The sequence below is a fragment of the Petromyzon marinus genome, chromosome 17 (assembly GCF_048934315.1).
Source record: "Petromyzon marinus isolate PM22_M1 ecotype Great Lakes invasive population chromosome 17, UKy_Petmar_22M1.pri1.0, whole genome shotgun sequence".
In the NCBI taxonomy this organism is placed as follows: Eukaryota; Metazoa; Chordata; class Hyperoartia; order Petromyzontiformes; family Petromyzontidae; genus Petromyzon; species Petromyzon marinus.
Genome location: NC_133683.1, coordinates 17947273 through 18050639, shown reverse-complemented (window position 1 = coordinate 18050639; position 103367 = coordinate 17947273). Strand labels below are relative to the sequence as shown.

At 47.1% G+C, this 103367-nt stretch overlaps 4 protein-coding genes across 11 annotated transcripts; 2 read left to right on the top strand and 2 right to left on the bottom strand.

Moving 5' to 3' along the window:
• Positions 1 to 15296: 15296 nt before the first annotated feature.
• INTS7 (integrator complex subunit 7) lies at positions 15297 to 45805 on the bottom strand. 3 transcript variants are annotated; one of them, XM_032955912.2, is made up of 22 exons: positions 45718 to 45805; positions 45024 to 45229; positions 43581 to 43710; positions 42371 to 42517; positions 41705 to 41842; positions 40707 to 40753; positions 39697 to 39896; positions 38380 to 38502; positions 38170 to 38284; positions 36826 to 36963; positions 35670 to 35767; positions 34112 to 34351; positions 33553 to 33690; positions 30636 to 30842; positions 28927 to 29121; positions 28288 to 28391; positions 27403 to 27471; positions 26631 to 26763; positions 25081 to 25179; positions 24057 to 24242; positions 22067 to 22409; positions 15297 to 19027 (listed from the first exon to the last, which is right to left on the bottom strand). In XM_032955912.2, the coding sequence occupies exons 2-21, from the start codon at positions 45115 to 45117 to the stop codon at positions 22071 to 22073; spliced, it is 2940 nt and encodes a 979-aa protein (XP_032811803.1). In that variant the 5' UTR covers positions 45118 to 45229; positions 45718 to 45805; the 3' UTR covers positions 15297 to 19027; positions 22067 to 22070. The 3 variants fall into 3 exon arrangements, with proteins under 3 accessions (XP_032811803.1, XP_032811804.1, XP_075923809.1); XM_032955913.2 differs by having other exon boundaries at positions 15297 to 18825; XM_076067694.1 differs by having other exon boundaries at positions 15297 to 22409.
• LOC116943230 (transmembrane protein 121-like) lies at positions 17788 to 18999 on the top strand. Its single transcript, XM_076067751.1, has one exon. The coding sequence runs from the start codon at positions 17788 to 17790 to the stop codon at positions 18997 to 18999; it is 1212 nt and encodes a 403-aa protein (XP_075923866.1).
• A 58-nt stretch (positions 45806 to 45863) lies between the features above and the next one.
• Positions 45864 to 61953, top strand: DTL (denticleless E3 ubiquitin protein ligase adapter). Its single transcript, XM_032955914.2, has 15 exons — positions 45864 to 46182; positions 47518 to 47646; positions 49067 to 49165; positions 49300 to 49361; positions 49829 to 49949; positions 51447 to 51512; positions 52164 to 52273; positions 52693 to 52766; positions 53834 to 53937; positions 54932 to 55036; positions 55430 to 55542; positions 56284 to 56373; positions 57306 to 57426; positions 58627 to 59639; positions 60819 to 61953. The coding sequence occupies exons 1-15, from the start codon at positions 46122 to 46124 to the stop codon at positions 60888 to 60890; spliced, it is 2340 nt and encodes a 779-aa protein (XP_032811805.2). The 5' UTR covers positions 45864 to 46121; the 3' UTR covers positions 60891 to 61953.
• A 4741-nt stretch (positions 61954 to 66694) lies between these two features.
• On the bottom strand, positions 66695 to 93954 carry LOC103091845 (glycoprotein hormone alpha-2). Of its 6 annotated transcripts, XM_076067692.1 has the most exons (5): positions 93670 to 93954; positions 93135 to 93224; positions 70023 to 70119; positions 68530 to 68705; positions 66695 to 67786 (listed from the first exon to the last, which is right to left on the bottom strand). In XM_076067692.1, the coding sequence occupies exons 3-5, from the start codon at positions 70111 to 70113 to the stop codon at positions 67688 to 67690; spliced, it is 366 nt and encodes a 121-aa protein (XP_075923807.1). In that variant the 5' UTR covers positions 70114 to 70119; positions 93135 to 93224; positions 93670 to 93954; the 3' UTR covers positions 66695 to 67687. The 6 variants fall into 6 exon arrangements, with proteins under 6 accessions (XP_075923807.1, XP_032811811.1, XP_032811812.1 ...); XM_032955920.2 differs by lacking the exon at positions 93135 to 93224; XM_032955921.2 differs by lacking the exons at positions 93135 to 93224; positions 93670 to 93954 and adding an exon at positions 70890 to 71109.
• Positions 93955 to 103367: the final 9413 nt, after the last annotated feature.

The following is a 103367-nucleotide window of genomic DNA, read 5'->3' as shown; positions in this document are numbered from 1 at the left end:
ATCCAATGTAACAGTGATCATAGGGACTGTGACCGAATTTTTAACAATAAACTACATAAATAAATTATAACACCAAAATCTAGAGCTATATCTTAGGCCACTGAATCGCAGTGGCAGCTAGGGGTGTACAACTCCTCTAGAGCAGTTTTGAGAGAAGATCTCATAGGTAGTGATTCAAGTTGCAGTTTATTGGCAATAGCATTCCAGACCCTGGGGGCATCAATAGCAAAGGTCCTTCATCCAGTTTTTGTACGGCAATAGGGAATGTGAAGCTGGTAAATGAGCGAAGACCTGAGGTCAAATTTGTTCTTTGAAACAGAGAGGAGATCCAGTAGGTAGTCTGGGGATTTTTTTGTAAGTACATCGTGAATAAATAAGATCTGGTGCACAAGCCGTCGAACATTAAGAGATGTTAAGTTTGACCCAATGTAGAGATCACAGTGGTGAGTCCTATATGGGCAGTTCAATGCAAATCTTAAGGCCGAGTGATAGATGGAATCAAGCTTCTTCAGTACAGTACTTGGGGCTGATTTATACACGATGTCACAGTAGTCAAGTAGAGGCAGTATGGTAAATAATTTATTGCGCAAAGTCGCTTCAAATATGACGCTTCTTTACAGAAAGTGACGGTAAAAAATACATCTACGCAGCACAGTGCTACATCTGTGCGTCACGTCACTTGCAAAAGAGCCCCCCCCCCTTCATTAATATTCATGCCCACGTGGACATTTACACTGACGCACAAGAAGGTCGCACACTCCACATGCCGCACCCCTCCACAATAACCATGAGGGGGTGACGTCACTCCACATGGGGCACCCCCCCCCCCTCTCTCATTAATAATCATGAGCTGAATTTTGATTTAAAGCTTTCGTGACTGCAGGGATTCATATTCTTGGTCCTTTCGGTAAAGTCACGTAGAAGGGAAACAATAAAATAATAAAAAAATGTTATATTTTTATTATTTTAATAAAATATTATACGGGTGTATATTGCAGTCAATCTGGAAAACATGCAATAGAAAAATTGTTCAGCTCATGATTATTCTTGGTTCTTTCGGTAAAGCAAAATAATAAAAATAATAAAAATATATAATATTTTTATTATTTTACTTTACCGAAAGAACCAATTTTTCTATTGCATGTTTTTCAGATTGACTGCAATATACACCCGTCATTGAACAGGCAAACTAGCTAGTTAAAAAATAAACACATAAATATTAAAACACACACATTTTTCACTTGCAATAGTAAAGTAATTGTATTTTTTTTCATTTGCTATACAGCCAGATAAAGCGACAAATCGCTAACCTTAAACACCCAGTCGTTCATAAAAGTTGAAGGCGGTATAGTACTGTAGTAATAGAGCAAGTGCAGAATCACTGAACCGGAATTGATAGCTTGAAAGTGCGGGGCCCGTAGCTACAGTGAGGGACAAAAGTATTTAATCCCCTGCTGATTTTGTACGTTTGCCCACTGACAAAGAAATGGTCAGTCTATAATTTTAATGGTAGGTTTGTTTGAACAGTGAGAGACAGAATAACAACAACAAAATCCAGAAAAACGCATGTCAAAAATGTTATAAATTGATTTGCATTTTAGTGAGGGAAATAAGTATTTGACCCCCTCTCAATCAGAAAGATTTCTGGCTCCCAGGTGTCTTTTATACAGGTAACAAGCTGAGATTAGGAGCACTCCCTTTAAGAGTGTGCTCCTAATCTCAGCTCGTTACCTGTATAAAAGACACCTGTCCACAGAAGCAATCAATCAATCAGATTCCAAACTCTCCACCATGGCCAAGACCAAAGAGCTCTCCAAGGATGTCAGGGACAAGATTGTAGACCTACACAACGCTGGAATGGGCTACAAGACAAGCAGCTTGGTGAGAAGGTGACAACAGTTGGTGCGATTATTCGCAAATGGAAGAAACACAAAAGAACTGTCAATCTCCCTCGGCCTGGGGCTCCATGCAAGATCCCACCTCGTGGAGTTGCAATGATAATGAGAACGGTGAGGAATCAGGCCAGAACTACACGGGAGGATCTTGTCAATGATCTCAAGGCAGCTGGGACCATAGTCACCAAGAAAACAATTGGTAACACACTACGCCGTGAAGGACTGAAATCCTGCAGCGCCCACAAGGTCCCCCTGCTCAAGAAAGCACATATACATGCACTCTGAAGTTTGCCAATGAACATCTGAATGATTCAGAGGACAACTGGGTGAAAGTGTTGTGGTCAAATGAGACCAAAATGGAGCTCTTTGGCATCAACTCAACTCGCCGTGTTTGGAGGAGGAGGAATGCTGCCTATGACCCCAAGAACACCATCCCCACTGTCAAACATGGAGGTGGAAACATTATGCTTTGGGGGTGTTTTTTTGCTAAAGGGACAGGACAACTTCACCGCATCAAAGGGACGATGGACGGGGCCATGTACCGTCGAATCTTTGGTGAGAACCTCCTTCCCTCAGCCAGGGCATTGAAAATGGTTCGTGGATGGGTATTCCAGTACCCAAAACACACGGCCAAGGCAACAAAGGAGTGGCTCAAGAAGAAGCACATTAAGGTCCTGGAGTGGCCTAGCCAGTCTCCAGACCTTAATCCCGTAGAAAATCTGTGGAGGGAGCTGAAGATTCGAGTTGCCAAACGTCAGCCTCGAAACCTTAATGACTTGGAAAAGATCTGCAAAGAGGAGTGGGACAAAATCCCTCCTGAGATGTGTGCAAACCTGGAGGCCAACTACAAGAAACGTCTGACCTCTGTGATTGCCAACAAGGGTTTTGCCACCAAGAACTAAGTCATGTTTTGCAGAGGGGTCAAATACTTATTTCCCTCATTAAAATGCAAATCAATTTATAACATTTTTGACATGCGTTTTTCTGGATTTTGTTGTTGTTATTCTGTCTCTCACTGTTCAAATAAACCTACCGTTCAAATAAACCTACCATTAAAATTATAGACTGATCATTTCTTTGTCAGTGGGCAAACGTACAAAATCAGCAGGGGATCAAATACTTTTTTCCCTCACTGTACATATGTAGCTACTTTTGCTACTAGGATAATCCGGCACTGTGGTCGAGCCTGCGTCGTGTTTTGGGGTGGGACGGGTGACCAATGCGCTGACTGGTATCGTAGGCTAACGTGGTGGGTAGGCAGCAGAGAGGAAAAGCAAAACATGTATTGTAAATGTTGTGGATTTTCTCTATCAACACACCGGCTGTACCAGTGACGAATTGGCACGTTCTGTTTACGTGACAACCCTTACTAATTGGCTGCGCCGGGTGCTGGCGGGATTAACGACACATTTATATTTACGCAATCTAACCCCAAAAAAACGATTCTGGACAAATAATGGACACAAATCTATTGTTCTGTACTTCTATGCTCCCATACAAACATCTATTGTTCTGTACTTCTATGCTCCCATACAAAAATCTATTGTTCTGTACTTCTATGCTCCCATACAAAAATCTATTGTTCTGTACTTCTATGCTCCCATACAAAAATCTATTGTTCTGTACTTCTATGCTCCCATACCCCCCCCCCCCGCCACCAGGCATTGCATAGTGAAGTATGTTCAAATAACCCCCATGACCCGCACGGTGTGGGGAGGCCCTCATCCAGCAGTGTATCGATAACGCTGTATCGTATAAATTTAGTATTCAATTAATAAACACCGTGGTGATCGATAAGAATTACCTTTTAAAAATGTTTCGTGATGAAGTTTATTTTTTTATTTTTAAATAGCATAGGAATAGTTACCTATCACTCGCAAGTGAATAACAGACAGACCCTTCAATAACCAAAAAGCATTACGGTACTAAAATAAACGCATTTTTGTTAAATATAAAATGCTGATGGAAGAAAAATTGCATAATGGGAGTACCTGTTGTGGTGAGGGCAATATAACTGTATTTGCCTTATCTATTAGCGACGAGATAGGGGCTATTTGTGTTTTTTTTTGCATTTTAATATCAGGGTTAACAAACCCGTCTGCGAAAATGGCAGCCTGAAATATTAATTAAACATGATGACAGACAGGCAACTTGACGGAGTATTCCCTTGGGGTGGCAAGGTCTGGCTGGGACATGAGAGGGGAGAATGCGTGTTTGGAGTGGACATTCCGATGGGTTGTACGTACTGTGTGCGTGTTGAACTTCTTTCGCACCGTACACAGCCAACCGTGCCAATTGTAGGTGCGGGGGAAAAGGACAACAAACTAAACACAAAAAAAGCAGTTCTAAAGAAATGAGTTGTCAATATCGACTTAAAAGTTAATAGCTTGCTTCCTCAGAATCAGAATTTAGATTTTTAGTGGAGGAATCCGATGAGCTATGAAGCTATTTTCACAGACGTCCAGTAGTGTCACAGATATCGGAAGGAAGAGCGCTGCAGACGGCGCGCGATGCGGTGACCGTCTTCGTTCGATGGCTTGCCAAAAGCCGCTGCTGGGAAGAAATTAATGGAGTTCGCGTGATGGCTTATGCTTCTACAACAAGCTAAACCCATGGCGTGCTTTGATGGGGGGGGGGGGTTGTGATGGACTAACGGGAGGCTGCAAAGAGCATCCCGTGGTAGCATCGGAGACGCCCGTTGATTAAAGCGAACCGAGCACACACCCCTCCGCTCTGCTGCCCCCTAACAGTGATTGATGAATGATTGATGAATGACGACGACGCGGATGACAGGCTAACACCCGGTCGCGTCGAGCACGACGTAAAAAAAAAAACCCAACCACCGCCGTTCCTTTTTGCTCGTAAACCACGGCATGAATCTTGTTTTATTTCCCGCATCCTTAATTAAACGGCCGTTCCACTAAATTTTGTTTTTACAATTTTTGTCCTTTTTTTTTGTTGTTACGCAAACGGGCTTGAAAGCCAGGGATTGATTTCGGATTGTGAAAATGAGCTGCTCATGCAGGCTATTTCCACAAACGAGCTGTATAGAGTACTGTACCGTAATGTTTTATGATCCTGACAGTGGATTATTGTGCATTCACCAGAACTTATTTCATGTGATGGGAATATGTCTCGTCCTTGCCTGCTCCTGATCTGTCTGAATTATGCCCAAACCCAGTGAGAAGAGGTGAATAAAATGCTATATTTTAATGAACAACAACCGTTCTTCCATCGATGCCAGGCACTGGGAATTGTCTCCGAGGATGCCAATCGAGGTGGAGGGAGTTGGTTACGCAGTGGTGAGCTCACTGCGCTATGAACTCGGTGGGCTGAGTTTGATTCCTGGCCACGGCTAACATCTGAACCAGTCCCGGTCCCCACATACTTCATAGTCTATCCGCTGTGGGTTGACCTGTGATGTTGCAGTCCAGTGGTTGCCAAGTGAGAGTTTTGTTTTGAATATTGGCACTACGTGCAACGTTTTAGGGTGAACTTTCGCCAAGTGGAATGAGACATCTTGAATGCCATATCGCTACTAGCGACGGTAACGGATACACGTTATGCAATAGCGAGTCAGGGATTGGACCCTTTCATCAATCATTCTTCAATAATTCAATAGCTGTGGCGATTTGAGAATAAAACACATTACTGTACTCGATTCCATCTGCAGGGGGGACTGAGCAATGTGGTGTTTATGTGCGTGTGGGCTGATGCGGTGTCCTCTGGTTATTCTTTCAGGTACATGTTTATTTTAGAGTTTGTTATTGTGTCATTTGCAGTTTCTGGCGCGTCTATTCTTACGTATGGCAACAGGGGGAGAACATACAAAAGCAGCCGATTCGGGAATCAAACCCAGCTGCTTTTTGCTGTCAGGCACGTGGATTACCACAGTGCTGCAGCCACCCATGTTAAAAACACCGCACCCCTGTAATCCATCAAACCAAGCTCATGCCTTCACCCTTGACTTAATATGGGACCAAATCCAACATTTCCACCTTACCAAAATGTATTTGTATTTCAAATTACGTTTTGGTTAATGCTATAAACAGTACTTTATTTTTTGAAATTGTGTTTTTATAGCTGACATGGGATTAATTTCCGTCGTTAATACTTTGAATCTTTGACACCGTTTATTCTAACATGTAATGTATCGTGATTTTATTTAATGCTGGGGTTTGTGTTGTCGTCACGCCTTAAAATCAGTTTGCTGTTATAAGATTTGCCGTTGTTATATTTGTGCATGTCAATTAGCTGCACTGGAACGTATTTTGCTGTCACGACGTTGCTCAACTGTGTGTTCGTTCACTGTGCTGCACACAGAAGATGATTGCCCCGAGGATTTGTTTATAGTTTTCCCAGGTTTCCTTTGAAAAAGATTTCTGGTCTCAACGGGCACTTACCTTGTCTTAAATAACATGAATTGTGTTGCACAGTATTGTCTAAAGCCGGCCTATCCGATTACTTAAGTAATAGATTACTTTTCCGATTATCGGTTAGGGAGGAGAGAGTCTCACCTCTGTGTTAATGCTTGCCGCTGTACCGAAGGTGATGGGTGACATCAGCAATCGTCAGCTTTCGCACCGGGCATGGCTTTTAAGGGGGTTTTCTGCCTATGGTAGACAGAATGTCAGGGTGGCCGCCAATTTTTTAAGAAATCCGAATTGTCGACCACAAAATATGACGAGTTGATGATGATGATATTTGGTCAACGTATAGACTAATCGTCCTAGTTCTAGGCTTGCCCATTATTTGGCCTGGGGGTGATGCATGAGCGCACACATAGTCAGGGGGCACAGCCCAATAAGAGTGGCAACAGCGGCACCTGTCAATCACCATCCAGAGGTCCTGAAAGGTTTGGGGAGCCATCGCCTCCTGAAAACAAACCCGCCGCACATGAAAGTGCGACATTTAGGCCGCGCGGCTCTGCCGCAGTGTTTGACTTCCCCCGTCCCACGAGGACACTGCCGGAGCTTTCTCGGCCTGGAGAGCGCCGAGGGAGCGCCGAAGGGCGCGCGTGTGCACAATGCGGAGAGGGGTTCACTCAGCCCTCCCTTTGCTTGAGTGAAGATGGCTCTTTCGTGGTGGCGCTACTGCTCGCTGTTTTAATTTGAACCACTGATTGGTCTCATGCTAATCGGGCCCTTGGTGTCGAGTGGGGGAGGGGGGTAGAAGTGTTTAAGTCTTGTTTAGGGCTCCTTTAGGCTTTAGTGCAAACACTGGAAGATCTTGATTGGCCGAGTAGTGCGTGCCTGAAAACATGAATCGCAGGTCCCCTGTTGCAGGGCGAGTTGTATAACCTCTAACCAAGTCGGAAAGGAGAAAAAAAACACAATTCAGAAAAATGCATTCATGCGCATCCTCAAACGTTGCTTTTTAAGAGTTTGTAGAGTTATTTGAAAGAAAAAAAAACCGTGGAGCTTGCAGAACATTACAGTTCGGCGTAAGATATAATGGTAAAGCGACGAATGAACGAACTCCATTCATATTTTCTGAAATTCTCTATTGGTGCTCAGAAATGTTTGCCCATTCATTCATAAAAGTTCTGCCCCATTTGGATGCAAGCCGGCGCACGTCCTGCTGCGTTAGCTCGTCCGTGGCGTGTGAACGTTAATTGCCATTGTCCTGGCCAGCGATGTTCGTGGGAAATTATTGAGAAAAGCTTCCCCGTGGCGGGAACTCAAAATATTTTAAAAACCTCGTCAAAAAACTTTAAATGTACATACCGCAGCGGACACCTTAACAAGCGTGGCCATTATGCTCAGCGGTGCTTGATGGGGAGGATATATATACACGTGTCGCTCACAAAATGCGAGCTCCGTATGTGCCGCGTGCGTCCGTGCATGCATGCGGGTTTGTGTGTGCGCGCGTGTGTATTCGCTGTGCTCTCTATTGATTTTGGTCTCGAATGAAGGAAGAATGGCTGTAGCTAGATTTTAACCCATTCGTCCTGCATTTCACGACAATACAAGGAAGAGTTAATAATAATTAATGGATGCGTATGCACGTGTGGGTTTTTAATCCATCCAGCCCCATGTTCTGTTGTTGTCCACTTCACGTTGTTTCCGTTGTAGTTGTAATTTGTAATAAAAAAAACAATTCCTTGATGGATAGTTTTTCATACAGTGGTCATTAACTCTATTGACTGCACCTCAAAGAGCCACCGTGGAATACCGCAGGTTTGATTTTCGCTTCGCTTGCCACCTAAGAATGTAACCATTGGGGCGGGGGGATCAACTAAAATTATTAAAAGGCTGAGCTCAGGACATCTCCTGGCTCACGAAAACCTCACGACAGACATCCCTGGGGTGTGACGATCTGTGCATGTCTGGGATCATTTCACCGCACGGCACACACAGCACTGCGTTTATTGTGCACACGGTCTGCGATGCCACTGCGACACTCCCCCATTCACCCCAAAGCTCAGCGCTGATATTTAATGTTGCGTTACCCACTGATTCTTAAGTGCCTTCACACAGAAGGAGAGAAAAAAAATACAGCCAGCTCGCGGACCATTAAACCTAACTGGTCGGCCGAGCGCACATTGCGTTTGAGCTATGTTTGCGAGCGTCACCGAGACTCGCTCACATTATTTTGTGCAACAGTGCAAAGCTGCGGGAAAAGTGATAATCGTGATAACGTTAACAGCCTCCTCTCCTGCCCCTCTCCATACCAAGTGCCACCCCGTCCCACCCCCACCACACCAACCACCGCCTCATTTACCATTCTGCAACCACATGTCCATCGCACCTGAAACTCATTTTTCTGCTGGAGAGATACGCGCGCGTGTGTGTGGAGGTGAACAGAGCGGACCCGGAGCGAAAGCGATCAGTTCTTCGTCAACGTGGTCCGATGTTTGCGTGAAACGTCTTCTCAAATGTGTTTTTTTTTAATCACAAAACACACTGCTGGTGTTGTTATGATTTTTTTGGCATGAATACATCTAAAATGAAGACTAAACCAAATAAAAATTACGAACAATCCCTTTTATACGACGCACACACACAAAAACCCAATTCCATTTAATAATACAGTCTTGCCGAGTATATCCGTGTTGCTTTTTTTTTGCCAGCAAAACATTTTGACTTCATCTCACCTGAACTCTGCAGACAGAACCCCGAATAAACGGAATATTTTTCTTCGCTACCATGTGGTTACAAGGGGGGGGGGTATTATTTCTTCTATATATAAAAAAAAATGGGCAGCAATTTTTTGGCATTTGTCGTCACCGAAGCGGTTAAAAGGGATCTGCAGCAACAAATCACTCTGCGGTCTCAATTCAACTCCTTCAGACGCCCTGCTATCGACCGCTCCGAACAGGCATCCCAATTTAACTCTTTGTCTAGTTGTTGGTCTCCCGGTGTCCGTATCGGCAGCGCCGTCGCCGCACGCCTGATTGAATGCGCGCCGGCGTTGAAATAAAATCCGCTTCTCGCACCGCCAACTTTGGCGGTCTTCGCGGTCGGTTTTCGTTCACCAAACTCTTTCCCTCCGCTCACGACCAACCGTATCCCTTTTGTAAATAGCGGCAGATTCCACTGGCAGTCAAACAAAGGTGCGCAGAGTTCGTGAGACATCTCGATTCTCACCGGGGGTGGGTGGGTGGGGGGATTGGAACATTTTTCAGACCTAAGGATGCGGCGCATCTGTGCCAAGAGGAAGTCAACGTGTCTTAACGTCGTGAGTAAGCGCGGTAGGTCCTCGCTAAAAGCGCGTTCACACCATAACGAACACGTTTTTGTTACAATGCGGTTCTTCCACTAGGGAACACTTTCTCGCACAACGTGGAACGCATCCAACCCCTACCCCCCCTGTTATCACGCGGAACACGCACCCCGTTATAACGCGGAACGCGCACCCCACGCTGTTTCTGAGCGGTCGACAACGAAATATTTTATTGAACTGGGCGCCCTAGCGGAATGATATTCTAGGCGGAATGATACAGTAACGCGGGCAGGCGTACCCTCAGTGATTTGTCCCGCCATCTCACTGCGTGTGCGTAGTAGTACATCGTATCTTGCCAAACTTTCATCGTTGCATTCGTTATGGGGGAAATTGCTTTCGCTTAACGCGTGTCTCGCTTAACGCGGCACTTTTCAGGAATGCATCTACCGCGTTGAACGAGGACTTGCTGCACGCGTTTGAATGCGTAACTCCCTTCTAGCCTCGGTTATCGCGAGTACACATGAGCTATCCACTGTTGGATGTAGGCTTGGACAAATCAATCTTTCATGTTCTCGCGATGCAACGATCAATATGCTTCCCGCACGCGAGACGATTTCACTCCTCCGTGCAGTAAATATGTTGAACTTCTTTCGCACCCTACGGAGCCAACCGTGCTAATCGGAGGTGCGGAGGGAGGAAAAACGAACTAAACGCAAGAGGCAGTTCTAAAGAAGTGAGTTTTCAATGTAAAATTATGTTTACACACCGCACCAGCTACTCATTTGAGGCCGAGTCGACCTGTGGGAGGGCCGGCACACAGAGACGAGCATCTTCTCTCCGTTGGCTGCCATTCCATTGCCATCATTTACCATCGGTCACGATCGCTTCCAATGAAGCCCAATTACTTTACTTAACGGTCAATACCAGAGCTCTGTTTGGCATTTGTCTGCTAATTCACGTGGACCTCTGTCTCTTGGTGTAATTCCAAATATGCACTTCTCTCCACGATTCTTTATGGACTTCTCAGCTTTAGATCAAAATTTCTTTGTAAGTGATCCATGTCACGGTATTATGCACCCATTGAAAAACATCTTCTTTGGGACGCATTCACTTTTCATATTTAAAGCTCAGTTTTACAAGAGCACTCCAACCCTGTTGTCGTCCGTTTTGTTTTGTATTAACTCGGGCAATTATTGAAGGAGTAAATGTATATCTGAACATAAATTGTTGCCGACACCAACAAAACCATTCTGGTTGTCGACTTTTGTCATTTTAGTAGTAATGTGCTGTTTCTAGTTGTGCATTACAGCGACAGCATAATGCGTCAGTATGATGGCCATCCATCCAGCTGACTTCTGCCTATGTGCACGTCCTTTCTCAACACTAATCCCCCCCTCTATATGTGTCCATGTATATAGTCTGTGTTCAGTGGCTCGCAGCGATCTGCATGCCCCACTTAACGTACGGCGTCTCAAGATGCACCTGCATATTGATGCTCTATAAATCACGGCCGTATTGTGTAATGAAGCGGCGATTCGCACCTCCTGACCGTTAAGGCTTCGGGCAGAGTGGCTTGAGGCGTGATCCGGAAAAGTAGCGGAGATGTGGTCGTCGTTGCATTTTTTGAGTGCCCTTCACGGATTGGGCTCAAAGCGTTTGGCACGCGAACAGACGATGACATTCGTCGTCCTACCACGATCTATTCACCGCTGGATGAATGCCGATGGAGACAGCATGTTTTTCTTCCCGTCATTGAGGGCCTTCTGCTGTTACTGCTTCATTGAACTTAGACAACGATAACGAAATTAATGGAAGATAATAATTGAAAGTCATTCCTTAAATATGTGTGGTTTGTGGTCTTGATGTCAGTTCAGGAGTGGATTCTTGAATCCATCTGTGTGAAGCTTTTGAGCGTTCGCCCATTCATATGCCGGATACATTTTCTCTTGGTTCTCTGGTTACCTTCTCACAGGACAAATACTCACGAATTAAATTGACCAACCAACCCCATGCAGCAGCAGCAGCACCCCCCTGAAAGAAATGCTTGAGACTCAATGAGGCTTTCCTGAAGAAGGCAGCCAGCCAAAACCTCGGTATCTTGCTTTCCTGTCAGTGAGAGAAAAAAATCCCTCGTTATTAATTTGTATCAATCAATTATTCCTCGTATACATTGTTTCTGCAGCGTCGATATTTTGTCTTGCAGCTTATGAATGCATGTATGTTTAACTTCTTTCGCGCTGCACCTAGCCAACCATTGACCCAGCCACTCCTCAAAAGTGCCTCTAGTACTGCAGCAGAGCCAATTTTCATAATTTATAACGGGAGAGACATCCAAAGTTTAAGTGCCACCCCAGACAAACTCCTCTGAGCTACGACTCGACTATTTACGTGCCCACCGTTAATACGTATTTGATACGACCTGAAATACCGTGACTTTGCCTCCCCTGGCCGACGGCAGAGTTGCGTAAGACTCAGCCACGGCACTGTGCGATAGAAAAACGCGGAACACGCGAACGTCGCCGTCAGCTACAACCGCAGAAATTGTGCGCCAACACGTCGTGCTCAAGGCGGGTCATCAGAAAAGTCCTTGGCTCGACACTCTTAACCTCGGCTCCCAATTTTTAACTTAAACCCTTAAAGCTATTCATGGCGCTGCTTGATAAAAAAAATGCGAACATCCTAATCATAGTCAAGGACGGTACAGAAGTGAAAGGAACCAGAAGGCGCATCACCATCGGTACGGCTGACGCACACAACCATTGTGTCACACAGATGTGATCCAAGGAACAGGAAACAAGTGGAAAGGGGGCAAGAGAAAGGGGGAGAATAATCGGAGGTGATAGAGAGAGAGGGGAGAAAGGCAGGGGACTCGAAGAATGATGAGATGAGATGGCATGTTGGAAAAATCAGACCAGGAATTAGTCGACGAAAGGAGACCAAATCGTCCGGTATTCGTATTTTTAAAAATATATATCGTAACATCTAAATAGCGTATGATATTGACAGTGCGTGTGGATTGTTTTATTTGGATTTTGTCACTCCTGCGAGCACATTTGCCTCTTGTGGAGGAATGAAGATTGATGGCGCCGTGGCCATTCCCGAGCTATGAGCCCGAGACCGCGAGGCAATGGCATCTCAAGAGTTATGGTGAAGGATGGTGATGGAAATTGACAGTGCCCCCTAAACTTACCCCCTTGTCACGCCAAATGCCTCTCCTCCCCTACCACCCCATCCTCCGTTCCCTTTACAGGTCAAAAGTTGTCCTCTGCAACGGTGTGTTTCCCTAATCTGATTAAACAGGACGGTAGCAAATCCAGATAAGCTCCATTACTTCACGGCTTAGGAGGAATTACCATTTCTTTCTCACTCATTACATTTGTGCACAATATTGTCTTTTACTTTCACAGACTTTGACGGATTGAAATTACATTCCGTGTTCAGGGTTTTTCGCAAGACAAATAACTAAGCCGCACAGTTATTATAATTATCGTTATTTAAATTCTCAACTTAATGACTGCTGGATTTGTGTGGGTGTGTGTGCTTATATAGAAGCCAACATTGCAAGCGCTACAAAAGCACAAACACAAAGAAGACCATTCACAGGCTGGCGTTCCACACGACAAAATAAAGTGTGGCTCCAAAGCACAATTACACTCGAGACCAGAGTCTATATTTACATAAAAGACAACCGCCTATAGACCAACAAATATAAATATCCTCAATTTTGATTTAAAACTTTCGTGACTGCAGGAATTCATATTGTTGGTTCTTTCGGTAAAGTCACGTAAATATATATTTTAAATAATAAAAGCAAAAAACACACGACGGTTCGATCGCAATACAAGCTGTCTTCATCAGGCGGAGAGAAAGCTGCTGCCAAGAAAGGCTGCCCCGCTCGCGAGTCGTTGCAAATGTGGCAGTGAAATGCATTATCCCGTGGGAAGTGGTGGCCACAGAGCTGGGAGGCGCCGATCGTACGGGGAGGAGTTAGTAGCGGAGATTCGTGGACGGGAGGTGGGGAGGGAGAGGTGGGGGGGGGCAGGGTTGCAGCAGGCGGTTCTGCACTCTGCTTTAAGTGGAACAAATGCAGACACCGCGGAGCAAGGCGGAGTGGCTCGGGAGACGGACGGCCAGTTAGCGGCGCGCCTCGAGGTGCCGTTCCACGCTGGGCGGTTGGATCGCCAAGAGGGAGGCTCTGGACAGCTTCTGCAGCTGCTGCTGCAAGCTCTGCTCGCAGGTGAGCTCGCACACCCGACATCAATTTTGCTCGCTCGGTCCAGATCATTAAACCGCCGGCGACGCTTTAATCGGAACCGGCGGTGTAAAAGAAGCCAAGAACACGCGGATTCGCTTTAAATTCGGAGCCGTCACCGATTGATGACTTAACGCGATGAGAAATGAGGGCCTCCGTACAATGCCATTCGGCTCTGCGCTCGCCCGGGGCGACCTGGTGTACGCAGTGGATGCGTATTTACATTGCATCTACCACTGGCGGTGGCCGAGCGAACGCGCAAACAAATTACATCCAGAGGTATTCAATTTTCCCCGGTTCAACAGATGTGCCGTGCATTATGCATGCGCCGTAGATCCATCCAGGAAATAAAACAAAAAAACCCCACAAATTGGACACACCGAAGACAAAAGTTTGAGAGAGGCTAGCAAAAGATTTCAGCACCGCGTGTCCCATCTGTCAACGGTGGACCCAAAAGCCACGACGCCAGGGCTCTCAAGCTGCCCGGCAGCCCACGTAAAACGAACTGCCACACACCACACAACGGGGGCCCCCATGAATCCCGATGCAGATTCCCATTCAAAAGCACCTCGGCCCTTTTCCGCTGCATCCGAATGGAGCGCAGTCGCATGCGGTTATGCATTCCCCACGCAAACGGCTCTTGAGAAGTCATCCTCTCAATTCTCTCTGTTGGCCAATACACTTAGGAGCACCTGGTGCCCTCGCGTTTGAAACAAAGGGAATTTTAAGGCAGAATTACCAATGTGCTGAATTTTAATACTTCTCCGAATGAATGTTCCTAATTCTGCTGAAAGAAATACAAAAGTGCATGATAGAAAACAGACTATCACCATATTTCCCCCCCCCCATTGGATGTTAATTTACGATGAAGACTGCAAATTGAACCTCATGAATAATAATCCAATACTAGCTTGCAGTACAAAACATGTTTCACTCCTAAATATATTAAAAAACACAGGAAATGAGAATCTTCATACATATTGGCAGTTGTCACATTTAAAAGGAGCGATCACATTTTGAAATTCAGTTTCCGACATGGCCTTTCACTGCACATAAAAGCACGCGGCTTTAAGAGTGGGAACTGTCCAAAGTTATTTTTGAACATTCCACAAGCCTCTGTTTGACTGCAGTGTGACGAGTGTCTGTGTGCATTAGAGTCTCATAGCAGCGCATCGCTCTTTCGGTTCAGCTGACCAGGACATGTGGTTTAAATTAAAGCACTCCACTCTTTTCTTGTTCTATTATTTCCTGCATGGCAACAGCAGCCGAACCATCGTGGTCATTTGTATCCCGAGCAAGGAAGGGATTTGCGCTTTAATTAAAAAAAATGTTCCGAGGGTGAGGCAGCTTTATTTATTTATTTTACATTTGCGAGCGGGCTGGGAAGGAGAGTGGGAGATGATTGGTGGCTGCGACACAACCGGCTGCAACGTTTCCGACCCGACTGAACCAAACCCCACTAAAAACACGGCAAACATATCGGGTGTTTAAAATTACAAATTTTTATTTCCATACATCGATTAAGGGGCGAAGAAAGCATATATCCCCAAGTATATAACTAAAATATGGCATTTAATCTTTCACGGGTTTCATTCATTTGGACGCGGGGTACGCTATGCGCGTGACCCGCTTGTGCTCCCGCTGAGTCCGTCCCCGGCTGCACCTTCCACACCGTGGCTCACACAACGGCATTGCAGGCGGGACGCCGCGAAACAAACTCCAAACTCGGCAGCCGTAACGATCCTTCAAAAACACAAAATGCGGACCGTGTGACATCAAACGGCCATGCAAGCCGTGCGCTTGTGTGGATGTGCATGTACGTATAACTTCTTTTGCACCGTACGTAGCCAACCGTGCTAATCGGATGAGCGAATACAGGACCGACGAAGGGTCGGGGAAGCAACGAGGTTCGCTATCACTATCTGGTCAGTGGCAACCATGAGAGATTATAGGAGGTACGCAGACTAAGAGCGGTGTTCATTTATTTGCATGCACGTATGTACAACGGCGCCGGAGAATATTTAGCGGCAGGGGTAAACAGCAATAAATCTATCGCGGGAGCCCTGAATCAGCAGCGGTGATGTGGGCGGTGGGTCAAGGCTGGGGTTGGACAATGGTACCCGTGACCGCGTGATCTGTTTCCGCACGGTGTGCTATCTAACCCTCTTTGTGAACATTGCTATGTATCGTGAGCAATGTTACGGACAGTACCTTAGATAAAAAAAAACACAACCCTCCAGAGTTAATTTATTTTTAAAAAGATACTTAAAAGCTATTTCAAAAAGGTTAATTATCGCAGACCTTGTTTGTACGTAGAAATAAACCTAAATAATAAACCTAAATATTCTTCGACATTGGCCAGTTTATTTTTGTTGTTGTAAAAGAATGATTTCTCTCCAAAACTCACATTTCAGGGGCCCATTATCTGACTACTGTCTGGACTTTCTCATTGGCGATGCACAAAAACCTGATATCTACGGACTAAAACGACGTGCCAATACCGCCCTGGCCACACTACGATAGCTACGTCGCGCGCCAACTCCACACCTCCGACCACTTCGTTGCGTCGATGGTAAAGGCCGATGTTCGATTAGCAAATGCACCAGGTTCGGCTGCCTCCCGAGTGTGCACACCCACGCGAGCCAAGGCACGGAGTGTGAATTGCACGCGTAAATCCACGCTCGCTTAAACAACTGCTTTTGGCCACTTGGTGACGCGACTCCTCCTGGGACTCTTCAATATCCGGTGGCGTTCAATACACGGGGCCAACGGTCGTCCTGCTGCTCTCAAATTGGATATGAAAAACCTATCGTGGAACGCTTTTAACGAAAGCACTGGGCATGTGGCAGGGGGAATCGATTCGTCGATTTAAATCGATGCCAACGCGAACACAAATCGTCAAGACAGCGCTGTGCGAAAGTCGATTAATTACCGTTACATGCAAGTGATGTGCAAACGTCACTTTCAGGCTAACTTAGTGCCGCAGAATTGAGAAACGGCATAAATGATACGGTGAAGCTGAAATCAAAGAGTTCCGTTGAAAAGAATCGTGACTTCCCCCACCCCTGATCGTGACAACTCATTAGTCGCACACAAACGACGTTCCAAACACCGTCGTCACCTCTGTTCGGCAAATATTTTATTAATCTTATTACTCAAACTGGCTTTTAAAGTCAATTTAAGCGATCGTATAATCCACCCTGCAAATATAAACAATTGGCCATGAAAACAATAAAAATGTGAAATTCATCACCAAAACGAACACAAGGGGAGAACGCTCAAACTCTTTGTCACGTAGATCAGCCTACTTGCTGTACAGACGTGGATAACCCATTGACGTATCAATCTCTCAGAACAAGTCACCGCGTGCCTGCCCCTTACGATACTCCGTCCTGTACACATCACGATTTGTAAAATCCAGGCGAAAAATAAACATTTGGCATGTGATGATTTGCTCCCAGACCAATTTGATGAATTGTCATTATTCGGCAGTGTGACGTTTCGATTTTAGAATAAACATTTTTTGTCATTGTGGTGCATGTGTAATGTCTAGTGGCTGAGGATTTCACTTGAACTAATTACATACAACAAATATGAATTGGAAATGATCGATTCTTCCAGGCATGATTCGATTTATACGATAGCCAGGACCGATTTTGATCGGTTACGTGCATACAGACACCCTTACAGGTGGGCAGCATGAGACCAAAAGACAAAGCCAGTACACAGTCGCCGGTGACTGGGCCGGCACCACATCGGCTCGCTGCACGAGAGCCCGATTTAATCAGCGGCGGCCGCCTCCATTCGAACTCACAATCTCAGCCGGTGCCAGCTCTGCCCTCCGCGAGCCACTCGGCCACAAACTTGCCACCCTCTAAGGCCCTTCTCCTCACTCGTCGTCCGCTTTCCGCTCTTGGCTTTTACAGCGTGGGCCCCACCCCCGCCGCCGTGCCCCCTCCCCTTCCCGTCCCCGCCATGGTGCTGCCGTCGCCGGACCGCGGCCACGTGTGCGTCTTCACGGCGCTGGTGGTGGGCAGCATGGTGCTGGTGGACGCCTACCTGGTGCAGCAGAACACTGGCCCCCGCCGCGTCGGCGTGTGCATCATGCTGCTGGTGGGCGACGTGTGCGTGCTCGTGCTGCTGCGTTACCTCGCCGTGTGGGTGGGCGCCGAGGTGCGCACCGCCAAGCGCGCCTACGCCATGGCGCTCTGGTTCCTCTACGTGTTCGTGCTCGAGATCAAGCTCTACTTCGTGTTCCAGAACTACCGCTCGGAGCGCACCGTCTCCTCGTCGCCGGCCACCGACGGTACGGCGCGCAAGCTGCTCACGCTGCTGCTGTCCGTGTGCGTCCCCGCGCTGTACGTCGCGCTGGTCGCCGTCGACCACATGGGGTACGTGCGGGCGTTCTGGAAGAAGGAGGACCTCCGCAGCCGCATCTTCTGGGTCGTGGTGGACTTGCTGGATGTGCTGGATGTGCAGGCAAGCCTGTGGGAGCCGGCGGCCGCCCTGCAGATACAACTGCAGCAGCAGCAACAGCAGAGGACGACTCCTCCTCCACCCTGGGTGGAGGGACTCACCTTCTTCTACTGCTACACGGTGATGCTCGTGCTGCCGTGCGTCTCGCTAAGCGAGATCAGCGTGCAGGGCGAGAGCCTGGTGCCCCACCGCCTGCTGCTCTACCCCGTGTTCAGCCTCGTGGCCGTGAATGGCGCCACGGTGCTCGTGCGCCTGCTGCAGGTGCTGCTGTACCGCGACCCACGCGTCTCCGCCGTCTTCCTCGGCAAGAACGTCGTCGCGGTCGGGATGAAGGTCGCCACCTATGCGAGCCACTGGCGGCGGGGGCGGCGGCGGGGGCAGCAGGGGTGCGGAAGGTCCCGGCGAGAGGCCGGGCCCGCGGACGGGGACGCGGGACCCCGCGGGACGGCGGCCTCGCGAGCTTCGTCCTCCACCGTGGACGCCCCCTCCGGCTCCGGGCCCATCCGCCCGTGCCCTCAATCGCCGCTGCCATCCACCCTGGGGATGGAGATGGGCCTGGAGTTTCAGACGGACTCGGTGCCGCGTTCGTTTCAGTGCCACCAGAAGCAGCAGCAGCAGCGGCGGCGCTCGCGCCACGCGGACGCGTTCGTGTCGCTGCAGAGCCTCCCCGGAGACCGGAGCGTCTCGCCAATCGAAAGCGACGTCAGGTGATATTTTACCGCCCGGATTCAGAGGGATGCTGCACGCATCACGACGACGACGACGATCAACACACCGGATTCATTTGCGGAAAAAAACATTTGTTCGCGGAATTTAGCGCAGCATTTGCACGTACATTTGGTAATAATACGGGGAAATTAGTGAAAACTGCCAGGCAGCCTGAAGAACAGATTTGCACGCGGCGTCAAGAGTGATTATAATTGCTTTTAAATATTTTAAATATAGCAATGCAGAAACACATTAAGGGATTTTCCAGTGCAGAAGTTAGTTGAAGATAGTGACATGTTTCTTTTATGTTTTATAAATTTCGCTTAGTGCTTGCTCTATTGCGATAGCAGACTGTGTGTGCGTGGCACTAGGCACCGCTGAAACAAAGATTGCGTCCACAGGATGGTAAAACGGAACCCTGCGGAACACCATCTGTGCAGCGGTGTTGAAGAATCTACACTAGTCCGAGTCCCGCTCACGGCCAACATCAGTGACAATTACCTGAAACGGTCCTGGGCCTTCCCTAGGTCGACTCAGCCTCAAACGAGTACCTGATGCGGTGTGTAGTAAACATCGCCACGAGATAAAGTTGGTCGGGCGTGGCGATGGCCACCCACTCCCTCATGTACCGTGCCGGCCTTCATAGGTCCTTGCTAACAGCACTTATCCTGGTCGTCTGTTAAAGCTAAATGCGGGATGTGTATTTGTTCTGGAAAAGGGCAAGTCACTTACATTAGCTTTTTTGGAGAGGGGGGGGGGTGACTGTGTGCATTGGAGACACAATTCCAGCCACAAACGTTCAAATACACGTTACCAGCCTTGAGCAAGACAAACCTAAGCGTTTAAGTGCTGTTACGGTTGAATGAGCTGCAGCCCTGAGCCTTACCTCAATTTGGAAAAAATGGGGTTGAGTGCCATGATAATTGCACCCGCGACGCAATGTCCGGTGTCATCCAATGCATTCATCACCCTCACTGAATTTCGCTGGAACCCTATCTGCTCAGAATCAGTTTTTAGACATGCACTCCTTGAGCTTTAAGGGTGTTTGCGTTTAAGTATCTATGGGTTTTCAGGAATAGTGAAGTCCCGACTTGAAGAGATTGGAGGTAAAACTACGTCCAAATAAATGTTTTAATGCTCAAACTATGAACTCAAGAGTGTTGCAACCACCCTCGTTATTGCTTTAAATTACTTATCTAGTGACAAATACATATTCATGTATCGACTTGAAACTGTACATGATTTATGTACCAATTCATGTATTGCTCTACAAAATAATTTATGAATGTTAAAAACGTTACCATGTAAATAGATAATAAGCTTGTTTTTTTACTAATTAACCGAACTAGGAATCAGTAATGCTGGTGGCTTCCCTGCACAAACACTAAAAATCTGTTGCCAAAAAAACCGACACATCCAGCAACTCAAAAACATCGCCAATTTATCGATGTACGAGAGCTTAGTTGACGTTGCAAACAATGTATAAAAAACACAAAGTTTCAGTTTTAAGTTTCTTGGCTCTAATTATGAGTGAATTGTTGTGCCACTGAAGGCACATTCACATTAATTATACAAAAATGCCCTGCATAGCCTTAACAGATTGTTGGGGCAAGTGCTGTTCGCGAGCACCTATGAAGGCCGGCAAGGTACACGAGGTGGTGAGGTGGTCAGCACCACACCAGGCCGCCTTTGTCTCCCTAGTGGCGATGTTCACACATCATACCAGGTACTCATTTGAGGCTGAGTCAACCTAAGGGAGGCCCTGGACCGGTTTAAATAATCGTCACTGGTGTTGGTGGCCATGAGCGGGAATCAAACTCGGGTCGCCGGGATCATTGTGCAGCCCACTTAACTGCTACACTACTCCTCCCGACAAACACACACACATGAAAGCAATCACTATCTCAAATGTTGAATGAAATGCACAATAACTAGAGGAAAACACGAGACCGTTGTATTTTGAAATGCACGGGAGGCTCTTTGTAAATAAGAGGCGCGTAACAATTCACTCCCTTCCCCCTGCCTTTCACGAGCCTCAATTATTACGAATCAAGGGCCATGATTCGATTAAAGAATCGATTCTTCTTTTTCAGCAATGTGGTGCAAGGATATCTATTTTCTGCAGGGTTTGTGGTCAACCAATACTATACATTTCTCATTACAATTATTTCCACGCAAAAATGTATCCATCTACGTCAGAAGAATAAATTGCATTGATTGAATGGTTAATTGTTACATGCATACTAAATACTTTGGGTTATATTTTCTTGCCTGGGGACACACTGCCTCTAACCTAACACTGTTCAGTTTTATGCTTAAATCTCAACACAATGCAAATGAATTTTGATTTAAAGCTTTCGTGGCTGCAGTAATTCATATATTTTATTATTTTGTTGTTTCCCTTCAACGTGACTTTACCGAAAAAACTAAGAATACAATGCAAATGGTCTGTGATCACACCGACGATGGACAAAGGTATTTCAATACTTCGTGTGTGGTTTAAATGCCACTCAAAATACCAATTTTTACACACCTATCCACAGCGTCTCCTGTCACATTTAATTTGGTGGTGCTTGTCAAGCGAGGAAGAGTCCTTTTTTTTCCAAAATAATCCACGAGTAATTTTTAGCAGGTACGGATCATAGAATACAACTCGGCACAGAGCACTTACCGCAGTTGTAACATTGCAACCTTGACAAGAGTTTAACCCATTCCCAGTCTCTCCCGTCGCACCACCTGGCGGTGTCGCAGCCAAATGTGCCGCCACGAATTCAACAATGTCCTTATCTACTCGCTGAGAGAGCACCTGTCACAGATACATCCACAGCAGAATGTCTACTTGGACAAACAAACTTTCCTCACTTTACGGGATCTTCTCCACTCCACTTAGCCCTTTCCATGGTGACGATGCACGGTTAGGTATTTACAGGTATCCTCCAATATACTGTTTACGGAGTCGAATTTTCACCGGACGAGACATGCAATTAACGACGATCATCAGCGCGTCTGCGCACGCCGAACAGAGTTTATAAACAGGCCCACGTGGCCATTTGTCGTAAGCAGTCTATACCTCCTCAGAACCTGCCGTAGGCTGCCCGCTGCGACTGCGCCAATTGCTGCTGCTGCTGCTGTTGCTGCTGCTGCTGATGGTGCTGCTGCTGCTGTTGCTGCTGTTGCTGCTGCTGCTGCTGCATGCGGAGCTGCTGCGTGAGGGGGTCCTCCATGGAGCGCACGGAGATGGTGGCACGGGGGCCCGTTCGCCACGCTACGCCCCGCTCGTCCAGCGCGCTCGCCTCCACGCTCACAGAGCTCACGCCGGGTGTGCCCAACGCCAGCAGAAACTGCGTGCTGAAGTAGTCGTTGTGCGGCTCCACGCGCTGCTCCATCTCCGCGCAGTCTGACTCCAGGATGGGCTTCTCAGCCGACGCGGCGGTGGAGTCAAGAGGGTGGGGGGGGGGGGAGGCGGTCGAACGTCGAGGGAGCACAGAGGTGGCAGGAAAGTATTAGGATGGGGAATATTTTTTTTTTTTAACAAGGAAGGAAAATAGTTCACATGCCTGGATTCTTTAACGCATTCAATGTGCATTTGTCCTCGGAAAGTAATTCATTTTGATAGCCCTGTCTCTGGGGGTCATCCTACTGGGCGTGATCCCTCCTTCAGCTGCCACTTCTTCGTCAGTTTTGACCATCGGTCATCCTCCCTTCTCAAGACGTATCCCGCCCAAGTCCACTTTACTTCACAGTAAATATTCTGTCTCCAATATGCATTTTTTCTCCGATCTATATGTTCCTCTTTCTTGTACCAGTACAATTCTAAGCAAAAACCTCTCACTGTTTCTCTGTGCGCTTTTCAACTGTTGTTCCACTTGGTCATTGTGTTTATGTTTCTCATCCATACGTGAAAGCAGGTGATAACGCAACCGATTAAAAACTCTCTTCTTTACGCACACTGGTACACTATCATCATTATCAAGTACACTGCTCCAAAAGCACTCCAGCTTGCTCTCGCTCACCTCTTTATGTAATAATTTTGATCCTGGTTCCAGCTGTTGCTTTAACAACTATCTTCATACGTGTGGTGAACTCGTTGCTACGTGACTTTTTGTTCCGTCATATTTAGTCACCAGCAAATCTTAAGACTGATCGTATTTTCGACATCTCTGTTTATGCCTTTTATTTCTCAAATATGATTCTGGACACCTTCTAAAGGCGCTGTGAATAACTTTAGCGAAAGTGTCTCTCCTTGCCTGGCTCTCTTTCTGATATGCTTCTTATTTTCTTCACGCAAATCTCAGTGTAGCCCATCTCAACCCTTGTAAACGTTTCACAAAGGCTATTTTGTTAAAATTTATTTTACTTGGGATGAAACTGGGTGGATGGAGGCAACAGTTGTTTGCTCGCTGCACCATGAACCTGGCGACTGGAGTTTGATTCCCGGCCAATGGTTAACAAGAGTGGCACGTTAAATCTGAACACCCCCCCGCCCCCCGCCATCCAACCTGCACCGATCACCGTCGTGAAGTATGATCAAACCCCCATAGCCGGCAGTGGATTGATAAAGGGCTTAAATTATTATACATTTAAATTAGACGAGCTAAATCACTGCTGGACACTAACATTTCATGCATAGGGCTCTGGGCCTTCCCAGATGTATGTACGTATGTTGAATTTCTTTCACACCGTACGTAGCCAACCGTGCTAGTCGGATATGCTTGGGTAAGACAACAAACTAAACACAAAAAGCAGTTTTCAAGAAATTGGTTTTCAATCTAGATTTAAAAGTGCATAGCTCCAGTGGCTTCCTAATATCAGAAGGAAGAGCGTTCCAGACGGCCACAGAAGCGCATCTGAAAGCGCGCGATGTGGTGACCATCTTTGGTCGATGGCTAGCCAAAAGCCGCTGCTGCTGACGCGAGGATAACCGGAGTTCGCGTGGTGACGGGCTTATACTCCTTGACGAGATTGGCAAAGTATTGCGGTTCTCATTTGTGGCAAGCGCTTTGTGTGTGTAATGAATGTTTCCCAGCAGCGTTTTCACTGAAGCGTGAGCATGCCCTTGCCTTCACGTCGTGCTGCGGGCGGCCCTGCGGGGTGCACGTGACGGACAGGCGCACGGCGTGCACGTGCCGGAAAAGGCCGGGCCGGCTGCCGTGCTGAATAACACCCTCCACCTTGAGTGCCAGCTGCTGCGTGTTGTGCAGTGCGAGGGGCTCGCTGGCCGTGCGTGGCGTCGGCGAAAGATTTAGCTGGAAAGGAGTCAACAGATGGGAGGGAGGGGGGGGGGGGGGCGGAAAAGGAGCGGCGTTTGTGAATTCACGCTTCGGACCTTGCAGAAACCTCGTTGCGCGTGTTTTTTTTGTGGTTACCAAGAGGGCATTAATAATTGCAGTTTTATTTTGCTAAACTACATTTTTATACCAGTTATAGCCCACTGAGCTATATAGCTCTTTTTTAGAAACGACCTGGCCACAAATGAAGGCGTAACAAAGTGGAATATCACGTGTAAATTTTATCACAGCCAAATACTCTTAAAAGCATGTTTCCAAATGAGGAAGGGAAAACCCGGACCCAGAGAAAAATTCACGTGACCACGGGGGGAACATGCAAACTCCAAATTATACAGGCGTCAGGGTCAGGATTGAACCCATTACCACCTGTATACCAGGCGAGGGAGATAACATCTCGACACTGAGCATGCAGACAGCACTGCCTTGATCCCCCCCTATTGCCTGACCTTTCCTTTCCCTTCTATTGCACAGCATGCAGCAGTAAATAGTAAGTTAACAATTAAACATGATTTTCATATCGTACTGCACAAATTAACTACGGCCTCCACCACCACCCTCACAATCCTTGTACGGATTCAGAATTATAGTCATGTAATTATAAACAGCTTGCACGAATAATTAGGTAATTAATTTAGCAGAATATATGCTGGGTAGTCAATAAGCCTTGAAACGCCTCATTGTGTTATAATTTACCAACTGTGAACTGAGTCACCTAAGTCACTAATTGCCAATTATTAATTTCAACACGAATGTCAGTGGGTGGTAATGGATGTGTCCATATGGCTATTTGCTGTACCTTAATGCTGGTGGATTGCAACCTCTGGAAGAAAAGCCGAGGGAAGGACAGGGGCACCTTCAGGATGGAGGTGGCTGCACGTGACAGACACGCGGTGTGCTGCGAAAAACACAAAGCAACAATCACACAGACCCTGAGTGGCATAACACACCCTGGCATTCATAGCTGCAGCCTGTATAGACACATAATGGCGGGTTCAGGATAATGAATATCACACAAAACTACGGATTTTCTCCCCCTCGCTTTTGGGTGTGCACATTGTTTGGTTATGTATAGAGACATAGAATGAACCCGGCAGAGCTGGTTTCAATACCCGTGGATCCTATGACTGTGGGACACTGCTCTGAGAAAACTTGCATTTGTGCAGTTGTACGACAATCACTGCCAGCGGTTGTCACTGGCGACGGAAGCCACGCTTTTCTTCTGCCGAAAAATATAATTTGGCCAATTGGGACAAAATTATTACTGTTTGGCCTCGTGGGTAACCGGTATAGACTCGGCAAGTTCTATAACTGACAAAGAAGAGCTCAAATGGCTACCAATGGTTGTATGCTTTCCGAGACGCAATATCTACAAACTGTGTTTTTAATCAGAATCATACAATGTATTTATCTCGGTGGAATCCGATGAGCTACAAAGCTGTTTTTCACAGCAGTCCAGTAGGGGCAGGGAAGAACGTTACAACAATACAAAAACACGACACGAGTTCAAGTACAAGAAAGGTAAACAAGTCACCCAAACACATACAAATAAAACGAAACCATCCCCATCCGAGCAGGCAAAGCCCACTCGCCAGGGAGGTCTGTCACGCCATACCATTGCCATACTTGGTCACAGTTAAATGCATCGCCAGTGACGATTGTAGGCAACAACTGCTCTTAAATTATCCCGAGTGTGTCATAGCTGAAAAGCTGCATTTCTCAACTCCAGTCCTCATGGCCTCCACCGTGGTCCACCTTGTGATTTCCCATCTTTATTTTTTGCGTACAGTATGCAAATGAGGCCACTGCACATTGCATATACCTGATGGTTGGTAAGTACGGAAAGCTGCAACAGGGGGAATCTCCAGGTCTGGAGTTTAGAAACACTGGTCTGAAGCCAAGTCAAGCCAATTATTATTTTCGCTCTTTCTGGCACGAATCTGCCACTATATGCGCCATCATCAAATTAACACACAAACATTAAGATATAACATTCTACACAGTGAGATTAAAAAATATAAATACTATCTATATACTACCTCTGATTAGCACGGTTAGCTACGTACGGTGTAAAAGAAGTTCAACATACATATACATACAAGTCATGAGGGTTGTTTGGCCAAACTTCATCACGCTAGTCAGTGAGATTTGGCGAAACTGTGGAGGGGCGGGGGGATGGGTGGCGGGTCGGGATTCGGCAAGGATGTCGCTCACCACTGATGTTAGTTGCGATCGGGAATTAAACCGAGGTCGATGTGTCTGCAGCCCAGCGTGCTAACCACTGGCGCCACCACTCCACCCATTACAATGGGCAGTGCATGTTGTCACGGTTGGTGTGATGGTGCACACCTGGTAGGAGACCGGCGGATGCTTCCTGTGCAGGCTTTCCACATCCTGTAGGACCTGATCGAAGGCCGCGTGTAGTGCCCGTTCGCTTTCGTTCTCCGCCTTGTGCATCCCGCTCTGCCCGTAGCCACCGAAGCTGTGGGTCCACGTGTCCCAAACGGCAAGGGGGGGGGGGGGGGGGGAACTCTGAACTCGCCCGCCATACAAAACCCCGCGATAACTTTTTGAATCGGCCCACTCTGTTGGCCAGAATTTAAGCCTCAATGCGGTAAAGGTGTTCATATTCTTTGGTTCTTTCGGTAAAGTCACGTAGATAGAAAAATAAAACATAAAGTGAATAAAAATAACAGAAATGTAATGAAAAACTAAAAAAACACTAATGTAGACTGTAGCCTGGTTCTTAATCGAAGTGAGTGTACTGGCAGTCTATAATGTAGACTGTAGCCTGGTTATTAAGCTGGTGAGCGTATTGGCAGCCTATGATATAGACTGTAGCAATGGATATTAAAGTGAGTGAGCGTATTGGCAGCCTATGATGTAGACTGTAGCAAAGGTTATTAACCTGAGTGAGCATACTGGCAGTCTAGAATGTAGACTGTAGCCTGGTTATTAACCCGAGTGAGCGTACTGGCAGTCTATGATGTAGACTGTAGCAAAGGTTATTAACCCGAGTGAGCGTACTGGCAGTCTATAATGTAGACTTATTCTTGTCACTGGTGTCCCTTTGTACACATTAACTGACAATTCAGGTATATTATTGTGAAGAAAAGCTCACCTTCCCAGCTCCTGATTTATAATCAATGCATCGATCACGTAAGCAATTAGAAGACAGCTCTGCTGATGTCTGAATGAATCGTCAAGGACAACAGCGGACTTCATAAACTGATAAGAGATTACATTTTGCATCAATTATCATTTGACACTGCGGAGAACACAAATCTTAGGGCACGGTAATTCATGTGCAAAGAATTTCAAGAGCATGACAGTAATTAATTAACCTCACCAGAAGAAATTAAGTGAAACATAAATCAATTTACGTAGTAAAATACTTAAATGTCTGACAGTAGTGTAATATTGAGCACACTCAACTCGCAATCCAGGTCGCCAGTTCGATCTCCTAGCGCGGCAGTTGAAACAATGGTGCACATTTTTTAAGTCTCCTCCACCTCTCTCCACTCAGCAGTGCAAGTGGGTGCAGCAGATAGTCGATCAGTAGTTGGCAGGCAACATATGGTGGGGTAGAGTGCGAGTACTCCTACCTCTTCCAAGAAGTTTTTGGTCAGCATGCAGTAAGCCACATCATACAGGCACCACGGTGGCGAGATGTTAACTACCTCGCCCAGTATACAGGAGGCCGTCGGTTGGAACCCGACCCTGACACCTGTATATGTGGAGTTTGCATGTTCTCCCCGTGGTCTTCTGGTTTTCCCCTCTACATTTAAAAACATGCATTTAGATGTTTGGCTGGTATAAATTTACAAATAGGATACTTCGCTGATCTATCATTTGTGGCCAGGTCGCTTCTGAAAAAGAGCTATAAAGCTTAGTGGGCAATAACTGGTCAAATAAATAAATAAAAAAACCTCTGGAGGGGCTCTCCGGCAGTTCAACGTATGGTGCCGCGCACAGCCGGGCATCGTGCAGGGCTGGAGGAGGATACAGCTCGATGTTGCGCAGCGTTACGGGGTCGGCGTCGAACGATGACTGGTAGAGATCGCTGTAGCGCGTTGCCAGGCCCCGGAACTCCTCCATGCACTGCTTCATCTACTCATTGTGAAGAAACAATGTGCTGCATGTGACAAGTCAAATGCCAAAAGGGCAATGAATGGACTTTCCAAAGCGTAAACACACTTTGATTTATAATTTGCTCTTATTTATTTGAGGGCTATCATGATGATAACGTCTTTTGTTCAGACTTGCCTAAAGCAAGTCTTAACACCTATTTTTTTTAAGAGGGTCATGCAATGAAATTATTAGCCAATTATGTTGAAGAGTGTTTGGCAAACATGTGGAGTACTCGCACACGCATACTGAGTGTATGGCACACCGGGAAAAGCGATGGATAAGAGGGTAAAACGACTCCAGGCTCCGCACAAGAGATTCAATCCACTGCTGTACTGCCATCTCCTGGCTACTTCATATATATGCAACAGGACACGTAACGACAGTCGGAAAACACGACCAAAACAACTTTCATTGAGGAAAGAACAAAGTAAGAAGAAGACTTTGCTCTGTAGACGGAGCCACTGCAGGGCCAGGCAGCAGCACTTTTGTCTGTGCATACGGAGCGTGGACCCACCTGGCCCGAGATGCGGCCACAGGAGGCGAGGTCACGCCCGGCGCTGAGGGCCAGTGCGGTGGCGATGGCGGGCGGGGGGTTCGTCTTTAGGCTGTTGCACGTGCAAAAGAGCTGCGAGAAGGCCTGCATGCTGCTCGCGCGCAGCTTGGCGTACTCGCACTGGAACACCAGCGGGTTCTGCGGCGTGCTCGCCGCCTGGCGGGTTGGGAGCGCGAGGGGTTAATTCAGGACGTGACCTCGACTGACCCCAAAAAGGAGTTGCATTTAAAAAATCTTTAACTCATTCCCATTCCGAGACATCGACAAGTTGCAGGTTGATTGTCCCGTTCACCGCTGAATCTCGGAACGTGCAAGCGGTTAGCGTTAAGTTTATTTAGAGAGGCATCGCGCCGTTCTCTTTAAAGATGTTGCACTCACCGCGGGGAACCGCAGCGACACGACCGCATTATGAGCGCTGGCGCCAAACTGTGCCACACACTCTCCCGCACGGCCTTGTAGAAGCCTCGGTACCGATAGTCATTTCATTCCAGTTTTTATACCAGTTCCAGTACACGTACACCGTTGGTAATGGGAAAGGGTTAACGGTCACCATGAGCGAGAGCTGGCACCTTGGCTCGTCACGGTCACAAGCGGGAAGCGTCGTGTGTTTTTCACGACGTGTCTGTCGGTGACGCGCGGCGCACAAATTACAAGTGATTGCAAGAGTGCAGAGGTGCAGTGGCAAGAGTCAATTGATGCATGAATCGCAATTATGAATCAGCTTAAAAGGCTGGGGTTGATTATGGCAAGTCGCGGCTCATTTGAAAACTTTGCAACGTAATTGGAAACACACACACGCGCATCTGTCCTCATTCATTTGATGAGTAATTCCTTTTTACAATGCCAATACCCTACAAATAAGTCACACACCGAAAAAGACGCATTATGGAATTATTACATTGGCCAGCAGATGGAGTAACATCACCCAGCCTAAAAACTGGTCCAGCAGTATCACCCATTGATGATTATACCTTTTGTGTCTTGAATAATTGTAAAGCCTTTTTAAAAGCAGTACCAGATGAAGGCCTCCATATGCCACATGGTTCATGGAAGTTGTTTGATCACACTGGTCAGTTTGGGTTGGTGAATTTTACTCATCATATTATTTAAAATTCTATGCAATGTTGTCATTGACCATTTATCACGGTTACTGTATTGCAATCGGCAGGTCTCTCTTAAAAATTAGGTTAATCACAATGGGCTCTCAACCCGGTTACAAATTAAGCGCAATAATTAATAAATAAAATTGTAACTATTTGGAAACATGAAAAGTGATCACGAAAAAACACACTTGATAAATTGAAGAAACGTGTACACATACAGGCCTTTTTGTCAAACAACTGCAAGACGAGGTCCTCCCCATGGCCCTGAAACTACTTCACAATGCCGATCAGTGTGTGTTTGTGAAGGAGGAGTGCATAACTGTAAAAGCATGTAAGTAATGCATTTTGCTAAACTGCCAGCTACTGCTGACCACATCGCCCCCACAGCCCTCTGCGAACCGTACAGGAAAGGTGGTCGCCTGTCCAAGCACTATCCAAGGTTCAACCCTCCTTAGCTGCCGACATCTGAAGAGATTGGGTGCATTCCAGGTAATGTGGTCAGAAGCTTCAGAAGCATGTGACATTTTAAACATCTCAAAAAACCAACGGGCATGAGGTGGCACGCACGGTGAGCGACGCCAGTCCGCGCTGGTAGCTGACGAGCGCCCGCGATAGGCAGCCCAGTGCCGTCCCTGGGTCATCGTCCCGCACGGCGGCCAGGCACTGCTCGCCACGCGACAGCTGCTCCAGGCCACCCAGCCAGAAGTAAAAGTGCTCCGAGGCCACCTCCGCCAGCAGGCCGTGGTACAGCTCTGCTGCCACATCGTGGTTGCCCTGCGGGTCCGCAAATGTCACTCGGTCAAAGGGCTCCACCGCAGAGCAGAGTGTAACTTTCTGACTCACCCCTGCTGGACATCTATGAAAGGGAGCTTGATAGCTCATCGGATTCCTCCAGTACAAATATTCAGATTCTGAGAATATTTGTCGTAGCAGATGTGGTTGTCGCAACATCATTTTTTTTGCACCTCTGATTAGTGTATTGGCTAAGTATGGTGCGAAAATAGTTCAACATACAGTGAGGGAAAAAAGTATTTGATCCCCTGCTGATTTTGTACGTTTGCCCACTGACAAATAAATGATAAGTTTATAATTTTAATGGTAGGTTTATTGGAACAGTGAGAGACAGAATAACAACAAAAAAATCAAGTAAAACGCATGTCAAAAATTTTATAATTTGATTTGCATTTTAATGAAGGAAATACGTATTTGACCCCCTCTCAATCAGAAAGATTTCTGGCTCCCAGGTGTCTTTTATACAGGTAACGAGCTGAGATTAGGAACACACTCTTAAAGGGAGTGCTCCTAATCTCAGCTTGTTACCTATATAAAAGACACCAGTCCACAGAGGCAATCAATCAGATTCCAAACTCTCCACCATGGCAAAGACCAAAGAGCTCTCCAAGGATGTCAGGGACAAGATTGTAAACCTACACAAAGCTGGAATGGGCTACAAGACCATTGCCAAGCAGCTTGGTGAGAAGGTGACAACAGTTGGTGCGATTATTCACAAATGGAAAAAAACACAAAAGAACTGTCAATCTCCCTCGGCCTGGGGCTCCATGCAAGATCTCACCTCGTGGAGTTGCAATGATCATGAGAACGGTGAGGAATCAGCCCAGAACTACACGGGAGGATCTTGTCAATGATCTCAAGGCAGCTGGGACCATAGTCACCAAGAAAACAATTGGTAACACACTACGCCGTGAAGGACTGAAATCCTGCAGCGCCCGCAAGGTCCCCCTGCTCAAGAAAGCACATAGACATGCCCGTCTGAAGTTTGCCAATGAACATCTGAATGATTCAGAGGACAACTGGGTGAAAGTGTTGTGGTCAGATGAGACCAAAATGGAGCTTTTTGGCATCAACTCAACTCGCCGTGTTTGGAGGAGGAATGCTGCCTATGACCCCAAGAACACCATCCCCACCGTCAAACATGGAGGTGGAAACATTATGCTTTGGGGGTGTTTTTCTGCTAAGGGGACAGGACAACTTCACCGCATCAAAGGGACGATGGACGGGGCCATGTACCGTCAAATCTTTGGTGAAAACCTCCTTCCCTCAGCTAGGCCATTGAAAATGGGTCGTGGATGGGTATTCCAGCATGACAATGACCCAAAACACACGGCCAAGGCAACAAAGAAGTGGCTCAAGAAGAAGCACATTAAGGTCCTGGAGTGGCCTAGCCAGTCTCCAGACCTTAATCCCGTAGAAAATCTGTGGAGGGAGCTGAAGGTTCGAGTTGCCAAACGTCAGCCTCGAAACCTTAATGACATAGAGAAGATCTGCAAAGAGGAGCGGGACAAAATCCCTCCTGAGATGTGTGCAAACCTGGCGGTCAACTACAAGAAACGTCTGACCTCTGTGATTGCCAACAAGGGTTTTGCCACCAAGTACTAAGTCATGTTTTGCAGAGGGGTCAAATACTTATTTCCCTCATTAAAATGCAAATAAATTTCTAACATTTTTGACATGCGTTTTTCTGGATTTTTTTGTTGTTATTCTCTCACTGTTCAAATAAACCTACCATTAAAATTATAGACTGATCATTTCTTTGTCAGTGGGCAAATGTACACAATCAGCAGGGGATCAAATACTTTTTTCCCTCATTGTACATACTTACATTTTCAATGATATGTTATCCCCCGTCCAGCCACTTTACAGAGGCCACTGTGACCACAAACTTCCGGCAGCAGGCACCCACCGCTGCCGGAATATGACATATGTAGTTTCCCAAAATGATGATTTTTGTGATATGTTTCCCACAGTTTTACAATTGTGTTTTGCACTTAAACTGCATTGTTCTTCTATTTTACTGTACTTTAAATACGAATTAAGATTTACTGAAACGTAATTAAACCGGAGGTCAAGCCAATATAACTGTTATAATTATTTAGATCACTGCAACTTAAAAATATATAAGGCTGAAATGCACATTCTGCCAGTTACACATAGTTAGTAAATTAATTAATTACTTATGTCCTATATCTGCCACGTATTTTTTCAAATCACAAATTTTAATATTTCTTTGATGCTTGTCTGAGTTATTTCATGCATATTTTGTCAGAAAATCTATCTTCATAACACTACTTAGCTCAACATATGATACAATTATCGTGGACATTGTATCACACGCTGAACCGTAGTATCGGCAAACCACAGCAACCTGAGCAGTGGGATCGTGTCCTTTTATCGCAAGCCTGGCACAAGGTGAGATGGTGGCAAGATGTTAGCTACCTCGCCTGGTATGTAGAAGGTCGTGGGTTCGATCCTGACCCTCATGCCTGTGTATATCTTGAGTCTGCATGTTCTCCCCGTGGTCGCATGGATTTTTCTCCGGGTCCCCCAGGATTTCCTCCACGTTTAGAATCAACATACGTTCAGAGTATTTGGCTACTTTAAATTTCCACATGAGCTACTTCGCTGAGCTATAATTTTCGTTTTAATATTTAAGTAGTTGGGGGGGGGTTGACTGCAGGACACGCACCATGCGGGAGGCTTGCCGGGCGATGCGGTACACTGTCCAGCCACTCGCGCCCGCCCCCAGCTGTTCTCGGATAGCCGCTTTCACCTCGCTCGATGAAACCTTCTGATTGGCAACAAATATGACCGTGGCCACGGAAACCTGGGGGAAAAAAAAAGACGTGGACACAATGACGTGGTTATGAAAAGCACCACGGGCCCACTGTGGTCACTACCACCACGTGGCTCTCACGCTATCAGTACTTAGTCAATCCACTGCTGGATGAAGGCCGTGTCAGTCATGGGGGTTGCTTGACCAAACATCATCACAGCTGTCAGTGCGGTTTGGTGAAGTGGGGGTGTTGGAGGATGACCACAGTTCGTGTGACGGTTTATGCTCCTTGACGAGATCAACAAGGCATTGCGGTTCTCATTTGTTGCAAGCACTTTGTGTGTGTGTAATGAACGTATCCCAGCAGCGTTTCGCTGAGGCGCGAGCACGCGCTCGCCTTGACGGCGTGCTGCGGGCGGGCCTGCGGGGGAGCCAAAAGCTACCGCAGCGAGGATGAGGTCACACCACGTACCAGAAGCTGCTGCTGAGCGGGGCTGGGCGTGCGGCCCACGGCTTCGAGCAGCTCCACGAGGTCACCCAGCATCGCTTGCCCCAGCACGGGGCTCTGCATGGCGGCCGCCGCCAGGCCCTGGCAGATGAGGGCGCGCGCCGCATCCTGCGCCGGCTGCAGCTGCCACAGAAGCGCCTGCACGAGCGTGGAGCTCAGCCGCGGCACCGCTCCGCACACGCGCACCACGCACTTGAGCACCGACTACGAAAGAGGTGGGCGGGGGGGGTTGGGGTGGGGTAGGGGGACAAAGGTAGCAGTGAGCGAGGCACATGCATATCAATATGGATGCTTTCATCACAACCAACATGGGTTTGCTGGATCAAGGTGCAGCCCTGCGATTACTTCCCGCACCTCCGATTAGCACGGTTGGCTGTGCACAGTGCGAAAGAAGTTCCAACAAACAAATAAATGTGCTCACGTCCGCTGCTGCTGGAAGTGTCTGCACTCTTGGGGAGTTATAGAGAACCCCCTCTCAGCCTATTCTTTTGCGCTGGAGAAATGTCTTTACCTCACCACACGTGGGTGATGATGGATCAGTAGATTTATAAGCCTGCTATGTATTTTAAATCCCTTGGTCTACGCGACTGTTTCAATAAATCTGTCCACGTTTGTGCTGCCTTAATGCTCCGCTGCTGCCAAGTTGTTGTATTCTGCGCTTCTTCCCCTGATCTCTCTCTCTGTTCCCACTCCTCCTTGAGCCATTCGTTGATGCTGCCTGCCCAGCCGATGCCCGATTCTGCTGCGTCCTCCTGAGCTGGCTTATAATCCCTCCAGCACTCTCTGTGGCTGCCTATCACCACTCATCCTTTTCTTCACGTCAACCCGCTAAGTTCAAATCCCAGTCGGGATTTGACTTGGTCTATAACAATCCTTCCAGGGTTGGTACAATGAATATCACTTTGTGGGAAGCCGACATTGATTGTACCATGGAGAGCCTGGATTCCACAACCGGAATGTGAAATTTCCACAACTGGCCTCAGGGCTGACAGAAAATGACATTAGTTGCACATATGAGAATGCACACAATATTAGATAACTGTGAAGCTCTATTTCCCTACAGTGTGGAGTGGTGGTATTATATGCATGAAGTCTATGAATACAGATGGTGCTACAATGTGGATAAGTAAAGAGTTTACTGTAAAAATGAGCATATTAAACACAATATCGGAGTATTTTTTAAGTCCTTTTGAAATGCTTTCAACTTAATGAATTGCACAAACGGTTACATGAAAAGCACATGCTGGGGCACGGCAGAGATGGATTTAGAAACTTCCCAAAGCAGGGAGCATGGTCCCGAAATTTCAGTATATTTTTTATTGGGCCCTGTATTTTATAACAAGAAAGCTTTAAATGATGTTTCTCTGTTAAATATCAATAACATACGAAAATTCGGGGTCTCTGGAAAGAGGGGGGTAGGGAGGGGCGGTGACCATGGATCCGCAACTCGAGAGTGGTGTAGCGAGCATTGGAAAGAAGTAAAGGGTCAAGTAGAGCATCAGGTACAGGGTGAAAGAGGAACCTTTAGTGCAGCCTGGCAGTCAGGGCTCTCCTCCGCACTGGCCGACACAAGAAGAGACTCCAGCGCGGACGATACTTCCAGCTGCAGAGAATCCCCATCTGGCAACAAATGCAACGTGCACCTCAGATTAGCACGGTTGGCTATGCACGATGCGAAAGAAGTTAAACGCACATACATGCATCGCTGCATGGGCAGAAGAGTGAGTAAAACTACTATAAGACAACTGGTATTGTAAAATCATGTTACTGGACCATTAATGATATATAAGGACTTCAAACAGATTAATTATTAACCATCACTATCTTTATAGCATGTCACGTAGGGATGTAATGATTCAATCTCCTCCAATATTTACTGAACTATCACGATATAGGGTGATGATTTTGTTAATGAACCAATATATTTTATTTTGTGGAGACTTTAATATTTACATGTGATGGTAGTGAGAAAGGATTGAGACTTTGACCGATCAATCCAGAAATCATCTCATCGGATCTCAGAAACTGAGCCAGGGTTGAGCCTGCATAGTACTTGGATGGGCAACCACCATGCATAAAGCAGGTGTTGTAGGCTGTTGTGGGGAGGGAGGTATATTTTCTAAATCAATTGTTGTACTCTACTATGCTCCACCATAAATGATATCCGCCTTCACCAACCCAACAATGACCAGCATGGTGAAATACGTTCCAATAACCCCCAACACACCCCCGTAGCCTGCAGAGTGGAGGCCATCATCTGGCAGTGCAATTAAGATAGGGATTATACATGTATATGAGCCTACATAATCTATTGTGTTATAAGCACAGAAATGTATATTCTCCGACGGACAATATTTATTTCTTTAAAACTGCTTTTTGTGTTTCGTTTGTTGTTTTTCCCCCACACCTCCGATTAGCAGTTGGCTACGTACGGTGGTAAAAAAGTTCAACAAACGTAAAGTAAACAATTCACACAATTCACGCATTGCCAACGTACGGATAATTTTCACCAACGCGTCATTGCACACCTCGCATCAAGCAATGCCTTATTGACTGTGTTTTGTCGTGCATAAGGATGCTATGCACTTACACATTTATGCTGAACTTCATTCGCACCGCACTTAGCCAACCGTGCTGAAGCGGAGGTGCTCACCTTAAAGTACATTTCGTCTCCGTACCTGGGGAGTCTTGTGCGGCGACAAGCAAGCTGGTGAGCGTGGTGGCCGCCAGGGCTGCCATGGCGAGGCTGTCGTGGAAGCAGCATTCCTGGCACAGCCGAAGGAGGGTGCTAAGGGGGCCGGACGCCAACAGAACCGCTGCTCTCGTGTCAGATCGAGTGGCACGAAGAGCAGAGTGCGCAGGAGGGAAAAGGAGAGAAGAAAAAAAAGCAAAGCAAAACGTACAACTCTTCAACAACCAGGGCACACACACTCAAACGCGCGCGGACATGACTCTCGTTGAGATTCTGAAAGTTGAAACCGGTTCATGGTGTGTGCTTGTCGTGTGTTCGTCTGTTTAAACGAATGTTGAAAGAAAACATTGGCCAATTGCCTTGAAACACAATGTTCTTCTTTGCTCTGACCTCCTGCCTAATTTCTATCAAAGACAGTCTCTGACTGTCATCTCCTTTTGGAGCCACAGTTTCTTCAACCGACAGGCTCCGTGTAGACTTTCTTCATATTCGCCACTTTCAAATTATGTAATGTGCTTTTCAATTTCGCAGCATCTTCAATCAAGAAAAAAAACTGACTGAAATAATACGTTTTACTCATTTCTACAAGGCTATACTATTTTTGGGGTAAATCTTTTTTTTTCTTTATAAGCACTACTATTTTTGTAGTTACTATAATCCCTTATAAAGCTGCATAGCATGATTGAACTAAAGCCTCATTAGGTTTTGCTCCCTACCACTCAAGTCACTTTGACCTTGTATTTTTTTTTCAAGTGACTCATAGGGATACGTTATATTCTCAACTCTCAATTTAAAAAAATCACAGGAACCAAAATTTGAGATTTCTAAAACCCAATAAGATTCGCATTGTGAATAAATTTCGTGATATTTTTTTACTAAGGTCAAAGGTCGTATACAGCTTATTGTTTATACGAGGGGTCGGCAACCCCTGGTGTAGAGCTATATATATTTTTTTATTCGGTAAAAAACTCTATATTTTAAGAGCCGCAATGCATGTCAATATGAGATGGTTGTGAAAAAAAATGTCACGAAGCAGTCCTTAAAGAGCTGCATGCAGCTCTGGACCCACAGGTTGCTGACCCTTGCTCTAAACTATAAATTCATGGTACTTTCTGCTCAGAATGAGCAATTGCTCAACTCTGCGTGCTCACAATTATTCAAGTACATGCAGTGACTTAACGACCAATTATTGTAATTTTTTCACATATAAATTTTCTTGGCATTGAAACAGACCCTCATCTGTTTATGGTTTTCCCAAGACGTGACCGTGGTAAATATGGAAAGGGTGTTCGTCGGCTTGCAATGTTTAGCGATGAAAACTCAAGCGCACCTTTTGAAGTGAACCAGTTTGTAACGGCAATGGAATCGGCGAGTGTGGACAGCACCGAAAGCATGCCGATCTTCAGGCTGTCGTACGGAGTTTGCAGGGCGCACTCGCATATGACCTGGGCAGCAGACAGCGCAGGCTCGTGTGAGTTCGCAGCGCAGATCCAAACACATTCCTGCTGCGTTCTCACACAAAGCAGTAATGTCACGTTACCTGGATCTCCTGCATGCTCCACATGTGAGGCACCTTCTTTGCCAAAAGCTTGAGATCCTTAATGGCGAGTCTCTTGATCACTTTCCGTGGATCTTGCTGAAGATACTGCAGCAATAACTCTATCTACACGCACAGGGGAAATTTTTTTATTTTTAAATGTTTTTCTCGTTTCACTAATTATATTCCTATTGTGCTAAAATAATTCTGCCATCAAATGGAACTCTCGCAACCAGTTCACCCCTCTGTGGCAGACGACCCCAAAGGATAACTTCACAGAACTACGTCAGAAGTCATGTTAATAGGCCTCTTATCCACTGAGTAGTATACAATCCCACAAAATCTGCATAGAGGTTACTTTGCAAGGCAATCAAAACGTATCAATTCTCACAGATGTAATATGCCAAATTAAGGTAAACAATATTTTAATGTTGTTTGTGTAATTATTTATTGGTGACTAACACCATCAGACTCATTACACATTAATTAATGCTGGCCCAAACTCTGATGCCGCCGGCTCAGTTTGCTTTGACAAGGCATTAGTCCCCTGAGCCGTCTGGCATCCTTTTAAGTGCCTGAAACATGCAGATGCAAGCACTTAGTGCATTAAGAGGTTGTTTTATGTGCTGTGCCTATGCAAGCATATGTCATGAAGTGCCTTACAGTAGATTTCTACTTAAAGCACTCTACAAATATTCTGTGGGTTACTGATCACTAGACAGAACAAGTGGTGGGAGCAGTGGTGCAGTGATAGGTAAACTTTGCAGAGTTTGGTTCCCAGCCATGGCTAACTTAATTCAGGGGAGTGAAATCAAACCTGGGTCCTCATTTTACTGGACATCTGTGGAAAAAGAGCTTCAGAACTTATCGGATTCCTCCAGTATAAATACATATTCTGATTGTGATTCACAAAGCTGCAGTGATCAGTGTGGTGAAGTGTGGTAAAATAAACCGACGTGACCGACGCGGTATGGCCAGGCCTTTTTCCAGCAGTGGATTAATAATTGTCACCGATGTTGGTCGTGAGTGGAAATCGAACTCGGGTCGCCGGGTTCAAAGCGCAGCGCGCTAACCGCTGTACTACCGCTCATGTGGTTGATGATGCGCGCACAACAACAAAACCCGCCATTCGCCACTAAGTGGTGGTGACGTCACTACAGCGCCTGTGCCAGACTGGGTGCACTTTGAGGCCAAGTGAAGTGTTGAAGGCTCGCTGACAGGTCATGGGGACAGACCCAGGTGCCATGGGTTGACTGAGATAACTGGTAGATGCAGCAGCTGTGCCCCTTGTGGTGCCAGCGTAGGCGCAAACACACACACCTGTTTGGGGATGTCGATGAGGGCGGAGGAGGAGAGGCGTGTGGAGGTGTGCAGCGTTACGGCGAGCACCGCCGTGGCCGGGTAAGCAGCTGCCAGGTGTTGGAGCAGCTGCCTCGCTCCGCTCGCCATTCCCGCGTCGTGGTGCATGTGCTCAAACACGGGGATCAGTTTCATCTTCAGCTCCATGGGCGTCGCCAGTCCTGTGCATAGCAGGCTCAGTTCTGTTTTTGGTATCATTACTTTTTTTCTCCAAGTGTCATCGTTACAATTGCAGCTATGGGCGTCGTGACACGAGATGAAGTATCTATTCCGAATGCTTGCCAAGCAGTGCGGCACACGGTTTCATGAATCAGTTAATCAAAGTGTATAATAGGATGGCTCGCAAAAGCTAATTTTACAGAACTTCTTTTGAGATCTGTTTGAGTAACTTTCTTTTTATCCACCCACTAGCGATGCACTTTCCACATGCCCTGCTGCAGAGAAATATTTGCCACGTGACACTTCAAACAATGTTTTTAGCTATCAGAGCTCATATTTTACCAAATGAAGTGTATTATTGTATTTAATGTCATTTTTTTACGTGGAGTCACTGGCAAATGGGCTGAGACCATCAACTCACTATGCTTGAGATCGCAGTCTAATAATGGGTGGCTCTAACCCAGGACCTTAGTGCCAACTCAGTGCTCTGATGTCTGAGCCACCCTTCCACGTCTCATCAACGACGAACAGCACAGCACGATTAAGTGTAAATGCAAACCCACTTAAAGTCCATGAACACACGTTTTGATATTCTAATGTTAATGATTAAACATTTTACTCACGTCATTCTAATAAATAACATTAGTGAATTATAGCACTCTCTATGAAATGTCATGATTACGTTCACGCATTGATTACTTTTTGGTCCTTCTGGCATATGATGCACCTATAGTGGTATACCCATATTAAAAACAATAAATCATTACATCCCTTTAATTTTTTTCCAATTTAGTGCAATGTACCACACTTACCTTGAATCATTTCACCAATTTTGTTGCAAATCCCTGCAGCAAAGTCTCTAAAATAAGAAATCATTAAATTATAAAATTGAAGATATTACATATAATGAACCAAGACAAGATAACATGGCAGGTGTCGGGTGTTTTATTGTATTCATTATGACCCAGTCTCTTTTACAAAATGTATTTCTGGCCTCAATGGGCTCTTTCCTGGAAAAAAGGTTATATTATTGCAATCTCACACATTGTAAAGTGCACGTTTAAGTGCTCTTAAAAATGTCAGTCCTTTGTCAAATCACTGCTGGATGAAGGTCCCCCCCGCCCCACCAATGCCATTTCAGTTACTGGGGTTGCTTGGTCAGTGCCGGATGGAGAAACAGGGGCACAAGACTGGTTCAAATATCACCTACCACTGACATCACCGAATGTTAAGCGGTCTTATCTGCTTATAATTAATTGATTACATTACCTGGTCATGATAGTTTTAGATGTTTACACAGGAAAGCTTGAAGGACAAATTTCAGGAGGGTCCCTTCATTGGAATATTTGACCAATTCCTTTCCAAGGAGTGCTGTGCAGTAGGAATCCGGACTACTCAGAGAAAACCCATGTGTGCAAAGGGATAACATTTATACGTCTGCATTATGGATTGACTGACTAGTTTTCTGTACTACAATCTGCTAGTGATAAAGTTGTATCTTAATTTTTGAATGACAGTTGCTGAGCACAAGCCCAAATGGACAAAACGCCAAGTAGACATCAACAAACAGCAGAAATCAAGGTGTAAGAGATTACTTTATATTTATTTTTACTGAGCAAGTTAGTAAGAAAGTTGGAAAGAGACAATGACAGGAAATTCCAAAGTTGAGCAGTGCGAGAAAAAGAAGCAGAAAAAGATGTCTGGTAGTTTGAAAATCGCCTTGGTCCAGCAAACCTTGGCCGCCAAACATACTGAATGGCGACTGGCGCGCGTCACAGCGTCAGGTTCGGTTGGTTGACAATGCGCGTACCGGGACTGTGCCGAGAAGTGAGTGGCGGCAAACACGGCGGACTCCACCTCCACGTTGTCATTGGAATCCAGGCTCTCGCGGATGCTGTGGTGTGCGTTCTTGCGTTCAGGGATTATGCACGCAATGCTGCCCAGCATCCTACGCTCGGCACACACACGGTCAACCAGTCACAGTAAGGCATGAAAATGAATAGAAAAAAATATTTCACAATCATCATCATTGTGATCAGCCTTGACTTATTCACTATTAGATGAAAGCCTTCCTAAGTCATTGCAAGCTCAGAGTTCTGCAATGCAAATGTCCATTTAGTTTCTGCAAACAAGTGATCTCATCATTCCATCTTTCTTGTTAGTCTCAACCCATGGTCATGAAACCTTTTAGCGACGGGTCCTGCCTAAGCGCTCTTATTTTTCTGAACAATCAATGTCTACATAACTTGCATTTGTTCTCTGATCCACAAATGTTCCTGTTTCCATACTAAATACAGCAAATGTGTAAAAAAATAAGACAAGAATGACTGATCTCTATTTGTTATAAACAGTATTCCTCTTTCTCACTGCTCTCTCTGATATGAGCTCTATTTTTTCGACTTATAATCATATTGAGGTTTTCATGTCAGGAGAAGGAATGGAGCAAGGGTGACAGCAGCTCATAGCATTCGCTCACCGAAGAGTGATGGCACGGGCCACGGGGTCGTTGCTATGAATGACGGAGAAAATCCGTTTGACAAACTCGTCCACGTTGAGAATTTTATCGAGGTGCTTCTCGCTCTGTTGTGTCACCTTCAGCACACATAGCCGCAGGAAGTTGTTTCTGGGAAAGAGACGCCCCTTGTTAGTGTGTGCGTCACACCACATAAGAGCCTTTTCTCATCAAGGAGAATAAACCATCACGCAAACTTCGGTCAACCTCGCAGCGGCTTTTGGCGAACCATCGAATAAAGACGGTCACCACATCGTGTGCTTTCAGATGCGCTTCTGCAGCCATTTGGAACGCCCTTACCACCGATATTAGGAAGCCACTGGAATGTCTTAACAAATCCTGTTTTTCTTTAGTTTGTAAACCTTCCCCCACGCCTCAAATTATCAAGGTTGGCTACGTACATACATAAAAAATGTTTAATCATAGAAAATTATCTTCCCTCACCAAATACTCATTGCCGGTGATACTTGACAATTAAATGATTGACCTCAATAAAATGCAATTAATTATCGCGATTCAGGTTTACAATTCCATTTAACAATCGATTATTTTTCTTACACTACTGCGAATGGTAGCCCTTTCAGTGGGCGCAGAGGTGGTGAGGGCTGCTGGTGGAGGGGGGATGTGAGGACGAGTCACCCCAGCTCCGGGTGAAGTGCGTGATGGGCCAGGGTGAGGGGTATAGGGAACAGGTGACCGAGGGGACACGGGCAGTGTAGCCAAGAAGCTTCTGGAGCGTTCGAGAAGGGGGGCGCGGCCGAGGGTGGAGCCAGGTCGCGCCGAGAGGGATAAAAGGGGAGCCCCGATCGCATATCGGGGCTGTCCGTGGGTGAAGTGGAACCGAGGTGCTACGTCTACGTCTTCGTCTCCATCTTCGACATCATGGGTCAGATAGCACGTGGCCGCTCTGACCCGATTGTAGTTATCCCGTATAAGAAAGAGATAGGTGTATTATAGTCCCATGAGTAACAAGAGTGAAAGACAGGCGTATTAGTCCGTGTGTAACGGTGTTGTGTAAAGTGTAGAATAAACGTTGTTGCCTCCTAACAGTGTCTTTGAAATGATTCACTACACATGTATTGGGAGCATAAGAAAAAAATATTAATCAATAAATCGATACATCATTCCACCCCTACTCGGCAGCGAGAGTGATGCTTGACTTGCGTGGGCTCACCCCACTCTGAAGACATCAGCAAGCTTGAGGAAGGCCGAGTTGATGAGTATCGGGAAGGGATATTTTTCAAACAGGCCCGGGAAACGGACGACCGCCTCGCACTGCTCCCCAATTTTCCCGGAGCGCAGTCCTGTGATTACAGATCATCATCCACATGAGCACATTAAATCTGGGATATGCATGCAAGATCACGTTTCTATAACACACTGTTGTACTGCTGCCATCCTCGACTCATTGGGGTTGTGGCACATGCCTGTGATCCAGTGCTTTAGAGGCAAGGATTGACGTGTCATGAAATCCCCACTATGCCTACTCAGTGGTCTCGTTTCTTCCCACATGTAAAACAGTCACTAAAAACGAAAATGCCAAATATCCCAAAGCAGAAACCTCCCGAAAGCTTTAATGAAGCTATTCTGGATTTGGTTTAATATTCGTATGTAAAAGAGTCACTAAAAACGAAAATGCCAAATATCCCAAAGCAGAAACCTCCCGAAAGCTTTAATGAAGCTATTCTGGATTTGGTTTAATATTCGTATGTAAAAGAGTCACTAAAAACGAAAATGCCAAATATCCCAAAGCAGAAACCTCCCGAAAGCTTTAATGAAGCTATTCTGGATTTGGTTTAATATTCGTATGTAAAAGAGTCACTAAAAACGAAAATGCCAAATATCCCAAAGCAGAAACCTCCCGAAAGCTTTAATGAAGCTATTCTGGATTTGGTTTAATATTCGTATGTAAAAGAGTCACTAAAAACGAAAATGCCAAATATCCCAAAGCAGAAACCTCCCGAAAGCTTTAATGAAGCTATTCTGGATTTGGTTTAATATTCGTATGTAAAAGAGTCACTAAAAACGAAAATGCCAAATATCCCAAAGCAGAAACCTCCCGAAAGCTTTAATGAAGCTATTCTGGATTTGGTTTAATATTCGTATGTAAAAGAGTCACTAAAACGAAAATGCCAAATATCCCAAAGCAGAAACCTCCCGAAAGCTTTAATGAAGCTATTCTGGATTTGGTTTTATATTCGTATTATTACTTATGGTAAAAATAAAATGAAAGGATTTGATTATATTTGATTAATTCCAGATCGATAAATGTAAAACATGCGTGTTTAATTGGAAACTGACAAACCCTGCGCAGTACGTTAAAAGCTGTGGCCCCGAAAGTGGCCAACGAGGTGTACTGAAGTGACTTCAGATGCAGCGATGTGACTGTCATCTTACGAGGCCATTCACCGACACAGGTTGATGACCTGCTATGTAAGAGAGTTCTGAACAAGATTGTGCTCGCCTCATGCCGTGATGTGGGTTTAGTTTGTTGTCCCCCTCCCGCACCTCAAGATTAGCACGGTTGGCTACGTAAGGTGCGAAAGCAGTCCAGCATACGTACACGCCTATAGCGTGACCGCAATACAATTTCGAAAAGGGAGAAGAGGGAGTTGACCTTTGTCGAGCTCCATGAGGGCAGAGTTAGCGTCCATCTCCTGCTCGCCCAGCACGGTGTCTCCGGCCAAGGCCCTGTTCGCTGCCAGCGCCATCGCCCGTGATGATGTGTCGCGGCGTGGAGACGCAGTAGGCACGCAAGCCGTGAGATCGGCACGCCCTGCGCTGGGGAAAGCCTGTAGAGTTTGTGCGCGTCGTCGAGTCACACTGAAACGAGAGCATGCCCTCCAGCATTAGAGCACGTAGACGAAATGTGAGGAAACATTTCCCGGTGCAATCAACTGCCATCACAACATATGTGAAGGCCTGGCAAGTGATGGGCTCCCTTGAGTGTGTTCTCTTGCAGACGGGGAAGGGGTGAGGCTGACATGGGGAAGAAATGTTTTGGTGGTGGAGAAGCGATTTCTAGGCTTCGCCATCCGCAATGTAACATGGTATTCGCAGTACTGTGTGCTTCAGGTTATTCTCCATCATTGCGTTAGGTGACAACTGCTTTCATCAATAATTACTTATGTGAACGCAAATGCGAGATGGTGTTAAATACCAATTTTTTCAAACGCAACGTGCAATAATGTACCAAGTGAAATTCTTCACTTAGGGAATACACATTAAAATACAAACAACGACTACGATGATGCTTAAGTAAAAAAAAATATTCAAACTTCAAATGACAAGATTTGTTGCGGCCTACTCACCGCAGGCGTGATAAACTCGGTCGACCTCTGCACCCGGATGCACTTTCTCCGCGTGACTGAGAACGCCGTCTGATTGGTCGAGAGAGACCCCCCCCCCCCCTCTCCGGGCGCAATGCGGGGTGGCCAATCCAGTGAGCCGTGGCGTCATCTCCCGCCAAATCGCTTCGGCCAATCGGCGAGCGCCTATCGAACTTCGCGGGAACTTTGGTGGCGGGAAAGTGGATTTTTTTGTGTGCGTGTTCATCGCCGGAGGCGTTGCTGGAGGAGGCGGGAGAAGCTTTTGCGCGCAATTGCCCAGTACAGTTTTGGTTGTTGAGGCCGCGGGAATTGTCTGATTCTCCGTCTCCGCCGATCAGTGTTTTGTGCTGTTCCTCTTGCGTGGCTGCTGGACCCCGCTGTTGCAAATGGCTCGTAGGTCGCTGTTTGAGAGCGTTTACAACCGACACATCCTGAAGCGGAACAAAGGTGAGTTACTGTGCTACGCGCCATTACTTTAGACGAACCCCCCCGTGCTATCGGTGCAGTGCATATAACAAACGTACCCTCGAAGAACGGACAGCGTCCACGAAGGATGATCACGACCGCCACTGCTGGATGGTGATTCCATCCAGCAGCGGATTGACCGTGGCCGATGATGCTCTATGTATTGTAGTACAGTGTGTGCCGTGCGAACAACTGCGATCTGCGCATACGTAGTATTATAATTGCGTAAGTATTTTTTTTGTCATATAGTTCTGTACTCTTATTATTTAAATAGGTGAAATAACAGCCTTTTGTAGCGCGCACCACTGCTGCTGAATGGAGGAGGGGTTCTCTAGGCCGAGTCGGTTCGTGGTGGGTTGTTTGACTCTGTTTCATCAGACTGGTCGGTGCGGATTGACGGTAAGGGGGGCCAGGACAGGTTAAGATAAAATTCGCCAACACTATTACCGTTGATGTTAGCCCGTGGCAGGCAAATCGGGCATAGAGCGTGGGTTAACTGTGTTGTTGTGGATAGTTGATTACACACATTTATACGTACGTGATCTAACCCATAAAAAAACCCCTTTAATTATGGTTGATAATGGTCGCGAAAGCCTACGTGTTAAACATCATCGGCAACCGAACTATACACTGCTGCTCAGACTCATCGCTTGGCTTGTCGCCAGCTCATGGTGTTGCACGAAGCACCCCTTTTACCCAGTTATAATCGGTGCGTATATAGCTCGCGCGCATTCATTTACGCGCGGTCGCATTCCCACCAAAATGCTCCCCCCCCCAATTCCCATCTCGGAAGCCAATGAGACGCGCGCACGACCGTGTAATGTGGATGGGAGCCCGTCTGAAAAATACGCATTGTAGGTTTTGGGCCACGTCCGAAAGAGATGACAGTGCGGCTATGGATTCTTGTATCCATCTGTGCGCAGCTTTGAGCGTACGCACCGGTGTTGTTTTGCACGCCGGTTTCCTCCCGCACGCCAAACACTCATTCGCGTACTCGGCTAAACATCCCGACGCACGAACTCGTGCAATAATCACAAAAGTGTTTTATTTTCTTCTTCCGGATAAATAACGAGCCTCGTTAATTGTAAGCCTTCAGATCTTAGCAGTGTGCATTGTGAGCAACACGGCAGCATGTTTTTCATGCGCTCGTAATGGCTTTAAAGCCTTGTTAACCCGTGCATTCCGCCAAGCGTGCGCGCGCACTCTTGCACTTAAGCGGCGGGTTCGCTTTCCAAACCCATGGCACAGCTGCTCGAGTGACGTTCGCTGATGTGACGCCCCCAACCCAACCCTCTACCCCCGTGATTGTCACTCCAGTCGGGCCCTCCTCGCGCTGTCCCCTCGACTCCCTGCTGCTGGGATTCGAGTGCCGCGCACCGGACGAGCACAAGGTGTTCGGCACGGCGGGCGACCCGGTGCCTGCCTTCGCATGCCCCTTCTCGCGAGGTATCGAGAGATTTCCTCCTTGCTCAACGTCGCATCATCACCTGCCTGCTACCCCGCCACGGTCGCGCTCATTATACACAAAGTGCTTGCCACAAACGTACGGCAATATCGTCAAGCGAAATCTGCTAAAAGCCGCAGCAGCGGCTTTTAGCCGGTAGTGGAGCAAAGACGCTGACTGCATCGCGCGCTTTCAGAGGCGCTTCTGCGGCCGTCTGGAACGCTCTTCCTTCCGATATTAGGAAGCCACTGGAGCTTTGCGCTTTTAAATTATCTATATTGAAAAGTTATTTCTTTAGAACTGCTTTTGGTGTTTAGTTTGTTGTCCCACACCTCCGATTAGCGCGGTTGGCCACGATCACCCGAGGCCAACTCACTGGTAAACTACGACTCGGTGACATTTCAATGGCTAAAACTAAATAATTTTTCATGATGAACTCCGTTTGTGCCTCCCGCAGAAGCGCGTTATTAGCCACTGGTCATTGATGCGAGTGATGGATTGCACTTCACTTAAGTCACATTCAGGCAGCTCCCGTAATGCCCCTTTTTTTGAGGAGGTAGCCTCACTTATGTAGGGGGCAAGACGAAGGTGATATTTTCTCGGCCTCCTTGTTACGTGCGAAAATACGACAAATGTCATAGCAACCGAACGTTCTCAACCTTATAAGAATTGGTTTTTACCCTTTATGGCAATAAAACAGGTGTTAAAATGTTAAAACACCAAACAGAAATGTTTTGCAAGGAGTGTATGCTTCAATCGACCTGCCGGTCAGAGAAGCAACGGAGACTAATAACTCGATTTAACACGTAGTAGTAGGCTTTCGCGACCAATATCATCATCCATAGAGGTTTTTTTGGGGTTAGATCGCGTAAATATATAAATGTGTCGTTAAACCCGCCACCACCCGACACAGCCAACTAGTAAGGGTTGTCACGTAAACAGAACGTGCCAATTCGTCACTAGTACAGCACACCGGTGTGTTGAGTGGACTAATAACTCGTGCAGACAAAATAAACAATTATAACTGCTTTCACAAATATGAATTTCGGGCAAATAAAAGGACAGTTTAGACACTTAAAGACGTTAAACTGCATTCGGTTAAAGCACACAAAAACAGCACGTAAGTTGACACTTCTAATTTAATTACTAATTATCGCGCTTAACTCGCAGCGGTGTAACGATGACATTCGCAGCATCTCCTTTATTCTTCGTGTGTGTTTAGTTTGTTATCCTTCCACCTCCAATTAGCACGACCGGCTATTTACGGTGCGGAAGAAGTTCTACATACATTGAAAAAGGGGAGTTGGTTTCAGTAGCCCACGCATGTCGCTGTGTTACCACTGGGGAGTGCTGCAGCCCCAGCTGCTGCCCTCCCTGCAATCCCACCTGTGCAATGACGTTTCACTCGCCCCGTTTGCACAGAGGCCGGTAGCCATCACCTGCTGGCCGTGCCCAGCGAGGACGGCGTGGTGCAGATCTACGACACGGAGAAACCCCACAAGGGCAGCAGAGTGCTCAAAGGTACTCGCCGCACTACTCTTCTTCATCTTGGCAATCCTGCCCTGGAGGGGGTGGGGGGGGGTAAAGGTCGAGAATTTATGTGGTGTGTGTATGTCACTGTAACTGACATGCCGTTTGTTACGCCCGTATTTCAGCTTGGCTGGCTCATTCAAATGCCGTCTTCGATTGCGCCTGGATGCCCGGAGAATCTAAGCTCGTAAGTAATTCATAGATGTGCAACGCGGGTGCCCTATTGCAATATTCAGAGGTCGAAATAAACAACAGACCCACATGTAAACCAGTGCAAAGCACTGAGAGTATTTCCACTTAAATTTGGCAAAACTGCTCAAGGCTTGGGGAGGCCTTCATCCAGCATTGGATGAATAATGTCTGCTTATGATACTGACAATGATGTTGAAAGTTAAATCGTAAGGAAACGTCTCAGAAGCAGCCTTGCATAACACCCACATATCATGAGTCTGGCATGAAGGTGTGTGTGTGTTTATTGTATTGAGATGTCAAAGCACGAAAATAATTACTCATGATGAGAATATATATCTTAAAAGTATAATGCCCCCATGCGTAGAAATGTACATCCGGGATCGTGGCACGGCCCTTCTAGCGTCAGAACGGACCGTTGGTTGCAGTGAAGGCAACACTTGTTAATCGGCCAATCCACGGCAGGTGACGGCCTCGGGGGACCAGATGGCCAAGCTTTGGGACGTGTGCGCCGGGGAGGCCCTGGGTTCCTTCAAAGGTCACCAGTGCAGCCTCAAGTCGGTGGCGTTCAGCCAGAGCGAGAAAGGTATGCGCCACACGGCCAACACTGCCTCTTTCCGCAACGCAGTCCTGCGTGCGCACATAATGTGTCCCCCGATTAATTTATAATTGTTGTTGTCACACTACTGCTAATTGAAGGCTTTCACCCCACACTGTGTGAACATTCGTGTGGGGGGGGGGGGTGTTGGTATATGTGACCACACTTGACCCCGCTGGTCAGCGCGGGTTGGTGAAGGTGGGGGCCCAGGAGTAATTCGGACGTCGCACGCCACTGATGTTAGCCGTGGATCAGAAGTGAACTCTGATTTCAGGGTTCATAGCTCAGCGTGCTAACAACTGCACAGACGCTGGCCTCACCGACTGATTAATTGTGATTAACGATGCAAGGAAACCATTAGAGACGGTGACTGATAACGTACAAAAACAAAGAGCGATTTGCGCTCCTTATGAAGTATTTTCGAAAGCTTGATCACGGTTAGCCTCAATTCCCCAGCCACCTGGAACGTGCGCTGATACCCACACCCCAATCCCTCCCCCCCTATCTGTGTCCAACCGGCGGTCATCTGTAAATACAAACCGTACATGTGCGGCGCTCGATTTATGGCGGTCGGTGCGTTTGAACGTTCTTTACTCTTGAACAAATGATTAATCAATAAATGTGCCGCTTGGATCGGTAAGCAGAAAAGACTTGCACTTGGTATGCAAGGCACCCAGCACACTCTCTTCCCTGATGGATATTGAACCCAAGATCCAGAGCGCAGGTGCAAATCTAACAGCACGGATGCTGTGGCAGGCCATTTCCTATAGACATCTACGCGGCACGCATTCACATTGCGTAGACCACATGGGGAGGGAGCGGTGGGGCAGTGGTTAGTGCATTGAGCTATTATCAACCTAGCGAACTGAGATTCAGACTCATATTTTATTGCAGCTGGTAAGACCCATTGAGCTAAGCAGCTCTTTCACAAAAAAGAACGACCACGGCCCAAGACCATAGGCAGTGGCAGCAGATACAGGACATCGCAGGGTGGGAGTGTGAAAATGTATTCCAAGGCACGGCTAACATCAGTGGCGAGTAATATCTGAAACGGTCCTGGGCTCCACTCCCAACTTCACTAACCCGCACTGAGCAGCGTGATGAAGTACGGACGAACAAATCTGCATAACCGACACGGTGCGCAGAGACCTTCATCCAGCAGTGCATTGACCAGAGGCTGTAAAGAATTATTATTATTACTCTCGAGCATATAAGCAGCTTTGCAAAGATGTCTAGAGACTCTGGGATCACTGAGATCCACACTTGAAAAGATTAACTTCTGGAGTTCCCCCGAATAGTCGTGTGGTATCGACGGTTTTTGTGGAGGAATGGCATTAAAAAAGCAATAACAAATCCAGCAAAAAGCATAATTAAGTGGAAACTAAGCTCAGCACTTGCGTACCAGCACTGCCATTGTTCGCACCCGCGCACAGCTTCACGAGAATTGATGCTTATTTAACCCTTTCCTGTTCTCTGTGATGTTAGCGGTCTTTTGCACGGGAGGAAGAGATGGAAACATCATGGTCTGGGACATCAGATGCAGCAAAAGGGGTAAGAATGCAAAATAAGGGACAACGTTGGCGGGCACACATCAAGAATCTCGCCATCTTTCTCATTACAATGCAAATTGTTTACTCATTTACCCAAGGTAAGGCTCATTGAGTCCGAACATTATTTTTCAGAAGAGTCCTCCATTGGGATCTTTGGCCATTTACATTAATGGATGTTCAGCTTGTAGGAAGAAACTGGAGTGCCTGGAGAAAACTTTTTATACACCAGGGAGTGTCACTCAAAGCTTACGAACTTGGCTTCATCCATGTAAACAGTCTGACTCGTTTTGAGGATGGCCCTGTAATGGGATGTTTGCCCAATTCCATTAATGAATGTTAATGATGGGAAAACGGAGCACCCAGAGAGAACCCGCTCGCATAAGGGAGGGACAATCGTGACTCGCATCGGTTCAAGAATCCATCCTGCGAGATCTGGAATTCCCAGGCAGTCTCCCAAAGTTCTAACCGGTACGAAGCCAGCTTAGCTTTCCGAGATCTGACAAAATGGGGCACATTCAGGGGCGATCGATTTGTTCGTAGGCAGGAGAATAACATAGGAGAAGAGGGCACATTGGGTGGGTGAGAACGCACTGTTAAGCACGAGCGTCGTTGGGTGAAATTCGTGCGCTTGTGCTCATGTTTGCGACGACAGACGGGTTCTACAGCGCGGTGAAGAGGATCGGCAGTGCTCACAACGCGCCCGCCAAGATCAGCGTGACTCCGAAGCGCCGCAACACCCCGCGGGGCATGGCTCCCTCCGTGGTGCGTTCCCGAGACCTCGGCGCACATGGTCACGCGGCGCGCTCGATTGACCATGCCTCCAGTCAACCGCACGTGTGGGACGGTTCGCCCGCCGCGCAATTCCTTGACTTGTCCCGATATTCGCGGCTGGCGATTCGGCCGACGAATCGATCCTTTTGTCACCACGGCACGCTTTGGCGCCGCTCGTGGCGCCTATCAAAATCGGAATCTTTATACTGGAGGAATGCCATGAGCTATAAAGCTCTTTTTCGCGAAACACACGTGCAACCTTGTTTTCGACCGCCAACTCCCTTTTAAAGGAGGCAAAATAATTTTAGACGACATCGACATGACAATGAGACGCCTGTGCACCGGTTTCGTCCTCGTTAGGCCACTATTTTTTGCGCTCCCTGACTCCATCGCCGCTCCCCCCTTCCCAGGACTCCCAGCAGAGCGTCACGGCCGTGATTTTCCAGGACGAAAAAACTCTCGTCTCCTCTGGGGCCGTAGACGGGTAAGTGGACCCCGCCATTTCCATCGACACGAAACCAAAATAAACAAAAAAAGACTGGCGTGGAAATACCGACGCGCGTTTTTATTTTGACAACAAAGGTCATCCTCGAAAGAGAGACGTCCAGTCTCGAACGTGATCGTGTACAGCCCGTTGTCAATTCACTGCTGGATGAGCGCCTCTTAGGGCCGTGTTATTTTGACCATACCTCGCCATGCTGGTCCGTGTGGGTTGGTAAAGGTGAAATAAGAACAATAAATGGATTTTGCTACACTGCAGTAAAATATTCACATCGCCGACTACACCTGTCTTTGCTTGTGGTTGTCACTCATCCAAGCACTATTTGGTCAAAAGGCACTCGTCTAGGCAAGATGTTAACTACATTGCCTGGTATGCACGAGGTCGTGGGTTCGATCCCGACCCTGATGTCTGTATATTTGGAATTTGCTTGTTCTCCCTGTGGTCACTTGGATTTTTCTCCCGGGTCTTCTGGTTTTTCCCTCCACATTAAAAAACATAGGAGTTTTTGGCTGCCCATAAATGTCTAGATGATACGCCACTTCTTTGAGATATAATTTGTGGCCAGGTTGCTTCTGAAAAAGAGATATATAGCTCACTGGGCCTTACCTGGTAAAATAAAAATAGTTTATGGTTCAATAGTCTTTCAATTTAGTCTCAGTAGGCTTTTAAAACAACAATTTAGAAATCTTTGTCAATCCACTGCCGGGTGAAAGCCTCTCCATGCCGTGTCCAGTCATGGAGTTTGTTTGGCCAATCTTCACGTCGGTCAGGTGCAAGTTGGTTAGCACTGATTCAGATATCAATCGCCGCTGATGATAACTGGCTGGGAATGCAACTCGGGCCGCCAGGTGTGCGAACCACTTCACCACCCCTGGCAAAATGGGCTCCTACCTGGTTTATAAACAACGGTCTGTGCGTCTTTCTGGAAGACGCACAGAGAGGTCAACACCTTGCCCGCGGCGCTTACACATGCACACGGGCTCGCGCACGCTGGGAAGTGTTCCTGCATCGCCGACATCCCTCGCCCTCTTTTCCTTTCGTTCCCGTAGGGTAATAAAGGTTTGGGACATGCGCAAAAACTACACCAGCTACCGGATGGGACCCGTGCCTGCGCAGTCATTCCCCTATCCCGGCAGCAGCTCCCGGAAGAGAGGTACGTGCCTGCACTCTGGTTGGCGCTCCCTGTGCGTCCATTGTTCTGACCGCCTGTTCGTCCGTGTTGTGAAATAATGGGCAGCGGGGCAAAGTGTGAACGACTTAATAGAGATGCAAGAGTGTAGGGATGGTGCGGCTGATATCCTGGCCTTGCATCTGGGTTTCAGCCGCCCATGATTAATCCGGGTTCTCAAGTGCAATGAGTTTATGGTATCAACCCAATTGACAATGATTGTACAAAAAAATAGGATTTTCACTTCATTTTGCAGAATTTTCAACTCTTAATATTAAAGTTAAATTGATTTGATTGCTTGTATGAAGTTTGAGAAGTTAAATTTAACTGCCAGCGTGAAGTTTGAGAGACGTGGCATCAATGAACATTTTAAATATATAATTTTTAATGAAAACATGAACATGTTATGGTCATTTTAGCTAACAATGCTATTGTAATTATAATTGACTCCAGGTCTACTATGTGATGAACATTTCTCTGGCGTCGCGTGAATGAAATGGTCACTTTCAGGAATCTCAGAGGCAGTTCTGTAATATCTCCTTCTGTGGGCCGTTCTACAGCACGTTAATATTACGCTCGTTTATGCAGGCATGCCTCACTGAGGCTCACAACTCATTTACATGCGACTCCTGGAAAGTTTTTCTCGTAGTACGGTGTGCGTTAATCACTCCGTAAATTCGGATTGTGACCTGTGGGTCAAATTTCCAAACGAGGCAAATGTGGCCCATGACGCCGCCAGGAGACAAGGGGTCTGCTCCTGCAAACAGCGCCCACGTCCACTGCGAACCCCACGGCGTGTATCGTTACGATCGTCGCAAGCGCAGATTGGGGGAGATGGTGACACGGGGTGATGCTGCGCTGCGACACCGATAGTACGGTTGGATAAAACTTGATTTTTTTTTTAATTATACTAGCCGGTGCCGGCACGACAGTAACTTCTCTGCCCCCCCCCCCCGCCCCCCGGTGTTTGTACTCGCAGGGTTCTCGAGCCTCGTACTCAACGCCTCGTCCTCGCTTCTCTTCGCCAACTGCACGGACGACTCTGTGTACATGTTCGACGTGGCAGGAGCTAGGACGTCGCCGGGTAAGCAGGGGGACCTTCCACGGTCGCGCTCGCTCCAGACGGCCATGTCATCCGTCACGCCTCGCCCCAAAGTATCGTTACCGGTATCGTTTGCGTAAATCATAAATGTGTTGGCTCTTGACACGCTTGATTCGATACATCTATCGTGAGCGTAACAGTTGATATTTTATCGACGAGTAGTTACTTGATTTAAGCCCCTCCCCCCTCCCCTTGCAATTTGTTATGAATTTTTAGCGCCTTTAGTGGCTGCAAAGCTTAAGTGATCAGTAACCACAAGAGAGACCAATTCTAAATAATAATCTCTTAATCCCGTGGGCAGAAAGAGTAGGTGGTGGGGAGTTTCCATCGCACGCCCGTCGCTTACCCGTGTCGCCTCGTTTTTTCCCGGGGCAGTGGCGACGTTTCGGGGTCACCTTAACTCGTCGTTCTACGTGAAGAGCAGCCTGAGCCCCGACGGGGAGTTCCTCCTCAGTGGCTCCAGTGACGACGTTGCCTACATCTGGAAGGTGAAGGGGGGACCCTGATGCTGTCGAACACCGCCCCCACCTGCACCACTACCACCACCAACACGGCCATCTCCTGGTGGGATCTGCGCGCTCGGCACCAGGAATTGCTGTGCTGCGTCAAGAGTCGATGCTGCTGTACGCACTGGCTGTCTCCAAGCGCGCTTTCGCCATCGTTCATTCGCTTTCTTGTCACTCTTTCTAACACCGCGCACTGCATTTTTCCCATTAACTTTATGCCTCTGGGTACCATAGCCAATGTGAAGGATGCGTTTGGCAGATATCTTTCTATTTTTCATTTTACCAGGTAAGGCCCAGTGAGTGATATCGCTCTTTTTCAGAAGCCACAAATGACAGTTCATAGAAGTGGCTTATCACGTGGAATTTTATAGCAGCCAAGAACACATGTTGATTCTAAATGTGGAGGGAAAAACCGGAGCACCTGGAGAATAATCCACGGGGAGAACATGCATACTCCAAATATACAGCTGTCAGGGTTTGGATCAAAACCACAACCTCCTCTATACCAGGCGAGGTAGTTAACATCTCGCCACCGTGGCGGTAATAATACATTGATTTGTAACCTTGCTCGAGGAACGCGCTAAATGTCATCTGATAGGTAATCATTAGCGCTCTGTTGCTGGACACTTTGCATTACAGGCCTTTGGTCCCGCGATTACCAATTGAGGGGGGTTTAATTTTGTCTGCGAGGCTCAGCGTGTGGCTCCTGCCCTTCCTCCCCAGGTGGCGGATCCGCTGGCCGAGCCCGTGCTCCTGCGATGGCACTCGCAGGAGGTCACCTCCGTCGCCTGGTGCCCCACCGACTTCACCAAGGTATCCACGCCACCACCGCGCTCTCTCTCACCTCTGCTTAACAATACAGGTCATCAACCTGTAAGTAAAGTCGCGTCCCTGAAAACTGCTTGCTCGCGCTGCTGTTGCTGCTATTGCTGCTGGAGGAAGTCCTCCAATAAAGGAAGCTCTAGAGCAGGGGTGGTCAACCTGTAGCAAATCAAGAGACACAAACTACCCATGAGTTCTGCAGAGTCAAGTATATATATCATATAACTTTCATTCCTAATTTTGTACTGTCACAGTTGCAAATTCTACATTATGCCCCTCCGATCGAGCTGCATGTGGTGGATTAAAGACCTGCATGTGGCTCAGGAGACGACAGCTGGCCACCCCTGCTCTATCCAGCTCCTCCTTGGAGGGTGTTAAGACTTTCTTTTCCTCGACCGGTCGAATGTCTTGGAAGAGGTGGGAGTACCCACACTTTACCGCACCACCACACGTGACCTGTCAATCACCAAACTGTGTGGTGTACTCATACCGCTGATCGTTTGGTGACGGTGGAGGGGGGGGTGGAATTAATTAACTTTTGCTTCAACTGCCACATCGGAAAATCGAATCGAACCGGTAACTTTAACACGTAGGCTAGACCGGTAACCTATGAATTGCGAGTTTGCTAACCGTGACACCACGGCAGCATCTCCCTATCTATCTACACGTGTATAGGGCTTGCCTTCCCTGTCCAAAATCTGGGAGCGGAGGGGAACAACTGCCTGCGTGGCCACATCTGTGATGTACGTTTACACTTTATTTACGGGGACAAATAACAATGTCCTAAATGAATGCGGGTGACGTAAGGTCCTGCGCTCAGATGTTGGCTGAATTTAATAACGCCTATCTCTGCGTAAATGACGATAGACACGGCTGAAGGTCAACATGTGCCCCCCCCACCCCCCACGTGTCTCTCCGGTCAGATCGTGACTTGTTCGGACGACAACAAGCTGCTGATCTGGCGACTGAGTCGTGGGACTGACCAAGCCGAGGACTCCACAGGGAAATCGGACCTACTGGCCCGGGCGTCCAAGAGCAATGACCGTAAGAATTTGATTGACTGGCGCCCAAGCGATCGGACAACTTGTAACATCATTCTCCACTGCTCGTACTTTGTGTCATCACTGATCGTGGCCGCTCGTACAACCTGTTGGACTCACGTTGTTTGTTGTGATAAACTTTTTTTGTTGTTTGTGCATTTTGTTTTGGTGCCGTTTCTTAATTTGTTTTCATTTTAGATTTTGCTTGGTAGTAGTAGGGGTTTTTATTTTCTTGTTAGTGGCCATATATATGGGATTTGGTCCTTATATATAACGACTGTACAACATTATGGGATGCTTATTAACATGAATGAAGCGATATAATATAAAAATAAATGTATTATTATTACGATACTATATTATTGTATATTCAGCAACCGTGATAATTTCGTGACGCTAGGAATAACCGTACTTCACCTCGTGCGAGCTTTACACCTCGCCTGCGAACCTACGTTTACAAAAGTGAAATCGACATCTCCACTTAAGAAGTGTAACAACGAGCAATATCATTTAGTCAACGTCCAGTGCGGCACATGTAAAGATGCTCCGAAAGTTATTTTCATTTCAATGATGCGTCCGTGGTGAATCTTATTCACTTGGATGTTTTGCTGCTCGAAATGTGTTTTTTTTTAGATTGTTTCAAAGATGTTTTGTTGTTTTAGTGCTGCTTTGTTGAATAATTTAAATGTTCTGCTGTGTCATTAATGTACCCCTTTTCCCATGTGAATAAAAGCTTGCTAGCTCATTTGGGCCTTCCCCCGGGATGCCAAATGAAAATACAATGTACAGCCCTTTCGGCAATCCACTGCTGGATGAGGTCCTCCCCATTCCGTGTATGTCTTGGGGAGTTACTTATCCGTACTTCACAATGCGACTGAGCAAAGAAGTACGGCTAATGTTTTTGCCTTGCCCTCTACCGGCCACATGTGTGAAGCACACAGCAGCCTATAACACGTGTTGTGCCCATCCAAACACCGTCCAAGCTTAAACCCCGCTTTGATTCGGAGATACGACGAGATCGTGTGCATTCGGTGTAATTTTGGTTATCGGCTAATTGTATGTGTGCATGTTGAACTTTCTTTCGCACCGTATGTAGCCAACCCTGATAATCGGAGGTGCGGGGATAGGACAACAAATTAAACCCTAAATCCTCCCTGCGTCTTTTGTTTGTGTTGTTGTTGTCGTCGTCGTCGCGTGAAAACAGATAAACGCGGCGCGCACGGCCAGGCCATGGCCACTCCTGCAAAGCCGTCCCACGGTGGCCACGCGCCGGCGCACACGTCCCCACGCCCCGCCGCCTGCGTGCTGGGCTCCTCCGCCTCGCTGCCGTCCCCCAGCTCCTCCGAGTCGTCGCTGCAGTCGGCCGCCACTCCGAAGGACGCTCCGCTGACCCCGAGCCCGGCCGGCGCGCCCTCCAGGCTCGATTCTGCGTCTCCGCTCGGCGCCTTTTCCCCCCTTTCCTCCTCCGGCATGCCGTCCGGGCCCTCCGGACCGTCCGGGCCCTCTGGACCGTCCGGGCCGTCGGGGTCGCGCGCCGCCCTGGCCACGCCGACGTCGAGGACGCCGCTGTCCCACGTGCAGTCTTCCGCGACGCCGGGCGGTTCCGCGTTGCTCTCGCCCGGCTCTCGAACCCTCTCCATCACGCGGTGGCTGCAGGTGGCGGGCGGCGCGTCGTCGGAGAGGAAGAGGACGGGGTCGCGCCGTGACGCCGCCGCTGGACCGACCTCCGGGCGGGCCAAGCGCCGCCTGGAGACGGGCGGCGGCGGCGGCGTGGACGCAGACTCGAGCTGCTTGAGCGGCGCGAGGTGCAGCGAGCTGTGCAGCGAGCTGTGCAGCCAAGTGTGCAAGAGGTTGAGGCCCGAGCGTGACGAAGGCCCGACGGGCGGCGACGCGGATTTCGCGCGGACGGAGGACGCGGTCGTCCCGGGGGTCGAGAACTTCACGAGCAGCCCGCAGTCCGCCGGCGTGGCGGCCGTGCTGCCGCCGACCTCCGACCTCGTCACGGACGAGACGGGGAGCGGCCGCCCCTCTCCACAGGCCGACTCGTCACGCCGTCCCCCGGAGTTGGAGAGCGTGAACAAAGAGAACCAGGGCGCCGATCGGACGCCGGCTCGGGGAGCGGGGCAAGGGAAGAGCAAGGGAAGGGCGGCGGCACGCTCCGGGAGCCTCCGTGGCAAAGCCAAGGGCAGTGCTGAGATGGCGCAATCGCCAGACAAGGTGAGCTGATTTTCCAGTGTGGGATGAGGCGCGTCCTTTTTATTTGTTTTGTGCACAGGGCGACAGTGTCGTATGTTAGTGTGCCGCATTACAAACCTGGTGACCTGGATCCGATTCCCACTCTGTTTCAAATATCTCTGCTGCGTATGGGCCTCCGCTAGGTTGACTCAGCCTTCAATGAGTAACTGCTGCTGATGTGTGCAAACATCAGCACTGAGATGATAAAGGTGGCCGGGTGTGGTGCTTTTACCACGTCAACTCTTTGCTTGCCATGCCGGCTTTCATAGGCGCTACAGGCGGAACAGCATTAGCTCCAACAGTCAAGTGTTACAGGGTGACGTTATGGAAGTGAAGTGTTACCATTGAGTGTCGTGGAAATACTGTATATGATAACCCACATTCTATTTCATGATTCTATCACGGCCTCATCGACATACTTGACAATCCGCATTTTACATTAATGATTGTATTATATTTCTATTGATGGTCACTCATTGAACTTAATAATTCACGTAATCATCTTACTCTTAACAAAACCCTGATTTCTGGACAATGGAGCATATTTGTGGGTTATCGAGTTTTGTCCAGGACACCCCCTAAATCTACCCTCAATTTTACCCCCAAAGTAATCCCCCCCACTACAATTAAATGATTGTTTTTTCATGATTTGGGTTGAAGTTTTGAATCTAGTGTTTTTGTTGTTGTCTTGTTTGTACCATCTCTACTGTACATCTATATCTTGTTTACCCTTTTTTAAGTTCGTACTCTCCCATCTGTACTGGCTGTTGCATCTGTAGTGTTTGTCGTTTTGACTGCTATTCCCAAGTAAACATTTTCATAAGTTTGTACGCATCCATAATAATTCATGCTTACTGTGATATTTTTGGCTGTACCGAAAAAAATAATCTGCAGTACAAATTCATATTTGTAGCCGTGAAAGATTCAAATAAAAAATTAATGATTAATTCTTCGACATACGGATTTGAGGCACTGTTTGTGTGCACAGGAAGCCATGTTAATTGACGAATCAATGACTCCGTGTTTCCACGAGGCAACTACGTTACTCTGTGCCGTGGCGGTAAATGGACAGGTAAATTAAACTGCACCGCTGTGTATAAAACACACCGATTGGCGGTAATACGCGTTCTCACACATTATTGCTTTTTTTTTTCCTTCCAGCCTTCAAGCCCCACCATCATGATGAAGAAAATCTCCAGCTACTTCCAGAAATCACCTGGGGTCAAGCCCTGAGACGCGTCGAGAACACGCTTCGTATTAGCAAGCGCATTCCCGGAGCCCTTTTACCATTTTACACCGAACCACCACCACGCCGTGAGATTTTAAATTAAAATTAAAAAAAGCTGCTGCTGTGTCAAAGGATGGGGTGGGTGGGGGGGTTTGGAGGATGGGGAGTAGGGGTTGGGGAGAGGAAAGAGGATAGGCATTGTGCATGTATAGTATGTCTTTTATGTCATCCTGTGCACTACGGACCAGGAAATTGTTCTCTCAAAAAGCCTAGAGCCATTTCACAGACAGTCCGACGGCTTTGCAGAAGAAAAGGGCTCGGACACACACATACACACAGGCCAGTGGGTGCGGCGGATGTGGCAGTGCAGCAGCGAGGCGCCACGGTGGGCAGCTGGGCCACCCCCCCCCCCACGCTCTACATTTGACGCCAACTTAGCCCTGGCTCGGTTTCCACCGCGGACTTGGCGCGCTCGCGCTTTGGAGTGGCACCGCTAGAGAAACCTGTTAACGCTGTCCCCCGATCGAGCCTCTGTGTGCCCCGTCCGTCCGAGTGAGTGCGCGTTGGGGCGGAGAGAAGGACAGAAGGATGTGTGGGTAGTGTTTGTATTGTACACACAGAACGCTTGGAAATATATCGCGGCGAAAAAATTATTCTAGAGCTGTTTTTACTTACGTTTGTAACAAGTTAGGCAAAGTCTACTGTGCGTCGCGTGTATACATAATTCTAGGCTGACTTTGACGTGCACTGTTTATTATAGGGTTGGTGGAGTATCGTTCTGGCAGGGTTTAGACATGTGGGGACATGACCCCAGCAAAGAGCTGATGTGGAATAACCTGTCGCTTAAAAGCAGAACAATGCTCTCGTTCATTCTATTCACCATGGGAGCTGAGCTTGGCTGCTTGGCTTGCTTTGCGAGTTGCATCAAACGTTAACGTTGGTATGAACACTAAGTTGTACATGTTATAAATAAAAGCGAAATGGGCTCGTACTTATGTTTGGCGGATTTTCGTAATTGACGAGATTTAAATGATGGTTAAAAAAATAATAAACCTGCACACAATCGTTTTGGCGCCATAAGGCTTCAAGGCTGTTTGGGAATCGTTGTTTTATTATTCTGCATTTTGTTGTGTGTTTTTTTAATCTCTCTTCACATGAACGCGTAACTGTTTAGCAGTCTGGCGGTGAGTGCGCGGCTGAGAAGCGCATTAAATTCATCAGTTCGGCAGACCTGCCATCTGCACCATTTCACAGTTCAGCGGGACCGCTAAAGCCATCTGTTGACCAGACCGCCGGGCTGCGGGGGAAAGAAACACACTCATACGTGCCGCAGCAAATAAATAAGCACCCCCAAAAACATTTAATTTCTATGCGGCGCGATCGGTCTGCACACCGCCGTAATTGGCGGGGTGGGGAGGGGGGGCGGAGCTTTGTAAGTATGTTGCACGTCTTCCGAACCGTATGTAGCCAACCGCGGACGTCGGGTACGCGAGGGAATGGTGCGTTGGTACACCTTGGCGAAGATGTTTGTGTTTTGTAATCTGGTTTCTCAACTAAAGCTGTGACAGGGCCGAAGGCCAGGGTGAAATACAAATGCAGTGCCCCTTGAAAGAAATCGGTCTGGTGACAACGCCACTGTTGTTGGCTGTCATTTGTTTTCTGTGATGTGGCTTGTGGTGTTTACCCATTGCAGTCACGCGTTGATACATCCGTACAATCGGGTACAGGCTATTCATGTCGATGCCCTTTTTCGTGGCTTTGTAGCCTGGGTGGCCAACATAATTGCCCAACCCAAACTTAAGACTGGGCTATTCCGATAAGCCGTATTTTCCTAAAATGTTAGCTAATCTAAACGTGTTTTTTTTTAATGAAATAATTGCACGTTCATGAATTTCGACAGGAAACTCGGTGGCTTTTAAAAAAAAGCTTGAGAAGTGAACAGCGGATTTTGTGCACCGAGGGCGTGAATTCTTTTTTTGTCGGGGGGGTAAAAAAAAAAAGATGTGTGCGCGATTGGCGTAGAGCCCAGAGCGGGGCGGCGGCGTCTGCATCCACCGAGCCCGTGATGGACAACGGCGAATTCGCAGCGAGCGTTTTTTCTCGCTCCTTTCTTTCTGCTCAAGCCCCCCACCCGCCCGCCCCCTTTTAATGATGCGCGGCGCGAAACCCTCCAGCGATGGCAGAGAGTGACAGAGACGCAGTCGCGGCTTGCCCCGCAGGGGTTCGTCTCTCAACCCCTGCCAATGGATTGGCACCGGTGCTCAGTTTTCATATTCAATGTTGGGGGGGGGGGGGGGGTTATGAGGCGGGGGGCGACTTTCCCCTCCCCACGAGCACACGCGCTGCATACGTGCCCAGCGCACATTCTACAGCAACTGCATTCCAAACAAATGAGCTTTCCACCGATGACCCAATACTTCATCGAGACAATCCCGCCCCCCTCCCAAATAGCCGGCATAGACTGCACGGGGGGTGGGGGGGGCAAAGTGCTCACAGCGAACAAATGTTACGTGAGGTCGCCGGAAATGCGACCGTGGGAGTGGGGTGGCCGCCAAACAGCACAGCGTCTTGCATCATGTTCGACCACCTTTGTCTCCCCCCCGCCCCCCGTATTAGACGGATGTTGACGTCACTGCCAAACAGGCACCTCGGTTTAAGGCTCTGAAGTCAAGTGGTTGGTATATGGGTATAGTTGCCCCCCTGCGACAGAAAAAAAATATTTATCTATGGGACCTTTTTTCCATTAAACTAAACTTTTAAATTGTATTATACCAGGAAAAGGCCCACTGAGCTCTATAGCTCTTTTTCAGAAGCAACTTGGCCACAATTGATAACTCAACGAAGTGGCTTATGTGAAATATATAGCAGCTAAATAATTTAAACGCATGCTCTTAAATGTGGAGGGAAAAACCGGAGGACCCGGAGAAAAATCCACACGACCACGGGGAGAACATGCAAACTCCAAATAGACAGCAGGCATCAGCGTCGGGATCGAACCCATGGAATCCTTTATACCAGGTGAGAAATTTCACACCACGGCACCTCAAAATAAAAAAAAAATATGAAAAATTAAGGATAGGCTTTACCCTTTTGGCAATAAAACAGGTGTTAAGATGTCCAAACACAAAATAGATTCCTATTGCAAGGCATCAAGTCTGCATGAACCACACGCTGTACTTGTGACAAAACATGCAAATAAACATGCTCTGATAATTATATTTGTATTGTCTTTCAAACTCATTGGCCTACACTAGAAAATGGTAGAAAATTTTAGATTTTTCACCACTTGTTTAAGGCAGCAGATATGCATCTGTTCAATGTTTCAGTGCAAATTTGTTTTAAACGGAGTGAAACAAACGTACATGATTGTGTTTAATCAGCATCTTAGCTGAATTAAGGGATAACCAACGATGCCCATAAAACTCTGTTTTAAAATGTGCATGAAGAAGCGGCAGAGATGATTAAGTTCTTCTCTGAAAGGTGAACACTTTAGAAGCGGGCAAATTGGAGGAGGGAAACAGAGAGAGAGAGAGCACTGTACCTGAGAGCGGTGGGAACCCAGAATTGTTTGTCGACGTTGGCGTGCGGATTTTGAGTTGCCTGTCAAGGTTGTGTATAATGCAGGCAAGTCCCACTGACCTGACGCATACCCAAGCGACCGACGCGAGGAAGGGACCGCACGATAGTATAGATTCCAGCGCTAAAAATATACCACTGGACGAGCGTTTTGGCACCGAGCAGTAGGGGGGGGGGGGTTAAAGATTACTGTGAAAGAAAAAAAACGAAATAACAGCGGCAAAAAATATATATGAGCACTAGTCACGGCTTAAAAACACGCAAGGGATTCTGGGGCCTCTTCACAAAATATGTCAGCACGAATGAGAGGTGGCTTTTTTTTTCAAGGGAGGGGATTTTTTTATTTTATTTTGCTCACTCGCATTACCTTGGGGAGTTTTTTGGTTGTTTGTTTTGTAGGAAGGGTCCACATTTATCGCAAAAAATATATAATAATGGGTCATGCCTGACAACTTGCCTTGCACTACTTTGCCAGACTGAGGGAACGAATGGGACATGGGGGATATCCGTTTTGCCTTTTTTCACAACAATTCACAGAATGCATTTAGTTTTATAATTACGCGGTGTGTACTTGCTTTGTTATCCCATCCTTTCTTCTGCACAGAACAAAGGGCCTATTAGAGTGTCCATGCATTTTCTTATATATAGGAGATATTTTGCGATTTTGGGAAATTGTTGGAACAAAATTGGGGTCATTTATTTGGAATTTTAAACAATTATTTTAAATGGCAAATTGTTTGCAATCAAATCATATTGCTGAACCATTTTTTGTTACAAAAAAAAACACGGTGTTTTTTTACGTGCAACAAACGTATTAGCGTTACAAATTCAAGTATTGGTTGGTAAAACTAATGAAACCGGCTCAAAAGAAATATGAAAGGCATATTACGTGCCCAAAATGCCTCTCTTAAGAATGAACGCAGCTAATGAAATAGCCGGTGAATCGCACACGTAATTGTGCGCTCGGCAGCGTGTTGCAGTCCACTGGTTGCCAAGTCAGAGTTTCGTATCGAATCTTGCCACTGCGTTACAACGTGTTGGGGTTGAACTTTCAAAGTTGGGGTTGATGCATCTTGTCGACGAGGGTACACGTGATGCAATTCTGGCTCGGGGATTGGACGCTTAGGCCACGCTCAGAAATAAGTTTAGGAAAGAAATGTTCAGAACTCCAAAGCTGAATACGGATAAGTATACATGGAGCATAGCTGCATAATGTTAAGCTAATACGAATAAAGCAATGCTAATTAAAGTAATGTGCATTGACTCTTGACTTATTGGCTCACGGAAATCAATAAAATTGGTTCCATTTTGATTTAAAGCTTTCGTGACTGCATGGATTTATCTTCTTGGTTCTTTCGGTAAAGTCACGTTGAAGGGAAATAATTAAATGTAACAGTCTATTTGAATAATTGAATACGGTATCGTACATGGAGTGTAGTAAGCTGTGGCGATTTGGGCAGGAGGATTTAACAGGTAATAAAAAAGCAACAACCGTCCTTTAGGTGCCATCGTCAGTGGGTTATATATTGAGCAGCGGCAGGGTTATTTGGGTGACTGGTTATTGCCACCCCACCTCCCCCACGACTTTGGATGAGATGAAGCGTTGCCCGCCCCGGTAATCTCAACCGGGCGTGTTTGTTTGTTGTGAGCGATATGTTAAAGGGGGATGAGGACACATCGCAATTTTGAGGTAAATCTGTCCCCGAATGGTATAAATATATTGTTTTGCCTTTAAATCTGGACCTGCTGTGTCGATCACGGCGGGAGAGAGAGAGAGAGTAAAAAAAGAGAGAGAGAGAGAGCGAGAGAGTGAGCGAGAGAGAGCCAAATGGAGTAGGAAGAGAAAGGGCAGAGAGAGAGGGGGCAGAGAGGGGGGTAGAGAGAGAGGGGGGTAGAGAGAGGGGGGGCAGAGAGGGGGGTAGAGAGAGGGAAGGGGTAAGGAGAGCAGAAAAAAAAAGAATTTTTTTTGGGTCTTTCATTTAAAAGGGGGGGGGGGGGGGAGTTTACACAAAGCAAAGCATAAAAAAATGAAATGATGAACGGAGCAAAGTGCCGACTACACCGAGCATCTTCTTGTTTCCTCTGATCGTAAAAAACTAAAGAGAGAGAGAGAGACGGAGAGAGCGGACCACGTGCCGGCGACACAAACTTAAATAAAGAAATCTGTTTCTCTCCGGCTGCTGTATGCAATCATTCCGCTGCCGTTCAATAAACACTACAGTACAAAGCGGAGCAGTGGTTACAAGCCGTGTTTATTCCATTAACATCAATAGTATTCATCACTGAGGCCACACTATCATCAACGATAAGCGTTCGTAGCACATTTATTCCACTAACGTATGAACTTATACAAAAAAATATGTTCGTAGATAACGCCTTCGCATAGATCGCGTATAATGACATTCTTGCAATGACAGATTTTGAAGAATTCCATCGACTGAAATCTGCCCGAGGATGGATAAACTAAAGTATCGTAGCAGGTAATGCAGAGTGTGTATAGCGTGAGGATTCGTGTGCGAGACCGTGACCATTTAGTCTTAAGAAATATTGAGCAAATGCCCAGAGCCCTTCCTACAGAGTTTAATTAAAATCTGATACAAAAAAAAGAATTCTGACTAACTGGCCCAAATATCCAACACAGACCACTGCGTACGTCATTGCGGCTGCCCAATGTGATTTCTCAGTTGTGTACTCCCTCTTGTGTGCCACGATGTCCGACGTTTCGCTCCACGTGCTGTGAGAGCTTCAGCAACTACGCTACGTCCCGAAGAAACATCGGAGAGCTACCCCACCGCAAGACAGACGAAGCGAATGCATAGATGTTTCCACTCGCTCCGGACGAATACAAAATAAACGAATGATTAATGTGCGAGCGATTCCACGAATTGTCACGATTCCGTTCGCCGCAATTTGATACAAAAAATAAGATTCGTCGATTTTTGTTGTTGTTGTTTTAAACTCATTGCGGTAAATCCAGCGAGCGCCCTCCCTAGTGACCGGCTGAAGAGGTCGACACGGACCGATCGCAAACCGGCACGTACGATGCACTCTCTCGACGCGCGCGAGATTCACCATCGCGCGCGTCGCCGCCGGCTTCACAACTCACGTGCTTTTTTTTGTTTGGTAAGTCGGTAAATCGGCGTATCCGTGAACACGCCTCGTCCTAGTTGCTGTACTTGGCCATGCCGTCGTCCGCTCGGCGGGAGCCGGGAGCCGGGAGGAGGAGTCAGTAGCGCGCTCGCCGGCACACATCGCACTGGCACTCCTTGGCGGTGAACACCTCCATCACGTGGTTGCTCGTCCCGCACTTCACTCGCGTTCGCACCTGCGCGAGAGCGTGCCCCGGACGGTGACGCCCAGCTCGACCATTTCATAGCGAACAGCGCAGCGCAGCACCGCGCCGCGCGGTAGTCGCTCGCCCCTCCAAGGTGAGGGAGGAGGCATCGCAGACATTTGCTTTGCCGCAATCTCCTGGCTGGCCAGGGTGATGGCACATTGACAACCGCTGGAAGGTAATTTTTACGATTACCTTCCAGTGGGGGGTGGCTCAGGGCTCAGAGTGCTCGCCGACATTTCTGAGATCTCCTATGAAGAAATCCAGATTTCAACCTCATGTGATGAAACTGAGCTCTCAAGTTTAGCGAGCTGATGGTCTTGGTGATTTGCACCTACTGCAGACAGGAAAGCCCCATTACGTTAACTTTGGTTTTGCACTCAAGCTGGCCAAATGTTCACTTTAAGAATGTGAAAAATCGGTTCGTCATGCGACAATCTCATAGCGTTGCGTTTGGGAAAAGTGTGACCCCCATAACTGCGTAAAGGATACAAAAAGGCATTTGAAAAATTATTTTTCAGGAGTCCTGCAAAAAATATCGCCTGCGGCTATTCTCTGACACACGGGCGCGCAATACTCTGCGAGGTTTCCAAATGCGTTCTTTGCAAACTTGACTAAACTGCAAAAAGAAGAAGAAAAAAAATCAATAATTTCTGTACTCGAAACAGCGCACTCATTCTGACGAGCACAAATCGGCGAGAGAGAGAGAGAGTCTCCACCCATCAGCGGCTGACCTTCTCGAGCCGCCGGATGGTGCAGCACTGCGCGACCGAGGTGATGTTGTGGCGGTAGTGGCTGGCCTGCAGCACCGAGTACTTGGAGGGGAACGCGCTCGACTCGCAGAACCCCACGCAGGCGTGCACGCGCGCCAGGCACGCGCCCCGCTCGCGACGCAGCGCCAGCTCGAACGCTGGAACGGACGCACCAATGCGTTGCGGACACGCACGCACGGCAAAGACAAAGAGACCCCCTGCCCGTGTAGCCTTAGCAGACTGTTGGGTCAAGTGTTGTTAGCGAGCGTCTATGAAGGCCGGCACGGCAAACGACGGGGGTGGGTGGCCAGCACCACGTCCGGTCGCCTCTGTCCCCCAGTGGCGACGTTTACACGTCGCACCGGGTACTCATTTGAGGCTGAGGCGACCTAGGGGTGGCCCAGGACCGATTCAGACAATCATCACTGGTGGGAATCGAATTCGAGTCTCCGGGGTTGTAGAACAGCAAGCACTACCGCTCCAAACGCACGCACCCACACACGCACCCACGCACGCACCGACACACACACCCACGCACCCGCGCACGCACGCACCCACACACGCACTCACACACGCACCCACACATGCACCCACACACGCGCGCAGGTACCTTGGTTTAGGCCGAGTCAACCTAGGGAATTCCGAGGTCATGTTCAGAGACCAATTGGCAAAATGTGACGCGCGTGCCCAGCAATACAACCGCAGATTTTCAGGAGTGTCGCGCAGTGCATGGCCCACATTGCGACCACCACACGGACATTCGTAATACACCCGTCACAACACTGTGGAGAACGCATCACGAGAGCGTTCACGAATGCCACTGTCATCACTGGCATCACAAATCGTCGTCGTCGCCATCGCATCGTGTCCATTGCGAATGTCTGCAGGTGCGTAACCAACGTTATGAAAGTTTGTTTTTCAGACATCCTCACTCTAAGTTTAACACGTAGGGCTTTCGCGACCAATATTATCCATAATAGAGATTTTTTTTTGGGTTAGATCGCGTAAATATATATTCATATATTTCTAAATTTGAAGCTTTCGTGACTGCAAGGATTCATACTCTTTGTTTTTTTTCGGTAAAGTCACATGACTTTACCGAAAAAAAACAAAGAGTATATATGCATATATTTACGCGATCTAACCCCCAAAAAACCCCCTCTATTATGGATTCCCAGTCTCATCAACAAACATCATTATCGCCATCATCGCAATCGCCAAACCACGTTCATTGTACGCCTCTTTACCCGCAAACGTGTCTTCGTTGCAAGTGGTTATCGAATAGCGCGCGTCATCATCGTCGCAATCGCCGCAAGTAGTCAAGTACCCTGGACACCATCGCAATCGAGATGTCCGATCACAATTCATCATCCGGTAAAAAAAAATCAAAAATTCTTCAATTAACAAACAAAATAAAGCAATTGCCGTAGGCCCGTCTGGGCGAGTGCGTGAGCGTTCAAGGTTTTCTCGCTTACGGTAAGGGTGGCATCCGGGCTTGGAGATGGCCGGCATCGCAGCGCCCAGGAGGCACAAGAGGGAAAGCATGGGCATGGTGACGCGCTGCATCAAGGCCTGCCAGAGGGGATTCGAGTTTTAGAAAAGAGACAACGGGAGTTGCACGAAAAATAATCGCTCGACGGGCTGTTTGCGCCATCCGTTGCGTTCGACCATTACACCCCGAAATTGTTTTTTTTTTGCAACTGTGATCTTCTTGAATCGGTCTGTAGCCGTGTATTCACCAGCAGGTTTCCTTTTCAACAAAGAAAGGGTTGTTATTTACCAAATGGGGATTTTTTTTGGCATGGAAAACATTCCAACAACGATGAAACATCACGCGGCAAATAAAATCCTCAATTGCGTGCGACAAAGGCAACACCAATTCTAGAGTACTACTTTCAAAACATTGACAATACTTTAAAACCGTCACTGTTATTGTTATTACACATAATAAATAGTGAGAACAACGCGCGTCTATAACAACAACAACAACAACGACTAGATCGAGAAACTTTAAAGTCATTCAGACGCACGGCTTTTTTGACGCGGGATTCAAATGCACGCGGCGTCCCGAGCACACAAACTTGTCCGGGTACGAATTTAAAACCGCCGCTACCGCCGGCGCCGCTCGTGGGTTTATAAAGGAGAGGGAAGCGGGCGAGAGAGGATAGAGAGAGGATAGAGAGAGGATAGAGAGGTGGTTAGTGAGGGGGTGGGGGAGGCGGTGAAAGTGTCACCGGCAAACCCGTGCCTTCTGACCGCTTAAGTCCTAGCGAAGCGAGAGCGGCCCGGACGAACGAGACTCAGCTGTGCGTGGCTCGGTGAACGATCATCAAAAAACGCACGCGGGGGCTTTCCCAACCGCGGGTTACGGCTCCTCCGCTCGTCCGCACGCTCGTGAGAAGACGGGCTAGCTTGGTGGCGGGGGGTGGGGTGGGGGGGCTAGCAGTGGAGGACGGGGGGGGGAGGGTGGAAGTAGGGCGAAGGACGCTTTCTGATGGTAAGCGGACACCTCTGCACCGTTCCACATCGAGAGAGAGAAAAAAAAATCTTCGTACGGGCAACAGCGCTCGCTCGCTCGTTCGCTCGCACGTTACGCACCGCACCGCACGCACGCACACACGCGCAGACACTCACTCACTCGCGCACGCACGCATGCTCACTCACAAAGAGACAGGAGTGGAAGACAGGCAAGAAAAAAAAGCTGCTGGGCAGGGTGAAATCTAATCTCTTTCATTGAGATGCTGCAAAAACACACAGACCTTGAACCTAATGAAACTTGAAAAAAACTAAACTTCCTGCAGAGGCATATTTTAACAACTTTTCTGAATGGATGCCAGTATGAACGTGAAAGAAAGTAAATGTGTATAATTGCGTACTATAATAATGACAAACAACATACCAACATGAATGTGTGTTTAATGCTGAATACCTTTCTTAACTGAACTGGCTTTCTTATTTTCCGCCGATATGAGCTAAAATGTGTTCAAATCACCTCGAGGTGTATCCAGAATTGTTAAATGCGTTACAGCGAACGAAAACTAAAAACAAAAAGGACTTTTTAAAATCCATAATTCAGTCCAAGTGACGCCGAATAACTTTTCGCCAGCTTGAATGAAGCTTAAGCTCACGGGTGTTCTGGCTGGAACCACGCCGGGCACTTTTGCAAGCTCGGCGATGCCAATGCCAGCTGGCAACGAGCACCATCACCTGAGAGGGAGCAAGATCCACTTTGAAATGTTGGCCGCATGAGGTTCGTAATCATTGTATAGGAATGCACATTCTCACCAGGGCATTGGCACGAACTGGAATAAATCAGCTTCTATGCTTTTTTGCCGATCATCGGACACTGTGTGGAGTCACGTGCCTAACGCGGAGGCAAAAGGGGCAGGTTGCATCGCATGGCCAAAGATTTTTGTTACCTAAAGCTTTTCAAATGCTAATTCATGGGCGCATCTCCAGTTTGTTGTCTGAAAAAGACGAGACGTCCTTCGATCGTTTTGGAAATGGGAGCTCTTATAAATAACACTGTGAGATGATCGTGTCGTTATGGGTAGCACATTGAACTCGCAACCCAGAGGTAAACCGGTTCGATCTGTCGGCACGGCAGTTGAAACAACAGTGCTATAGTCTTTGGTTCTTTCGGTAAAGTCACGTAGGTATAAAATAAAATGAATTAAATCACGACGTTTCGGGCGCAACACAAGCGTCCGTCATCAGGTGGGACAACCACAGCAAGAAACTATTGCTGAAGTGGGCAAAAGGGCTGCCGTGACAAGAGGCTATATAGGTAAGGGAGGGGGGAGGAGCCAGGCAGGAGAGATTGTGGGGTAGGGAAGAGTGGAGCGCTGCTAGAGGGATTAGGAACAAGGCAAAATGCCGGGGGGGGGGGGGGGGGTGGGGAGAGTATGGATCCCTGCAGTCACGAAAACTTCAAATCTAGATACAACAGTGCTAGTTTCTTAAACACTCCAACCCACATCACACCCACCACGCCTCTATGCACCCAAGCAGTGTCGATGGGTTACACCAAGTCCATTGATCGGTAGGTCACGTGTGGTGGGGTAAAGTGTGGGTAATTCCACCTCTTCAAATACGCCTTGGACAGCTTGAAAGAGTGGGCCAGCTTAGCCTCTGCAAAGTCTCCCCCGAGTGAGGTCTCCCTTCCACCAGCAACGGCATCAGAAAAAAATGCAGGGCCGCATCTTTACTTTTCACACGACTGTCCAACACAATACTGCCCCAAGCTCCCTACCGCTTGATGGGGGTCTATGCCTAACTTCAGAATGAGAATCGTTATTTATCTTGGAGACATCCGATGGGTTATGAAGCTATCTTTCACAGATGTCCAGCCAGGGGCAGGTCACAAAGTTACAACAAACAATACAAAAACACGATAGGAGTGCAAAGCATAGGAAAGGTAAACAAATCACTGTACATTTACTAAGACTAAACTCTTTATTTGATCAGGTAAAGCCCAGAGCTATTAGTTATTTTTCAGAAGCGACCTGGCCACAAATGATTGCCCAACGGAGTGGCTTATCGAGAGAAAATGTTTTCGCGGCCAAATACTCCAAACGCACGTTTCTGTGACGATTCACTTAAGCCAATCGTGACACCGGGGAAATGTGGAAACTGACGATGACGACGACTAAGGCGATATCCTTGCCGTCATTGAAGCATCTCAAGTATATAATAAAAAGCTAGGGGGTGGGGGGGGGTTTCGGGTTCTCGAACTTATTGTCAATGAGAGCCTTGGTTTTTATGTTTGTTTTTAAATGAAATTCTTCACAACGCCAATCGCCCTCCGCGGCTACACCGCGGTCGCGCACGGCTGCTGACGAGGAGGGGGGGTGGGGTGGCTTTTATGAGAGGGCACGGGGAGCGGGGCTGGCTTCGAGCGGGTGGACGAGACTTCGAAGGAGATAACTCCCAAGGCGCTTGCGGAGCTTCAACCGCTTTAACGTTTGTCGACCCGTAGAGGGCAGACTTGTTTACGTGAAAACGGGGGGGGGGGGGGGGGGGATCAACTCCCCCCCCCCCCCACACACACAAAACGCATCAGTCTTAAAAAAGGAGTGTCGGATTTGGTTTTGTTTATTTAAAGGAGCGTTACAAACCATTCTGAAATTCCACCCTTCACAGTTCTCAAGGTTTGGGGTGGGGGGGGGTCCTCTCTCGGGGTGTTGTAAAAATTTGAGCCTAAGTGACCTTCTAGGTCGGCAGTCAACTGCCCGACAGCTGAGGGCAGCAGGAAGGGATGGCGAGAGGTGATGGCACCGTCGGCAGCGTCTACCATGACCTCTTGACCTTCGCTGGCCTGGAGTAAAAACTAATTTTTGGTAATTATGTGATTTCTCCAATTACATTTAAGAGAGATATATATACGTAATATAAAACCTTTGACCGAATCTTCTGGAATGTGCCCGATCTCGAAAGCCAAGCAGGCTTGAACATGAATGGCGCTTTGGTTGGGTGACCACCGTGCATAACAGGTGTTAGAGGCTTGGGGGTTGATGGCAGCAGAGAACGGTGCAGGGAAAAAAAATGTCATTGCGGCACTGTACTTGTGTGCTCAATCATGCTCGGAGATCTGACGAGAAGAACTTCCCTTCCCTTGACGAGATCAATGAGACTGCACAGCAACTCCCGTAAACTGTTCAAACGTAACAGTGCTTCACTTTAAATTTTGATTTAAAGCTTTCGTGACTGCAGTAATTCATATTTTATTATTTTATTGTTTCCCTTCAACGTGACTTTACCGAAAGCGCTAAGAATAGTGCTTCACTTTACTTGCCCGCATTCGAGCTCTGAATAATATAATCAAGAGCAACATCGCTTTGGCCTCCACGCAAATGGACATTTCTCCACAGCGGCGGTTCAATGCGAGTAAAAGTTGTGCCTCCCCTCCCCCACTACCCCCAAATGGTGTGTGGACAAAACGAGAGTCAATTTATGGGGGTCGCAACAAAATGTTGTTCTGTGACATCCCCTTCCACGGGCTGTTCCCCTTAGCACGGGGGTCGATGGAAGTAGCGCGCTGCTCTGCGAGATTTCCGAACGGGTTTCCTTTGGGGCTTACGACGCCTATAATCAAATTGGGGAACGTAAGACGAAAGCATTTAAACGAAAAACAAAAAAATCTACGGCTAAAGTGTTACAATGTAATTTACCACCTTTCCACAAAGATTCTCAAAGGCAACGCTGCAAATTTATTTTCTCCTTCAGGTAACATGCTCTTGTTATTGTGTTGGGGGGCGGGGGGCGGAAACCACATTCACAGCACATCCAATAAAATTTGCACTTGCTGACTCTGTTTACAATGCAGCCATTAAGTGCTGATTAGCGAGTGAGTGGCGTGATGGATGGGCTACAAGGAATGCCTCCAATGCAGCACAAACACTCTCCAAGGAGTCACGGTCGTAGTGACCTCAAGCCACCCCGGGCCCAGTTAGCCGATACCACGCCAAGCCGGTTAGAGCAGCAACCCCCGTTCGCTCGCTCGCTCGCTCGCCCACTCACTCACGAGGTTCTTTCAGCAGAGAGGGCCCAGGGTGGGCGAGCGCGGCTCATGGAGCCATCGCGCGAAGCCGGGATGGCTCGGCGGCGGCGCAACGGCGTAGCGCTGCGCTGCGCTACGCTGCGAAAGCGACCGCCCGAGTTCGATTCCCTTGCTCACGGCCGCCAACACCGGTGACGATTAAGTGAACCGGTCACTGGCCTCGCCTTGATCGACTCAAATGAACACCTTGGTGCGATGCAGGTAAACATTGTGAACATCGCCACTCGGGAGACAAAGGCCGGGTGTGGTGCTCGCCACCCACTCGCTCGTGTGCCATGCTTCATAGGTGCTTGCTAACAGCACTCGCCCCAAAGTCTGTTGTGGCTAGACCAGGGTTGGTGGTGGTGGTGGTGGGGGTAACCAAAATAACAAGAACAGCTATCTTTTTTCGGATTCGGTAAGCAAAAAAAACCCAACTCAACATTTTAAGAGCCGCATTGCGAATACGAGACGGTGGTCCTTTAACAGATCACGTCACTACTTTGGCGGTCCTTAAAGAGCCGCATGAGACTCCGGAGCCGCAAGTTGCCGACCCCCTGGCCGCTATCCGCGTGGAGGGGGTCCTTCGCCCGACGATGCTGGGGAATAGACGAGGGGGCAGAGTCACCGTGGCGAAGCCGAGCGAGCGGCGATGCGCACGAGGACAGGGCGATGTCGACGGACACGTTAAAGAAACACTTAGCTTATTGTCCCCCGAGTAAATCTCTGCGAGACGCAAAGGTGAAGGTTTCATTATTAGGATTAAAACGAACAAACGGCCGACGCAGACGCGATCTATCACGCTCGATGTGTGTGTGTGTGGGGGGGGGGTATAGTCTATCAGTGCCAGGCTCTGGGGTCCTCGTGATGCCGGCGTGGGTTGATGGGGCGATGGGAAGCGTGGGGCTCGAGAATATTTCCTGCTCCGCCCATGCTTCTTCTGCGCGGTTAAGATGCACACCGTTTGTGAAAGTGAGCGGACGTCGATGTTACGTCGCGATGTCACCTTCGCGGCGCGAGTGCGCGCCTTTTTTTTTTGGGTCGGCGTTGGATATTCAACGCAGGGGTGGGTGTCGGGACGCACTTGAAGAATACGACGGATTCACAGAAAGGGATGTCTCACGTTCGGGTAATTTTAAAAAAAAGGGCCTTATTTATACATCAGTCATACCAAAGAGCACATGTTACGTTAAATACATACGTCTATAATGCACGTTTTGAATAATTCTCTCAAATTTCATTGTCAAAGCTTTCAGCGGGTCGGAGTCCCCAGTGACTCCGTGTCCAAATGAGCATTGAGGCAGTGCTCATCCCATCCTTAGGGCTTGCGGCTAGCGGTGGAAATGGCACATTCCTATGGCGGGATCGAGTCCATCCATAGGGCAACCGGTGTCGACTTCCACACAGTGGTACTTATTTTATCGGGCCGAGTCGGCCCCCAGTCAGGGTTTGAACTCGCGACTTTCCGATTGTGAGCCGCTCGCTCTACCGCTGAGTCAGCCAATTGCTCGTAACCACGCCTGCATGTGTTAAATGGACGTACGTTTCTTAAATGTTTTAACTCTTCATTTTGTTTTTTATCAACGTGACTTTCATATCTGCACAATTCACCATTTACCGAGCATATACGCAACAAATATCGAACTCTAGCTTGTGTGCGATATTATGTATATGCACCTCCGATTAACGCGGTTGTCTATGTAAGGTGCGAAAGAATGGACAGTATTATAGATATATTTTAAACGTGATATTTCTCGTGCCCCACCGGCTGTTACAGTTCATCGGGAAAAAAATATATATTTCGGAAAGAAGCAAAATTTGACCAAAGTGAGACCAATAATGTGGTGAGTGGCGTGTTAATGAGCGGTTCAGGCACTCGGGCTGTGCTCAGCCAATTACCGCATCGTCTGCAAAGTTCAGGGCAGATACGGCGACACGAAGACTGGTGGCGGATCAATAAGGGGCTCAGATTCAGACAGCCATTAACCCTTCTGGTGCACGGTTGTCCCGGCTGCTGTCGCTCGTTCTTCGGCGCGATGTCCGCGGCATTTCGCTCCATGTGTGCGCGGGAGGTTGTTTTTTCAGGACAATGCCCGTTGTTGCAACCTGAAAACACATCAGGGAGAGATAGAGAGATAGAGAGATACACGGCACGACCGCGCAATACCTACAAAAAGTATTGACCCCGTCCGTCGCTCGGGGGAAGCGTGACGTCGGCCGAGTGTGCGTTCCGTCACGCCAGGAAAACGCATCTCGACGTCATTCTTAACAGGCGTATTATCTTTTTTTTAAAGCATATAAACATTCGGAGTGCTGAGCACGACTTATATTTAATCCGCTGCGCACGGAACGCTTAGCCGTGCTCAAAGCGTCAAATAATTACTTGCGGCGATAGCGATCAAGAGGGAAACTTGCACAACGCTTTCCCATAACCGCTCGTTGCCCAGCAAGTCTGATAATGGCAGGGAAAGTGTTAACAATGCATGTGCAAGTTTAATCTTTTTTTTTGGCCAAAGACTCCTCGCATCAAGTGTGCGCGTAACTTGAGCTTGCAAGTGGGTGCAGCGGAGACCTTGCAAAATTGTAAACAAAACGAGGGTAAAAAATGAATGATATACTGTATGAAGGGTCCGCATATATGCACGCGTGTGATGGGTCGGTGATGAGATTACACGAGATGGCTCTTGTTAGCTTGCAATTGTGGCACATGTAAATATTGTTTTGCTTTGTTTAGAAGTGCCACATTTATGCTTAATTTACATAGTTTCATATACAATCTTTAAAATAAATATGTAATGTTACGTATTTTATTCATAATATTTAGATAAAAAAAGATTAGCGTTTGAATCTTTTGCAATCGAGTATCAGGTTCCCAAAATCTTTTGATTGCTACGTAATAATCTCACAAAGTAACATTATCCACCTGCCTTATTATTTAATTAATGTTCAATTATCGGTCTGAATTGTCGCACAATATGCCATGAGGCCAAGCCTCTTGCATACCGAGAGGTTGCACTTGACTGGGTAGAAATTGACTCAGCCTAAATTATACATACTTCTAAATAAAGTTCAAAGACATTTATGAAACATTAACAGATACACTGAGATGGCATGAAGAATGTACCAGAGTACATATCAAAAGGGGAGTCAGACAAGGTTAAAGTTAAAGGCGACCTTTGCAGATGTTTTCTCAACATTATTTCTGAGAAGCAAAGGCGAAAAAAGATAAAACGCGAATCAGAATCTGTATTTATACTGGAGGAATCCGATGAGCTATAAATCTCCTTTTCACAGATGTTCAGTAGGAGCACGGGGTAAGAGCGTTACAACAACAAACAGTACCAAAAAAAAGATAGTAGTGCAAAGTAAAATTAATTTATAAAAATCACCTAAAAACGTAGAAATAAAACTAAACGATATTTCTCCGACCAAACAGAGTTCACTGAGGTATTAACTTATCGTTTAGAAACGACGTGGCCGCAAATGACAGTTCCACAAAGTGGCTTGTCGCGTGCAAATTCATAACAGCAAAATAACCTCAATAATCTCAATGCATGTTTCTAAATGTGGAAGGGAAAAAAACCGACAATTGAACAAAATGAACCGTCTCTGACTTTCTGATGACACTGTCAGTACGACGAGCAATGGAGGTAATAACGTAATAAAGACGGCTTCAACAAAGCGAGGCTAAAGAAAACATCACGCACGAACAAAACACAATTTTGGCACAATAAGTTTGCTCAACAATCGAAGAGTGCTGTCAGAGGAACTCAATGGGAAATGTATATCTTGGGCAGTTATTGTCAAGTTGGACTGGAAAAAAATAAAAAAAATGATGCAATGAGGAGGCAGACAAGAGTGGCTTGGAGCGCTCTTGGTGAGATGAAGTTGACAATGAAACGTTTGGCAATGAAAAGCAGCACGCCATTGTGTCTAAATAAAGAAGTAATTCATTTAAAGTTGTGCATTACACCCGGGCTTTGATGTACGGATCAGAAAAAATATTCATTGACAAAAGAAAATGGAACAACATCTGAAAGTGTGCAAAGAAGCAACGACATTACAATGAGAGGCAGGGAAATGGACACATGGGTTAGGGACCACATGGAGGTCAGAGACATCAGACAACATAGACTCTTAGGAAGTGTACGTGGGCACGGGTAGGAGACATCACAAATAAGGTGAAGACTAACGTCAGATTGGCAGTCAAAGCAGTGAACACGCCTGAGAGGACGTCCACTGCAGAGATTTCAGTGACAAAATAATCTCGTGCAGCAGGAGCTGAGTGGAGTGTTGCATCACAGGACGGTAAGCAATGATGACGGTATGGGGATGCTTTCATCCACCAGTAGATAGATAATGGCTGATGATGAGGATGATGACAACCCGTGCGTTCAGCACAAGAGGACTCTGGGTTATTGAAAAACACCAGGTTCGGCCCACTGAGCTATTTTGTTATTTTTCAGAAGTGACCTGGCCGCAAACAATAGCTCAACGAAGTGGGTTATGGACGTGCACATTTCTAGCAACCAAATACTCTAAACGCGTGACGTTGATTCTAAATGTGGAGGGGAAAAACCGGAGGACCCGGAGAAAAATCCACGTGACCACGGGGAGAATATGTAGACTCCAAATATACAGGTGTCAAGATCAGGATCGAACCCACGACCTTCTGAATACCAGACGAGGTAGTTAACAACTCGCCACCGTATAATCTCTTGACGGAGCCTCGCCGCCACCTCCAGCTTCCAGTGTTATTTTGCGTGACCAGGCGGTGAGAAACAACGAGGACTGCTGCCGTGTAGAATCACAGTTGGGTCATTTGCGGTGCGATTTTCAAATTGGCCAAACATTTGATCCACGGCGCCAACACACAACGGCCTACTCTTGCGTATGAAGTAAACAGGGGAGGGGTGGGGGTCCCTCTCTCAACGTATACTGGCACAGCGGACGGCGCATCGTGGAATGGTTTACGGTTATCACACGCGCAGTATTAGATGAGGGCTGCCGCTGGATTTGAACCGCGAACCTCCGCGGCTTGGTGGTGTCACTGCCTAGACAGAGCGCGTGGCTTGACAAGGCGAAATGCTGCGGGGGCCCCATCCGACTCGGCCACAAACATTGAACCTTCATCGCGATAGATGGGACATGCCGGACCATCTCTCTGGGGGGGGGGGTTGCGCTGTTGTCGCTGTTGAGAAATCACCGTTTCTGAGCTCAGGCACAAAGACCCAGAATAAAGTGCGACCGGTGACACCATCACTATTGAAGGCGTAGTACAGGGTGCTTAAAAAAACACATGTTAACACTTGTATGGGACAGTCGTTTTTAATGGCAGAAAGAAACATGATAAGTACAAATTTATGTTCATCGCTTCGAAAGTCAAAGAGTCTCCACTTGTTCGCCATCGTTGTCAACGCGTGGCCTGGAATCTTCTCCAGGTGGTGTCTCCAGAGCAGGGGGAAAGGGGGAGCAGGGGGGGGGGGGTGCAGGGGGGGGGGAAAGGGGGATCAGGGGAGAGCAGGGGGGAGGGGGGGTGGATCCCAAAAACCCACACGTCGGAGGGGTATTGAAATGGTCGCGGTTCGACTCGACCTCCGTCCTGCCGTTCGTGTCTCCCAGGAGGTACGATGGGGAATCGATTGGAGATCGGCGGGGGGGGGGGGGGGGGCGAACAGAAACATCGCGTCCTGGGGGGGGGGGGTTCCGATTGCAAGGAGCGTAAGGGAGTAAAACCCACAAACACCACAACGCTGACATCCGTCTCGCGAGAGGATAATGTGCAACAGCGGCGACGGTCAAAGCCGGATCATCAAGTGCAACGAGAGACGAGAACCGGAGCGTCCTTTGTAACCGAGAGGACGAGACGAGGACAGAGGCCCGCGCGGTGAACCCGGCTACATCAGCGGAGATCTGATATCGGCTGTAAGGGCACGGCACCAACATTGGCGACACGGCGATCGCCGTGCGTATTACGGCCGCGGGTGCCTTTATCTCTCTCTCTCTCTTTCTCTCTCTCTCTCATCGCGGCTCTAGACGCACAATGCGCTCGGCTTCAATCAAGCGGCGGCAACGAAGGGCACAACGGTGTCCCCCCCGCACCAACCCCCCCACCAACCCCCCCACCTTCCCCACCAACCCCCCCACCCCCCCCAACAACCCCCCCCCACCTTCCCCACCAACCCACCTCCCCACCAACCCCCCCAACCCCCTCTTTACAACAAGAGCAGGCGGGGTTCACGCTGACAGGCAACGCCGTCTTGTCTCCAACGCTGATCCCTCCCCCCAACCCGGATTTCGCCTTTCGCTGGGTTCACACATTTCATTTAAAGCTGACAAAACATGTTTTTTGTCCTTTGAAGTAAGTAAAAAGAAAGTTGTATTTCACTCTTACGAATTTTTCAATCAAGGCATGCATTTTAACTTACAGAATACACGTATGTACGTATGGTTGTGATAATGGCAAGAGCAGTGGTTGGTGGTTTTTCTGATCGTTGCATAGGGGTGGAATAACGCATAGATGTATCAATCCAGAGTAATTCTTAATCTCGTGTGAATGAATCAATGTTTTTTTTATTATCATATATATTGTATCTATAGGACCATTTTTTTTGTGCCGGCATCAAGATGCTGAAAAAAAATGTCTTTACGCTTTCCGGCAAGAACACAGGAGCTGTTAAGATGTTCAAACACCAAATAGACATCCATCACGAGGCATCATTAAGTCTACATTAAGCGCACACGCTTGTGGCAAAACGTGCAAGCAAACTGCGCTTTGGTAATGTGCGCTTTGTCCTTGAAACTGATTGGCGTCCACCAGAGATGGACTCCTCTATGGCCTTGTCTCAACACCAGTGTGAGACCAGAAAACCCCAAAAGGCGAAGAGCACAGGGAGAATGCCAATACTCTTTGGTTATTTCGGTAAAGTCACGTAGGTATAAAATAAAAATAAATCACGACGTTTCGGGCGCAACACAAACGTCCGTCATCAGGTGGGAAACGTCGTGATTTGTTTTAGTTTATACCTACGTGACTTTACCGAAAGAATGCCAATATCAGAGTATTCATAGCTCGGGTTGAGCAGTTGTGTATCTATGGGACCATTTTTTTTGCCAGTATTGAGATGATGAATTGTTTTTTTTACACATAACATGTATGTCATGGGTTCCTATTACTCCCGCAGCCACTAGAGGCGCTGCCATGTCCCGCATTGTTAAAATAATAATCATTATAATTCACCATTGAATACAGTCACAACCATGAATCACAGCAATTAATTAAATCACCGAGGGAGGGGAATCGTTTCACCCCCCCTGATCAATGCCTTCAATTCCGAAACGAGACTGGCAACATCCATCCATCTGCCTCAACCATCAGCTTCCCTGTTCTCCTCATCCAACTCGTGCAGAAGGGAAGAGAGGAGATCCTGGAGAGAAGGAAGATGCACGAGAACTATTCCCAAACAGATTCCCGCAACCTCCGATTAGCGCGGTTGTATACGTACGGTGCGAACGAAGTTCTACGTACACACACATACACACCCTCCTTAACCTCCCCAACCTGTTTGTATAAATTGTCACCATAACTACACCACCGCTTTTAGTCATAATAACCCCGCTCTTTATCATCTCAACCACGATTATCTTACGTACACTTTTATAATTGCTGTAACGCGTGCCTTGGAGCCAGGCGCTGTATATATATAAACATATAAAATAAGGAGAAACACGCAGTAACATATCGGAGAGTGGCACAGCAGCACAACCACGAACAGCTGCACATCGGTGTTACAACGGCAAGCGGCATATGAACAGGAACAACGGGGAAATAGCCGTAGCATGTTATCCACATGTTATCATGTTATCCACATGCTATATACATACATTACAGCGCATAGCGAAGGCCCTATTGAAGCTGGGGAGCGCCGCGGCAGAGGGATGTTAACTACCTCGCCTGGTATACAGGAGGTCGCGGGTTCGATCCCAACCTTGACGCTTGCAAATTTGAAGTCTGCATGTTCTCGCTGTGGTCGTGTTGATTTTTCTCCGGGTCCTCCGGTTTCCCCCCTCTACATTTAGAAACGTGCCGTTTCAAGTATTCGGCTGAAGGGAAATGTCCACGCGATAAGCCACTTCGTTGAGCTATCGTTTGTGGCCTGGTCACTTCTGAAAAAAATATATAGCGCAGTGAGCCTGAGCTAGCAATGTCGTACACATGAAGCAGAGATTATCCTTGAATAGAAATATCCACCAAACGAGAATTGCTATTGGGACGAAGTTGTCACAGGCAATTAATTGCTCCGAAGACCCGCTAAAGATTCCAGATTCCAAAACGGTACTTCCCGAGGCGACGTCTCGACGGGGTTTAACCCCAAAAACCCCACGCACAAGGCAACGCCTCCGTGAATGTGCCAAGAAATGAGATGTGCACACAGCCCGTATAAACTCTGCATGCAGTTAAACGGGCTATCAATTAGTTGTAATTGCCCATAGAAGCCGGGTTTTGTTTTTTTTTTCAGCCAGGCACTGGGCGGCCATTCCAGTCGACGCTGGCTCGGCGACATTTTTGAAGCAGAGGCAGAGAGAAATGCAATTAGAGAAAAGTGCTGAGATCAGGACCCTTATAAGCCCAGGCAGGGGCAGCGATGAGACAGAAAGAGTCTGCCAATGCTCTGTCTGACGGATGCATCAAACGCTCCCGCTCCCGCTCGCTTGCCGCAGGGGTCAGGGTCAGAGAGGTCAGAGGTGCTCGGGAATGTAACCGCATTTCCCATGGTGCACGCGAGCGGACACGCGGGGGTTGCAATCGGGCATCGGCAGGTTGGTGGGGGGGGGGGCGATGAGCGGTGCGGCGAACGCACCACGGAACGGGCGAGCGCGCATCGACTGCGCGGGCCAATTGCTCCGGCCAAAAGTGATTGACTCTTGACATACCGATGGGGGCGGTAGTGGTGGTGGTGGTGGGTGGGGGGTGGCGAACGATCGACAATGGACAGCGAATGCGCTATAATGAACGCAACGAGAGTTAAGTGTCCCCTCGACTCTAAGGGGATCGCCGCAGTCGGCTGCATCCGGATTGAATCTTAGTTTAGGTAAAAGGTGCAACCCCCCCCCCCTCCCCCCCGAAACTTGCTCGCTCGCGCGCCACTGCTCGGCCAAACAAAAAAAAGGGCCTCCGTTGGAGGGAGCTACAGAGAGCAGCCTGTAAGAGGATTGTGCGTCGGCCTTCAACCCTTCCACGCTGCTCAGATGTCTCGGATGGAGGTGGGAGTGGCGCACGACTGACTCCGCCACAGCAGACCTCCCCCCCCCCCCCCAATCGACTCGCCGCCGGGCGTACCCATTTCTGCGCGCTGGGCGAATGTCATTGTTTGTTACAACAACAACTTACCGCGCGTTTTTTCAGCTGCCGTGCCGAGAGATCGAACCGGCGAGCCCCCGCCCCCCTCCCCCCACACACACCCACCCACCAACCCTGGATTGCAAATCTAAATTTCTCACACCAGCACGCCGTGGCAGTTCAGGTCACGTTAACAACCCAACAAACAAAAACAAGAGAGAGATCCGATTGAAATTCTGGTCTGTGCCTGAATCTACAGTGAGGGAAAAAAGGTATTTGATCCCCTGCTGATTTTGTACGTTTGCCCATTGACAAAGAAATGATCAGTCTATAATTTTAATGGTAGGTTTATTTGAACAGTGAGAGACAGAATAACAACAACAAACTTCAGAATAACGCAGGTCAAAAATTTTATGAATAGATTTGCATTTTAATGAGGGAAATAAGTATTTGACCCCCTCTCAATCAGAAAGATTTCTGACTCCCAGGTGTCTTTTATACAGGTAACGAGCTGAGATTAGGAGCACACTCTTAAAGGGAGTGCTCCTAATATCAGCTTGTTTCCTGTATAAAAGACACCTGTCCATAGAAGCAATCAATCAATCAATCAGATTCCAAACTCTCCACCATGGCCAAGACCAAAGAGCTCTCCAAGGATGTCAGGGACAAGATTGTAGACCTACACAAGGGTGGAATGGGCTACAAGACCATTGCCAAGCAGCTTGGTGAGAAGGTGACAACAGTTGGTGCGATTATTCGCAAATGGAAGAAACAAAAAATAACTTTCAATCTCCCTCGGCCTGGGGCTCCATGCAAGATCTCACCTCGTGGAGTTGCAATGATCATGAGAACGGTGAGGAATCAGCCCAGAACTACACGGGAGGATTTTGTCAATGATCTCAAGGCAGCTGGGGCCATAGTCACCAAGAAAACAATTGGTAACACACTACGCCGTGAAGGACTGAAATCCTGCAGCGCCCGCAAGGTCCCCCTGCTCAAGAAAGCACATATACATGCCCGTCTGAAGTTTGCCAATGAACATCTGAATGATTCAGAGGACAACTGGGTGAAAGTGTTGTGGTCAGATGAGACCAAAATGGAGCTCTTTGGCATCAACTCAACTCGCCGTGTTTGGAGGAGGAATGCTGCCTATGACCCCAAGAACACCATCCACACCGTCAAACATGGAGGTGGAAACATTATGCTTTGGGGGTGTTTTTTGCTAAGGGGACACGACAACTTCACCGCATTAAAGGGACGATGGACGGGGCCATGTACCGTCAAATCTTGGGTGAGAACCTCCTTCCCTCAGCCAGGGCACTGAAAATGGGTCGTGAATGGGTATTCCAGCATGACAATGACCCAAAACACACGGCCAAGGCAACAAAGTAGTGGCTCAAGGAGAAGCACATTAAGGTCCTGGAGTGGCCTAGCCAGTCTCCAGACCTTAATCCCATAAAAAAATCTGTGGAGGGAGCTGAAGGTTCGAGTTGCCAAACGTCAGCCTCGAAACCTTAATGACTTGGAGAAGATCTGCAAAGAGGAGTGGGACAAAATCCCTCCTGAGATGTGTGCAAACCTGGTGGCCAACTACAAGAAACGTCTGACCTCTGTGATTGCCAACAAGGGTTTTGCCACCAAGTACTAAGTCATGTTTTGCAGAGGGGTCAAATACTTATTTCCCTCATTAAAATGCAAATCAATTTATAACATTTTTGACATGCGTTTTTCTGGATTGTTGTTGTTGTTATTCTGTCTCTCACTGTTCAAATAAACCTACCATTAAACTTATAGACTGATCATTTATTTATCAGTGGGCAAACGTACAAAATCAGCAGGGGATCAAATACTTTTTTCCCTTACTGTCGTCGGCCATTAATAAAACACGGACGTGACGGTGCTGCTGCTCTTTGATTTCAGGACCGCTGTCCAACATGTAACCGATGTAGCGACGTCAACAAAGAGGGAAAGCGTGCAGCTGGGGGACTGTGACGGAGACCGACCTGGTTTCGTTTCACGTTGTAAAAAAAAAACGATGGCGTGTCAAGCACCGCTCGGCATTGCGGAGACTCAGCACGACAGGCGGATTGTCAAAAACAGGAGCGTTCACGTGCACCAAGGAGCGTTCGCGTGCGCCACGGAGCGTTCACGTGCACCACGGAGCGTTCACGTGCGCCAAGGAGCGTTCACGTGCGCCAAGGAGCGTTCAGGTGCACCAAGGAGCGTTCACGTGCACCAAGAAGCGTCCTCGTGCATCAAGGAGCGTTCAGGTGCACCAAGGAGCGTTCAGGTGCACCAAGGAGCGTTCACGTGCACCAAGGAGAGTTCGCGTGCGCCAAGGAGCGTTCTCGTGCACCACGGAGTGTTCACATGCACCACGGAGCGTTCACGTGCACCAAGGAGCGTTCAGGTGCACCAAGGAGCGTTTACGTGCGCCAAGCGGGACGGTCTATGGATGAGTAATTTCGTTTCTTGGGGACGGGGGGCAACGACGTTTTGTTTTGTTTGGAACGTTATCGTGCGCCAGTATTTCAATGCGAGACACTCTGCGATTCATCAAAATCGCCAACAGAGTGGGTCTCATCGTTCTGTGCTTTTATGGATTAAAAATGTTACTGTAAGCAGTACATGGAGTGTGTGTGTGTGTGTGAGAAGCACGAACTTGGCCACCAGGGTTCGATACCCGCTCATGGCCAACACCAGTGACGAGCATCTAGACCAGTCCTGGGCCTCCCCTAGGTCGACTCGGCCTCAAATGAGTACCTGGTTCCTTCACTTGAAAACAATTATTATTGGTTTTGCCCGCATCATCGTCTTGTGGTCTGCAACAACCCACATATTATACCACCACTACCAACAGTCTATCCAGACGAAAAAGCAAACAGTCTGTTTTGTCTGTGTGCATGCGTGTCTCTTCTCTTGGGGCGTTCTTCAACGCTGTACAAATAATCCGCACACAAACTGACAAAAAAATCGATGCACGGGGGGGGGGGGAGCGTGTCAAAATCCTGTACATCCACTGCTAAATGGAAGCAGGGAAAGATAAATGTGTCTGTGTTTGCTATTGTTTATCGTGGATGTACTGCTGCAGCTCCTGTAAGTTATGCCATCTGTGGATCTTCGCAGCACCGAGTTCGTGCGTGCAGGCCGACGATCCTACGAAACGTCAAAGTATAAGTGTAACGAGTGCGGCGTGAAGACCTGACAGCAGTCATCAGTTATATTAATTGTCCGGTCCCATTATCATGTTATTAATGTTCATTTCACATCACGCGATCTAAATTTAACTCTGCCGAGGTTTTTTTTATTGTGCTTCATTCCCCAAGATAATTCGTTTTAGAAATTAATGTATGCTTTAATTAGGTAATTACATTTTCAATTTAAAGACCGAACGGAGAGAAAAAAAAATCGTTAGTGTTGGGAATTTGGCCGATGCTGCTCAGCGATGCCGCCTCGGACAATGCAATTGACGCGGACAAAACGCGGCACATTGCTCTCCCCGGTTTTCACTTTTTAATTTACTGCCGTCGAACATTTTAAAGTTTGCAATTACCGTATGAGTATAATGTTTTACGCTCGTTAATTCAGGAAAGCCTCACCCAGTGTCAATGCCCTTTTTCAGGAGGATTCTAATACATGTTTGCATCAATGGGTGACAATTGCTTCGTGTTTTGCAAATTCGTGAGTAATGTTTTTTTTTACATTTGGCAAAGTTGAACCATGACGCCAGCCCACAATAGCCTCTCATGCCAACGGCGTCACAGGACCCATGGCATCCACTGTAAAGCGTATTTTATGGTTAATGCAGCGCATTTGTTAACCAGGGCGGCCTACTGGACTTGAACCACTAACGCCTGCGGCAAGAGGCGAACGCGATACCATTGGGCCAGTTCGGCGCAGCCGCACCACGGTTCTTTGGATAAAAAAATGAAACAAAAAAAAACACCAGCCCTAGCCAGCATCTGGACTGATCTTTCGAAAATTATACGATACATTTTAAAATTTAAATTTGCAAATCGCATGAGTAATAGCTTGCATGATGACATTATTACACGTGGTCGTAAGAGCGTAGCGTCGACCGATGGAAGATGGAGACAAAGATCACTGAGTGAAGCCTGCGCACCAATTGTGTGTTTTAAAAATAATGATTCATTCAGCTGACAATAAGTGAAATGAGATCAGACGCGTAATAGAAGGGTTTTATATCTGTGATTAATTTTGAGTGGGGTGAGATCAGGACAGGAAATATAGTGGTCAAGCAGTATATTTGGCAATTAATATAGGTCACAGGCCCTTTTATTTGAATCATTGTTAGGCCACACCAGATGTCACTTTAAAAGCTTTGCACCATCCATGTGTAACGGATTTGAATTGCCAGCATCTCTGCCAATTAGGCATAAAGTACGGATTAGACCGTGATTGTAGCCCAAAAAGGAATATAAAAAAACGTATCCTCTCAGAAAGTGGAAAACGTAATAAGAGGACGTCTACGAAGGAGATGGAGACATGAAATCAACTCGTGCGGTTGCCAAATGGATTATTACATCACAGGATCGTGAGAGATGGCAGAGGTTGTGGGAGGCCTTCATCCAGCAGTGGTTTGACCATGGCTGACAATTGTTCAAGTAAAATATTCCCAGGAGGAGGTCTTTATTGATGAAGTGCTCAGGTCCATGCAAGCTGCATGTAAATGGAAATTCATGCAAAACGGAGGATAAAAGATTCTAACTTTTTATATTCTTTCAATGAGAAATATTCAAATCAAGATGTTTAAAGTGAACTATTTGCTGACGAGATGAAAATAATTGAAGATATATGAAAACTAATTCTAGGTGAGAAGTAAAGATATGTACTTATAAGATATGTATGTACGTCGAACTTCTTTCGCGCCGTACATAGTCAACCACGGAAACCGGGGGCGCGGGGGATGAACAAACAAAACACAAAAATCAGTTCTAAAGAAATGAGTTTTCGATGTATATTTTAGAATGCATAGCTTCCTAATATCGGAAGGAAGAGCGTTCCATACGGACGCAGAAGCGCATCTGAACGTGCGCGATGCAGTGACCATCTCTGTTTGATTGCCAGCCAAAAGCCGCTGCTGCTATTGCTGCCAGGATGACCATTCCTGAACCTCTCATCATCCCACTCAGGACAGACACGTGCAAGGGTCACCATACAATATACTCCATCAATTTTTTTTACGATATGACGATTTATCCCAACATCAATTTCCCCATCGCTGTTCTACTTGCATTTCACATTTGTGTAGTATTTATTTTGTGCATTTCCATACTTCCAGTGGCTAACGTCGATTACGTTACAGTTCTTCAAGGTGCAGTTCACTCAACAAAAAGCCTTCCGCAAAGCAATAATCGAAAACCTTACAACGTGTGACGCATATAACGCGCATGCTGTCCGCCACGCAACAATAGTTCGATAACTGGTGATTTAAATTACTATGATGACGTCATCGTAGCCCGGGTGTGCCTTAAATAACCGACTTATTTTTTTAAGACTTAATTTAGCGTGTTATATCTCTGTTCTTGGGACTGTTAATTACGTAATTTAATAGTTTCATTATTTCCCATTCCATGCTCGGCTTAGCTATGCAATACCAAGTATCAAATAGGTCAATGTTTTGGTTTACTCTCCAACACACCGGTGTGCTGAAGTAGTAACTAAATTGGCACGTTTTGTTGACGTGACAACCCTTAATAATTGGCTGTGTCGGGTGGTGGTGGGTTTAACGGCACATTTATATTTACGAGATCTAACCCAAAACAAAAACGTTTTTTTATTATGGACAATATTGGTCGTGAAAGCCTTACGAGTACGTGTAAAAAAACCCTCCACATTTCAACGCGTGAAAACAGCGACAACCCAAAATGGGGGTGTATATATCTATTAGGTACAAGGTGCTTGCTCGTGCCGCCGCTGAAAACCAAAAAAAATGTGAGCACACAAAAAAAAATATCCGGCACAATGCGCCGCACTCCACGTGAACTATCGCATCGGCCGTGCCAGCTCTTCTCTTGTATTTAATCTCACAGAAGGCACTCTCGAGTTGTCGTTGCTGCTGCTGCTGTTGCGTTCCTCGTAACAGAGATTCACGCAGCAATTAGCACGCTCCGAAGAAGTAATAACAGCCGGGAATAAACGGATTCGCTCCGAACGTCCAACTGCCGCCGACGGAGGTTCTCCGATGCAATCACGCGCTGCGGTGCCACGGACAATATTATCGCCGGCGATGATTACCAACGCATTTCAAACAAAAAAAAGAGCGTAACTCATACGCCCCACTTGGCAATCGAGCAAAGGCGAACCAAAATAAGAGGCAAAGGTAAAACAAAAAAGACGACTCGCTCAACAGGGCGAATAACACACGACATTTTTTTCATTAGCAAGTAAATTAATTCGCGTTATGACGGGGTCTGTGCGGGCGGAGTGCGAGATTCATGAAGACTCCCTCGGCTGGCGAATTAGGCTGCGTTTATTACAGGCAACGGTGGTGATGCGCGGAGGTTCACACGGGAGCCTGGCGGCCTTCGGTGATGAAATGAAAATACAAGCATCGATGTCCTCATCAACACGCAACGCACTCTAGAGCGTCGTCATCGTCGTCGTTGGCCGTGGTTAATCCACCGCTGGATTAAGGCCTCCCCAACCCCCCCCCCCCCACCGAGCCGCCTCCACCTCTCACGATCTTGCGACGTCAATAATAATCCAACTAGCACGCACATGCACACGAGCAGGCGCAATCGCGCCATCTCGCAAGTGGACTCTGGGCATCCGCAAGGAATAAAACGATGCGAACGGCTGGAGCAGACGGTAAATAATTGTCGCGTGACTATTCAATTAAATCACCCCACCCCCCCCCCACTCTTAGGCCAGGTAACGGCTCAATGAGACCAAACGTTGATCATATCACAAGACAACACAAATATCAGTTGAACATCAGAAGCAGAAAAATATTTCCTAAATAAAAAAAATGCACATAAAAGGCATTCCTCTTGTATGCAGTCCACTGTTAATATTACGGTGTATTCGTTTTTTTAAAAAAAATATTGCATTGTGCGTAGCATTGCTTAGTTGGGATGTGGATGAAACGCGGCATTAACAAGAGTTTAATCAACGTGAACAAAACTGAAAGCGTCGAGGTTTAGAGCCTGCACTTAATGATGTTAAAGATTTTCCAAATCGTACGTAATTTAGTAGCGTTGTTACTACAGTCATCTGAAATAAGCCGCACTATGCCTTGCTTACCAGCCAGGGTTGCACACGCCTCGCCAACTACAATGGGACATTTGGATGCCGTTAAACAGGGAATGGGCGAGCATTGCCTCACCCTCCCGGTGGGTTCATCAAGGTTGGATACCGGCCGCGTGTCGTTTCTCCGTCACGGAGAGTGGCGTCTTGCGCGACCTCTTACACACGTGTCCCTATAAGAATTGCGTGCAGCCGCTGTGGGTCATTTTGTGGGTGTGGGGAGCGGCGGTGCAGCGGTTTATCGCGCTGCGCTACGAACTCGGTCGCCTGACTTGGAATCCCGCTCACAGCCCACACCAGTGACACTCATCCGAACCGGTCTCGGGCCTCAAATGAGTGCCTTGCTGCACCACCCACCCCCCTCGTGTCCCGCTCCGGACCTTAATCGGTGCTACTCGCTAGCAGCACTCGTCAATACAGTCTGTTAAAAAGGCGATACGAGGGATCTTTGCCTTTGTGTTGTTCATTGGGTGTCCACACACCACCAACGACCACGATATTTTGGACAGACAAATCGTTGCGTTTTTTGAGTCCGCGTTTTTCTCCTGCGAACAAGGCGGCATAATTTCCGTTTCCCGAAGGTTTACGAACACAGTGGGGCATGAACGGTTAAGCTCAGTATCGAGTTCAGTAGCCAATTGTTTCATAGATAAGATACAATTACAGTGAAATAGTTAATTTTATTTAAACATTTGTTAAATAGGGTTTTTGTCTGTAGCACTCCGAATAGCGTGGCAACATCAGTTATTGAAAGGGTTGGCACATTTATCTTGAACTTCTTTCGCGCCGTACGTAGCCAACCGCGCAAATTGGAGGTGCAGGGGGGGGAAGAACAACAAACAGCTCAACTGCATCTGTAATCGAACCAAGGACTTCCACCAGGAACCATGAGCGAGCATAGGACAACCACTCCAAATGACACAGCGTATACGCAATCGGAAGGGTGCGAGTTAATATCTTGGCTTTAGGTGGACTCAACCCATCATCCTTCCAGGGTCGATAGAATGCAAGGCTGTAGCCATGGAGGCAAGATTGGGGGGGGGGAGCAAATCTTTACCGGGGGTCTGGGGGTCCCCCCCCCCCAGAAAAAAAATATCTGAATTTGAAAACGAATTTCCTGCCATTTCCTGCCTAAAATTTTAAAGAATTCGCTAACACATAGGACGGATTTTTTTTTTACAATAATGTCTAATAGTGTATTGTATTACATTGCTCTGGTTTTAATTTTTTTAACCTTTTCTTGTTTCATTGTATGTAATGACAGAGATTAGGGATTAATAAAGTACAACCATAACCACAATCATATAAATATAAATCTATTTTATAGCAATATATTGGGGGGGGGGGGCTTTTGAGCATATTTGAATATGGGGGGGGGGGAATGTGTCCCCCCCCCATATTTATAATATATTATAATTACGGCTTTGATAAAATGAGTACCTCTGTCGAAGGTAAGGAGTCAACAGTGGTTGCCCAAATGCGTCGACTCGCCCCCTGCCATTGGGAATGCAGAATGTCCGCCAACTGGATCTGTTGGGATGTCAACAGGGAATGCCTCAACACTTATTCGAAGCAGCGAAGCACCACCATCACTCGAATGTCGTCTCTCCCATGGCAATGCCCGGCGCTCACCGACAACGTAGCTGCGGGACATTATCGCAAGGTCCGAGGTGAAAGATTTCAGCTGGGCGGCGGCGGGGGCGGGGGTGGGGGTGGGGGTGGGGGGGGACCCTGGCCGCGGAGAGAAAATATCACGCTCATTAGAGCACCCTCCTGGCCGCGCTAAACAAGACTTTTAAGTGACACCACTGGCGAGGCATCTTTTTGTCTCTCTTCTCCCGGTTGTGTTGTTGGGCACGGGTGTCCCGACGTTTGGCCGCACGAGCTAGGAGCTGCTTTGGGGTCCGGCACGTGGATGCAAAACGTCGGACATCGCGCCGAACGATAGATTCCGCGGCACGACGCGAGAACACACCGGAGAGCCGGACTTTGAAGTGACTCATCCGGGCACAGCGTCGCCAAGAACCTGAGCCGCAGCGACAATGGATACCTTGTGCTCGATTTCCGGCACGTGCAGAATTACTGCGTTAAACGTGGCGAATATTAATAATTAAAGTACACCCCCCTCACTACCCCATTATCCTGGGATAATAACGCATAGTTGTTACACCTTTTAATGATTGGATTTGAATAATTCGCCACACCTACCTGCATTACGCCAAATTACCCAGCCAGTCAATGAATAGCCCCTCTTCGCGGTTGCGGATTTGTATAAAGAATTGATTCATTTTAAACAGTGTTGGATGGGAGCGCCTCAAGTGGCTGCAGGGGTGATGTGAACCCAGCGCATTGATCATCATCATCATAATTCTCAGCCATTACCAATCTCCTGTTGCATGACAGCACGCCCACATCGTCACCGTCCCCACATCGTCACCATCCCCTCGCGGCCTTGCGATGCTAGAATCCGTTTTGATCCCGCAGTACACACTTTTTTAGCATGCCCCGATTCTTCACAATCAGAATCAGTGTAAATACTTTTTCACAGACGTCCAGTAGGGGCAGGTCAGAACGTTACAACAACAAACAATACAGAACACACGATAGGAGTGAAAAGTACTGTATAGCAAACGTAAACAAATCACCTAAAATATAGACAAGTCAAGTTAAACTACGTTATATTTTTTATGTTTTACCAGTTAAGGCCCACTGAGAAGCAACCCGGCCACAAATGATAGCCCAACGAAGTGGTTTATGATCACGTGGACATCTATAACGGCCCTAGAAATGGGTGAAACGGTTCCAGAGTTTGCGTGTTTGAAACAAAAGCCGCTCGCTAACACGAGTCTGGAAGGCCATTAGGTTGACAGACTATCACACATTGCATCTTTATGTTGACAATAGCAAACGGAATAGCAGTGTGTTTATATATTTATTTTATTTATAACCCTACTGCGTAGGATTGTTTAAACGGAGATTACAGGTTGGATAGCAAACCCCTGTGCCCCCTGCTCTGGTTGAGAAGTGGTTTCTAAGGCCAAGACACTTGCACGGTTAGCAAAGGCATCATATATTCTGAGCTTTTGGCAGGCTGTTGAACTTTTTGCTTGATGATCCATCCTTGGGACCGAAACCCCTGTGGTCATTGTCTTGGGCCAAGCGAGCACATCTTGCTATAAGGGGCACAATTTACCGCCTCCATTGGATTTCCCCGGCGATGCTTGGCGTATTGTCGGGTGAATTATTGAGCCCCATGTTTACCGAACCGAGCATTTAATGGGGCGGCCGCTGCATAAACTGCTGCTCAACGCAAGAGTGAAGAAAGGGCAAGCTCCCCCCCCCCCTCTCCAACTCTCCACCCCTCTACCCCTCCACCCCTCCACCCCTCCACCTATCTCCCTTCCCACTTCCCCCCGCGCGCTTTGCGCATTGGAAGCGGGATGCTCCACGCCAGCGTTACCACCTGTCCTGGATTTCCCAGGGACATGGCGGTCCTGGGAAACGACGCCCGGACTGCAAGACGGCCCTGGGGCAACGGGTGCGTGGCCATGCCCGCCCAGATGACGGTGGTGTTGGTGGGGAGAGAGCGAGGAGGCAAAAGGATCAATTTTCCCTCGGGCTCATACAGATGAGGGCACCAACGTGGGCCTGTGACTGGTGAAATAGGGGTGGCTCACATTAAAAAAAAACTCTACTTTTTTTTGTATTTACCAGGTAAGGCCCGCTGAGCTATAAATCTCTTTTTTCAGAAGCGACCTGGCCACAAATGGTATCTCAATGAAGTGGCGTATCGCGTGGAAATGTATAGCAACCAAATATTCGAACCGTCTTGATGTAATTTCTAAATGTGGAGGGGGTGGGGGGGTGGGCGGGAACCGGAGCAACCGAAGAAAAATTAACGGGACCACAGGGAGAGACACCCAAACTCTAAATATACAGCAGGCGTCAGGGTCCGGGATCAAACCTACGACCTCTTCTGTACACCAGGCGAGGTCGTGTTGTTCCCTGGGTCTTGTGCCCGGTATCACTAGCTATGCAAATCTGGGCACACACAAACCTGATTGTAAATGTTGTGAATTTACTCTACAACACACCGGTGTGCTTTACTAGTAACGAATTGGCATGTTCTGTTTACGTGACAAACCTCACTAATTCACCGTGTCGGGTGGTGGCGGGTTTAACGAAACATTTATATTTTTCGCGATTTAACCCCCCCCACCCCCCCCCCCCCAAAAAAAACCTGTATTATAACCCTGACATGATCATACGCACAGAAAAAGCTTCGCTTGAATGTTCAGGGAAAAAACGCGCGTCTTATGATTCGGAAATTGATGGTGGTCTTAATTGCATAACACCTCGTTAAAAACAATGCATCTGTGTGTAGTTTATCCCCGTCGCCCCCACTCCAGCCCCCCACTCCTCCTGCTGTGTCAGATACTCGCCTCCTCATCTCATCACGGAACGCTTCCTCGTTGTTGTTCTGCCCCCGGTGGAGGATGGCGACCCTTTACTCCTCGCCCTCTTTCATATCCAGTGGCGGTGTCCACTCTCGTGCCACGGCGGCGCAAGTCGTGAATTCAAATACATTGGCCGACTAACACGGAAAACTAAACCATCTGAGGGTGCTGGGGCACCCGCGCTGCCGTTAGCGTGGCTTTGCACGAACGTTAGTTTCTTCTTCTGAACTTCGCCTCTCACGAGATTTGCGTAATTGGCCGACAGCTGCACGTTTGCTTCGCTGCTTGGCACGGGTAACATTAGATGCTCTGTTACAATTCCGGCGCTGGTGGGCCTCACCACCACAGCCACTATCACCACCTGCTGCTGCTGCCGTTGCAGTCGGCCACCTGCTTTGTACAGCAGCACGGACTCGGTGGCTCGAGTGATAGAGGGGAAGTTCAGGCCACAATCAGTGGCGCTTGTAAATCCATTTTCACGGCGCCGCAATCAAACAACACGGCTCAGCGAGAGCCGGACAAACGTTGTATGTACTATGTATGTTGAACTTCTTTCGCACCGTACGTAACCCATCGTGCTAATCGGAGGTGCGGGGGAAGGACAACAAACTAAACACAACAAATATGTTTTTCAAGCAAAGAGTTTTCAGTCTAGATTTAAAAGTGCATTGCTCCAGAGTGTCTTTCTAACACAAACGTTTGTAGAGTTAAGAATTTCATCCGGCGAATGAACTTGAATCCTCCCAGATCGCATCGGATCTCAGAAGCCAAGCGGGCTTAGCTGAGATGAGCGGCCAATGTTGGCAGATCTCGGAAGCTCAGTAGGAGGTCGAGCCTGGTTAGTACTTGAGAATGTCTGGGAATAACCCAGGAGGTGTGAGCAGGCTCAATATTGGAGCAGACCAGGAGATGGCAGGACAGCATTGGATCCTTTAATCCGTGTGTGGTTCCCTGGCTTCCGCCCACACGAAGAAAATCGTTCACACAGAGGAATTGGCCAAACGTCCGAATTCCAAGGCCCTGCTGAGAACACTCGTGAGAACTCCCGTGAGATTCGGGTGGTGGCGTTTCTTGGTAAATAGCCCTCACCATTATGATTACTACATAAACGATCTAAAGTTTAAAGCAAGTGATATTATCTCATGGGGTGTCTTACTGTTCAGTATCAATCATCACGCCATTACATTTGATGGAATATCCAGCCTTCTTCTTCTTTCGTATTGCTCATGCAGATGCAGAGCACCAACTATAATGTCACATTGAAGGTGGTAAAGCCAGATAACCGCGTCAGGAGTCGTGGAGTGTATCCCTGTGATGTCTCCTTCGTGTTTGTGGATTGGGCATTGCGTCGTTATACGTTGTATGGTGTGTTCTGGACGACCACAGTCACACACTACTCGAGAGCTTTTTAATTTTCCATTTGTGTATCAGGTATCCGCATCTACTGCCATGGTTTGTTTAGGGTGGGCCATGAGTGTGAGTGCTGTAGTACATTTACATGATTTTCTTTAAAATTACACAATAACTAACTTATTGAAAGTATGAAATAATCGATAAATGTTGGAATTTACTTAAATGAACAAGCCTTTAAGTTTGCAAACCGTTGCGGGTCTCAATGTGTTGATTATGGGTGAATGTTATTTTCATCACGCTCATCTTGCATATTTATTTGCGAGAGAAAGAAAACTGACGTTCATCAATAACACTGCAGCCTTAAACGTAAACAAATATATATACAACAGCTGCCGTTTCGGGCAATGGCCCAACATCATGTGCTATGAACAAGGTCCATTGTTTGAGACGTCGCCTATCACACATTTGTTTCCTTTAAAGGCCACACTGTTGGTGACAAACGTTCCGAATCTTTAGTTATTTTGCGCACCACTGCCAATGCAGCAGCATCGCCAACTAATTTAGCAAAAAAAAATATGTTGCTTAGGTTTGTACCAACTTTCTGTTTCACAACGTTTAAAGACGTGTTGCTCTCCAGTCACAACACTTGTAATCACAGTGGTGGAATATTACCAGATTAGTGCTCCCATGGGAGAGACATTCAACATCATTAGTTAATTACGGTATATATATTTTTAAAAAATGTCACCGTGGTGTTGCAAAGCACGGCTCATTAATTCCCTTTCAGTTATTGCAAAAGAAAATAAATAAAAACACGCCTGTATGTAATTATTAACACAAAGTGGTAATCTGTAGAGGAATACTACACACGTCGGGCGCTTTGAGCTGGGATCATGACGTATTTATCCAGGGAGATGGCACGCCAGTAGACCGCGCGGATCGTTATCACAAGCCTCACATTTTTAATCCCAGCCAGGGGGGGGGGCTAACTCAGACGGTCACCCTTGCGGCGCAAAGAAAATACGAACCACTTAGTGGGGGGATTCAACAATGATTTTCCTAAAGTTAGACTCACCCCCAATATGAATGTGGAATTTCCTTCACTGGCTCACGGCTGTGCACAGAAGATGAGCTCCCTCATTAGTTCAATTGAGTGGAAAACCACAAAAATTCTAAATTTTGATTTAAAGCTTTCGTGACTGCAGTAATTCATATTCTTAGCTCGTTCGGTAAAGTCACGTTGAAGGGAAACAATAAAATAATAAAGTCACGTTGAAGGGAAACGTCATGAGAAATTTGTATTGTTTTATATATATATTTTTTTATTGTTTCCCTTCAACGTGACTTTACCGAAAGAGCTAAGAATATGAAACACACAAATTATGTTTGGAAACAATTTATGTAAAAAATGGGAACAATTTTTTCGATAATGGTGATGATGATTTTTTTAAATAATAGAAATGTGATAAGCAATTTAATTGTGGTATAACTATTCACAGTCCACACAACAAACCATTTGATCGATTGATTCAACTGCCGTGCTGGGACGTCAACATTGAAGTGGTGAATTCTGGATCCCAAGTCCAGCGTGCTGATCATTACACCACGGCGGCATCCCTTACCATCGTGATGCGATGCCTTTTAATAATACATTCTGTACATTTTGGTTTGAAACTTTCGTGACTAAAGGAATTCATATTCTTTGGTTCTTAATTCAGTAGGCTCACATGACATTGACTTCTCCAAGGCAGAGGTTCTCTGCAAGCCATCTGGCTACCATGAGAGATTCGTTCATGAGGCTATCCACATATACAAACACAGAGGCAATTTCAACAGAGAAGATGGATTCTGGCTTGGCAATCATTGGAAGGAGTTGATCAACCATTTCGGGTCTTAATTGATTGTTCACACTTACGGTGGCTTTCAGACCGCATCCATTATTTTCGTCTCCCCCCTCCTCTTTTCCGAACAAAGATGGACTCGTCCATCTGAATAACTGCCAAATCGCAACTCCGTGGTGCTAACGTTAAAAAACCGCCACTTTTTTCAAAATGTCTTGCTGTGGTTTTCACACCTGATGATGATTGCTTGTGTTGCAGTCGAAACGTAGTGAGAATTTTGTTGTTTTATAGTTTTATAATTTTATTGTTTCCCTTCTACGTGACTTTACCGAAAGAACCAAGAATATGAATCTCTGCAGTCACGAAAGCTTTAAATAAAAAAATAAAAAGAAAGTCAACAAAAAAGGCAATATTTATTTATTTCTTTATTAAGACTTTACCGAAAGAACCAAAGAATATAAATTCTGTATATGACGAGAAAAAAAACATAACAGAAGATGAAAAGAAAATGATTATTTTTTTGCATAATGCAAATGGTTTTGTGGTTTTTTTATGTTTTTTTTTTTTAGAATTATGGTTTTATGGCCTGCACTATAATTATGTTATGATGAGGGTTTTATTCTCCGTCATTCACAGATGTTATTATTGTTGGCATTAGCCAAGCTAATGGGCCACAGTGTGGAATTGGAGACTTTACATATTTATGAGGTTTCCAGAGCCAGGCTCTGCAGCAGTGAGCATTGGTGACGTTACTGTGCTGATGAGTCCCAATAGGATTATCCAGTCTACCGTTGTCCACCTTTGCTGTCTGTCGGGTTGGTCACATTCGCTCACATTTGTTTTGATGGTGACCTAAAACCAAGACGACCACTATGCAATTCCTAATGAACCGCTGATGGTTAATTTTCTTAACGCACTAAGGCTGACTGCACTTTGCACACGCTTAAAATGTGTTGATTTTTTTAATTGCTGGATTTATTGTATTTATATTTTTGATGCGACCTGTTTCCAACTTTGTGTTTTTAATTTGACAGTTTTTCTGTTTTGTTGATGAAACCCAATTCCAGAGCTTCTTAGACCACAGGGCAATTCTAAATAAACTGCTCATAAACTATTCTGGGTGTTAAATTTTGATTTAAAGCTTTCGTGACTGCAGTAATTCATATTCTTAGTTTTTTCGGTAAAGTCACGTTGAAGGGAAGCAACAAAATAATAAAAAATATATAAAACAATAAAAAAATTCTCACGACGTTTCGACCATAACTCAAACGGTCGTCTTCAGGTGTGTTGGTTTGCATAAATTTATTTTTAAACGGCGCATTTATTTATTTAAAAAAAAAAACGTTAGCGCCACGCGCAATGATTTGGCAGTTTATTTAGGACTAGTCCATCTATATTCTGAAAAGAGGAGGGGGGAGACGAAATTTTTGTATAATGTATGCTGTCTGAAAGCCACTGTAAGCGTGAACAATCAATTAAGACCTGAAATGGTTTATCAAATCTTTCCAATGATTGCTAAGATAGAATCCATCTTCTCGGTTGAAATTGTCTCTGTGCTTGTATATGTGGATAGCCTCATGAACGAATCTCTCATGGAAGCCAGATGGCTTACAAAGAACCTCTGTCTTGGAAAAGTCAGATGACAAACGTGTCATCCACGTACCTCTTCCATAAGGTTGGGCGCAGAGTGGCAGTCTGGATGGCGTCAGTCTCAAATTTCTCGCTGCAGACGTAGCAAGATCTGAAATCGCTGCAACCCTCAAAAACGCTAAGATGCCAGCTAGCAACCTCAGCAAAGATGAGCGTTTTGAATTATATAAATTAAAAAAGAGGAATGATATTGTAGTCCTCTCAGCTGACAAAGGCAATGCTACTGTCATCATGGATAAAATAGAATACAACAACAAAATTAAAGAATTACTCGACGATGGTAGTTATACAAAAATAAAAAGAGATCCCACCAACAGCCTCGTCACACAAACCAACAAAATAATTTCTGATTCAACCGCATTAATTGATCAATCTAAACAGTTTTCGTTGAAACCTTCTGCTGCCAGGCCACCAAGATTATACGGCTTACCAAAAATACATAAAGTAGATACACCCCTTCGTCCCATAGTCTCTACTATCGGCTCCCCCACCTACAAACTAGCTCGTTTTTTGTCTGAAATCCTGCGTCCTTTCACTGGAAAGACCACCTCTGCGGTACAAAATTCTACTCACCTGGTATCGACAATCAAGGGTATTTCCCTGTCCCCAGACGACCTGCTTGTCAGTTTTGATGTAGTTTCCTTATTCACCAAGGTTCCTGTACCTGACACCATTGCAATCATTGAAGACTTGGTTCATCAAGGACTAAACACTGAGGTACCCCCCTGGTGAGACACTGTTGAACCAATACATACTTCACTTGGAATGGAACTTTCTACAAACAAACTGAGGACACCCCAATGGGCTTCCCCCTTTCTCCAGTTATAGCTAACATTTTCATGGAGAAATTTGAGACTGACGCCATCCAGACTGCCACTCTGCGCCCAACCTTATGGAAGAGGTACGTGGATGACACTTTTGTCATCTGGCCACATGGCCGGCCTGCTCTAGACCAATTCTTCGACCACATCAATTCCATACACCCAGCCATCAGATTTACCATGGAAGTCGAAATAGATGGCAAGATACCTTTTTTGGATGTCCTAATTAAAAAGAGACCTGATGGTTCAATGTGCCACTCTGTCTACAGGAAAGCTACCCATACGGATGCTTATCTGAAACCGGATTCCCACCACCATCCATCACAGAAGAATTCTCTCATCAAGACTCTGTATCATAGAGCCCAATGCATATCCGACCAGGAACACATAAGCAGTGAACTCAAGCACGTACACCAAGCTCTTAGGGCTTATGGTTACTCCGACTATACAATCCGCAAAGCTATCACTCAAACCATGAAGAAGAACCCTCTTGAGGAGCCTTTCAAAACCATCACTTTACCCTACATTGCGGGGATCACAAAAAAGATCTCCAAAATCTTTAATAAACACAAGATCCAGGTCCGTTTCAACACATTACATAAAATCCGTGATCTGGTTCCGTCTGTAAAAGATGTGATTCCGGACATACAATACCCTGGTGTCTACAAACTAAGTTGCCTCTGTGGTAGTAGTTGCATTGGAGAAACCAAACGCCATGTCTCGGACCGCATTCGTGAACACAAAGCAGACCTTAAACACGGTAGGACCAACACCTCGGCCGTGGCAGATCATTGTTCTAATTCAGTAGGCTCACATGCCATTGACTTTTCCAAGACAGAGGTTCTTTGTAAGCCATCTGGCTTTCATGAGAGATTCGTTCATGAGGCTATCCACATATACAAGCACAGAGACAATTTCAACCGAGAAGATGGATTCTATCTTAGCAATCATTAGAAAGATTTGATAAACCATTTCAGGTCTTAATTGATTGTTCACGCTTACAGTGGCTTTCAGACAGCATACATTATAAAAAATTTCGTCTCCCCCCTCCTCTTTTCAGAATATAGATGGACTAGTCCTAAATAAACTGCCAAATCGTTGCGCGTGGCGCTAACGTTTTTTTTATTATAAATAAATAAATGCGCCGTTTAAAAATAAATGTATGCAAACCAACACACCTGAAGACGACCGTTTGAGTTATGGTCGAAACGTCGTGAGAATTTTTTTATTGTTATATATATTTTATTATTTTGTTGTTTCCCTTCAACGTGACTTTACCGAAACAACTAAGTATATTCTGGGTGTTGTTTAAAACTGTAAAAACGATCAAACTATTTAAATTTTAAGAGATAAGACCCACTGAGCTATATGGCTCTTTTTCAGAAGCAACCTGGCCACAAATGACAGCCCAACAAAATTACTCATCGTGTGGAAATCTAAAGCAGCCAAATACTCTAAACGCATGTTTATTATTATAAATGTGGAGGGAAAAATTGGAGGACCCGGAGTAAAATCCACGCGACCACGGGGAGAACATAAAACTCCAAATAT

Excerpts from the sequence above, each read along its gene's own strand:
- INTS7 (XM_076067694.1), bottom strand. The coding sequence starts at position 45,117 with ATGGCGCTGGCAGCGAACAGGGCCTTGGCCGGAGACACCGTGCTGGGC. Across the intron at positions 41,843-42,370 it reads GCCCGTGCCATCACTCTTCG|GATGCTGGGCAGCATTGCGT; the intron begins GTGAGCGAATGC and ends TGCCGAGCGTAG. Across the intron at positions 33,691-34,111 it reads CCGCTCAGCAGCAGCTTCTG|GTTTCCGTGGCCACGGTCAT; the intron begins GTACGTGGTGTG and ends TTTTTCCCCCAG.
- LOC116943230 (XM_076067751.1), top strand. The coding sequence starts at position 17,788 with ATGGTGCTGCCGTCGCCGGACCGCGGCCACGTGTGCGTCTTCACGGCG.
- LOC103091845 (XM_076067692.1), bottom strand. The coding sequence starts at position 70,113 with ATGCAGCGCGTCACCATGCCCATGCTTTCCCTCTTGTGCCTCCTGGGC. Across the intron at positions 68,706-70,022 it reads GCCCGGATGCCACCCTTACC|CGTTCGAGCTGGCGCTGCGT; the intron begins GTAAGCGAGAAA and ends CGTCCGTTCCAG. Across the intron at positions 67,787-68,529 it reads CCATCCGGCGGCTCGAGAAG|GTGCGAACGCGAGTGAAGTG; the intron begins GTCAGCCGCTGA and ends GCTCTCGCGCAG.
- DTL (XM_032955914.2), top strand. The coding sequence starts at position 46,122 with ATGGCTCGTAGGTCGCTGTTTGAGAGCGTTTACAACCGACACATCCTG. Across the intron at positions 49,362-49,828 it reads TGCCCGGAGAATCTAAGCTC|GTGACGGCCTCGGGGGACCA; the intron begins GTAAGTAATTCA and ends AATCCACGGCAG. Across the intron at positions 53,938-54,931 it reads CAGCAGCTCCCGGAAGAGAG|GGTTCTCGAGCCTCGTACTC; the intron begins GTACGTGCCTGC and ends TTGTACTCGCAG.